Genomic DNA, 144,179 nt, shown 5'->3' with positions numbered 1-144,179 from the left:
GAAAGTTGCTATTCTATTATGTCGTTGGTGGTTGCCGAGACTTTGCTGAGTGCGGATGAGGTGAAGAAGGACTCCAAATCTGAATATTTTAAGGGAAGCCCCCTATTACTGCAGGTAATCGATTTTCTTTTGCGCACGTATACGTTTTTTGTTTGCATATATATATTTTCCATTCGTCCTGCCTTGGGGCTGAGTTTCAGCGCCCAGGGTTGGGCGCTAGAATTATCGGCGCCTGGTCCTGGGCGTTGAAACTGCGCCCCAGGAACCGTTTTCTTTTTGTTATTATTTTTTTTGATCGTACCCGTTTTTTGCAGATTTGGCTCGTGGAACGGCTTAGGCTCTTGGAAACTCCTGCCGATCCTAAACATTATCGTCATATAGCCTTGGGTAACCGAAAATATTTGCACCGAGGCCAGGACGAGGCCGAATGGGCCTCCTTTTTTACTCATGGAATCTGTTCTATTAAGTGGGTGGTACCATGGTGGGGTTTGACTACTATGACGGGGGGTTTTGATGTATCGGTTTATGTTTCTTTGTTGGGGCTATCTCGGCCCACTTATATTTTCCCTTACCGAGTCATGCGTCAATACGGTTCCACCTAAAGTAGCGGCTTTTTCACAAGCACGGGTTCTAGCGTGGGCTAAGTATTATGATGGTCTCCCGCGTTGGGCCGTAGCTACAAATGGCTTTGTGGGTCTTTCTGAAAACTACAAGTTGTGGATGAGCTCCGATGATAAAGCTGTGAGGACCGAGGCTCGAAATGGGGAGCCGGCTGAGCTTTTGATACCTCGTATTCGTGTTAAGTATGAGGGTCCTGATTCTTCCAAACCTCGTACCCATGGTATTAAGACTGTGAAAGCTCGTCCTGATCGAAAGCGAAAGGAAGTTCCTCCCCGTTCCAGTTTCAGGCCTAAAAAGATGCCTAACATGAAGGGGCCTGCTGTTGTTAAAAGAAATGCAAGCTCTCGCGGAGATCGTCGCCGGAACAATGTATGGGTTAGGAAGGCTCAGCCGCCTGTAGAAACAGTGACTAGTCTAGTTGATGATAATAATCCTTCTCCCACCATTGTCTGTGCCCTTGAGGCTGAGCGGGCTATAACTGAGAATGTTTCTGAAGCCTTGGCATCTTTGGAAGTTAGTGTCCCGGAGCCTGTTCTTATGGAGATTGATATAGGGGCAGCGCAGAAGACTGTGGGGGTGGATCCTGCGAACATTGCCCTCTACAAGACTTTATTTGATGATCCGGAAGAACTAGAGTAGTGTAGCTCTTGCTAGGGTGTAGGTGCCCTTTATTTATTTCAGTTGTGTTTGTTTTTTCATTTCTTAGCACTTTGTTTTCCTTCTTATTATTTTTCAATAAAGGCGTATTTTATTTTTTCATTTTCATTTTTTGTTTCTCCTCCTTTTTTATATTTTTATATGTCTAACACTTTTTGCACAATTTATGTATGTTTTTTTTTTTTTATTGGACCGAATCCTTGGTAAGGACTGCCTACGTATCTTGTCAGAATCAGGTCGCGCGTAGTTCTAGCTAGAATAAGTTCTAGGATGCCAGATTTTAATAGATATGCCCTGAGGTGGTAGCATATTACTTAATCGGTCAAATGAGTGAAGTATTATCATTATTTTCGTCTGCCGTTTTTTGTTTGCCGTAAGTCGCGTAAAAAATGAAATTCGACTACTTTTTGTATGGCTATATTTTTTGGTGAGCCTATTTGGATACGTGCGGTACCCCCCAAGTGTTCGTTATTTTTCCGTTATGTGCGGATAAAATGACGAGCACTTCTAAAAAAAATTTAGGCAGGCAGAGAGTTTCAACGCCCGGGCTGGGGCGTCAAAGATTTCGGCGCCCAGCCCTGGGCGCTGAAAATGATTTGGGCAGTCGTTTTTGACGCTTTGCTTCACGTGTTCTTGCATTTATTTCTTTTTTTTTCGTTTTAGTGCTATGCTTTTTTTACTTGTATAAAAATTGATTTTGAGGCTATTTCGGAGGCTTTTTTGACTGTTAGCGTGAGATGCATTTTTGTCCGGATTATTTTTTTTCTATCCGTGACTCGAAACGGCTTTAAAAATGGAGTTAGGTGTGGAAGATATGAAGATCTTTGTGTAGGCTTTTGGGTGGGTTGAGGTGCGTGTCGCTTTTGAAGGATATGATGGGGTTACATTTTATTAATTCCCCTTTTAAGCAACATTTGCATTTGTTTTGGATTTTGATTTCCTTTGATTTCTTTGGGTTGCATGGATTGACTTTTATGATGACACTGGTTGACTTTTTAGGTTTTGGGGATATGAATGGGATGGTGCGGTTTATTTGGTGGGTTTCGGGAATTGGTTCCCGTGGCACTATTTCAAGACCGAATGGGTCTCGTTTGTTGGGCCTAGAGTGGGCCGCCTCTTTATTTTTGTATTTTGCAAGTACATTTGGTGCTTACTTAGTGTTAGAATAAAATTTTAGGAGAAACATCACGCCTTTATTAATTGGAAAGTAAGGAAAACACACTGAAATAAACTTGACCTATATTCTAAGGGGTCTTAGGACCATCTAAAGTCTTTATCATTTTTCTACCAATCTAAAGAACTACTAGGCGCTTTTTATCAAGGTGCTCTATGTGGCTCAAGGCTTGGGTTTAGTCTCGTAAAACTTCGGTCCTTCACCGGTACTCATCTTGAATTCTATTCCTTTTGCATTGACCCACTGATATGTCTTCACCCATCCGTTCTCGGTCTCTTCTAGTGTTGATGCAGGAGCGATTAACCGGGTTGGATCGAAACCTTCATCTTGTAACGCTAGGGTAGTCATCACAGTCTCGTCCTCCATAGGCCTCGATTCGTTAAACAATGTCCATAAAGCCTGGTTGTCCAATATTTCAGCTGTTTTAGTCTTGGTGTGGTGGGGTGCCTCATCCAAGGTGTGGCAGTCATGGAAGATTTCAAATCCTGGTTTTAGCAAGCCACCCTGAACGAAGGGTTCAGGGAAATCACACCATGGGTGGCCTTCTCCTTCCCGAATGAACATCCCGTTATGGGTTCTTTGATAAGGGGGAAGGAGGGTGGTTTGCTTGGCCTTGTTAAGGCGTAGCCCAGACAGGCGGTCAGCAATATCTTCCTCCGTTGGTTCATAGCCTAAGCCAAAGGGAGTAGATTTGTTGGGTAAAGGATGGAATGTGCATTCCTTTTTCCTTATGCCCAATGGGGTTCCAGGGAAATAGCCTTGAGCTAACAGCATTTCAGGGATTAGTCGGGATGCGTGCGGGTCTAGGAATGCTGGATCATAATCTTCGATGAACTGGATTGTTTCTCCATTTGAAACCCGTAAAGGTTGTCTGCAGTTTCGGCCGTTCCAACCATAGTACAACTGACGTAGAGAGGAGGGGCGCGGATTTCTAGTATTACCCCGTTATGGTTAAGTTTAACCATTTGGTGCAAGGTAGAAGCCACACCTCCTAAGTCATGGAGCCAAGGTCGCCCCAAGAGGAGGTTGAAAGTGGGCTTGATGTCGATTATTTGAAACTCCGTGGTACGTGCCACATGCCCGGTTTGTATGGTAAGGTTGATTTTTCCCAATACAGGCCTTCGGGAGTTATCATAAGCTCGTACTCCTTGCGTGGAGGTTTGGAAGTCATCGTTTCCTAGCCCCAAGCAATGGGCGGTTCGCAATGGGCAAACATTAACCGCCGAACCATTATCTACGAGTGCTAGGGGGATGTTTTGTCCTTTGCATCCAACTACTAGATAGAGGGCTTTATTGTGAGCACCCCCTTCTTTGGGCAAGTCTTTGTCAGTGAAAACTATGGCCTTTTCTCCAGCATCTCTCGTGACGTGGTTAACCAATGAGTCAGGTGTGATATCTGTAGGCACCGAGATGAGGTCAAGTGAGCGAATAAGCTTTTCGCGATGTTCCTTTGAAGTACACATGAGATCCCAGATGGTAATTTCGGCTTTGGTTCTTTTTAGTTGTTTCAAGAGAGGATTTTCAATGACTTCTGCGACGGTGGTGTGCCGTCCATTCTCAGGAGTTTGTCTGACTGGGATATCGTCCATAGGAGGTGGGCGAATATCCGATTGATATATCCTTCCAGATCGGGTGAGATTGTCGACTTCGGGTTCCTGAGGGGTGGTGTCAATGAGAGCATACCCGGGCCAAGTTTCAGTAAAGAGGTCCTGGCCCGATACTTGAGATAGGTAGATATCTTCAGCGTCATCATCCCACACACCACACACTTCTCTCTCGATTTGATCCATAGGGACCACGGCGAGTGGTGCACCTTGTGGTGTAATGTACACCGTAGGGTCAAAGTTCTCATTTTCTGGTTGGTCGAGAGAGATGTGACAAGAGCCGAGTGGGCTCTTGTTGTTGTTGGGTTTGCCAACGTTAGGGAGAGGTATCACTTCATCCTCTATCATGTCCTGGATTGTATTTTTTAGGTTCCAGCAGTTTTCAGTGTCATGTCCATTTCCTTGATGGAATTTGCAATAAGTACCTTCGACCCAATATTTGTTCTTGACAGGAGGGTCACAGGTGGGGCCTATAGGTCTCAACTTTCCTTGATTGGTTAGTCTTTCAAAGGCTTGTACCAAAGTCGACCCGAGTGGGGCAAACTTTCGGTCTCGGACCCATCTTCCAGGACTTCTTCGGGCGGGAGTCTCCTCTACGGCATGGACTTCTTGGGCTTGGGATGTATTGCCCCTGTTGTAGGTATTGCTTTTGTATGCGGGTTTACTTTGTATTGTTTTTGCGAGATCATCCTCGATCTTTATTCCCACATCATAAACTCTTTTGAAAGTGTCAAGTCCCAGGTACCTAAGGTGCTGTCTGTAGGCCGGGTCCAGGTTGTCAATGAATTTTTGGACCAATTCTGTTTCGGGAGGCCTATTGATTAGCTGGGCCGCCTGATCCCTCCATCTAGCAAAGTAGGTTGTGAAACCCTCATTTTTCTTTTGGAAGAGAACTTCCAGCTCGCGCATGGTGACTTGAAAATCCATGTTTGACAAGTATTGCTTGATGAAGACATTGACAAAGTCTTCCCAAGTGGGGAAGAGCTTAGGGTCCTGGTGATAGTACCATTTGAGCGGCACAGGTTCCAAGGACAAAGGAAAGGCAGGTAAATACATGGACTTGTCCACGCCTTTCAAGTTCATGGCATTCACAAAGCTCAATAGATGATCACGGGGATTGTCCGTGGCTTTAAACTTTGGTAAGTCAGATGAACTAAACTTTTCTGGTAGTTTGCCAGGAAAAGGTTCAGGATCGAGGGAGAAGTACTTGCTCCCCATGGTTTGCTGTAGGACCATTTTTTCAATCCTCTTCTCGTTATCGAGGTCGTTTTTGGCTTGTGCAGCCGCTAAGGCTTCGGTTTCCATTTTCAGTTGGCCCAAGAGTTGGGTCATTTGAGCCATCTGGTCCCACAATTCTTCGATGGACATGTTTGAGGGTGCGAATCGAGGTTGGGGAAGCGGAGATCCTTGAAATGAGGGGTGACGGACGGAGCTTGGAGTCACTAAACCTGGTGTTGGCGATGTATCTTCGAGGCGCACTAACCGTTGATTTCCTGATCGACACCAAGTGACAGGACCAGTCCTATGCATAAGATAAGCTAAAGTTTAGGTCCCAAAGTTTCAAGTATTACTTAGTCTAGACTTCGACTCTCTCTATTGGTTTTTCACTCTTTCTTTTGTTGGTAGACTTTTTAGTTCTTTCTTTTGGTCATTCTTTGGATTTTCAAAACACTTGCCCGTGTGACATTTATAATTATTGGCATGTTCGGTTTTGGTGCCGAGCATTGTCGTCGTAGGAGGCCTAACAATGACGCAAAGAGTTATTCTTTTTTATGAGTCGCTTTTAGAATCGAGTGCTTTTCTTACGCCCTCGTAGCAATTCTTTTTGCGAATGGTTTTTTTTGTGCTACGTATTTTCCTTTTGCGCGGGCACCGAGGCTGTTGCGCCTGACCAGAAGGCCAAGCAGCAACTTCAGCGCCCAGCGTAGGGCGTGAGAAATTCTGGCGCCCAGCCAGGGGCGTTGAAAATGCGTCCCTGGCTGGTTCTCGTTTTCTGTTTGCGTCCACTTTTGTTTATGCGACTTCGATTTTGCGTGCTTGCCTAATAACGTCCTTTACGCGTTGTGCAGCGTTTGTGGGATTCGTTACAGGCCATCCCGAGCGTCGCTTATTTTTGTTGTGATCGTTCGGGTTTGCGGAACACGTATTTCGGTATAACTCTTTGGCGAATTGGTTTACGAATGTTTGGGCAATTTTTAAGGTCGTTGGTTTTTCTAGGATAGTTTGTCACACGCAATCATATATTTCGCTACACATAACTAACATTCCATCAAGAGGCAATAATAATATGTCATGTAGTTTATGATAGGCTTCTATGGGTAGTTATTTGCGCCTGGCTTGGTACCGCTTCTATCGCAGATCCACCACATGCCCCGGTCGGGGTAGTGCTTTCAACAGACGAATTTCGTCCCAGAAGGCCAACCCGCAAGTGCAAGCCAAGGGGGCGTGCAGGCGAGAGGGACCTAGTGGGCGAGCGATTGGGTTTGGGACGGGTGTACTACTAGCGAAAGCGCCGAGTGGACAACATTCGAAGCGTATGCACCCCCCGGTTGGCGATGGGTATCCTTAGTCCCAACTCCCGAGATGAAACACCAAGGGAGCCAAGATTCGTTATGCGGTTCTGCCCGTTCACATTAATATGCTGATTTTCAGGTCGTCCCAACTTGATGGGGAAATAAACGCGGGGTAGGATCGTTTCACCCTTCGGCTATTTTGATTACCTACAAGCACGAGTATTTCCTTCACTTTCCCCAGCAGAGTCGCCACTGTGAGGGGGTCGAAAAAGCACGAGGCTAATGCGTGACCTCGTCCCTCGTGGGTGTGACGCTTCTTTTTGTCAAATCAAGTGTAATTGGATTTCCTGTGAGTTTACACCCAATTGACTAGTAATATAGGAGTCGCCATTCAGTTTTTAACGACAATGAGAAAAACTGACAAAACCCGGTTATCGTGACATAAAGGGAGTGCAATTATGTTTGACCATGACGGCCGTAGGTTCCCTTGTGATCCCTGGTGGTGGGGATCGCTCAACGTACACCCGCAGGGTAGAGATTGAGGGTTCAGGGGACTGTAACTACCGAGAGGAGTACTCGCTCTTCGATAACTCCAGAGGCAGGATATCCTTACTAGCTCAGCATAAATAATTGAAGGGACATGCGTTAACTATTAAACTAATCTGAGTTGATTTTAACAATATGCAACATATAGTACTAGATCGAGCGCGGTTATCTGATTTAGATTGTTTTAAGGGACCTAGCATGATAATCCAATTTCCCAAAAATATCATATTTATTAAGCGTGATCGAACAATCAGATTTAGTTAGTTTAACAGTTCATAAAAGGGCGAGGAAAGCAATTAAACCATGGAAAAGGGACACATTACGACGCACCGTTGAGAGGTGCGTCACGGTTCTTCAAAAACTAACCACTTTGACTTTGCTATTTGTCCTTTTATTAAACGAATCTCAAATTATGGGACGGGATACGTTCTGTTCGATTTATGGATCGATTGCGACAGAACGCGTGATCAGTTTTGCAGCGTGAGGCTTAGGCTTAGGGGTTTAGAGTCAATACTCAGAATAATAATTGTGTGTTGTCCTTTTCACGTCGAACTTAAGGCCCTACTTATAGAAAAGAGTTCGTGGAAAGATAAATTGTAGAAATCTAATCCACGAGGAATTAGGAAAAAACACGTACCAGGTATTTTCAGCGCCCAGAGCCAGGCGTTGAAAATAGGATCTGGGCTGTTTTTCTTAGTCAGATTCGGATTCCTAGAATCCGGAGTATTTGAGGTTTAATTGAGTCTTTTAGTGCGTATTAACCTTGTGACGGGATGCGTCTGGGCCCGTTACGAACTCTAGGCTCGTTAGGATTTTAATTAATACGTGACTCTTACTTTCGAATCATATTAGGAATAGGATTCTCTCGCAATTTCTATCTCATTTAGGATTTATGTTGGAGTGCAACACCTAATTCTGACAGGTTTCTATCTTTTATGACTTGCCACTTTTAACAACTACCATTACGGCAATTACTATTTTTAGCAGGTTTCCATAAATAGCAGGTTTCTATAAATAGCAGGTTTCGGGTGAAATGAAAAGGGGAATTGAGATTCGTTATTTTATAGGAGATGCGTTGTCAAGTGGAGATTTACGTTTTCATCATCGAACCTTCCCTTTCGGGAATGGGGACAAAAGTAGGTGTCTACAGATTTCAGATCACAGTCTGGGTTTGTGTTCTGCCTCAACGGCGGAGCAGTAAGCTGGAAAAGTGCTAAGCAAAGCACTATTGCGGATTCTACAACTGAAGCCGAGTACATTGCTGCCTCAGAAGCAGCAAAGGAAGCTGTTTGGATTCGAAAGTTCATCGAAGAACTTGGGGTTGTCCCCTCCATGAAAGGATCAGTGGCTTTGTATTGCGACAAAAGCGGAGCCATTGCCCAGGCAAAGGAGCCTAGGAGCCACCAGAAGTCCACGCACGTACTGCGGCGATTTCATATACTTCGAGAGATCGTTGTAAGAAAGGAAATCGAGATTTGCAAGGTTGGAACTGACGAAAAAATGTCGCGGATCCATTGACTAAACCGTTGCCACAAGTGAAACACAACGCACATGTAGCAACCATGGGAATCAAGCATGTTGGAGAATAGCTTTGATTTTCTAAGTATTGTATTAGAACATCTGTTAGATCTATGTTTAAAACAATTGGTTTAACCATTTCATATTTATGAAATTTATTATTTCATATTCATTTAATTTTGGTTTAGTATTAAATGATAAGTCCATGTGATTCAAATCATTCAAATGGGATGTCAAGATGGATTCTTCGACAAAGAAACACCCATAAGTGAACTTGAATATTAAAGTCACAAAAGGATCCCTAATCCAGGTCATTGAAAGGTGGACGACCAATGACTAATGAAGATTAGATTGCAAGTAGATTACTTAGTTTTGTTTCTTGAACTAGAGTGACTGGATGTCAGAATCTTTTGCATAGATACTTATTGGATCTTGTATCGGATTGACCATGAGAACACTTTAAGAGATTAAAGTCATGTCCTAGGTAGTTCTCGTTAATGGTGATTAGAAACCGTTCCTCAAAACATGAACGATTATGTCTGCTCGTTTGAGAATTAGTTCGCTTTGATACTAGCTAAACGTCGCATCGTAAAAGGAGGCTATAAAAGCAGTTATTGGGCGTACTATGAATCAAAGTGAGTGTTCATAGATTGCAAGAATGGATTGTCCTCCTATCTTTTATAGGATATGGTGTTGTTGTGTAACAAGGCCTCTCGAGTTAGATACTGTAAAATGCATGGCCGTGCTCATAATGGTTAAGGCTTAACCTTCTGCAAAAGTTTAACAGTTGAGCTCTGTAATACGAGAAACACTTCTGGACCTAATAAGGATGGCTTGGATCTTACCTTATGTTCAGTAAGTAACACTAAGTGACAAAGGAATGTGAATGCACACTTGTCTGAATGACAAGTGGGAGACTGAAGGAAATATGTCCTTCACCCAAGGTGCATTAACTCTAATACCAAGGTTCAGATTAATTGCGAACAATTAATTTAGTGAGATCAAGTGATCGGAACAGCTAGCTGGAGCAATGCTTCCGATCAGTGAGTTCTAATGAATATTAAGCTCACAAGCTTACTCTTGACTGAACCTACAAGGTCACACCAATGACACGTAACAGATCACCGGATTAAATGAATCGAAAATTCATTTAATAGCTTTTCGGGAATTAGTTGGAAAACTTATTATACGATACAACCTTGCATCGGAATCGTATATCGTATCGCGAATATTCGTAAGCTCGTACGATGGTGATTCGTCGTATACGAAACGATAAATAATATATCGGAAATATATTAATCGTGAATGCGAAGAGCAAGCAAGGCCACGGCAACACGGCAGCGCTGGCCCATGGCCGAGCGAGCTGCGCGTGTGCGCGCGGGCCGAAGCAGCGACACAGCCACAACAGCGAGGCCCATGGCCCAGCTCGTTGTGCTCGTCTTGCGCGGGGCTTGCTGGCCGGCCTTGCCTTATGGCTTGGTCGGTTAGTAAGGTTATGATAATAACCTTCTAACCCTTTTTCCAACACAACACAATTCAGTCACACACTAACCCTAGAGTCACAGAGAACCCTAATTCTCTCTGTGCCTCCAAAAGTGTGTTCATCCCAAAAAGAAAAAACTCTTGATCGATTGTCTAAGCTACGATAATGAAGACGGATCTGATCGTGTCGGTGAACCAAGTAGAGGAACGACAAGTGGAGTTCTAAGTTCGTGTTCGTTGACAATTTGTGGAAAACACGCTTCAAACGTAAGTCTGCTTAATCTGTGCTTTATACATGCTTCCTGGCTTTGGGGATTGTTTTCGCACATGTTATTATGTTTAACTGTATTCCCCTACACTTATGCCTTGGCCGGTCATGTTATAACCTTAGGGTTATAACACACCACCATTAATTATGTTTTTCCAACCCTACTACTATTCTAATTCTACGTGAGTTCAGTTTAACCTAATCAAAAGAGAACCCTAATTCTCTCTTTGCCTCCGTTCATACTGTTCTTCCCTATAAGCTAAAAACTCTTGAGTGTTGTCTAAGCTACGAATCTCAAGACGGATCTGAACGTGTCGGTGAACCAAATAGAGGAACGACAATTGGAATTCTTTGTTCGTGTTCGTGAATCGTTGAACTAGGGAAAACACGCTTCGAATGTAAGTTTGCTTAATCTGTACTTTATACATGCTTCCTGGCTTTGAGGATTGTTCCGCTATGTTAATATGTATTTAACTGTATTCCCCTATAGTGTTATCATGAGACTTATGTATTAAAGTAATTTTTAGCATGATTAATATATTTTTGTTGCTGTCGTAATTTTCTGAATTTTTCATGAATTTACGAAATATTTTGGATTATTGGATAGATCGTAGAATATGTTCTGAAATCGAAAAGTGTCGGAATTTTGATTTTTATGACCCTAATCCGATTGAAAATGATTCTCTAAGATCAACTCTTGAGAACAGAATCTCAATAACAAGCCTCGAAATTCTAGTTTTTAGGCGTTTTTGTTAATTAATGAATTAAATTAACAATTTTGGAAAGTTTTTCAATTAATTGCACGACCTAAACTACTCGGAATTGACTGAAATTTTTCCATGCTGTTTTTGGGTATATTTTAAATTTATGGTAAAATTTTCGGCCATAAATGTTAAGTATAAACCCTAATTTTATTTTCCCTAAATTTGTGATTTTTAGATCGTAAATTGATTTTTAAAATAATTTAGATCTGGAAATTTGGTTAATTGGGAAAGGGAATATAATTTCATGATAAGTGGCAGCTTTTTAAAAATTATTGGATTAAAATTTTGATTAGATTCGTTAATTTTAATCGTCACTTAAACCAAATTGATAAAAATCTGAAATTTAAATGTTTAGAACGATTTGAAATTTTGGATTGGATTATCAAAAATGTTCAAATTTTTGTTGACATTGTTCGTTCGTTAAATTTGAATATTGTTAGCCAAGATTTAATAAATTTTGCAAAATTGGATTGTTGGAAAATTAATTAAATCACCTACTTTGTTATTTTTCCAAAATAAAAACGATTAATTTTGTTAATTTCAAGAAAAATAACTCATGCAAATAAAGTTTCGTGAAATTAAAAATTATTTTTTAAAATTATTTGGCTCGTATTGGACGAGCCAAAGGCGCGGGACGAGGGGTGTGCGGTGCGTGTGGCTTGGCGTAACCCATGCGCGTTACCTCCCCGCAGCTAGGCGCAGCAACATGAGGCAGCCAGCAAGCGAGTTGGGCGTGCCAGCGTGCGCTGGACGAAGCAGCGAGCAAGGCAGAAGTTGTGCCTTGGCTCAACGATGATGCAGCGAGCAAGCAAGGCACAACGCTGGCCTTGGCTTGCGAGCAGCGACGAGCAAAGCAGCCAGCAGCAGGCCCATGCTTGCGATGTTGTGCGAGAGGCTTTGCGAGGCAAGGGGTTAGGCCTCGAGGCCTCGTACGGCCACAATGCACTACACAATGTTGGGCTGGGCGCAAGCCTAGCCCGTGTTTCACGAAATTGGCAATTGTGTTCGTTTGGGCTTTAAATTTTACTTTTACATAAAATATACATAAAATAAAAGGTATATGTATATATATATATATATATATATATATATATATATATATATATATATATATTATGTAATGCAGACTCAAGTGACTAGTATGGCCAGTCTAGGATAGTTAAATACGATATGCGAACCGTTTTATCTTTGAATGTAAAGTTTTAAATATGGTCTGCGTACCATTCAAATTTTGATGTAATTTTAATTATTTCAAGTATTTCTAGTTTAGAACTTTAAGTTAGCATATTTAATGAAGTTCAAGACGATGCCAAGCTAACAAGGTGAAGAAGATTGGATGCTTCAAGACAAAGTTTTGGGCCATACTAGTTCACCAAATTTATTTATGCACTATATTGTGAATGAATGTATATTATGCATGAATATTGTTTGATGCTCGATTAGATTAGTTCACTAAATAATCGAACCAACATAGAAACAACTAGGTCCAAAGTAATACTTAGTTTAAAATTGCCTTCCAAATCAAGCACTTACAAAAATCTAAGGATCTAAGGTAGTAGGTTTCCGCCAAAGCGAGGTGTTATTTTAGTTGATTTAGTAAGGTATCCCAAAGGAACACGTTGATTGTGGTTTTAACTCAAACAACAATGGCATATGTTGTGGCAATGGGATAAATTATGGTATTAATATATTAACCAAGAGTAATTCGGAGATTACTAGCAATAGGTTTTGCTTACCTAGAATCTTAAAAGACTTAATACATGCCAAAGCAGCTTAAGGATTTAGGACTTTTAGGGTCTTGGAATCGTTTCATTCATTTTTGGACCATGTTTTGCTTTTGCATGAATGAAATATTTAATAGCTTTAATGATTGCATGTTAGCATTTATTTCAAAGTTATTAAAGATTATGAATGGTTAAATTCTTTTCAAATGTAGTAATCAAATGGACTCGTTCAACTTACGTTCAATTCTCGACAAAGAGAAGTTGAACGGCAACAATTTCCTCGACTGGCAAAGGAACTTGCAAACAGTTCTAATGCATGAGGAAAAAGAATATGTCCTTGAGGAAGAGTCGCCGGGCCAGAGGTGACTCAAGCTACCCTTAACTGTTGGATCCAGGCCAACAGGGATGTCAAATGTGTGATGCTTGCATCCATGAATCCTGAACTTCAGAAAACGTTCATTAACTCGGATGCTTACCAAATCATCTCGGAGTTGAAGAACATGTTTCAGGATCAGGCCAGAATTGAAAGATTCGAGACTCAGAGGTTGATCCTTGAGAATAAGCTCAAGAAAGGAGAACCAGTGAGCCCGCATGTTCTTAAGATGATTGGATTGTTTGAGAACATGAGAGCTCTAGATTCTGACGTCTCAAATGAAATGGCCATTGACATCATTTTCCATTCTCTTCATAGTGGATATGATCAGTTCAAGTTGAATTGTAACATGAACAATATGGAGAAAACTCTTACTGAGCTTCACGGTATACTGAAAACCACTGAAAAGACGCTCAAGCAAGAGAATAAGCATGACATGCTTATGGTGCGTAAGGGCAAAGGCTTCAAGAAATCTGGCAAGGGAAAGGGAAAGAAGGGTAAGGGCAAGGCTGCACCCACACCTAAGTCCAACAGCACCAGTTCTGGTAAACAAAAGAGGGTGACTCGTTCTCTTGCCGACTCTGAATGCTTCTACTGCAAGAAGAAGGGACATTGGAAGAGGGATTGCTTGAAGAGAAAGGAAGATGAGAAGAACGGGAATGTTGCTTCTACTTCAGGCATGTATGTTATACATTGTAATCTTGCAAATTCTACTTCTTGGGTATTAGATACTGGTTGTGGCTCACACTTATGTTCCAATTCATAGGGACTAAGGAGAAGTAGAAAGCTTGATAAAGGCGAGATGGATCTACGCGTGGGAAATGGAGCACGGATTGCTGCATTAGCCGTAGGATCTTATTTTATATCTTTGCCTAGTGGTTTTGTTTTGGAACTAGAAAAATGTTATTATGTTCTTAGTATCACCAGAAACATTATTACCGTTTCAAGTTTGGATTCTAAAGGTTTTAGTTTTCAATTTAAAGACAATAGTTGTTCTTTTTCTTTGAATTGAATGTTTTATGGTTCAGCACAACAAGAAAATGGTCTATATGTGCTAGATACGAGCAAACACATTTATAACATAAATACTTAAAAGGCTAAAACTGGTGATTCCGATCTCACATATCTGTGGCATTGTCGATTAGGCCATATAAACACAAAACGCATGGAAAGACTTCAAAGGAAGGGCATTCTAGAATCATTCGACTTAGAGAAGATTGATGTAACACCCCGACAATTTTAATATAAAACGTAGAGAATTATCAAGGCATTATCGCCCGTGTGAAAACGTAACGGCTTATTCTGAATTTTGCAGCGGAAAACATAAAACTAACTTTAGGTTTATAAATAATCGATTACAGGTTTAATCCCAAAAATCATCCAACGAAAATAAGGAAATATAAATAGTACGACAAGTTTAAAGTCCCAATTAACAAACCCAAGTTAACTCAGCAAATCAAAACTAAATACAAGCTCTCTATTCCCGATCCCAATGATGCAACATCTTCAAACCTGCAGATGGACAATGCTTATTGATCCTTAGAGACTGCTCACCAAAGATTGGGTCATCACAGGATCAATAAGGCATAGCCATGATCAACATGCACAAGCAAAAGCACGTAATCAGCAAAGCTGAGTACTACATACTAAAACAATAATAATCCTAACATGATACTATTGAACGAACAATATGTTTAATATTGTTGATACTAATAAAACACGAGTAAGGGCAGACAAAACGTTGTTAATTTGACGACCACACTTGACTAGACTAGGCTAGACTGGACAAGACTTTTATAACAATAACATTATTTTAATTGAAATAGTCAATGGACCGAGTTGCTACTAGAAACTTCTTCCTCTTCACTAAGGAAGACGAGGTACGGGCGCTACTCCGTAAACCTCAATGACCTGCGATATCGAGGGACTTTTGAATAAAATAGAACCGGTGATCAATCCGGCCCCAGAAAAAGTCATAGGCTACCCATGACCCCAACTCCTGATTGTCCGTCACTTTAGACGTGCACAGTCTAAAGCTATTGCTACTCAGTTTCACTTTACATGATTTACAAATTAAACTCTGTTATGACTCAACAATCACATAAGTCATACAATCAACAATTATTCTCCACTGTTTTTATCTTGGAATTAAGTATGTGATCACAAAGGCATCAAACATGACTCATTCCAATTAAATCCAACCTTTCCTTTAATACTGATCAACCCCTATATGGGTATAAGGTTTCAACTTACTAAACAAGGTCCACGGCCCTCATAAAGTAGTGAAAAGCTAAAAGGGAACAACAACCAATCGATCTGAATCAATGTATATGAAATAATCTAGTGTTCCCAACCAACATGTCTGTATCAATCATCCATACTAACATGCTATAATTCTCATAACGAAATATATATGCTTAACATGTCCATCCAACAATATTAAACATGCAATTTCAACATAATCAAGTTCATCAACAATTTCAACATAACCAAGTTCATCAACACTTTCAACATGGTTTCCACAAATCACACACATTCCAAGCACACAAGTATGTACGTACCTTGTGTAAACAAACTGATAGGCCACTTTAACGAATTCAAAAGTAGCCTACAAAGAATTCTCCGCCTAAAAACAACCAATAAAATTCCCCAATCAATATCCAACTATTTACAGCAATACTAAAGTACTCTAAATACACCCTAAACACATTTTGAACCATCCCCAATATCGAAACTTAACTAAATAACCTCCAAGCATAATAACTATTAAACTAATTATCCCAAATCATTCTAATTAAACTCCAATAAAACATCCCTTTTAAAATTTCCAGCAATATAAAATAATTTCAAACGTCCACAAAACATAATCAACGTTCTTAAAATCGTAGAAATAATAGCTTTAATAATGTATAATCATTCTATTATGATTTTAGAATATTAAAACCTTAAAAATCCATGCTTTAATAATTAAATTCCTTATTTCAATTCAATTACATAATCTGAAAATTAAATTTATTATTTAAACATAGTATATACTCTGAAAATATAATTTAATCATAATAACTTATAATTTATACTCAATGAGCATGAATTAAATTAATAAAACTTCATTAAAACCCTAACTTAAACGTAGTTAATAAATCTGAAAATAATTAAATTAATTTCAACAACATATAATCTGAAATTTCATAACTTAATCATAAAAAGCATAAATTTAATTCAAGAAACATAAATTCAAATTAATTAAATTAATTAAAACATTTAAATAACTTAGGGTTTAAGAAATCAACCAAACTAAAGAGGAGAGGAGAGGATGGGCGGTGGTGCACGGCGCGACAGCAAGGGAGGTGCGGCTGGAGGCGCGGCTGGGTCGCCCACGGCGGTTGACGGTTCTGGTTCAACACAAAGCAACGAGTTTAAAAAGAAGAGAACGAAAAAATAAAGAGAAGGGACGAAGGAGAAGGAAAGGGGAGGGGAAGCTACCGTGCAACGGTGGTTGGCAAGGACGCAGAGGCGGCAGCTGAAGCAACCCGCGGACGCTGGTGGCAGCGTGGTGGTGGTGCTGTGTGAAAATCGAGACAACCGAGTGAGGGGAAGGCAAGAAACACGAAGGAGAAAAGGAAGAAATACAAGGAGAGAGAAGAGGGAGTTACCGGACGGCGGAGGTGATGGCTCGACGGCGGGTGTCACTACGGTGGTGCGACAGGCGGCTGAAGTGAGGAGGAGAACACGAAGTGCTGAAGCAGGGTTTGGAAGTTTGTTTTTCACGTGAAGTCTAAAGCAAGAAGGAGGTTTGTTGGTTTCACGTGAAAAAGAAAAGAGGAAGGAGGATTATTTTGGGTTTATTGATTTGGGCTTTACCCAATTGGGCCTAGAATTAGGATTTGGGTTTTAGTGTTTGAGTGTTTGAGTCAAACCGAATAGGATTGTTTTTCCGAATTCAACGAGTTTTCCTAATTCAAATTCTTTTCAACATAAAATTCTAAAATTATTCTTGATTGCACAATCGTTAAAATATTTAGAATATATTTAAATAAAATTAAATATGCATTAAATATATAAATATAATGAATTTCAAAAATCGTTAAATATATAGAACGTACTTAAATTAAAATAAATATACGTTAATTATATATTTATTACTTAAAATTCATAAATTCTATTTAAATATAAATAATATACGTTAAAATATATTAATAAAATTTATAAATTTACGGGGGATTACAATTGATCAGTGCGAATCTTGTTTACTTGGCAAAATGACAAAGCGACCTTTCTCAAAGGTGGGAGAAAGAGCAAGTGAACTACTAGGGATAATACATACGGACGTATGTGGGCATATGAGTACGAAAGCTAGAGGTGATTTCAGCTATTTCATAACGTTTACTGACGATTTCAGTAAATATGGCTATACTTACTTAATGAAACACAAGTTTGAATCGTTCTTGAAATTCCGAGAATTTCCAAATGAAGTAGAGAATCAACATGGCAAAAAAATCAAAGCTCTAATATCAGATGGAGGAGGTGAATATCTTCGCCACGAGTTTGATGACTATCTAAAAGAATGCGGTATTCTTTCTGAATTGACTACTCCGGGGACACCTCAATGGAATGGAGTGTCGGAACGGAGAAACAAGACCTTAATCGATATGCTCAGGTCAATGATGGGTCAAGTCGAACTTCCTTTACAATTATGGGGACATGTTTTTCAAACAACAGTACTCACACTGAATCGTGCTCCGTCAAAAGCTGTTGAAAAGACTCCATACGAATTATGGACTGGGAAACTTCCAAAGTTGTCTTTTCTAAAGATTTGGGGTTGCGTAAATTATGTCAAGAGATTAATTTCGGACAAGCTCGAACCAAAATCTGACAAATGTTTCTTCGTTGGGTATCTAAAAGAAACAAAGGGGTATTACTTCTACAACAAGTCAGAGAACAAGGTATTCGTTGCTCGTGACAGTGTTTTTTTGGAAAGAAATCACATTTCCAAAATGACAGGTGGGAGAATAATAGACCTCAAATTGATTCGAGACGAACACTGAACCAAGAACTCTTTAGAAGCAGTTCAAGGTGAAGAACCTCCAAGGCCTTTAGAAGAGCCAGTGGGAGTAGTTCCTCAAGACGTTGTTTCCCCTCGTAGGTCACATAGAACTAAGGTTCAGCCGGACAGATGGACAGGCGTCCTCTTGACTGAAAACTTAGAAGTTCTCATATTAGATAGTGATGAACCTATGACCTACAAATAAGCTATGACGAGCCCAAGCTCCACTAAATGGTTAGAGGCCATGAAATCTAAGATAGACTCCATGTCTGAAAATCAAGTCTAGGATTTGGTAGATTTGCCGGATGGGGGTTTACACCTTTCGGATGCAAATGGGTTTTCAAATTGAAGAAAGACAAAGATGGAATTATATACATATACAAGGCTAGATTGGTAGCAAAAGGTTACAGGCAAGTTCACGGTGTTGACTACGATGAAACCTTTTCTCCAGTCGCTATGCTTAAGTCTATTCGGATAATCCTTGCGATTGCCGCGTTTCATGACTATGAAATATGGCAAATGGATGTCAAAACTGCCTTCTTGAATGGTGTTCTTGATGAGACTATGTTCATGACACAACCGGAGGGTTTTATCGATCAAAAGAATCAAGGAAAGGTATGCAAGCTTAAGAAATCCATCTATGGATTAAAGCAGGCATCAAGGAGCTGGAATAAACAATTTGATGAAGCATTCAATAAGTTTGGCTTCATCAAGAATCGGGACGAATCTTGTGTATACAATAAAGTCAGTGGGAGTAAAATTACATTCCTAGTCTTGTATGTAGATGACATACTGCTTATTGGAAACGAAATTCCTATGCTGGAGTCTGTAAAGACTTGGCTTGGAAAGTGTTTTTTAATGAAGGACTTAGGAGAGGCACAATAATATTGGGCATCAAGATCTATAGGGATAGATCTAAAAGGATGATTGGACTAAGCCAGAGCACTTACATTGACAAAGTGCTAGCTAGGTTCAATATGATGGAAGCCAAGAGAGGCCATCTACCCATGACACATGGCACATATCTAAGCAAGACTCAGTGTCCCAAGATATATGATGATCCACTAGAAGAAAAAAGCTCAAGTGCGGGCTCATTTTAAGGGGTTAAGTGCGGGCTTTTACATGTGCAGCACATGGCTTGCCCGCACTTGATGTTTCTCAAGTGCTGCCAAAATATTGGCAGCACTTGATACTTCAAGTGCTGCCAATTTACAAAATGAGCCCGCACTTGACAAATTTGGTGCTGCCAATTTTGTAATATGAGCCCGCACTTGACAAAGTTTGTGCTGCCAATTTTGAAAATGAGCCCGCACTTGACAAATTTTGTGCTGCCAATTTTTGAAATTAGCTCGCACTTGACATAAAAATGTGCAGCACAAGCATAAAAAAGAGCCGCACTTGATATATGAATGAGCCGCAATTGATCTAGAAATTTGTTATATAACTGATATCCCTGCTACATATATTATACAATTAGACCAGGCCCACTAGTTAACCTCCATGCATCACATAAAAAAAGTATCCAATTATATAGATAATTAAATTAAATAGTATATAATTATAAATATAAAAATTGATTACATTACAATCCTATGAAAAACTAGCATCCATAATCTAAGATTCACTACAAGAAAATATCAAAGACGATAAATGGTAATGAAATTTGCCAACTTTTCTCGAACTTCATTTATCTACTCAATGGTAAAAGGCTGCTCCCTCGGATTGTTGAATACCTAAAGAAGATCGATCATCGAGAAAAAAATATATGTTAGTTATATTATAAATATTGTATGGTACATTAAAGTAAGACATAATTTGCTCACAACAATGAAATAATGAACCTTATAATAATAAAAATGGCTTATTTCTCTCCTCACTTTCAACTAATGAACCTAAATAAGTATTTTAAACCTTTGGATGTTTTATATACTTAGTTTTATGTTTCAAACACTCATTCTCACCTACTTTGGTCATGTTATACACATTTAAGGCTCGTTTGTTCATTATAGTTCAAATTTTGACTAAAATGGCTTATTTCGCTCCTAACTTTTCCACTAATTTTAAACCCTGTACATGTTTAATACACTTAGCTTTATGTTTCAAAGACTCATTATCACCCACTTTGGTGAAGTTATGCACATTTCAATATACTTCATATTTTGACTAAAATGGCTAATTTCGCTCCTAAATCTCAACTAATGAACTTAAATAAGTATTTTAAACCCTTTACATGTTTAGTACACTTAGTTTATGTTTCAAAAACTCATTATCACCTAATTTGGTCAAGTTATGCACATTTAAGGCTCGTTTGATCACTATAGGTCACATTTTGAGTAAAACGACTTATTTCGGTCCCAACTTTCAACTAATGAACTTAAATAAGTATTTCAAACCATTTACATGTTTAATATACTTAGTTTTATGTTTAAAAGGCTCATTCACCTACTTTGCTCATGGTATGTAAATAAGTATTTCAAACCATTTACATGTTTAATATACTAAGTTTTATGTTTAAAAGGCTCATTCACCTACTTTGCTCATGGTATGTACATTTAAGGCTCGTTTGATCATTATAGGTTATATTTTGACTTATTTCGCTCCTAACTTTCAACTAACGAATCTAAATAATTATTTTGTGTCATTCACATGTTTAATATATTTATTTTTATGCTTCTAAGACTCATTATAACCTCATTTGGTCAAGTTATGCACATTCAAGGCTTGTTTGATCATTATAGGTCACATTTTGACAAAAATGGCTTATTTCGCTCCCAACTTTCAATTAATGAACCGGAAATAAGTATTTTAAACCCTTTACACGTTCATTGGACTTATTTAAGGTTTCTAAGACTCATTGTTACCTACTTTTGTCAAGTTATGAACATTTAAGGCTAGTTTGTTCATGTGGGTCATATTTTGACCAAAATGGTTTATTTCGCTCCCAACTTTCCACTAATGAACTTAAATAAGTATTTTAAACCATTTACATGTTTAATATACTTATTTTTATGTTTGTAAGACTCTATCACACCTATTGTGGTCTAGTTATCTACATTTAGGTCTCATTCAATCATTATAGGTCATATTTGTCTAAAATAGGTTATTGCGTTCCTAACTTTGAAAAAATGAACCTGAAAGATGAACTTTTAAACCTATTCACCTTATATTCTTATTTTTATGATTGTAAGACGCAATCTCAACTACTTTGGTCTAGTTATGCATATTTAGGGCTCATTCGATCTATATAGGTCATATCTTGTCTAAAATAGGTTATTTCGCTCATAACTTTGAAAAAATGAATCTAAATAATGAACTTAAAACCTATTCATGTTTTATATTCTTATTTTTATGATATTACGACTCCATCTCACCTAGTTTGGTCTAGTTTTGGGCATTAAGGGTTCGTTCATCATTATAGCTCATATCTTGTATAACATGGGTTAACACCTACAATCCTTCAAACCAAACAAAATCCAGCATACAAGCTAAACAAAAAAAAAATCAGAAAGTTAATTATGGTCAACTCTAACCATAAATTACCACCTGGTTGCACGAAGAAGCAAAACATAAGCATATCAGAACAAAAACACGGGATAAAAATAGAAGAAGTAGAACAAAAGAAGATCAGAAACAGAAGATCAAATCAAAAGTATGCAGATCAGGTCAAATAGAAGAAGCATATCATAATCAAAGCAGGTATAGCAGAATAGCAGTAGGCAGAATCACATCGCAGCAGGCAAAGCAACAAACACAAACGAGCTCAGCTAAGGACATAATGAATAGATATTGATTATAGCTATATATACACCAACATAGAACTTCTTTATTGCATAGACTTTAGCTACTGCATTAACTGATAAAAGAATAAGCAGCATACACGTTTTCCTTAATGTGTGAATGAAAGTAAAAGAGAGGAAGCAGAAGAGCTCACCAGGTGAACTAATTTGTTTGAATACTTTGAACCGGCAGTGTGTATGTTCTTCCTGTCCAAAAATAAAGTGTGCCAGAGCTGTTACAAGAAACCAGAACACAAGGATCCTGTAATTACTACTAGTATAAAAAAATTACTAAAATAATGAAAGTGTGAAAATAATTACCTAGAATCTGATTACTACTAGTATATACAAAAATGTATTTAAACTAAAAGAAAATGAAAAAATAATCACCTTGGATTTGATGAATCTACAACAACTACAATCATGTAAAATTTCTGGACAGGCTGGTGTCCCACATTAGATGCACCAGAACTACTACTCTAATACTCTCCACGGATCCAATGATATCACCCCCTTCTTGGAGACCAGAAATTGTAAGGTTTTAGAGAACCTGAAACCCATCAGCAAGGTGAACCTAAGAACCATCAAAAAGAAGGTAACACAAGTTATAGAAAATAGTAGGAGGAAATCAGCGAATGGGACACAAATAGACTCAAGAAAACCATCATATGGGAAATCATGGCAAATTGGAATAAACAAACTTTTTAAACACTGCAGCCTTAAGAAAATAACACTCTATCTTAAACTTCATAAGGCAAACCTGCATGTAAATTACTTTTTTTACAAAAGAAACTCTATACTAGAGTAAGAAGTAAGCAGACGCTAGACAAGTATATGGTGATTAAGCCACCCCGGCATAACAAAATACAAACAAAGTTGTAGTAGAATGACATTGCCGAAAAAGTTGAGTAACTAGGTTCAACAACTTAACTAATGCAATTTATAATACACATGAGCATTCACAAGAAAACAAACTATTAAAAAAAATGTTATAGGGGCCTGATCTGAAATCTGACATATTTATATTGGATAAACACGATCCTCGGTTTTCCGGCCCCGACCCTCCAGATTAACCTAAAGGCCTCATCTAACACAACAGCAACAAAGAAGAGCAGGTCATCCAGCCCAGCAAAGTGCAGCCAAAAGTAAACTTCTCACAACAACAGCTGCTACCAGAGAAGAAGACAACAGCTTCACTCCAGGAACTGCACTAGCAACATGTAGGCTACAGTAGCCAGCAGCAACAAAATAGAAACCCTATAACAAACTAAAGAGTGTAGCAATGATGACCTGCAAATCATGGACTATAACCCTTGAAGATAAGAATACAAATCTACGCTTGAAGAAGTACTAAGACGAAGTCTTAAAGTACTAATAAAGAATGATCGTCCAAAGGCAAGACTTGCAATAGTCTGATAGACAACGAACTTCTGATTTGATGACATAACCAATCAAGCATTAGAAAACAAATCTAATCATCACCAAGTATCTGGATTAAACATGGTTACACATAGTATACATAAACTTAAAGTGCTCAGACACAGTTATAAACTACATAATCATATTAAAAAATCTAGTTGCATTGCTGGAAAAACATATTAGCTAGATCAGTAACATGTTTTACTTTGAACAACCAAGAATACAAATTTTCGTTTCTCAGTAATGCCAAAATTTGAGAATTCTTCTAAGCATCTTAAAAGCATTTTTCACAATATAGGCTCCTCCAATTCAGAGAAATTCCAAATTCCATTAATTGGATCGATAACTACGCTTGTGGATATAATATGCAGCTTTATTCAGTATGAATTGGAAATTAATAATTAAATCTGAAATTATGAAAATGAAAAAACTCCCAATTAACTTGAAAATTAAAATTTTATCGAAGCAGATCAAAGAATCAAATAAATTACTCATGATAAACAAAATAATAGATAGAAACATTAAAGATTAACCAAAAATCAAATTTCTAGGAAGTTAGGGTTTGTAAATTGGGGGTTTTGATTTTATTCAAAGTCAACTTAATTGATGAAGGAAAATAGGAAATTACCGATCGACAGTGTAGCACGGATGACAAACCTCAGCTACCACCTTCGGCCACCGTTGGTGGTGGAGATACAAGGTAGTAACGAGAGAAAGATGGAGCCGGCGAGAGAGAGCAGAGAACCAACAACTGGGCAGCGCAAAACAACAAAGATAGAAGCAGTTGTGCCGCCGACAAGAGAAATGGTGGTGGCGGGTTACCGGCCGAGAAGCAGCAAAGGGACGAGAGAGGGGGTTTGAGGTGAAGAGTGAGAGTCGTTTGAGCTGGAGAAAGATAGATGAGGTAGAGAAAGGGGAAGGAGAGGAGCGCGAAAATGAAAATTAAATTGAAAATAAGAACCCGTGAAATTTTGTGCGGCTCGTTTTTTAAGTGAGCCCGCACTTGAACTCAAGTGCTGCCAATTTTCTTAAATGAGCCCGCACCTGTAAAAATGTATTTTTTTCATTTTTTTTGTGCTCTCAAGTGCTGCCAATTTATTAAATGAGCCGCACTTGAAGGGAAGCACATGGCGATTTTGAAATCCAAATATAGAAAAAGTAACTTCCAAACAGCTAATTCATATGATCAAAATAAACCTTAGACATAATCCAAAAGAGATGAACACACCAAAACATAAAAATACTCTAACACCTCCAATAGATGCAATTTCAGGAGGATTGGCTTTACCAGGATAAAATTGTATCGAAATTAACAGAGTACTTAAACCTGAATTAGTCTGATATGGAAGAGGGTAGAGATCACCGGCGGTGGAGGAGATCGATCTCCGGCGGTGAAGAAGCGACGGCGACGACAGAGGAGAGAGAAAACGAAGCTGAAGAGGAAGAAGGAAAAGAATCAGGGAGAGAGAAAACGAAGGATTCTCTGTTTTTAGAAATATTTTTCTCTTTTTTTTAGAATATTTTAGAAATCTTATGTGCGGCTTTTGTAAAATGAGCCCGCACTTAAGTTTAAAGCCCGCAATTCAGTTTAAGTGCTGCCAATTTTTTAAAATAGCCCGCACTTGTGAAAATGTATTTTTTCTTTTATTTTTCATGCTCTCAAGTGCTGCCAATTTACTAAATGAGCCGCACTTGAAGGGAAGCACATGACGATTTTTCCTCTAGTGACCATATAAATATGAGTGGAATTCCATACGTTTCTGCTATTGGATCCATCATATATGCTATGATTTGTACAAGGCCGGATGTTTCGTTCGCACTCAGTGCAACGAGCAGGTACCAGTCAGACCAAGGTGAGGCGCATTGGAATGCTGCCAAGAATATCCTAAAGTACCTGAAAAGGACTAAGGATCAGTTTCTGGTCTATGGTGGTACAGATGAGTTGATTGTTAGAGGCTATACGGACGCAAGCTTTCAAATCGACGGAGATGATTTCAGATCACAGTCTGGTTTTGTGTTCTACCTCAATGGCGGAGCAGTTAGATGGAAAAGTGCTAAGCAAAGCACTATTGCGGATTCTACAACTGAAGCCGAGTATATTGATGCCTCAGAAGCAGCAAAGGAAGCTATTTGGATTCGGAAGTTCATCGAAGAACTTGGGGTTGTCCCCTCCATTAAAGGACCAATGACTTTGTATTGCGACAATAGCGGAGCCATTTCCCAGGCAAAGGAGCCTAGGATCCACCAGAAGTCCAAGCACGTACTGAGGCGATTTCACATACTTTGAGAAATCGTTGAAAGGAAAGAAATCGAGATTTGCAAGGTTGGAACTGACGACAACGTCGCGGATCCATTGACTAAACCGTTGCCATAAGTGAAGCACAGCGCACGTGTAGCAACCATGGGAATCAAGCATGTTGGAGAATGGCTTTGATTTTTTAAGTTTTGTTTTAGAACATCTGTTAGATCTGTGTTTATACAATTGGTTTAACCAATTCATATTTATGAAATTCTTTATTTCATATTCATTTAATTTGGTGTAGTATTAAATGAAAATTCCAAGTGATTCAAAACATTTAAATGGGATGTCAAGATGGATTCTTCGACAAAGAAACACCCATAAGTAATTATTATTGCTGATTTGAAGATTAATTCGCTATAATGCTCGTAAAACGTCGCACCGTAAAAGGAGGTTATAAAAGCAGTTATTAGGCGTACTATGAATCAAAGTGAGTGTTCATAGATTTCAAGAATGGATTGTCCTCCTATCTTTGATAGGATATGGTGTTGTTGTGTAACTAGGCCTCTCAGAGAGTTAGATACTGTGAAAATGCATGGCCGTGCTCAGAATGGTTAGGGCTTAACCTTCTGTAAAAGTTTAACAGCTGAACTCAGTAATCCGAGAAACACTGCTGGACCTAATAAGGATGGCTTGGATCTTACCTTACGTTCAGCAAGTAACACTAAGCGACAAAAGAATGTGAATGCAAACTTGTCTGAATGACAAGTGGGAGACTGAAGGAAATGTGTCCTTCACCCAAGGTGCATTAGTCTAATACCAAGGTTCAGATTAATTGTGAACAATTAATTCAGTGAGATCAAGTGATCGGAACAGCGTACTCTTGACTGAATTTATAAGGTCACACCAATAGCATGTAACAGATCACCGGATTAAATTAATCGGAAATTCATTTAATAGCTTTTCGGGAATTAGTTCGGAAAAACATTAATATACGATATGACGTTGGATCATCGTATATCGTATCGCGAATATTCGTAAGCTAGGCGAAACGAATAATCGTATCGTACGACGGTGATTCGTCAAGTACGATACAGTAAAAAATAGCCGTAAGGCGTTGGTCGCGAATACAAGCCGAGACGAGGCTGCCGGCCCATCGAGCCAAGCGCGCATACGCGCAAGGCCCAACGAGCCAGCAGCGAGGAGCTAGCCCGCAAGGCTTGGCTGGGCGCGTGCGGAGAGCAGCAAGGCAGCAGGCAAAGCAGCGAGGCCCAAGGGCCACGGCTGCGATGCCCTTGTGCGCGTTGCTCGTGGGCTTGGTGCGTGTGTGGCCAGTTGAGGCCTTGTGACTTGGACGGTCATGTTATAAACTTAGGGTTATAACACACCACCATTAATTTTGTTTTTCCAACCCTACTACTATTTTAATTCTACGTGAGTTCAGTTTAACCTAATCAAAAGAGAACCCTAATTCTCTCTTTGCCTCCGTTCATAGTTGTAACACCCCGACAATTCTCTCTTTTCTAGAATAACCTTTTCATATAAAACTTAGAGAATTATCAAGGCATTATCGTCCGTGTGAAAACGTATCGGCTTATTCAGCGTTTTGCAGCGGAAAACTTAGAAATAACTTTAGGTTTATAAATAATCAACTACAGAGTTAATCCCAAAACCAGTCAACGAAAATATATTAATGTAGCTAGTTCAACAAGTTTAAAGTCCAATTAAACAAACCAAAGTTAACTTAGAGAATCAAAACTAAATACAAGCTCTCTATTCCCGATCCCAATGATGCAACATCTTCAAACCTGCAGATGGACAATGCTTATTGATCCTTAGAGATTGCTTGCCAAAATGGGTCATTACAGGATCAATAAGGCATAGCCATGATCAACACACACAAACAAAGCACGTAATCAGCAAAGCTGAGTACTACATACTAAATCAATAATAATCTTAACATGATTCTATTAAACGAACAATCCTAACATGATACTAATAAAACATAAGTAAGGGCAAACAAAACATATTAATTTTAAGACCACACTTGACTGGACTAGACTAGACTTATACAACATTAATATTATTTTAATTGAAATAGTCAATGGACCGAGTTGTCCAACCAGAAGTCTTCACTAAGGAAGACAAGGTACGAGCGCGACTCCGTAACCTCAGTGACCTGCGATATCGAGGAACTTTTGAATAAAATAGAACACGGTGATCAATCCGGTCCCAGAAAAGTCCTTTGGCTACCACCATGAACCCCAACTCCTGTTTGTCCGTCACTTCAGACGTGCACAGTCTAAAGCTATTGCTATCCAGTTTCACTTTACATGATTTACCAATTAATACTTTGTTATGACTCGACAATCACATAAATCATAAAATCAACAAGTATTCACAACTGATTTTATCTTGGAATTAGGTAAGCGATCACAAAGTTATCAATCAAGAACCCATTCCAATTAATTCAACCTTTCCTTTACCACTGGTCAACCACCTTTATATAGGTGTAAAGGATCAACTTACTAAACAAGGTCCTCGGCCCTCATAAAGTAGTGAAATGCTTAAAAAGGGAACAACGATCAATCGATCTAAACCAATATACATGAAATAATATAATGTTCCCAACCAACATGCTTGCATCAATCATCCACGCTAACATGTTATAATTCTCATAATAAAATCCATGTTCAACACGTTCATCCAACAGCATTAAACATGTAAATTTCAACATAACCAAGTTCAAAGGCATAACATAACCAAGTTCAAAGACATAACAACATGGTTTCAACATAAGCACACATCCCCAAGAACACAGGTATGTACGTACCTTGTGTAAACAAACTGCGAGGCCACTTTAAAAATTCAAAAGTCGCCTACGGAGAATTCTCCGCCTAACAACAACCAATATAGACTCATATCAATTCACATTGAATTTTCAGCAACATTAGGGTGCTTCAAACCCTTCCTAAACATAATTAGATTCTTTCCCAATATCAAAATTTGACTACTTAATCTCCTAGCATAGTGATTACTTTACTAATGACCAGAATATATCATAAACCTCAATAAATATTCCTTTTTAAAATTTTCAGCAATATAAACTGTTTTAAAACTTCACCAACACCAAATTAACATGCTTAGAATCATAAAAATCATAAATTTGATAATTCATAATCATCCTACCATGATTTAAAATCATTATGACCTTAAATATTTATACTTTAATAATTAAAACCATTATTTCAATCAAATTGTATAATCTGGAAATTAATAATTTAATTATGCAAAACATGAAATATGAAATTCATAATTAACTCATAAAAACTATAATTTAATTCAAGAAAAAAACAAGAATTATATTAATAAAACATAATTAAAACATAAATTAGTTTAAGGGTTTAAGAATTAACCAAAAAGAGAGAAAAAAGGGGTGGTTGGCCGGCGGTCAGAGACGGCGGCAACAGAGCACAGTCGGCTGCTGACAGGCACGCCAAGCTGGTGGCGCAGCGGTGGTGGCTGCGACTGACTCGTGCTTGCGGGATAGGAAGAACGAAGAGGATTTCCGACGAGCAAGAGGGAGAAAAAGGAGGACGTTGGTTGGTGTGGGCGAAGAACGCGGTGGCGCAGCGATGAAAGCTGGGCGGCGACGCTGCGGTGGTGCGGCGGCTGAGCGAAAACAAAAATAGAGCAACAACCATTAATGGGTGTGCAAGAAACCAAAACCAAAGAGTTTAGGAGAACGAAAGAGAGAGAGAAGGAGAAGAAGAATTACCGGCGGTAAAGGGTGGCATAACGCCAACGTCGTGCAGGGATGGTGGCTGGTGGCGGCGTTTGCGAGTTCACGTGAAGAGGAAGCAAGGTTTGAGGGTTTTCCTGGTTCACGTGAAGGAATAGGAGGGAAGTAGGGTTTTGATGTTTCTTGTTTTTGCTTTTTACGTGAATTGAAAGAGAAGGGAGTAGAGTTTTGGGTCTTATTATTTGGGCTTCACCCAATTGGGCTAGCATTAGGATTGAGGTTGTTTGAATCCAAAAATGGTGAGGATTGTTTTCCAATTTCAATCGAACGTGTTTTCATAATTCGAATTCTTTTCAACGTAAAATTCTAAAATCATTTTTAATTTCATAAATTCTTAAAATATTTAAAATGCATTTGAATAAATAAATATACATTATACTCCCTCCGTTCCACAATGATGTTCCAATTGAGGTTTTTGACACTATTCACAACAAAAGAGAATCTTCCATATTATTTATAACATATAAGAAAGAACATATTCATGTGGGATCTTGTTTAATTCGTCTTCATGAACACTTTAAGAATATCAAAAAATTATAATTTTTAATATTGTGTAACTATAGATAAATACGATACAAAACGTGCGTTGGCAAACGTGAAAAAAGAAATTGGAACATCATTGTGGAACGGAGGGAGTATATGTATATTTATTATAAAAATTCACCAATATAATTTAAATATAATTAATTATACGTAAAACTATATTAATAAACTTTATAAATATACGGGGGATTACAATACTGTTCTTCCCTAAAAGCTAAAATCTCTTGAGTGTTGTCTAAACTACGAATCTCAAGACGGATCTGAACGTGCCGGTGAACCAAATAGAGGAACGACAATTGGAGTTCTTTGTTCGTGTTCGTGAATCATTGAACTAGGGAAAACACGCTTCGAATGTAAGTTTGCTTAATCTGTACTTTATACATGCTTGCTGGCTTTGGGGATTGTTCCGCTATGTTAATATGTATTTAACTGTATTCCCCTACAACTTTGACGTTGTCAAGCGCCGCACCGTAAAAGGAGACTATAACGGCAACACTCAGGTAATCATCTATCATACGAAGTCTAACCTCAGGATCACAAGATTGGGATTGTTATCCCATAAATCGGGATGAGATGCCGAAAGTTGTACAAGGCCACTCGAAGAGCTAGAAACTGAAAAATGCATGGCCATGCTCAGATGAATCATAGGCTATGATTATCTGTTTATTTGATCAATTGAACCCTGAAACCGAGAAATACCTCTAGACATAATAAGGATGACTACTCTTACCTTATGTTCATGAGAAGGCATCAAGCGACAAAGGAATTAGGAAATGCACACTTGTCCCTAAGGACAAGTGGGAGACTGAAGGAAATAATGCCCTTGGTCCAAGTATGCATTTAATGCTAAGTCTAATAAATGCGGTTCAGTATTAATTAACGAGTTAATAATTCAGTGAGATCAAGTGAACTGAATGCCTAGCTAGAGGTCGCTTCAGTTCAAGTGGAATTAATAATATTAATCCAAAACTTACTCTTGACTGAACCCGTACGGTCACACAAATAGTACGTAAACGGATAAAGTATTTAAGTGAATATATTGTTAATTAAGTACTCCATTTATGAACATTCGTATACGAAGGATCTCGGTTCCAATGGGAGTTGAAATCGTCAAAAGGCAAAATAAAGAATACTCCTGAAATGATGATATTGCCGGAAACGGAAATATGGTTCACGACGAAAATATAAATATTATCCAAGTCGTAGATGTTGCCGGAAACGGAAACATGGTTTGTATCGGAAAATATTATCGGAAATAGAAATATTCCTGGAATCGGAAATATTGCTGGAAACGGAAATATTATCGGAATCGGAAATATTGTCGGAAAAGGAAATTATTTCCGGAAGCGGAAATATTAACGAAAACGTAAATATTTGTTCGAAACGGAAATGGATTCCGGAATCGGAAAACGAATCGGAAGCTCAACGAGCGACAAGCCGGCAAGCGAGCCGGCCCATCGCTCGACAAGCAAAGGTCGAGCGCATAGCACTGAGCACGAAGCCCAGCGCCAGCGCCCAGCCGATGGGCTAGCAACACAGTGGGTCGCGCAAAGCAAGCAAGGCAGCAGCACACAGTGGGTTGCGCCAAGCAAGCAAGGCAGCAGCAGCACCGTTGGCCGCGCCAAGCCAGCAAGACAGCAGCAGCAATGCAAGCCCGCCAAGGCAAGGCCGCAGCGCGCTGGGCCTTCGACCAGCTGCGGTTGTGGCTTGGCCTAGGCAGGCACGCGCACCAACGTGGTCCATTATTGTGGCTGCGTTGGATTGCTTCATCTTGGGCTCCAAGAAAAGTCTGATTGCTTAATTCCCAAGTAACCTTGGATTAAGTATTCCTAGTCCTGCTGGAATTGATTTAATTAAGAGTTTAATTAATGTTGCAATTCTAATTGGATAAGAATTTCAATCCTAGCAGGGTTGGTAATTCTATTCCTAGTAAGACTCAAATTCCTTATTCCTACCCTATAAATATGAGGCTAGGCCCTCATAATTATACACATCAATTACAAATTGAAATCATATTCTTTACTCACATTGTGTTCAAGGGAGAACATAATATAGCCTAACCCGAATACATAAAACCTTAAGTAAAATCCTAGTTGGTTAAACCTAAGGCGGACCCGAGCGTGCTGTGGACTTTCTACAGAGGGGCAGCGTTTGGGGCTCTAAAGACTTGTTCTTGTTCGGTTCGGGAGCAGCTAGGGATGGCACGCTTCACATTGTATGTAACCTAAATTATGCTAATTGACTATTTGGCCATTAATTTGGATTCTGGCTTAATGGTTTTTTTGCATGAATTATATTATTTTATTATTCATAACCTAATACCCGGAATACCCGGTTAATTTGTTTTGTTAGTTAAAAAATTTGGATAGTGAGGATACTGGAAAATGGATAGTGAGTTAGGGTTTTTTTCAATTTCACTATCTTCTTTGTCTCTCTGTACCCTAGGATCTCTGTCGTTTCGACCTCTCTTCTCCGTCTCTCCTCTTCGTCTCTCCAATCTTAAATGGTCGTCGAAGTCCAGCAGCATTGCCTCTCTTATATCATAAGCCTGTAACATCCTTCAAGGTGACTATTTTTCTTTGAATAGTGTTAATTCGATTCTGCTTGATTCCATTCCAGTTGATTTTAATTGTAACTCATAATTGATGTTTTGGTGTTTCTTGTAGAAGTGTATAAATTTATATACCCTTTCATCAATTACTGAAATAACATACCTTAGGTATTTTCAATGAATTATCTTGCTAATTAAAGAATTATTGCATCTTCATCTACTTCGTATATTAACTTGATTCAAGACAACAATGGGGCAGTGGTGCTAATAACTTTTGTTTTTGAGGGGTGTTAATATTGTCCTTCTGTTCTCCGTGAAACGAGTTCTGGTTCACTAGAAACAGGGGAGGCCAAAAGAACATAAAAAAATAAACAACTCATTAAACTTAAATGTTAAGTCTCTTGACATTTTACTTTAATTAATATCCAAATTAAAATATTATACACATTTCTTACAAGCATGATAAAACATAGTGATGTGGCCTAAAAAGAATGCCACTTGGATGTACCACTAAAAGCCCAGAAAGAAGGCCCAAAAGCCCACTAGCGGGCAAATCTCAACTTCACAGGGCCAAGGTCCATTAGTGGGTCGTGGGATCCACCTACTCAAGAAGGAGCCCACTCTGCTATTCCCCAAAGGAATAAGGCCCAAACGCTTAAGAGGCCTACTTGGTCTAAACCAAGCCTCCAAAAACTTAGCAGGACACATGTCCTGATCTTGCATAACACCCAATCATGCAGGACTAGTTCCCGAGAAACCCTAGCACTATAAATAGTGCAGATCCCTAGGTAAAAGGCATTCAATTCATTCCCACCAACCTAAACTTATCTTTGCTCTGCCTTCTCTCTACAAATTACTTATCTCTCTAGCTTATACTTACTTAAGCATCGGAGGGAATATTCCTACGGGAATATTCTTGTTTTGCCGAACTACACTCTGACAGAGAGTACACTGGTGGAGAAGAAGAGAGACGGCACATTGAAGAAGCCAATCGAATCGCAAATGCAGGGAACACACCGCGACGGATACAAGCTGAGGTGGTTGTAGAAGAAGAGCCAATAACCGAGGCGTCTCCGCCAGGCGGCCATCTAAGCCCCAGCGTCCGAGACGCCGTGCTAGAGGAGAATCTAGATTTGCCAGTCTCGGTGGGCTCCCTACGCGAGATCGTAACAGGATTCCAACAGCAAATGAATCAGACCTTTCGACAACAGATGAGCACTACATTGCAAGATGAAATTCGGAAAAACATGCTAATATACAGCGCTGAGAGGACGGCTCCACAGAGGCCCCTCAGTCTAGGCGTCAATCGGATAAGCAGAATGCCGCTCAGATCCAATGTTTGGAGGGCTGGAGAAGGTTCTCGTCCACAAGCAAGCAGGGGAGTCAGCCCTGTGCCTGAGCACTCGGGAAACGGCCGTGACCCCCCCACTTTCTTACCTCGAAGGGACCCGGTCATACGACCATCGTCTAGGGGAAGCCCACCAGCCGTCTTACGGCCTGCCCCAAGGCGTCAAGAACATTATGAGGCGGAATCTGAACTATCAGACACCGGGTCCACTCCTGTGATGGAAGATCCGCCATTTTATCCCACTACACGTGGACCTACCCAGATGACGCCCAACAGGGTAAGCATGCGCCCCCGCCTGCTATCCAACCGCCATGAACCAACTTATCATATTCAGCAAGGGTTCAACAACCTGACGTTAAGGCACATGAGTACCCCTTTCTCTGACAAGATCATGAACTCCCCGAAGGAACCCAAGGTAAAAACTCCTACAATTGAAGCTTATGACGGGACCACCGATCCCGATATGCACCTTGTCGCATACCGCCATCACATGTACGTTCAGGGAACCAATGAAGCCACTTGGTGCAAATACTTCCCAGCCACGCTCAAAGGAGTAGCGTCTAAATGGTTTGGACGGCTGCCCCCAGGATCAATTGCCTCTTTTAACGAACTACAAACTTTGTTCTCTACGAGGTTCATGGCACACAAGGAAGAAAGGAAAACAAGCATGCATTTGGGACGGATCCAACAAGGGAAAGACGAGTCCCTAAGAAGCTACGTGAAGCGCTTCAATCTAGAGGCTAGGCAGATCCCAGACTTGCCTGATGGCGTCTCCTTTGATAAGTTTATCAGAAGATTGAAGAAGGGATCCTTCAAGTTTGATCTGGTTAAGAAGAGTGTAAGGACTATGGCCGAGGTCCTGGACGAGGCTGAAGCATTTATCCATGCAACAGAAATATGCAGCGCGTCAAAGGAAGGAAGGATTGGAGAAACAACTGACTCCTCCGGGAAAAAGGATAAAGTGGACCGAAAATCCCCACGAGTGAATGGCACATGGGCCCTCTCAAAAGAGCATGATACCAACTCTCCTAGGCACAAGAGAGAACGACCGCAAGAAAGGGAATATTTTGAGTACAACACAGATCTTCTCACCATACTAAAGGACGTGGGGACAAGGTTCGACCTTGATCGACCTTTCCCCATGAAATCTTCTGCTGAGAGTCGAGATCCCAAATTATATTGCCAGTTCCATGAAGACATAGGACATGAAACCAAGAATTGTAGAAGCTTGAAAAGGGCTTTAGATGGCCTAGCCTCCAAAGGACACCTCAAGAACTACTTACAGAAGAATGCTCATGGCTTTGGAAAAAACCAATACAAAAAGAACAAGTCGCCTGCCTCACCGACTAGGGGACAACACAGCGACGGAGGATTTGTAGCCGTCATATCTGGAGGACCGGCCGCTGGAGGACCCACCATGAGAGGACAGAAAGATTATGCTCGCCGCTTAGGACAAGTGCTGCTGTCAGCAAAAGCGCCCATGGATCCATTCCCAAGGATAGAAATATGTGAGTCAGATGGTGGACGGATAGCCACTCCGCATGATGATCCCCTTGTGGTCGAATTCAAGATATCTAACATGAGGGTTAAAGGGATACTAATAGACACGGGAAGCTCGTCCGACATAATGAGTCTAGAATGCCTCAATCTCCTAGCACATGACCCCAAAACCATCGAAAGAATTCACTATTCCATCATTGGTTTCGGAGGGAGTATCATTCACCCTGTAGGCGTCATCACTCTGCCGGTTCGAATTGGGGATAGGAAAAATGGGCGAAAGATGGAGGTGGACTTCCTAATTGTTAAAGACTTGACTGCATACAATGTCATCTTGGGACGACCCACCTTAAACAAGATTAAGGCTGTAGTCGTCACCCATCTGATGCTTCTGAAGTTTGTGTGCAATGATGGAGTTATAGGCACCATACATGGAGATCAACAACAGGCTAGGGACTGTTATCTGACGACCCTCAACTCGTTAGCATGGAAGCAAGATTCTGCCGAAGTCAGAGGAAAACGAAAGCATGAAGATGAACCTCAAGTCGCCAAAGAAACTAAACCCGTCCAAATAGAAGCGGTCAAAATTGAAGAAAGTGGCTGAAAGTAGAATATCATTAGGTTAACTATTGTACTCAGAGCCTACAAAACGGCCTAGCTATTGTACTCAGAGCCTACAAAACGGTCTAGCTATTGTACTAGAGCCCACAAAACGGCCTGTAAATGCCCGCCTAAGACGCGGTGAATTTAGCAAGCGATTTAGTAAATGAATACTTATCTGAAGAATACAAGTCTCAGTTGAACCTTTAAAAAGGAACACTAAGGGGTGAAGAAACTCACTAGAAAACAATCCCTAAAATAGTGGCGTCAATATCTACTAAATAAATAATACCCAATGCTAATAAACACGGAGGGTTTAGACATACCCAGTGCTAATAAACACGAAGGGTTTAGACATCCAACATGACGCCTTCTCTTCGAAAGGCGCCCAAAAAAAAAAGACTCAAACAAGAGCAAACATTCAGACATAAGACCTCCTCCTTGGATGGCGTCTAAAAAGACTAATCGTTTGACGGCCTGAGAAGTGGCCTAGATTAGCGCCTCAAATTAGGCTGATCACCTAAAACACTGAGATTTCCGTCCAACAAATGGACCCAAAAAGAATTCCCAAGAAATCAGTAACGAACTGATGGAATTAAAATAAAATAAAGTGCACAACGGCACGAATTGTTTATACATAGCGCTCAAGGCGCAACCAAACCAAATCAAATAAATGCCAAAAGGCACCAAAGTTATTACAAACGCCCACGGCGTCATTCAAACCAACCACGAGAAAAGCTGCTCAAGGATGAGGGGCAATAGAACTCCCGTCCTGGACGTCTTGACCTTCTGAGGAGTTCACCTCGTCTTCCTCCATGTCCTCCTCCCCGTCACTGACGAACTCAGGGGGATCTAAGCCTAGGCGTCTAGCCGTCCAAATGGCTATCTGGTGGGAGATACGGCGTTTGAACCAGGAAAAGTCTTTCCCGTCCATAGACTGATCCCGCGCCTTTTGGGCACTCTCCAAGATGGACTCCTCGCCCAACTTGAAAGAGCTCGCAGCCTCCTTGCGCACCGCCTCAATCTTTCCCTGCATGGCCTTGAGCTGACCCTCAAGAACGTTCACCTTGGAAGAGAAATTAGTCACCCGCTCCGAGACGGAAGAGTACTCCTTTCTCAGCACGGCCAGCCGCTCCTCATGCTCCAGCAACTTCTCTTTATGCTTCTCGGCGTCCTCCTCGGCCTTCCTCAGAGCTTCCGTCTTGGATTTGATCTTCTTGTCCGCGTCCAAGTTGATCAATCTGGCCGTCTTCTCAGCATACTGCTCATGATTCTCGATCTGGTCCTTGTGCTTGAGCATCTCATTATGCATATCAAAGCGATAGTTCCTACTCTCGGCACAGCGAATGAAAAGCTGTCGAAGACAAAATAGAGTTAAAAAAAAGAGTACATATATAATCATCAATACAGAGATCCAGGAGTAAGTGTCTCACATCAAGGACGAGGGACTGAATGGACCCAAAGAATCCTAAGTCAATCCCGGGGAGTGACCTCACATATTCCTCAGGGATGGCTGCATACACGTTCGCAAAGATCTTATCCTTCGCCTCTAAGCTAAAACCGGCAGAAGGGGGGATGCTCGCCACCTCGGCCTGCCGCATCCGCTTGAACATCTCAGCTGAACCAAACGCCAAGATTATCAAACATCATGCAAATACCGACTTGACACGACAGATTTAAAGTACAGAAACACTAACCAATTGGCGAAGCTGCAGGAGAAGTGGAGGCATTATCAGTAGGAGCCTCAGCTTCCTTGCCTTTACCCTTGTCCTCCTTGGACGAGGTGGCAGCGTCAGCAGCCTCAGCCTGTTCGGCTGCTACTTCGTTAGCAGCTGCTCCGGCAGCGAAATCCCTTTCGGTGTCCACCTGGGGAGGGACCTCCTTTTGCTCAGGAGGAGGAATGAACGTCTGGGTAGAAAGAACCTCTCCCTCAGCTAGGGGAGCGGACGGTTTTGGTACCGACGGCTTTGTGGCAGCATCGACCGTACCCATCTTCTTAAAGAAGGGCCGTTTTGGCTTAGGAGCCTCCGTCGAAGATGCAGGACGCTTCTTCGTAGCTGGAAAAGTGGGTTCCTAAAGATGTAGGAAGTCAGCGACCAAATCATGATCAGAAACGAACGGAGGCAAAAACTTAAAAATTACCTTGGCGACGTCACCAGAGGCACCCTCGCTGGACTTCTTGGAGGAGTCCTTTTTCTTGGCCTCCACGGCCTTGAGAATGTCCTCAGTGTACACCTCGGACAGCCAAGCGGGTACGTCCACTACGCCCTTGTCTTCGGAGGATAGGCGATCCATGGCAGAACCTACAAAGCCAAGGGTTAGTAAAAAAAAAAAAAAAGAAACGATGTTGAGTGAAAATCTATGGGAAACTACCTCTACTCAAATAGGAACAAAGACCAACGGCCGAAAGAAAGACTATATTGGTAAACTGGCCGACATGGGGAAGCCAAGCATTAGGCACCCAGGCATGGCTCTTTGACGACAGCCGATACATCTCGGCCTGGAACAGGGGCTTCACTAGTCCCCACTCTCTGGACGAAAGGCGAGGATAGGCGTCAGCTTTAGACAAATAGCGGGGCCGACGGTTCCACCTAGAAAGACGTCTAGAAAGAGAGAGGTCTTCCATTCGAACAATAGACCACTTCTTCCTCCACCAAACCCAACTAGAAGTCTTACCCACCACCGTTTTATATCCCCGACGGCTGTAAAGGGTGAACCACCCCTGGGAAGAACGAGAAGAAGGGGCAATGACTACGAGGCGAAGGAAAGCAGGAAAGGAAGGGGTGATGCCGCTCAAAGGACACTTGGCAATAAAACCAAAAACGTTTGCCCATGAGTTAGGCGTCAATTGAGCAAGGCCAATGTCATACCCCTCCAAAACGTCCATCACAAAGGGATGCAAAGGAAATCTAAGACCCAACCTAAAGGCAGCAGTATAGACAGCTACCTCTCCCTGGGAGAGTTGGTCCACGGAGTCATGGGGTTGAGGGCTCCTAAGACTAAACCTAGGGGCAGAAGCAGAAAACGCTCAAAGTCACGTCCCTGCTCCCTCAGGTACCTCAGCCATTTCATGATGGGAAAGATATCGGAAGGAAATAGATTGACGTCCTCCTTCCCTCGGACCATAGGAGGAAGGTTTTTTGCAAACTCCTCGTCTGAAGAGCTAGAGGAGTCATCTTCAAAATCCTCGCGTGGAACGCGGGGACGGCAAGCCACATTCTTCCTTCTTCTAGGAGAATGTGCCGTTCTTATGGCCCCGTCTCCTGTATTACGGGAGGAACGGACTGCACTCCTACTTCCTTGGGACGGGTTCGAAAAAGGAACCCTATCGTCCCCCTCTCGCGGTGCAGCCCATGCACGCACGTTGGCTGTTTGTCTAATTCGAGCCATGCCGTCCTGCATAAGGGACAGGACGTCTGACTTTAGCAAAAGAAAGAAAGAGATGGGCGTCATAACCCCCAAGGCGAGTACCGGTGAACCAGATGGCCGCGGCGAGGTCATAGGTTAGTCCAAAGAACGAGAGTGGGAGGTGTTCTGGAAGATGTGCAGTCCATTATTCTTGGCAAGAGGTCAGGTACTCTCATTCCCGATCGGATCGATATTGGCTAAAACCCTCCACAGAACACTATAAACAATAAAAAAGAGGGGGCCCATAAGCATACAGAAAACAAAGTTTTGATAGAGAACTTACCAGAAAATTATCAAACCGATGAGAAGTCTTGACAAATCCTCTAAATCCTCAAGAACACTGGACAACGAATCCAAGAACACTCAAGCGCAAACACAAGCAAATCTTTGGCAGAACGAAATTTGCTTTCTCTCTCTAAGAAAATTGCTCTGAAGTAACAAAAGAAAAATGAAAGAAGTACTGAAGCTTTTAAAGGAAAATCTAAGCTCTGAAAAGCCCCCACACGTGGCACTCCCTCCGATCAAGCAGCCTACCCCACAGGGACAAGGGGCATCCTCCTTGAGGGGCAAATGATGTGGCCTAAAAAGAATGCCACTTGACTGTACCATTAAAAGCCCAGAAAGAAGGCCCAAAAGCCCACTAGCGGGTAAATCTCCTTGAGGGGAAAAAGCCCACCATTACTCTTGACTGAACCCGTACTGTCACACAAATAGTACGTAAACGGATAAAGTATTTAAGTGAATATATTGTTAATTAAGTACTCCATTTATGAACATTCGTATACGAAGGATCTCGGTTCCAATGGGAGTTGAAATCGTCAAAAGGCAAAATAAAGAATACTCCTGAAATGATGATATTGCCGGAAACGGAAATATGGTTCACGACGAAAATATAAATATTATCCAAGTCGTAGATGTTGCCGGAAACGGAAACATGGTTTGTATCGGAAAATATTATCGGAAATAGAAATATTCCTGGAATCGGAAATATTGCTGGAAACGGAAATATTATCGGAATCGGAAATATTGTCGGAAAAGGAAATTATTTCCGGAAGCGGAAATATTAACGAAAACGTAAATATTTGTTCGAAACGGAAATGGATTCCGGAATCGGAAAACGAATCGGAAGCTCAACGAGCGACAAGCCGGCAAGCGAGCCGGCCCATCGCTCAACAAGCAAAGGCCGAGCGCATAGCACTGAGCACGAAGCCCAGCGCCAGCGCCCAGCCGATGGGCTAGCGACACAGTTGGTCGCGCCAAGCAAGCAAGGCAGCAGCACACAGTGGGTTGCGCCAAGCAAGCAAGGCAGCAGTAGCACCGTGGGCCGCGCCAAGCCAGCAAGACAGGAGCAGCAATGCAAGCCCGCCAAGGCAAGGCCGCAGCGCGCTGGGCCTTCGACCAGCTGCGGTTGTGGCTTGGCCTAGGCAGGCACGCGCACCAACGTGGCCCATTATTGTGGCTGCGTTGGATTGCTTCATCTTGGGCTCCAAGAAAAGTCTGATTGCTTAATTCCCAAGTAACCTTGGATTAAGTATTCCTAGTCCTACTGGAATTGATTTAATTAAGAGTTTAATTAATGTTGCAATTCTAATTGGATAAGAATTCCAATCCTAGCAGGGTTGGTAATTCTATTCCTAGTAAGACTCAAATTCCTTATTCCTACCCTATAAATATGAGGCTAGGCCCTCATAATTATACACATCAATTACAAATTGAAATCATATTCTTTACTCACATTGTGTTCAAGGGAGAACATAATATAGCCTAAACCGAATACATAAAACCTTAAGTAAAATCCTAGTTGGTTAAACCTAAGGCGGACCCGAACGTGTTGTGGACTTTCTACAGAGGGGCAGCGTTTGGGGCTCTAAAGACTTGTTCTTGTTCGGTTCGGGAGCAGCTAGGGATGGCACGCATCACATTGTATGTAACCTAAATTATGCTAATTGACTATGTGGCCATTAATTTGGATTCTGGCTTAATGGTTTGTTTGCATGAATTATATTATTATATTATTCATAACCTAACACCCGGAATACCCGGTTAATTTGTTTTGTTAGTTAAAAAATTTGGATAGTGAGGATACTGGAAAATGGATAGTGAGTTAGGGTTTTTTTCAATTTCACTATCTTCTTTGTCTCTCTGTACCCTAGGATCTCTGCCGTTTCGACCTCTCTTCTCCGTCTCTCCTCTTCGTCTCTCCAATCTTAAATGGTCGTCGAAGTCCAGCAGCATTGCCTCTCTTATATCATAAGCCTGTAACATCCTTCAAGGTGACTATTTTTCTTTGAATAGTGTTAATTCGATTCTGCTTGATTCCATTCCAGTTGATTTTAATTGTAACTCATAATTGATGTTTTGGTGTTTCTTGTAGAAGTGTATAAATTTATATACCCTTTCATCAATTACTGAAATAACATACCTTAGGTATTTTCAATGAATTATCTTGCTAATTAAAGTATTATTACATCTTCATCTACTTCGTATATTAACTTGATTCAAGAAACCTAGTTACCAGTAATTATCAGTGGTGAAGGTTTCAATTCAAAACCTCTTAGCTGAGAGACTTTCTCCCCAAGTTTTCACTCGGTGCATGTTAGCTTAACGTGCACCGCAACCATGGCAGGAAAATCTGGCTCGAAATCTCACAGAAACAAGCATGGAAATTGAAAAGGAAAACCTCGAGGTCCATCATCGGATTCCCAGGCATTGAAAACGCGCAGTATTGAGGAGGTTTTGGGGGTTAAAGCTCTTGATTTTGGGGTTGACAATGAAGTTTTTAGGCCAAAATCTGGGTTGAAGCATCTTCAAGCTCGTTCAGAATTGCGTCACTCATTCAATGAGTTCTTGGAAGTGATTCATGGCTCAGCAAACCAGTTGAAGCAAGGTAATACTCGATCTAATATGGAGGTTGGTACGATCTCAATCCCTATTCTACAGCAATTTGATGAGGTTGCGAATATTCATAATGTTGATTCGAATACTGTGAATGATAATATGAATACTGAGTATATTCATTTTGATAATGCTGCTGGAAATGATGTTCATGATAACGCTTTTCACCCTGTTGAAATTGAGGTTGATGACATTCAAGAGGAGATCGATTTCTGGAATTCAGCAGTAGTTTGTTACATTGTGGGAGCCAATCCTCCTATCAATGTTATGGAGGGTTTCATTAGGAGAATCTGGAAACAGCTGAATGTTGATGAGGTAGTGATGGTGAGGAAAGGGGTGTTTCTAGTGAGATTCCTTACTATGGATTCAAGGGATAAGGTGTTGACAGGCCATTACTTCTTTGATAACAAGCCCTTGATTCTGAAACCCTGGAACCCTGATATGGACATGGACAAGCCAGAACTTCAGTCTGTCCCAATATGGGTACAATTGAAGCTACACTTTAAATATTGGGGGGGAGGGCTCTGTTTAAGATTGTAGCACAAATAGGGAAGCCAATCAAAAGAGATCAAGCTACAACATGTAGAGATAAGCTGCAGTTTGCTAGGGTAATGATTGATGTCCCACTGACTCAAGAGTTGCCTGAACATGTTTCATTTAGAGATGAGAATGGAACAATGGTAAGAGCTCCTATTTTCTATGAATGGAAGCCAACACAGTGTACTAAGTGAAAGATGATGGGGCATTTGCAAGGTGATTGTAGGCAAGGTAGGAAAAGAGTTTGGGTTAGGAAGCAACCTGCAATACCTACTCAAACAGCTCAAGTGACTAGTCCTATTGTGGATCAGGAAGGTTTCCAAAGATCATTAAGGCCCATAAGGGTGAGAGTTGAGTTAGAACAACCAGTTAGAACTTCTAATGCTTTTCAGGTATTGGATGTGATTGAGAATGATATTCTGATGGGAGAGCAAGTGCAAGGGGTTGTACAAGGGGGTGATCCAACTGGAAGAGGGGACTCTTCTGAATCTTATGGATAGAGTGTTAGCTTGGAATGTTAGGGGTCTGAACTCCACACAGAAATAGGATGAAGTCAAGCATTTCATTCAGAAGTATGCTGTGGGTTTAGTTGGGCTCCTAGAACATAAGGTAAAGCTCTCAAACCTTGGGAGACTGTATCAAAGAGTTTTTGCAAATTGGTGTTTTTCTAGCAACTCTAGCTTTCATGATGGAGGAAGGATTGTGATTGCATGGAAGTCTGGATGTTTTAATGTAAATATAGTGGCTGCTTCTAGTCAGTTTGTGCATTGCCATGTTACTCCAGTCAGTGGCATGCATAGCTTTTATTGCACTTTTGTTTATGATTTTAATAATCCTAATTTGAGACAGGAGTTGTGGAGGGATTTAGGATTACTTAACACTCAGGATCCATGGATTCTGTGTGGTGATTTTAATAGTGTGATGGCAGTTGATGAAAGAATTGGGGCCCCTGTCAGACAGAGTGATATTGTTGATATAAGTAATTGCTTTCACAACTGTGGAATGGAGGATATCAAAAGTGTGGGGAATTTCTTCACATGGAATAACAAGCAGCAAGGCACTAATAGGGTTTTCTCAAAAATAGACAGATTCATGGCCAATCAAGCATGGCAAGGAATCTTTCCAGCTGCTGAAGTTTGCTTCATGCCTGAAGGTCATTTTGATCACTCACCTGGTCTTTTGACAGTGTATCCTAGGAGTGATGGAGGGAGGAAACCATTCAAGTACTTTACAATGTGGAAGAGTTCTCCTGTGTTTTCTGAAACTGTCAAGAAGGCTTGGAGTAGTCACATAGATGGAAGTAAAATGTTCAGAGTGGTTTGTAAACTTAAGAAAGTTAAGCAAGCCTTGAGATAATTGAATAAAGTTGGCTTTACTGATGTTCAAGCTGCAGATCTAAAGGCCTATCAGGAAATGGTGAATGCTCAAAGTGCATTACATAGCAATCCTACTGATGCAAGTGTAGCTGATGCTGAGCTGAAAGCTATACAAGAATATAAAGAAAAACATAAGGCATACTTGGCATTCTTAAGTCAAAAAGCTAAAGTTAATTGGCTTAAAGAAGGAGATGAAAATACTGCTCTATTTCATCAAAGCATCAAAGCTAGAAGAGTTCAAAATCAAGTTTAAAGTATCTGTGATATGACTGGAAATTGGAAAGACACAGCTGATGAGGTTTCTGAAGCCTTTTTAGTTTATTACAGAATGTTATTAGGCACCACTCATGACCACAGAACTCCTGTTATTAAACAAATAGTTCAGCAAGGTCCTGTGTGTCAGGACCATCACAAAAGTATTCTCAATGCCCCTTACACTGCTGATGAGGTTAAATCTGCTTTATTCTCTATTCCAGGAGTCAAAGCTCCAGGTCCAGATGGTTTTGGGTCTTATTTCTACAAAGATGCTTGGCATATTGTTGGAGATGAGGTTATAGCAGCTATTCTGGATATGTTACAGAATGGGAAGCTCTTGAAGGAGATGAATCATACTGTCATCACTCTCATCCCCAAGACTAAATGTCCAAAAGATGTGAGTGAATTCAGACCAATTTCATGTTGTAACACCATTTATAAGTGCATAACAAAGGTCCTTTGTGGGAGATTAAGACAAGTATTACCTGATCTGATCTTGGAAAACCAAGGTGGTTTTGTTCATGGTAGGTTTATTGTCCACAACATTATGGATGTTCAAGACTTAGTCAAGCATTATGGCAGGAAGGCAGTCAAACCTAGATGTCTCATGAAGATTGATCTTCAGAAGGCTTATGACACAGTTGATTGGCAGTTTTTGTATGAAATGCTCACTTATCTGGAGTTCCCATGCTCTTTTGTGAAAATGGTAATGCAGTGTGTTACTACTCCCATGTTCTCTTTGATGTTGAATGGAAGTATGCATGGATTTTTTAAATCCAAAAGAGGGTTGAGGCAGGGGGATCCTATATCTCCATTGTTGTTTGTCATATGTATGGAATATCTGTCTAGGATATTGAGCAGAATGTGTGACTCTTCTCATTTCCAGTTTCATCCAAGATGTAAAGATATCAAGCTCACTCATCTTTGTTTTGCTGATGACTTGATCCTGTGCAGTAAGGGTGATTATCAATCTATTCTCCTCTTGTTACAAGCTTTCAAGCTTTTTTCAAACTCAGCTGGTTTAAAGGCTAATCAGCAGAAGTCTTCTGTGTATTGTCATGGTATGCCAGAGAGTGAAGTTCAAAGAGTAGTTGATGTTTCTGGTTTCTCCAGAAGTTCTTTGCCTTTCAAGTATCTGGGTGTTCCCATTTGTTCTAAAAAGATTAATGTGGCTCAATGTGGACATCTAGTGGATAAAATGATCACTAGGATTAAGATCTGGAGCTCAAGGAATCTATCTTACACTGCCAGAATGCAACTAATCAATTCTGTTTTGCTTAGCCTGCATATGTATTGGGCTCAGATATATGTCCTTCCCAAATCTGTGCTGCAGGACATTGTGAGGATATGTAGAGCCTTCCTATGGAGTGGACAAGCATTCAGCCAGAAACCAAGTAATATAGCTTGGGATAAGGTTTGTTGTGACAAGCAGCATGGTGGTTTGGGTTTTAGGGATGTGGTTCTGTGGAATATGGCTTTCATTGGTAAATATGTTTGGGCTCTTGTTAAGAAGCAGGATAATATCTGGATCAGGTGGATTACTTCAGTTTACCTCAAAGATGGGGAATGGTGGGATTACCAACCTAGCTCTTCTGCTAGTTGGTATTGGAGACAAATTTGTGTTACTAAGGAGAAGCTTAAGCAGTTTTTTACTCTGTCTGACCTGGAGGGCATGGCTCATTATTCAGTGAAGCGAGTTTATGAGAAAATGTTGGATTTGAAACCTAGGATGCATTGGGATAGATTAACTTGGAATAGATTGCTCACCCCTAAGCACAGATTCATCTGTTGGTTAGCTGCTCAATGTAGGCTACAGACTACAGCTAAATTAGCTAGAATTGGGATTAGTCAATCTGCTCTATGCTTGATTTGTGGGTTGCAGGATGAAGATCACAACCATCTTTTCTTTCAGTGTCAGTTCAGCTATCAGATTATGCAAGCAATGCAGCAGTGGTTGGGTGTTCTTATGGCTGGTACCTTGCATCAGTTGGTAAGAAAGATTGGTCATAGCAGAGTTTCTAAGTTCAGAAAACAAGTTATTTTTGCTGCTATTGGTACTGTTGTGTACCTGATTTGGAAGAGCAGGAATGCAAGCTTCTGGGATAATCAAATCCCCACTATTAGTCACACTGTGAGCAGCTTGAAGCAATTGGTTAAGGGCAGAATTCAAGTAGTTTTGCCAAAAACTGTGAGCAAGAGAGATTATGATTGGTTTATAACCTTGTAATGGGCTTTGTGCCTTGTTCTTTTGTTTGTGTGCCTTGTATAGCTGTGAGTTGCCAATTCCTTGTTGATAGAGTCCAACCTAGTTGGTTTGTATCACTTGGTTTAGCCTAAGTTGTAATGTTTTGCTTAATTAATATATTCTCTCTTGCTTAGCAAAAAAAAAAAAAAAAAAAAAACTTGATTCAAGACAACAATGGGGCAGTGGTGCTAATAACTTTTGTTTTTGAGGGGTGTTAATATTGTCCTTCTGTTCTCCGTGAAACGAGTTCTGGTTCACTAGAAACAGAGGAGGCCAAAAGAACATGAAAAAATAAACAACTCATTAAACTTAAATGTTAAGTCTCTTGACATTTTACTTTAATTAATATCCAAATTAAAATATTATACACATTTCTTACAAGCATGATAAAACATAGTGATGTGGCCTAAAAAGAATGCCACTTGGCTGTACCATTAAAAGCCTAGAAAGAAGGCCCAAAAGCCCACTAGCGGGAAAATCTCAACTTCACAGGGCCAATGTCCATTAGTGGTTCGTGGGATCCACCTACTCAAGAAGGAGCCCACTCTGCTATTCCCCAAAGGAATAAGGCCCAAACGCTTAAGAGGCCCACTTGGTCTAAACCAAGCCTCCAAAAACTTAGCAGGACACATGTCCTGATCTTGCATAACACCCAATCATGCAGGACCAGTTCCCGAGAAACCCTAGCACTATAAATAGTGCAGATCCCTAGGTAAAAGGCATTCAATTCATTCCTACCAACCTAAACTTATCTTTGCTCTGCCTTCTCTCTACAAATTACTTATCTCTCTAGCTTATACTTACTTAAGCATCGGAGGGAATATTCCTACGGGAATATTCTTGTTTTGCAGGTTGCCAGAAGTTCGTGTCAGGTCATACTAGATACCTCCGAGGAACGCGTGCCACGTCAGCACCATAAAAGATCCTACAACACATAGTCTCATCAATATGATTAATGGGGCAAACTAATCTTTCAATACTGTGCAAATCTTATACTTCGTATTTAGAATCTCTATATCGACACGGTATCTATGTTTATTTGTGGTAGCAATAATAATATTAGCATTATTATTTATGTCTGCAATAATAATATTACTGCTTGTTACTTAAACTTATGTAATTTCTTTTTGGGCATTTCATGTAGTTCAACATTCAAATTTCAGCTTGCTATTATAAGGGATGAGACGGTTGAAGTCCTTCAAGTTTCGGAGCTCACATCTGAGGAAATAGAGCCTTGAAATGTTATTGTAACACCCTAATAATTCCTTGCTTTTATAAAATCATTTTCCAACTTATAATAAAGGAATTACTAAAGTATTACCGCCACCATGATAACGGTTAAGGCTAGTACCAGAATTACGCAACGGAAATTAATGTTAACTAACTTTCAAACAACATAAATAATAATTATTGAGGGCTCCTACAAGATGGAACCATAACGGCCCAAAAATCAAAGTATTAAAATTCAATAAACCCAAAACATGATTAAAGTATAACTTAAAATACTTTTAAAGTACGAAAGAATGCAACTCTCTCAATCATCCCAAGCCACATGATTTCGATCGTACTTCGATCTACCAACCTGCTATATTATTCTACTCCACAACAATGCAAGTGAAAATGATGGATCATCATAGGGTCATTATGGAAAAGGCCATGACCAAAAGACACAAAGCACGTAGTCAGTAAAAGCTGAGTACTTACAAGGCTAGAGTGAAATAAAACTATAAACATGCATCACTCGCTAAAGTACTAATCAACATGCGAAATCCATTTAATAATTAACAAACGAACCATGAATACAAGACTCGACTCTTGACTCGACTCTTGACTCACAATTTAATTAGAATAAGCTTCGAATGGGCCAAAAGAATATTCCATAAAGGAAGGGTGTTGGGAGCCAACCATACACCAAATAATAAATATCGGACCATACCGAGTGTCGGGCCATACCGACGGAATTCCAACGCATAAGTTAAATGAAACAACGTCTTGTATCATTAGTAGGAGAACGAGCTTTCCGGCAAGACTCCCCCCATTGTTCATACTCAAGGTATATACGTTCCAAGAGTTTTGAAGCTTGTTCTGGTTGCACTTTACGTTTATTAATATTTTATTAATGGTGAACTCGAGACTCGGACACACATACATACATACATACATACATACAATTAATAAACGACAACTAAAACAATCTCATTTTAACCCTTTGGGACTTGTGATCAATAAATCAAGACGTAGTGAAATTACTACCAAGTTCCTTCTCACAAAAGGTGAGATTCCACATCATGCCTATTAACATGAGGGTTGTGCCCTTGCACGACAAATCCTAATTCATTTCATATAAAATATTCCCAACTGAACCCTACATGTGCGGTGGCTTACGTGAGCGAACCCTTCACGTGTGGTAAAATAAATAGTACAACGAGGTACGAATAATTGGCTCAAAAATATGCTAGACATCCTGTACAATAGCATAACAATAAATAACCCATCCCTTGCATGTGAAACAAACCATACATGCATAAATATTGAACAACATGATTGACAATGAAATCCATACTCACAATAGTCCCAACATGCTTGTTCAATCAACAAATCAATAATTCCAATAATAATAATTCACATGATTGTCCACCACATCAAATATGAATTCACCAAGTTCGCGTAATATGATTCACATCAATAAATAATCACGTAATGTCCCTTGACAAATAATGTGGTTGCCCTAGACTTGTACGTACCTGGAATACCTAAGTACGGCAGCCAATGTGCGAATCACAACTTACTAGAAATCAACTCCTATAAACACAATGGAGAAACTTAATTATTATCCATGTTTACTAAATTTCCAGCAACTTTGTTTAGTTTTAAAACACTTGAATTAATTAGAACTTAATCGTTCATTAATAAAATAATAGACTCAATCAATCGTTTAAAATCCTAGCATGAAATTAATTTATTTTCATGTATAAAACCATTAAAAGTCGACGTTTTAAGTCTTTACAATATTCTGAAAAATATAATTGATTATCATAATTAAATTTATCATCTAATTATGCTAATCAATCGCCCATAAGGCTTAGATTAAAACTCTAATCATAGTTTGTAATTAAAACCATTAAAACTAATAAAAATTGAAGCTTTAATATATACTTCAAATCTGATATTATAATACTTCAATTCAAAACATTCTTCAATAATTCAAACATACAAATCGTCAAAATTTGGTGTTCATAACCGATCCCAGCATTTTAATTAATCAAAACCAATAACAATAATATAATTTAAATACGGAATTGAAATAGAATAGGCAAGGAAGAAGAGAATTATACCAATCCGGCCTATAGCACGGTACAATCACGAATTGAATGTGATTGGGCGAAAAAAAGAATTAACAGAACACAAACAAACACACAACACACACGAAGGGTGTGTTGCGTGTGCGGGCAGCGAACAAGCAAGCAACAGGGGCGGTGAGGGCTCGGCGCAGCAGGGCCGAGAGGAAGGAGAGAAGCGAATGTGCGAGTGTGTGTGGGGGCGAGGGCACCAACAACACAACAACAACACACGGCAACAACAGCAACCACAGCACGCAAGGTGTGGCTGTGCGGGTAGGTTGCAACGACGAGGGCGAGAGAGGGAGTGTGAGGGACAAGGCACGAGCAACGCAGCAAGGGAGTGCTAGGGGTGGTGCTCGAAGGCACGGGGTGCAGCAACGAGCAGCAGCGCTCGTGCTGAGTGCTCGGGTGAGGGGCGACGGGCAAGGAGAGAAAGAGAAAAGTGAAATATTGCAGCAAGAATTTAGAACGCTCATAACTTTTAATCTATAACTTGGAATCAATCTATTCTTGGAGCAAAGTTGAAGAACTTTTCAAGATCTACAACTTTGAAGATGAAACTATTTTCTGAAAACGAATGGAAGTAAGAGACAAACGGCCAAACATAATTTCGACGAAAGAAGGAAGAATTTAGGGTTAGGGTTTTACTTTTAGGTTTAATGAATAATAGTGGGCGATTTTGAGGGTGAGCACCTATATTTATAGGCTTAGGAAACTCCAAGAATGGGCTAGGCTTTAGGATTCCCTTACGGGCTTCATAAAACATAAGATGGGCTTGCTTTAATTTGTTTGGACTTGAACTTGGAATTGAATTGGGCTAGATTCATTCAAAATCGTTTTACTTTTGAAACCCAATTAAATTCCCAACTTAAAATAATAAATTCGTTTTGTCATTAATTAAAATAATAAATATTCTCATTAATTAAAAATACATTTAAATAATATTTAAATGCGTTTTAAATTCTAAAAATCATAAAAATAATTTATAAATATAATAAAAAATATTTATAAATACAGAAAAATATGAGGTATTATAGTCTACCCTCTTTAAAAGAAGTTTCGTCCCGAAACTTGGGCTCGAAAATCAAAACTTGAAATAAAAACTTGAGACTTTATGAGACTTTATTGCGTTTTCTATGCAAAAAGTTTTAGTTGCTGTACTCTTTATGTAATTCAACATGACAATATGAAGTGCAATTTCCATAGAAGGCACTAAATTAAGCACAAAATAAGGGAAAATAAGGTAAAAGCGCGAAATTCTACCGCACTCTACCCCCCTTAAAAGAAACGAGTTACGGCCCCGTAACTCAACTACCCTCGGGAAATAGCTAGGATAATTCTTTCTCATATCGTCCTTGGCTTCCCTGGACCACAAAACTTGATTAGACCACAAAACTTTCACAATCTTGACACCCTTAGTTCGTGTACTATGCACTTTACAATCCAGGACTTTTACTAGTCTTTCCTCGAAAGATAAAATTTGGTCTAATTCTATTGTTTCCGGTTGCAACTCATGTGACTTATCTGGAACATACTTTCTCAATTGAGATATATGAAACACATTATGCATTCTATGCAGGTCCATGGGTAAGGCTAGTCTATAAGCTACATTTCCTATCCATTCTAGGGACTCGTAAGGACTTATGTACTTTGGCTTAGCTTTTATTTCTTGCCAAAACTTATTACACCTTTCATTGGTAAAACCTTGAGTAACAATTTGTCACCCACTAGAATTTTTTTTGTCAAGTATGCATAGCTCTTTTGGCGATCTTGCGCTGCTTGAATCTTTGATTGAATAGTTCTCATTTGGTTCATTGTGTCCTCTATCATTTGAGGTCCTAACACAATTGTTTCACTAATGTCATTCCAACACAGTGGAATACTACATTTCCTTCCATACAAGGCCTCAAATGGTGTCATTCCTATATTGGCATGATAGCTATTGTTATTGGAAAATAAATAAAATCTAAACTATCTTCCCAACTTCCTTGGAAATCAATTTCACGTGCACGAAGCATATCCTCAAGTGTCTAAATGGTTCTCTCAGTTTGTCCATATGTAGATGGATGGAACACTATACTCATTTTCAATGTAGTACCAAAGTTCTTTTGTACACTTTCCCAGAAGATTGAAAGAAACCTTGAATCCCTATCTGGAACGACATCCTTAGGAGCTCCATGTAGTCTCACAACATACTTAATGTAAGCCTTAGCAAGTTGCTCCATATTTCTAGGTCTCCTTCATTGGTATAAACACTGATGGCTTGGTCAGTCTATCTATCACAACCCAATTGGTGTCATTTCCTAACTTTGACTTGGGCAAACAAGTGACAAAGTCCATTGAATATAGCCTCATTTCCAACTTGGAAATTCTAATGGTTGAACCTTTCATTGAGGTCTCTATGCTCTACCTTCCGACAAGCCAAATATCTAGCTGCAACTCAGCTACTTCATTCTTCATTCTTGGCCATTAATAGACATTTTTCAGATCCTTATACAACTTGTCACCGCCTAGGTGAACAAAATATGGTGTATTATGACATTCTCTCATGAGGTTTTCCTTCAACTCTTCGCACATTTGAGGCACACACCACCTTCCTTTGTGCCTAAAACTTCCATCAACATGGATCTTAAAATCTATTTCCTTCCCTTGCGAAATCTTTTCCTTGATTCGCTCCAAGTTAACATCTCCAATTTGATTCTCCTTAATCTCATCCATGCAAACAATATGGCTGCTAGATCTATGTCAAGGGTAGGGTTCTTAGGTTTATACGGTTTTAATTTCCTTGATGCATACACAATAACCTTCTCGTTCTGCATCAATACACACCCTAAACCATCCTTTGATGCAACACTATACACATTATAAGTATATCATTTCCATCTGGTAGAGTTAACACTGACGCGGTTGTCAAACGCATCTTTAGAGCTTGGAATGCTTCCTCACAATTCTCATTCCACTCAAACTTAGCTTCTTTCTTCATCAAGGTAGTCATTGGTTTGGCTATCCTAGACAAGTCTTGCACAAAGCGTCTATAATATCCAGCTAAACCAAGAAAACTTCAAATTTCAGTGACACTCTTTGGTGTAGGCCATTCGCTAACATCTTCAATCTTGCAACATTCACTACAACTTCTTCTTTAGACCCTAGATACCCCAAAATGTGACATTCTACATCCAGAATTCACACATCGAAAATTTGGCATATAACTGGTTATCCCTTAGTGTACTTAACATAGACCCAAAATGTCCAACATGCTCTTTATTTCTCTTCGAATACACCAAGATATCGTCTATGAAAAACACTACAAACTAATCCATAAATACATGGAACACACGATTCTTCAAGTCCATGAATATTGTAGGTGCATTGGCCAACCCAAATGGCATAACAGTGAACTCGAAATAACTATATCTTGTCCTAAATGCAGTCTTTGGTATATCGTTATCCGCAATTCTCAAATGATGATTACCTCATCACAATTCGATCTTCAAGAAGATTCCTTCTTCTTTAAATTGGTCAAAATAGGTGTCTATCCTAGGCAAAAGGGTACTTTGCTCTTAATTATGACCTCATTGGTTTCCTTGTAGTCTATACAATGTCTCATACTCTTATCCTTCTCTTTCATAAAAACAATTGGTGCTTCCCATTGTGATCCACTTGGTCTAATATAACTTTTCTCCAACAAATCTTTCAATTGACCCTTCAACTCACTCACTTCTTTTGGAGTTATTCTATATGGAGCTTTCGAAATAGGCGCATTTCCAGGTGCTAAGTCAATAGTAAAGTCAATAGGTCGATTAGGAGGTATTCCCGGGTTCTCTTCTGGAAGCACATATAGAAATTCATTCGTAACTGTAATGTTCTCAGGTTTATCCTTAACTTCCTTATCGAGGTCTCTCACGTTGTATAAGAAAACTGTATTCCCTTCATTGACCAGCTTAAAGAGTTCTATTTCCGTGATAATTCATATGTTTCTAGGCTTACCAAAACGACGATAGGTACTACTGTACTTAAGCTAGATCTCAAATCAACCTTCTGCTTTTTGCAGTCAATTTTTTCTTTGAACATGGCCAACCAATCCATCACTAAAATCACCTCCGATTCTCCTAATTTAATCTCAATCAGGTTAGGCAGGAAAACGGTTTTGGCTATGGTCAAAGGCACATTCTTATGAATCTTGGTACTTGGTATACTACACGTTGGTATAATTATGGGCACCTCAATGAATTTGGTTTCCAACATTCTTTCTCTTTTTGCTAGTTTCACTTTCAATCTTGTTCCTCCTCACCTGTAGTCCATACAGATGAGCAGCCTTTCCATATATATAGGGTATCTAGAGAATTAGAGGTCTCTCCAGATAGTAACAACTATGAATCCATTTGACAATACATTTTCAAACCTTTGAGCCTTAAGCTCCTCCGTTGCCACCACTTCAGGTGCAAATCTAGACAATTCTATCACTTAAAATAGTATTCTGTCACAACCATCCCATCCATCCTTAGCTCAATGTACTCTTGGGCTTTCTACTTTTTAAAGTACGGTTAGTGACATTTGGTTCTTAAGGCATCTTTGAATGATTCCCATCCAAATCTAGGTGTAGCTCTCAAAGCATTCGCACACCTTTGCCATCATAAATCAGCTTCTCCCATAAGGTAATACACAGCACTATTAACCCTGAGGTTCTCTGGACAGTTTACAACAACCATCAATTTATCAAACTTTCTAGGCCAGTTCTCCAGTACACTTGGGTCAGACTCCCCTTGGTACAGTGGAGGCTACTCTGGACTACCTTCTTGGACATTCCCCCAGCAGGGTCATTGATTGAATTTTTCCTAGTCTCTGCTAGGTTCTGAAGTACTGCGGCTAGTTGCCTAACAACATTGGCTATCCCTTGCTCATCCAAGACTCACTTTAGTGATTGGGTTTGACATGGACAACACTAAGGTTACAGACCAACAAACCAATCAAATTACTTTGCAACAATGCATAAAATTTCGAACATGGTGGGGAAAGTGGAGCCACCTACTAGCCACCCCCTTGACTTGTTCGAACCACATAGCTAAGTGGAAACTAACCACGATGCACTTAGTTAATAATTAATTCGAGAAATAAAACACATAATCCCTTTGCGTTGATTGCTCGAACTCACTTGAATTAAAACAAGCTTAGAAACTTAGAGAAGAGTATTGAAAGAAACTAAGTACTTCTATTGCTTCAATGAGGATTCCACATCCTTTGACCAATGAACAACTTGTTCTACTAAAACCATAATAGTAGCTTTGCTACTTTAGCTAAAAATCAAATGAAAAGAATTAACTACTACAGAAGCAATACTCCAATGCTAGCGGCATCACGCCTATTACCTCTTTATTTGTAATACTCGGGAGTAAAATCTTGATCCTCTGGATCATCCATGTTGTCTTCCGAATCATAATATTTATCCATAACCTCATCATCCCGTTGTGACACTCTATTAACTTCATTATTAGCTTTTGGTTCTATTTCAAAGCCACTAGACAACTCAATAGTAGATTCATGAACCACTGAATTCGGATTTTTCAACCTCAACAACTTCACCATAATCATTCAATTTCTCATTTTCTTCCATTTCATACTCATAATCGTCATTTATGCCACCTAGACCTAATACCATAGTAAGCATACCATCTTCATAGCACCTTTCTGCTAATTTAATGATAGTAGTCATAACCTCAGTATCATACCTTCATCTACCATCTACAATACAATACTTCCTCCAACTAGGTGTATCATTCTCAAAATGCATATCACTGAACTTATGCTTAAGCTCTATATAAGGTGTACTATGGGGTAAACAATATACAATCATCTCAGGCATAACATCAATTTTCCTCACATGTGGCAATTCTTAAGCGTCCCAAAATAGTTGTATGCAAGCTCAATCTTCTTCACCTACACATATGGAGTCTCACTATCAAGGTTATCTAACTGTCCTAGATTGGAAAACTTTGAAGGCAACATTCTTAAGTCCTAAAAACACACACTTAAGAGTCTCACTAATCGTGTTCCCAACAAAATTCAACCCCCAAGGATACAATAAATAGTTCGTGGAGCCAGACAATTTCAATGCACAAGTATATGCTCAACATGAAATATGATGCAAATAATCACATAAAGCAAGATAAAACATGGTAAAAACATATACATGGCAATTAATAAATCACATTATCATATAAAATGCATACTTAAACTAATATGCCCTTCTTAATCTACCCATTCCTCACTTGGAAGTAATATTAATTTTCGAAATTAATTAAGAAATAACTCCTAACTTAGTTGAAATTATAAAAATTAAAATCGAAAATTAATAAGAATTATTAATTAATTAAATAAATTATTTTCGGATAATTAAAAAAAGAAAAAGAAAAAGAATCCGAAAATTTAATTAAAAAAAATTCGAAAAAGATTCCCATAAATAAATAAATAAAATAAATTCGGATATTTAAATAAAAGAAAATCCGAAAATAATAAAAATAATTCGAATTAAATTCGAAAATTTCGAAAAAAAAAATTAATTCGGAAAAATTAATTAAATTAAATAATAATCCAAACTTTTGAACTCATTTCAAACGACACAAAATAATTGGTGTTTGACCTTTAAAATATTGAGTACTCAAAATAATACGTTTTGACTTTAGGAAAATAATATTTAAAAATCCTAAAGTTCCGCAAATACCACTTTGTAGTATGAATTACTACGAAGAAGCATTAGTCTCTGATTGCCACTTTGTAGTATTTCTTCCTACAAAGAAGGAATGAAACTAAGCTCTATTATACCACTTTGTAACACCCTAATACTTCCTTCCTTTATAAAATCATTTTCCAACTTAAAATAAAGGAATTACTAAAGTATTACCGCCACCGTGATAACGGTTAAGGCTAGTACCAGAATTACGCAGCGGAAATTAATGTTAACTAACTTTCAAACAACATAAATAATAATTATTGAGGCCTCCTACAAGATGGAACCATAACGGCCCAAAAACCAGAGTATTAAAATTTAATAAACCCAAAACATGATTAAAGTATAACTTAAAATAGTTTTAAAGTACGAAAGAATGCAACTCTCTCAATCATCCCAAGCCACATGATTTTGATCGTACTTCGATCTACCAACCTGCTATATTATTCTACTCCCCAACAATGCAAGTGCAAATGATGGATCATCATAGGGTCATTATGGCAAAGGCCATGACCAAAAGACACAAAGCACGTAGTCAGCAAAAGCTGAGTACTTACAAGGCTAGAGTGAAATAAAACTATAAACATGCATCACTCGCTAAAGTACTAATCAACATGCAAAAGCCATTTAATAATTAACAAACGAACCATGAATACAAGACTCGACTCTTGACTCGACTCTTGACACACAATTTAATTAGAATAAGCTTCGAACGGGCCAAAAGAATATTCCATAAAGGAAAGGTGTTGGGAGCCAACCATACACCAAATAATAAATGATAAATATCGGACCATACCGAGTGTCGGGCCATACCGACGGAATTCCAGCGCATAAGTTAAATGAATCAACGTCTTGAATCATTAGTAGGAGAACGAGCTTTCCGGCAAGACTCCCCCCCCCCCCCCATTGTTCATACTCAAGGTATATACGTTCCAAGAGTTTTGAAGCTTGTTCTGGTTGCACTTTACGTTTATTAATATTTTATTAATGGTGAACTCGAGACTCGGACACACATACATACATACATACAATTAATAAACGACAACCAAAACAATCTCATTTTAACCCTTTAGGACTTGTGATCAATAAATCAAGACGTAGTGAAATTACTACCAAGTTCCTTCTCACAAAAGGTGAGATTCCACATCATGCCTATTAACATGAGGGTTGTGCCCTTGCACGACAAATCCTAATTCATTTCATATAAAATATTCCCAACTGAACCCTACATGTGCGGTGGCTTACGTGAGCGAACCCTTCACATGTAGTAAAATAAATAGTACAAAGAGGTACGAATAATTGGCTCAAAAGTATGCTAGACATCCCGTACAATAGCATAACAATAAATAACCCATCTCTTGCATGTGAAACAAACCATACACGCATAAATATTGAACAACATGATTGACAATGAAATCCATACTCAGAATAGTCCCAACATGCTTGTTCAATCAATAATTCCAATAATAATTATTCACATGATTGTCCACCACATCAAATATGAATTCACCAAGTTCGCGTAATATGATTCACATCAATAAATAATCACGTAATGTCCCTTGACAAATAATGTGGTCGCCCTAGACTTGTACGTACCTGTAATGCCTAAGTACGGGGGCCACTGTGCGAATCACAACTTACTAGAAACCAACTCCTATAAACACAATGGAGAAACTTAATTATTATCCATGTTTACTAAATTTCCAGCAACTTTGTTTAGTTTTAAAACACTTGAATTAATTAGAACTTAATCGTTCATTAATAAAATAATAGACTCAATCAATCGTTTAAAACCCTAGCATGAAATTAATTTATTTTCATGTATAAAACCATTAAAAGTCGACGTTTTAAATCTTTACAATATTCTGAAAAATATAATTGATTATCATAATTAAATTTATCATCTAATTATGCTAATCAATCGCCCATAAGACTTAGATTAAAACCCTAATCATAGTTTGTAATTAAAACCATTAAAACTAATAAAAATTGAACCTTTAATATATACTTTAAATATGAAATTATAATATTTCAATTCAAAACATTCTTCAATAATTCAAACATACAAATCATCAAAATTCGGTGTTAATAACCGATCCCGGCATTTTAATTAATCAAAACCAATAATAATAATATAATTTAAATATGGAATTGAAATAGAATAGGCAAGGAAGAAGAGAATTATACCAATCCGGCCTATAGCACGGTACAATCACGAATTGAATGTGATTGGGCGAAAAAAAGAATTAACGGAACACAAACAAACACACAACACACACGAAGGGTGTGTTGCGTGTGCGGGGAGCGAACAAGCAAGCAACAGGGGCGGTGAGGGCTCGGCGCAGCAGGCCCGAGAGGAAGAAGAGAGGCGAGTGTGCGAGTGTGTGTGGGGGCGAGGGCACCAACAACACAACAACAACACACGGCAACAACAGCAACCACATCACGCAAGGTGTGGTTGTGCGGGTAGGTTGCAACGACGAGGGCGAGAGAGGGAGTGTGAGGGATAAGGCATGAGCAACGCAGCAAGGGAGTGCTAGGGATGGTGCACAAAGGAACGGGGTGCAGCAACGAGCAGCAGCGCTCGTGCTGAGTGCTCGGGTGAGGGGCGACGGGCAAGGAGAGAAAGAGAAAAGTGAAATACTGCAGCATGAATTTAGAACGCTCATAACTTTTAATCTATAACTCGGAATCAATCGATTCTTGAAGCAAAGTTCAAGAACTTTTCTAGATCTAGAACTTTGAAGAAGAAACTATTTTTTGAAAACGAACGGAAGTAAGAGACAAACGGCCAAACATAAGTTCGACGAAAGAAGGAAGAATTTAGGGTTAGGGTTTTAATTTTAGGTTTAATGAATAATAGTGGGCGATTTTGAGGGTGAGCACCTATATTTATAGGCTTAGAAAACTCCAAGAATGGGCTAGGCTTTAGGATTCCCTTACGGACTTCATAAAACATAAGATGGGCTTGCTTTAATTTGTTTGGACTTGAACTTGGAATTGAATTGGGCTAGATTCATTTAAAATCGTTTTACTTTTGAAACCCAATTAAATTCCCAACTTGAAATAATAAATTTGTTTTGTAATAAATTAAAATAATAAATATTCTCATTAATTAAAAATACATTTAAATAATATTTAAATGCGGTTTAAATTCTAAAAATCATAAAAATACTTTATAAATATAATAAAAAAATATTTATAAATACAGAAAAATACGAGGTATTACAGTTATTGACTGTTGAGTGTTGACTTAGTGGTTTGTGTTTAAGGGTTTAACTTGATTATTCGGGTACTTATAAAATTGATTATTTGGGGTTTTGTAATGTTGGCCTGGTAGTTGCTTGTTTGTTAAAATATTGTTGTTGCTACCTCTACTTCAAATGTTGCTCCCCTGCCTCTGTAAACTTTTATTTGCAGGCACCTTGTTGATTTGTTGAAGTACTTAATGGATGTTGTCATTGCGCTTGTTAAATGTCATGGATAATTAATAAATTATGTTACAAGGGGTCAAGAATTAAATTTTAAAATAACAAGCTAAACAAACCGGGTACCCTGTTACCCGACCCGTGATAATCTGGTACCCGGTTTTCGCAGGCCGGGTCACGGGGTAACATTTTGACTACTCGCAAGTGCGGGCACCCGTCATTTCGGGTACCCGCTAATGAACACCCCTATTTAGTATATAGTAGTCAGAATCGTAACCTGATAAAACCAAATCAATAAAGATCATGCCTAACTCTTTAGAGAAATGTGTAATCCCTCAACCTTAAACGCAAAATTGTATGAAAAGATAATCCTTATGGGATTGCTTATCAGACAAAAGCATAGGCACATAGCATTATTTCTGAAATTAAATCCAAAATTATGACAGAGCTCTAAAATATGACGCCATTTCTTTTCTCTCCTTATTTAATTACAACGGTTGGCAGCACAAAAGCATTTCTAAAGGCGCGACAAGCATAAAAATAATTACATAATCCACTCAGGTAGTGTTTGGATACCATCATTTGATTTCAAATGAATCATTTCAAATATGGAATTTCAAATACTGACATTGAATTCCGAATTCTCTGTTTGGGAAAAATCAAGAATTTTAAATTTATCATTTCAAATTCAATATGTTGTTTGGAAGAAATAAAATTTTCAATTAAGAATTTGATATTACTAATTATTTGTTGAGTTCAATAAATTTGACTCTGAATAAAAAAATTATAAATCGAAGATATCACCAAGAATATAAAAATTAAATTGGTGAAACCAAAACTAAATGTAAAACAACATCAAGATTCCATCAGCATTAATCACAAATTATAAATAAAAAAATTATAAATTGAAGATATCACCAGAAATATAAATCGATAAATAGAGATGATATATTGTATCAAAAATTTCTGGAAGAATGAATTGAGTCTGGAGAAAATAAAATTAGTCAATCCCCTACCTCCAGCTTCTCATGCGAGTTGTTAAAATCGTTCAAAAGCTGATCATAAGCGTCGAGCTCCTCTAAACATTCCACACGCATCTAACACGCCCATACCACAACAATCCCCCGCCTCCAGCTTCTCCGGCGGCGGAGGCAATTCCTTTTTCTCTCTCTTTCGCCGTCGTCTTCTCCGCTGGAAGCGGATTCTGCTTCTCACTCCTCTCGTCTTCTTGAGTGTTAGTCATCTATGATTTTCAAGCGAAGACGATTTTCTTTAATCTGAAAATTACTATTCCGATGGTGAAGGTGGTCGACGACGGAGGTGGATAAAGGAGAAAGTGACTGCAAGAGATGAGAGAGAATGGTGGAGAACCGATGGTTTGGTGATGAAGAATTGGTGGTCGAAGTGGTGGCCATGGAGAAGTGGTGGTTGAGGCGGTGGAAGAGAGAGATCAAAGGTGTTTACTAGAGGAGAGAGAAAAATGTGTCTGATGAGAGAGGGGAAGAGCCAAAGAGGTGAGAGAACACAAGGATGAAGGAATTGAAATGACGTGATTTAAGTTTGAATTTCAAATTAATTAAATTAAACCCATTTTTTAATGGCTTGGATTTGGGCTAAATCCAATTCCAAATTCTACGAGTTTCCAAACAAGGTAAATCGGTCAAATCCAGAATTTCAAATGAAATCCATATTCCCAAACAGGCCATCAGGGTATTATTCCTAGAATAAAAGTGTGCCTGTGTATGCTAGATATATATTCTAACTAAAATGCTAACATCATTTACTACTTCCTGTTGTACCCATAGTAGTTTGACAACTGGACTTGGTGATTGACCTTGCTTGATTTTGTAAAGCTTCGTCATTGTTGATTCTTCACATTTTAGCTTTAGGACCTTTGACTTGATTGATTACTTCAAAGTATTCATGGATTCCTTTTTGCGTTGGTCCTTAATGCATAGTCCCTTTCTTTTTACTTTGACTAGTTCTTGATGCATAGTCCCCAGGTTTTGATTGGTATTGGTTGAATAAAAAAAGTTCCTTTAGGCAAGGCTCAATATGTCTAGCAATAAAGCGAGTTTTTCGTTTCATAGTTAGAGAACGAACATTTTACTAGTTGCAAGTTGTCTCTTATGTCGGTGCATTATGTCTTTCACAAATCGATATAGGTGGATTGAGTGAGTCCCCATTCATTCGTATTGTTGTTATATGTTAATTTTTACGTTCAGATGTTACTCTATTTTTTCTTTTATCTTCCATGTCAAAATACTCGAATCATTTTCTTTGAAAAGTTCTTGTAGAGACGGCAGTTAAACGAAATGTTGTTATTATGCATTATGATCCTCATGATTGCGAAACTTGTTGTTTGGGAACATAATCGTGCTACAACATTAGTTAAATTAGAAACATTTGTCATAAGTTTAGATAGAATTTTTCTCTCTGTATAAACCCAAAGCAGGAAGCTCCCAAACACAAACCCTAGAGTCGCCGCCGCCGTTTAGCAGGCTCGTTGGTGGCCGAAACCACAAGGTCGCCGGAGAGCCTGCTAAATCGTTGCTTCACCGTTTCTTAGTGGTCTTTAATTTTTTCTATAGATCGGGTAGTGTTTTTTTTTCCGGCAGAGGGGTGGAGGATTCAAGCCACCATCGCCGCTCTACTCTCCTCTTCGTTCGTAGCTCTTCTCGTCGTCGTCGGATTTCTTTTGTAGACATAATCATCTCTGCCGATTCCGATTGGAGATTATTTGATCGGATCAAAGTTAACCTCGGCGTCCTCTCACCAAAGCTTTCCCAAACGCCGTCGTTGATAATCTCGCCGGTAAAGGTAAAGTTTAGGGTTAGGGTTTCTTGTTTGGGTTAGTAATTGCTAGTTTAGAGGCTTGTTTGATATGATTTGGGATTGGCTTCTATTATCGGACTTACCCTTGTCGTCGCTGTCTTGTGGTGTCGGATTTACCCGATCTTGACGGTAAAGGTAAAGATTTAGGTTAGGGTTCCTGCTATCCTTGTCGCCACCGTATTGTGGTGTCGGATTAACCCGATCGTGACGATTAAGGTAAAGATTTAGGTTAGGGCTCCTGTTTGGTACTCCCTCCATTTTTTTTTTAATTGCACCATCTTAGATTTCACGCTTGCCAATGCACTATTTTAACCATTAATATCTCTCATTATACAATTGAAAAAATTATAAAAATTTGATAATTTGAAAGTATATCTCGAGACGAATCTAACAAGATCCCACATGAATATATTTTTCTTTACATATAAATCACAAAAAATAACTATATAAGAATATGTGAATAGTGTCAAAACCTAAGATGGTGCAATTATAAAAAAATGGAGGAAGTATTAGTTTTAGCTATTTTCCTTGAACTAATAGTCGTTTTCCCTAATTGAATTAGGGTTGTGGCTGCTCCATGTTTTGATCGTTACTTTGGCATAGTTGATTTGTTGGTGTGCTAGTTTAGTTTAATAATGTTTAGTTATAATTGGTTATGGTGGGTAGTAATGTATTGTTTCTCGTCTTTTCTGTTGGATGTGTTCTTATATAAGGTTGTTGCATATGTTGGTAAACACAGGTTTTCGAGGGTGTGGGTTGCGTTAGGTTGTCCTATGTGGGATAGCCTATTTTGGAAGATTTATGTAGGAAGGTTGGGGTTACTTGATAGGTTCTTGGAGGCAGTAGGAATAGTCAGCTTTTGGAGGTTGGGGAAAGAAGGTATGTGTGGGAGGGGGTTATGGTTTACATGGGTTATGGTTGTTTGTTTGTTGTTGGGATTAACTAACGTTAATTCTCTGTTTAGGTTAGCGATGACTTTGTTTGTCGCTTTCAAAACCTTTTATTTCAACGCTGCTCCCCATCATATGGGGGTTCATAGCATGCTTTCCAAGTCACTTTCAGTAGCTTGTAAGCAATTCGCAAGCTCTTTGCAACCGGCTCGTGTCGTTACTACTCTTCTACTTCTTTCCTTGGTTTTTAAGGTTTACAGGTTCTTAAAGGTGCTTCCAATTGGTTACCTCCCCAACAATTCAATCTTCTTCAAGGAAATAACTCGCAATGACTTTGGCATACCACGTGTAATACGTCGTTGTAAACAAAGTCAAGGCAACAATCAAGGGTCCAACAGAGAAGAGCTTGCTACCACTTTAGTTTTAAATGGTTGGATTTTAGTTGGTAAAGTAAGCAATGTAAGGTTCTTTAATGTTTCTAGTTTAAGTTGTAATTTGTAAACCTTTTAGGAATGTACAAAAAAAGTTAAATTGAAGATGTACAAATCGACAACAATTTTATCCGTATTATCAGTTATCAAGTTTTTGAGGGACCGCACAATCCAAAATAATGGCATTAAACAACTTCAATCTTCATATCAATAACTAACAAAAATATGTAAAGATTATTGTTTTTTGAATCCAACAATTGATTGATTATCCGACCATCAACTACATGATTACACTATACTTTTTTTATATATTTGAGCTTAAATTTTCTACCTTTGAAGACCGCGCGATCAAAAAGCACTAGTAAGTATGAAAACTACAAAATAAAGGCTGGAGATGGGGGGATGCTTAATTGCTTATGTGGCCTATGGTTTACACTCTTCTGGACCAATTTGTCTGTTAGTAGCAACCCCAATAACTGAGTAACGCAAATATGTAAAACAAGTCACCCCTCCGTCCCTAAAATATTGTTTCATAGAGCAAACTTTACTTTTTTAATATTTAAGTATAAGTTAAGCAAATAGGTTGATAAAATAGGGGATGAGAGAAAGAAAGCCAGAGCAAACGAGAAAATTTGTCATTTAAGTTATGTGACAAACTTAAAGCTTTACCAAAAAAGAACAAAGGGAGGAATTTGCAACAGTATGGTTGTGCACGAATTGAAAATGAAATTTCAATTTAGTATTTATGTTTTTGTTAATTTTAACAGGATACCACATCCTGACTGACCCATTGGGAGTACCTAGGAAGCTCATGCAGTCATGCTAAGTGCAGTGGCGGAGCCAGGATTTCCGAAATGGTGTGTCACCATATTCGATCGATGCATGGTTAACGAAAATGGATATTTCAAAACAGTTAATTAATATCTCATACAATTACAATTAACAACTTTTAAATTCAAGGATACGATGCCATATATTAACGACTAAAATATTTTTGAAACCAAAATTAAAACAAAAATATAAATATATGATAAAAAAAATTGTAAATACTTCGATACAGTAATGCACCACTAGAAAAAGCTCCCAGTCCACCTCAGACTATGATTTTGAAAAATGACATAGGTTAGCACATGAGATCATACAAACTATCAAGATATAGTAAAAAAAATTAGAAGAAAACAAAAACAAAGACAAAATTAAAGGATGAATGAAAAATATCATAAAGTTGGAATTTTGTGTGGCTACCACTCTAACAGGTGCCAGCAAACTACTCCGACTTTTTTCTTTTATTTATGTTTTTACTGTTCCTTTATTTTTATTTAATGCTACTGCTACTCTGCAAGTACATCGTAGAATAATGGTGGGTCACTTGACCCACCATGACACAAGGTAGATCCGCCACTGGCTAGGTGTAGAGGGATCCAAGGTCAATATTATTGCTATTGGGGTATCCTATTCACGAGAATCATTCTGTAGAATCAAACTGATTGTCAAAGGACCATAAGATAACCATAAGAAACTCACAAGTACATCAATGGCCACATATTGTAGCGTTGAACATTTAAATGTAACACCAACAACATTCTCATTATCCTGTAATGGACTGTACGGAAGCAAAGGCGGATGACACTTGAGCAAAAACGTTAATCATATTTGAATATTGGAAGATGATCCAAAAGTTCCTACCTAAACAGTTGATCTGTTCTCTGAACTATATAAACAGACAAAACAACTGTGAGCAATGCACCAAGACTGGAGCATTCTTGACTCAAATGTTAAATTTTTGGGGCACACTGTCAAAATCATCAAAGTCAAAGCGTTGCCGTTCTTTCCCAACCTGTAGTGTACAAGGCCAATCATTCATATCATTTAGTTGGAGTAAAGGGCTAAGGTTAGACAAAACTATTCAATAAGATAGCTGCCTTACCTTTGTCAGGTACAGTGGTTCACACGATATCTGTTCATCTACAGAAGCTAGTTTCTTTGATAGAACCATTATCCTTCAGAAGAATTTTCAGAGATGTGTTACAGACAAGCATTCCATGAGCTAAATAACAGTTACCAACAGACACAGGGATGTACGTTTACAACAGTAACCTCAAAAGATAGACCGAGAAAAAACAGAAAATCTCAACATAAACCAATAGACACCGGAACCTTGCAGAGCCAGCATGATACCTTTATTCAACTTTTAGCATTTTCAGCAACTGCTTGATCATTTGATTGTGTGAAAGTTTCAGACACCTAAGCTATAGAGGGAATTTTACAACAAACAAAACTACAGAGGCAGTAACATTTAATATGATTGGGAATAATTTGAACACTACCACCTCAAACAACTGTGACCATGTAATATGTTTTAGTTTGAGGAATATACCTCTGAATGGAGCAGTCTATATGTTCAATCATCTCACACGACTTATACTGTTCTGGGTCCTCAAGGAATTGAACCATTCCATCTCTCTGGTTGATTGTAGCATAGATATGACCATCTTGAATCTGATAATAAGAAAAAGTAATTAAGATATAATACTAATATTTGAATATAGCAAGAAAATTCTCGTTGACAAACCCAAAAAAAGTAATGTATAAAACGCCTACGAAAAGTTATGATGTCCATGCCAAAAGATGTCCAAAATGTCCTCAACCATTAAAAAAGGCTCTAGCACTAGATAAAGATGTCCAATTTACCATTTGAAGCACATGCATCTCTGCTTCCTTGGGGCTGTTCAATTGCACTGTATTGGCTATATCTTGAAGGGACAAAGTCAAGTAGGTTTGAGTCAATCTCTGGATATTTCGCTTATAGATGGATGAAACAACCTGCTTCACCAACCCAAGATTGTTATCCTGGAAAAGAAAAGAAACGAGGTTTGTAAAGTTTAGCCCACTTCCCAGCTAACCAAGAATATAGTAAAAAGTTAGCCCAATTCACAAGTTAAATAACTCACCCCTTCAAACTTGTCCTTGTTCACCTGAACAAATGTCTCTAGATCAGCCAAATTCCCATTACTATAATTGTTTGCTAGTTCAAGGTAGATCTGCATTCAGCAATCGGCATTAAGTTCCACAAAAGTTACTCGAGGCAATGTACACAAAGGTAAACGCATACAACATAAGCATAAAGAACACGCACCCAAAACCAAAGATCACATATCCGAGCATTGATGTATATGAAAGAAAGTTTAAGGGATAATGATCCACAAAAGGTCTAGTGTTTTAGAAAGAAAGATACTCTCTAAGTGACTCATGAGTCATGACCAGTGTTACCTGGTTCGCGGGTAACCCCCGTGAATCTCAAACAGGTTCGCCCGTACCAATTCGCGGTTCGCTGGCGATCCAATTCGCGATGTTTTGCGAACCAAACCAAAATCCTAGTTTTAACGATTGAAGGTCTGGGAAGGCGATAGAAGATAAAATATGTTGGGGCTTTTGTTTGAGAAGGACATACGTGTTGATTACGATCGTCAATTGTTGTTTTTGTTGTTCTTTCGTCTTGCTGATCTAAACACCATGGATGAGAGACTGGAACTCTGGAAGTCGATGGTGAAGAATGAAGATGATGGGTTGTATTTTTTGTTTTTATTTTTTAACTTTCTTTTGTACTTTTTGTTGTATTTTACTTTTTGTCTACACTATTGTTGCATTGCACATGGGTCATGGGTGTGGTGTCCCATTATTTTATCAAGTTTTTTTGTTTGCCAATTGACTTCTGCCTTTTCATGTCACTTTGCCAACGATTGTGTTATTAGCCACAATGAATACTCTGTTTCAACTTTAATACTATTTTTTTTATCGCATTTTACATTTCGTACTTTAAAATGTAACGACACAAAAAAAATCCATACACCTCTCGCAAACCTAAAATCAGCCACACGCGAAACCGAACCCGTACCCCGTACCGAAGTGAACCACGAACCAGGTAACTCTGGTCATGACACTCCAATCAGGAACTTTAAGAGATCATGAAGTCAAACCAGAAAATGAAACAAGTGGCTCTTATTCACTCAGCCCTAACAGATTTGGTCATAATCAGATAACCAGCTTCAAATTCATATTAGTAAGAAGGTTTACATTTCAATCCAATGTTCTTGTGGATCAATAATAGTCAAATACTAAAATATTATCACTCCTCTTGCCCTTAGTTTTAAAAAGGGCGCCACCATGCCAGTGGGCGCAGGCCAAAACGCATTGGCCTTAACTGGTGCAGCGCATTCCAGAAAACGCCCGCGTACGCCTCAGGCCACCGTACCCAATGCACAAGACACAGCGCTTGGGTCACCTTTTATCATGTGATAAAGAAAAGAGATCTGGCTTAAAAACGAAGAAAGAGATCAAGATTTTGCCGAATTAAAACTTACCTAGTCGTAAAGATGCAAATTTGAGCAGAAGCCCTCCAGAAATTGCATGATTTAACTTCAATTTAACCCCAATGGGGTGTTTGTTTAATGGGAAATGTTGCTGGGAATGGGAATTTTTATCCACACTTGGTTCAATTCCCATGTTTGTTTAGTGGGAACGGGAAATGTTGTGGGTTTGAAAAGGGGAAATAAAGTTCTCAATTCCCTTGGTTTTATTACCTAGGGGGGGGGGGGGGGGGGGGAATTGGGGATGGGAATTGGAAATAGGGTAAAATGACTATATTACCATTAATGAGAGGTGAAGAAGAGGAGAGTAAACAAAGATATTTTTGTAAATATTTATTCCCAACTTATCCCATCCAACATACCGAACAAGGGATTCTCGATATTTCTACGAAGTCCCCAATAACAATTCTCAATCCCAATCCTACTCTCAATTCCCCAATTTCCCATTCCCACGTACTAAACGCCCCACAAAAGTAAAAACCTGAATTGCAAAAAAAAACCTAATTCAAGGGTTTGCTAGTGATTGGCAAATTGGTGGTTGTTGTCTATGCCAGAAATTTCTGGTTGTTGCCTCCCTGGTGGTTGTGGCACTGTCTTTCCCATTGTCATCTCCGGTCAGGCCTATTGAAGTTAATTAATTTTCTCTCTTTCTTCAATGATCTCGTGTTCACTCTTTCACTTTCTGCTGCTTTTTCATTCTTCCTTCCTCGTCCCTTTCCTTCCTATTTGATCTACAATTTGTCTCTCTACTATGAAATGTATAATTCCATCAAGTCATTTTCTTTTTGACTGTGATCTGTACACTTTTTTTCTGCTAGACTGCGCATGGATTAACGTTTTCTACAATTCACTCCCCCCCCCACCCTTTTTGCTTACCCCCCCCCCCCCCCCTCCCTTCAACTGAGTACTACTCAGTGAGCCTATTGGTTAACAATTTCGGACCAAAAACATAATGTATGGCAAAGTCTGACACCTTAGCATGTACACATATCCTATGATAGCATCAAAGTCGGACATTTACTTTAGAATAAATTCCGTTGTTTCGTTGGACCTTTTTGACAATGTAAAATATATTGAGGGGAAGCGAATTCCCCCAACTCTCATGAATCCTTTCTACCTCATCCTTTTCTAACTTCCAACTCCCGAGATTCAAACTGTAATTCATGCTCTAAAACAACCCCTCCAAAAATAATACTTTCTCTCATGGTCAAATGACCTTTCCTACTCTCTCCAGCAACCACTTAGTAGTAGTTCTCTCTTTGGTAACCATTAGAGCAATATCTGTCATCATCTGATGTCAGCAAAATCATGACCCTAGACCCCTGTCATCTATGTTACTCCGACACTCCATCGGACGGCTTGTGTCGGTGTCGACACGACCCGACCCGCGACACGACGCTCGACACGTGTCCGGGAAGGTGTCGACACCGGTGTCGGAAAAGGATCGGAAATGAAGTGTCGGGATCAATCGGGAGGAGAAAAAAATGAGTAAAAAAGTTCAAATTTTGCCATTCAAGATGAAGATATATATATAAGGTGTTAAAATTCATGTTACCTGTAACCAAAAACACTAGATCTTGAAGAGTTTAAAACCCTAGATCTAGAAATTGAAGGTCAGGGAAGGAGAAACAAGAAAAACATTGTTGGGGCTTTTGTTCCAGAAGAAAAACCGAGTAGATTGCACTATTCAATTTGCGTTTTCGTTGAAATTAATTTCTTGAGAATGCCATAGCCATGGATTCTGGCATTCCCTCTTTGAGTTTTCCCGTCGTTTGCTAGGTTTGTGTTTCGTCACTTTGTGGATTGGTGGACCTGTGGTTTTTTTACTTTATTAGTTTACCATGTTTTTTTTTTTTTTTTTTACCTTTATTTTTAATAGATTAAGGCATGGGAAGTGGGGGCAAACCCACGTGCAATATCTTTTCCCTTTTTTTTTCTTTTTCTTTTTTTTTTTTTTTTTTTTTTCTTTTTTTTTTTCCATTTATTACCTTACTTTTTATAAAGTGTCACTTCTTTTATCCGACACTTTGAATGGGAGCCGTGTCTAAAAAAAAAGTCAAGACACTCCTTTGACCGTGTCGGAGTGTCTGCAAATATTTGGATCGAAGGGTCGGACACTCCGACACCCGTGTCGGACACGACACCGACACCCGTGTCTGAGTAACATAGCCTGTCATCATATTGTAATTATTACTTAGCTTATTTTCCCCTTGGTTTGTGCTGACGAAATTTAGATAGATGTTCTATTTTAATTTTTCTGCCAGTTGTTTTTTTCTGATTTCAAGAAAGATTATGTTTGACTTTAGCGGATGAATGGACTAGAGAGGCGGAGATATGTATGTTGAGGTAGAGAGCAGTAATATGAACAAATCCACAAAAAGATGATGAAAGAGAAGTGATGGTCGTTTAGATATAGTGTTACTTTGTTATATACCCCGTGAACCACAAGCCTAGAACGAATGAATCAGTACATGACACACTTTTGGACTAGTTTAACGGGAAAAAGTAGCAGTTAAGGTTCTCATACCTGTTCCAATGTTATGATCCGAATTGATAGTGGGGTAATGATATTGAAAGAAGTCGAGACAGACCAAGGATGACTTGTAATGGAAAAGGTAAAAGATATAAAAAAAAAGAATTATCTGAAGAATCAAATTGCATTGTACGAAAGTGAGTAGAGAAGAATCCAAGTAACTCAAAGGACATCTTGGTTCACACAACCAATCATATCTCCTTATAAGATGGAGATTGTCCTACTGGTGCTATTTTTAATTTCTTAATTTAAATGTGAGTCACTTTCTATCTTCACCCAAGGCTTGCCATTTCTTGTCAATAGAGATGTCTGTTACATTCCAAATTGAACCAAGCAGCACGAACCAGATATAGAATCCATTTCAACATTAGACCAAACAAGTATGGGGTTCTCATTCCATTGCATTATAATTTGGTGAGCCAAATAGTCCCTAAGTAGCATAGGTTCTCTGCCAAACTGTTTAGCTCATATTGGAATCTAATACTAAATAACCTTGGTTCAATATCCACCCAAAACAATCCATTATACTACTTCAATAGTTCTCAATTTCCTCAATTATTATTTTACCTCGTATTAATATTTGGCACCTAAGCCTTGATATAGATATCTCTACTTCTCAAGTTAATATTATTTTTTTTGGTTAACATAGTTTTTGGTTAATATAATTACAAGTATAAGAAAGGCATCCCTACGTGTACAAGAATCAGATCAAAATAACCAACTACCTACCCAGTTTGGGGTGCCAACCTGTTAAACCAATTCACGTCTGCATGCTTCCATTTCACTAACTTCTCCCAGTTAGTATGTTTTTTATCCTTCTCTGAGTGATGGAAACTTAAGACATTTATACATTTGATGTACATGTATTCTCCTAAAAGACGTCAATGCAAAGTATAGGCCTTTAAAGCCAATTGATGGGATTCAAGAAGATACGGTTGAAACTAAGCTTTTAAATGTAAAAGCTAGAGAGACGACCACGAAAATCCATTTCCCTCAAGACCACAGCTCTAACCTAGAATTCCTTAATTGACAATGTTGATTTCAAAAAGGTTACTGCAGAAACATAAGGATGATTGCCAAACACCTTTAAGCTAGAGGAAGTGCTTATATGTAATGATTAGGAAGTATCAACTCAAAGTAAGGGGGTGTTAAAAAAAAATGTACCCCACTTTGGTGTTTTAAAAACCTGGCATTGAGGCGCTAGGTAAATAGGGTAAGGTTTATGCTAAGCGAGGCACATTCAAAAAGGCGCACCTGAAGTGAACGAGTTGCAACTGAGTTGCAAAGCTTTCTTTTTTATACTTGGTGCGCCTTACTTCAATGAGGCGGGGCAGTACCTCTATCGCCTTAGTGCAGTTTGAGCTTTTCTATATGTAAGAGGACAACCCCCTTTCTGGAAGTTATTCTATTCGTTCTTTTTTTATCCAACTACATGTCCTTGTTTGATCTACCTTTTGAATTGATCAAACTAGTAGTCAATCAACTCAACCTTAAGGAAAAGTTTTCTCTATGAGAGGGAGCATGATGCGCATGAGAAGAAATATCTCCAAATTTTAAGTTGAATGTGAAAATTGTTGGTTGGCAAGCTCTTTCCATATTAGGCAACGTTAAGAGTTTAAGACAAGCCATAGGACAAGGTATTTGCTTCGAAAGCTTATTTCACAGTTATATATCCTTGTAAGACTTTTCTTCAGTATTGTAGTGCATAATGATTAATCAAAGCACAATAAGGTCTAGTTCATTTAACCTTCAAAAAAATTCTTAGGAAAAATCAGAAAAGTCGAGATTAATCTGTATAAACGATACCAACTTCATATTACAACTTAAATTAAGTCTTAAGTTTAAATCAAGTTAATCCGAGGGCCAATAAGTTAACACAAGTTTGACAAAATTCTAATAAATTTAGACAAGTTTGAATACGGAAAGGTGAAAAAAACAAAGCCTTATTAATTTTTTTTTTGAGGGAAAACAAAGCCTTATTTTTTAAGTTATGGATTGAATTTAGTTCAACTTCCGGAAGTTCACTTTGCCTGTTCTATATCACTGATCTGTCCTACTTATGACAAAGCTCCATTAAACAACCCTGATATATAGAAAATGGATCTTTAGTCAACTATCATGGTGCTGTGCCTGAAGGTACCAGGTGCAGCATCAGCGGTGATGCAGGATTAGCTCTCCTCTCACTTCCCCCAATCCCATGGTCATCAAATCAGTGCCAATAGAAATAAAATGTTAACTGCTTCCGCACTGAAGTGCTTTACATTACCTGACTGAAATTCTTCAAACTCCTCTGAGCAACCGTAGATGTATATTTTGGAAAATGAGTGTTGAACTGACACCAGATATGTAATTGTCAGAGCTTAAACCTCATAATAGATCTATACTCAGGATGTCAAATAAAGACTGCAAACCCCTTAAACATAAAGTTCATAGAGATAAACAAATACCTTCCCACGGTGAATTAGTGAAACCAATATGTACTTTTTGTATGCTTCAACAGCTATTGCATTTAATGTAGACATAGGAGCAGTAACCACCTGCCAAAAACGTAAAAACAGTACAATTGTCACAAGGCCTTACCAAGTACTCCATCTATTCACACTACCTGGGTATGGTACACAAACACAAGAGGCGGTGCCGGGGGGGGGGGGGGGGGGGGGGGGGGGGTTGACACATTTATTTACCACGTTTGCCAATGCAACATTTCTGTCATTTATATCTTTATATCTTTAATTATCAATGGGTAAAAATTTAAAAAAGTTGATATTGTAAATCTATACGATGAGGTGATTATAACAAAACCCCACATGACCATATTTTTTCTTAAGTATAAATCACAATTGACAGTCAAAGTAGATTATATGAATAGTGTCAAAAGTCAAACTGTGTCAACTAAAAAAGTACGGAGGAAGTATTACTAAAACTGTGCATCATCCATCATGTATAACACTTTGTTAAAATTCACACAATAAAACCATTTTACCATAAGCTAGGATATAAAAATAGGATTCCAAGTCACAAGAAATGACTCACGTTGTGGAAAAACTCTGATGCTTTCTTGAATTGCTTTAGTCCGATACAAATCATTCCCCTGCGAACATTAGTCAAAATAATCAGTAATTTTAATTTCAACAATCCATCAAAAGAACCAATGACATTTTTCTCTACGCAAAGCAAACGAAAGATCAAAAGATAAGGGAACATGTCATACTTATCAACAACAAGAAGTCAAGAACATCCTGGGGCTGGGGGCTGGGGTATCAGAGGAACTAACCATCTAGAAGGCAATCTTATCAACTCCTACTCTTTCGTATTCAAGATCATCAAGTAAATAATTATAATCTTATGCAGTTTCTATTTCACTAGTTCAATTTAACAGCCACCTACAGACTCGGTAGGATGCTTACTTTAGGTATGTCGGACTCCAATTTAGAGAACTGCATACAAACAAACTTTTTTTTCCTTCTTTTCTCCTTTTTTAGCTGATGACCTTCAATTCAACTGACCTATATCTTTATTTAGTCGGTAACTTTCCAGGATTTAGGAATAGCTGGGCTAGCTTTCCTTTGATTGTTGTACAAAAAAACTCAGCGCATTAATACTAAATTTCGGGATGCTCTTCACCATGCTCAATCAGCCACCTTTACCATCTAGGTAGTTACAGTCCACCAGTGTATGGTTATTTCTTAAAGTGAAATTGCTTTAGAACTTAGAAGTGATTACCTATTCTGGATGCATGAGCTCAAAGCCTCAAATTCTTAATCAAGATAAGCCGTCACTACATTTTCTATAGAGTGCCTTAGTCCATATTTTATTCAGTCAAAACTCAAAAGACAATCAAAAGACGAAAGAGTTCCTGACATCATAGGTCTCTAAAGTGCAAAGTGACCCTTCTTTCATTTCCTAATGTGAACGCATGAACAAGGGTGGGGAGGGAAAACTTCCTCTCCTTGCTAAGCCTGAGACGAAGGACTAAGGGGTTATCCAGAATGATTATCAGAGCCTAAATCTATACTAAAGTTCAACACCTTTTATAGAGAAAAGTATACTTCATAAAAAACCCTCAAACGAATTAGAAAAAACTACCTTACTCTTCCTATTTTCTGTAAAGAACCCACCTAAGGCTTTGTTTGGTTAAATTGAATTTGACTGAATTTGTTTGAACTTATTTTTGCGGAAAACAACTCATTTGCATGTTTACTTTTTTGGAAACAACTTAGTTTTGCTTAACTTACCTGGACTTATTTTTGATGAAATAAGTTAAAATAAGTTGAGACAAACAGGCCCTAACTTAATAGTGTACAATAATTTTCATTGATATGTATAGATAACTACAATAAGACTTAAGTTTTTAAATTTTCCTGATAACGGAAGCGGAGAGACCATTTTCGAGTTAGTCAAGTTACCCATAGCAACAGTAAAGAAAAAGGTCCATAGACGAGATATAACATGATAGATAGACGAGATATAACATGATAAACAAAGTTCAACTTACCCATAGTAACAGTAAAGAAAAAGGTCCTTCGGCTGATCAACCTCAAAGACATCATCCTCTAACACAGATAGACCGGTCTTATAGCATTTTGCCAAAATACAGAGAAGGAGAAAGTCAGGATGCAGAGTTGTAAGGTGTTCGGAAGAAGGCCGAATTTTACGGATGGCTATCAGCATTGGGGCAACAGCTCTCATGGGCTCTGAAAGCACTATAGCTTGGTCCTTAAACCTCCTGCAGACACTTATAACTACCTCATAAAAGCATCACATAGTCAGATTATAGGTACAAGAATACAAGTTTTAACTATATCCTTACAGAAATACATACATTTATGATGTGCAAGTCGGATCTGTTCAGCCAGGCAAGAACTAATAAATCTGGCCAATAAAAGAGCCACCTCATTAGCTCCATCTCTTGATACTGAATATGTGTAAGCATCCCTGCCAATGACATATATAAAAGCTAAGATTATCAGGAGGTTAATACTTAAATTTGTGGATAAGGGAAACAGCATATGACATGGCCCTGCTTGGCATTATAGACATATACCAAACTACTATAGGGATAAATTGATGACGTTCCCCACTAAACATACAAATTGTAGGTACTGCAATGACATTTTAAAAGAAAATCTACCTCCTGAAAGTACTCCCACAGCATTATACTAGCAAGGAACAAAAAATTAGTCTAACTAAACTAAAGAACCACCAACATTACCTTTTGCACTTCTTCTCTAGTATTATTTCTACATAAAGTGGATTCTAGATACTTATTCAGTTATTTGCGTCATCAAACCCAAGGAGTTGTTTCAAGATTCACATAAGCTGAAGTTGGTGTTCAGACACAGCAATGGACACTCCCCCCCCCCCCCCCCCCCCCCGCCTTGCAACTTGCCAAGGATCGCAGTGCTTTTCACAAAATCGCCCTTCCATAACTAACTTTGTTTCTATCACATAAGAAACTAGTAGCGATTATTAACTAACAATACAATTTCAAGATCAATTGTTAGCTTAAACCGACTTCATAAGTACAAGTAACAGTTTTGAGACAAATTGATACATGGTCAGTTGCTTTTCTCCCTTTTAGATGACCGGTAAAACCATTAGAATGTTGCAGATGTTAACCAAAAGATAAATTAAAAGTTCAAGAGAACCTAAGCCAATTGGTCATTAAAGCGATCATTTTGCACTATAAACATGGATGTAAAAATATAATGTTTTAACTAGCAGAGTTGGAGGACAAAAGCAACTAAGTTGGAATCCTCTCCTCCCTCCACTACCCTCTCACCCCACCTCCCACCCCCTTCAAGGGTTTTAAGTCAATTGCAGAAACGTTCATGCATCGTTGAAGCAAACTCTATTTCCCTAATGAGTGAAGAGTTTCTTATGCGCCTTCATAATTACGCAGGCCATATCATCCATATCATTATATTGGCCCATAACGGCCATATTGACTCCATAGAAGAAGCATCAGTCAATACATAACATCCCTTTAAAACTCAAAAAATAATGATCAACAAGTCCTAAACATAGCAGATCTGAACCTACGCGATTTTCAATACCCAACTTCGACCATCAATATCTTTAATTATCAATAAATAAGTTATAAAAGTTGATATTTTGAAATTTTATATCAAGACAAATCTATTAAGATACCATATGACTATGTATTTCTTAATGCACGTATAACCAAAGATGATCAAAGTGAATAATGCAAAAGGGAATATAGTACAACTAAAAAAACAGAGGAAGTATTTTAGATCATTAAAACTATCAATTTCTAAGTGCATCAATACTGGTTGAGCATTTCAGATCACAAATAGATTCAGATGTAATTTTAGTATCCCTTAAAAAGTTGTAATCAAGTGAACTCTGATATTGCACCGAAAAGATGCAGAAATAGTTGAGATGTCGGAAGCAAGAGGTGGGTGAAGATACAGGTCATGTTTGGCAATCAGCTGTTAGCCATAGAGGATTGTATTAGCAGTTTTGACTAGCTATTTTGCATTAGCTGGTTTGATTAGCTGATTGTGTTAGTTGGTTGTATAAAAGTGTTTGATAAATAGTTGATATGTAATAGTTGTTTGATTGAGTAAATGACCAACAAGTACATTGACTTATTTAATTGTGGTGAATTAGTAATTGCTAAAATGGATATATGGTAAGTTTTTTGTGGAGAAAAAAATAATTAAACAACATTTACACAAAAACAAAAATTTATTAATCCCACTAACAACTTTTACCAAAAGAAACTAATCTTGAAATAATAAAAATAATGTGGTGATTTGAAAAAAAAACATCCACTTCAAGTATGAAATAACTAAATATCTAAAAGGTAAAATTTATTAAAAAAAATTAAAGATCAGAGAAAATAAAAGGATAGATAGCCTTAGTCCCAAAATGATTTGGGGTCTGCTAACATAAATCGTCATAGGAGATCGTCAAAGTCACCAATCAAACAAGAAAGGAACGGGAAGTTAAAAGAATAAACAAGGAAGACGGGGAAAGTGAAAGAAATGAAAGGAAAATAAGAGATAACATATATATTACGGAAAAAAATTATAAGGGTTAATAAAAATAAGTAAAATTTAAAACGAGAAAATTAAAAATAAATACAATAAGTACATTTGAAAATAGCATATAAAAGTGAGCCTTGAAAAAAGAAAAAAGAAAAAAAAAGGTTTACAAAACGCAAGAAGTAAAACTAAGAGGGTCAAAATGAGAGATGTATAAGTCAGATAACGTCATTAACGTATACTCTCTCCCTCCACTCTGTCCTATCCTAACGCCATACTTTCCTCAATCGCAAGTAGGTTCATATCGTGATCAATCACCTTCCTCCAAGTTTTCTTAGGTCTTCCCCTACCCCTTGCAATCCTATCACTTTGCCACCCTTCTAGCCTCCTAACCGGGGCATCACTTGATCTTCTTCTTACATGTCCAAACCATCTTAAACGATTTTCCATATCTTAATCTCAATAACCCCTACTTTCTTCCTAATAATCTCATTCCTCAATCGACCATTACTTGTATGGCCACACGTCCAATGTAACATGCGCATCTCCGCCACATTCATCTTATGCACGTGACAATGTTTCACTGCCAGCATTCCATGCCGTATAACAACGTCGGTCGAATTGTCGTGCGGTAAAATAACAAGATAGATATTAAAAATTATTTTTTAATAAAATTAAAAGATAAAGAAAAGGACTTTCATAAAACATTTACTCACCTATCCCACCTCTAACACCCCATCCAGCCACCACTTCTTCCATTCTATTGTGTATTCACCTCCTAATTTTTTTCAACCCTTCATCCTTATGATCATTTTCTCTCATAAAAAAAATAGGAGCAAAACCCCATCAATTTCTTATTAAGTTATATCCTCCTCAACTGTTTCTCTATCATGCAACTATGGAGTTTTATTTTATTGTGAGAGGTAAATCATGCTTTCACACCATATCGAAAGCTCAAAGTATGTGAGATTTAACTATTTTTATACTCCGTAGAAACTATTTTTTTGATTGTACATCATATTCAATCCTCTTTATTTCCCCTTCCATCATCCTCTTCTTTAAACTACCCTCTTCCTTTCTTAATCCAAGTCGAATCTAAAATTTTGTAAAGAAATAAAATTTCCCCTCTTCTTTGGCCAAAGATTTAGATTTAGATGTAATTAATAAAGAAAAGGCTTAGAGAAATAATGAAGTCCGCGAAACGTGAAATTGGGCTCCAATTGTAAGCTTGAATCAGCTTGAATCCTGTATGGAAGAAAAAGAGCATGGAGGAGGACCGAATATAGGAGGAACATAAAAAAGGTCGGGGCAAAGTTGTCTTTCAGTGTTTATTCTTCAATCCACTATTCATCCATCCACTAAGTGAAAAAGCTCATCTATCTAGCTTTCTTGAAATTAGAGTTTTCGGATCAAACCGCTATTCAAATCCGTGCACAACCAAACACGTGAATTAACAAGTTGAAGTGGTCAAACCTCTAAAAGTGCTCCGATCCGCTAAAAGCTATCAAATCCGCTATTAACCAAACAGGGCCATGGCCAAGATGGGAAGAGGGAATAAAGATAAATGCTTTGTAAATGTCGGTTATGTAGATGTCAGTTTATTGAGCTGTGAGGATGAAAGATTGAAATGCAACGGAGGGAGATATGGAGGATGCATTGCTTAAATAAATGTAGAAAAAAGAGTAGGAAGAAACTGATTATGTGCAATTTTCCATTCCCCTCACCTATATATAACAATGATGTTAAAATTCTAATAAAAATACTCCCTCCATCCCTTAAACATGAGAGAGAGAGTGGTGCTTATTACCTAACCCAACCCAGCTTTTGTCGCTCTTACTCACTTTCTCCTCTCAACAATGGTGGAGTAACAAATCAACAGTATTTTTTTTCCCACTCCAAACATCACCTGGGTACTGAAAATGTGAAAGAAAACATTTTTAATTTCGAGCTTTACTTCCAGTTTTCATCATCTGTTCGATTCTTTACACAATACCACAAGATCTTGCTTATATTTATATTACAAAAAGGAGATATTAGAGAGGAAGCCCTAATTAATTGAAAAACAAAGGGAAGATCACATTACAAACCCCCAATTTTTGGAAGATAGGAACATATGTTAAAGAAAAAAAAATAACATAACTCTAATTTTTTGGTTAGAACAAAATAGGAATAGAGAAGGAAAGAAAAACACAAAGCCTTAATTTTCAGAAGAACCGGACTTTTTTCCAGATCTTTGTAATTTTATTATCAGGTAAATTCAGAAAAAAGAGATTAATATGAGGAGAGAGAATGCTGTAGAATAAAAAGCCAAAATATGAAGAGGAGAAATTGGCCTGGGTGAGGAGATTATGAGAGAGATAAAAGGGAAAAGATGGATGAAGAGATGAAGATTGAGATATGTACCAGAAGAGAGGAGATAGATGGGTCAGAAAAAGAAAGGAGAGATTAAGTGCATTGTTTTGAGTGGGGTAATGTAGATTAAACGGTGGGGACAACATAACCAAATAGGGTATGGGCAATTTAAGAGGGACATTCATTTATAGGAACTGGGTGATCTTTCAGTGACGGAAGGAGTAATGAATTGTAAGATTTATTGCAATGTAATAGCGATCATCAAACAAATTGCGCCAAAAAAGAGTGCAAGTTTTCTTCAAACTTTAAGGCGTTAACAAAGTTGTTAAAAGCAATAAGTCAACCCATTATGTTCTTTGTACACCACTTCTCCTCCATAGAAAAATCAAGAGGTCCTTTCATGCTTTGCCAATGGCTGTGATACAACACTTATGCTTAGATAAGATATTTCAGATTAGCAAAGGCCTTATACATGGTCTTTTTACTTTGTTCTCAATTAAACTACCAACCTCTCAGTTACGAAACAAAACTCCTAACAACGTGGTGGCAAGAACATAAGAGCCACCCTAAATCCCCGTCCCCTCAAAAGAAATAGCAGCTCGAACAAGGAAACTCACAATCAGGTGATAAAAATAAATAAACACTATAACCCATAAAATGAAATTCACAAGCAATCAGCTCGGTTAAGGATGCAATATAATCAAGTTCCAACAGGAACACAATACAACAGAATATTAATTTGTAACGATACCCACAACAACCCATCACTTGAAAATAATTAAAATTCCATAAAACCTAATCCATAAATAATCTGCAGTGCCGCACAAAAGATTAAATATGACAAATTTATTCAGGAACTAACACGATTCCTTCCGTTGCCTTCAAAGAAGCTCCCGCAATAACACAAATAATTCCAACAATTAAAAAATCCGTACTGCTCATATGAACCAAAATCAAAGCAATATCGTGGATGGGAATCATATCAACAAAAACCCTCAAATTAGAATCACCTCCTTTCGCATTGAAACCTAATGTAACTACAAGTGCAATAAAATTCAATGCAATCCTCTAATATCAACGCAAAACTAATTGCAAAAACTCAAATGATAAAACTTATTGTAAAAGATAAAATAATACGAGATAAAAAGGGGACTTACAGGAAGTAAAGATATCCGAGAGAGTGAACGGAAGGGTCGAGCTGATGGAGGAAAGGGGCCAAGCGAGAAGAATTGAGACGAAGGGAGTCTTCGGATTGTTTGAGGATATGGTGGAGTTGATTCAAATCTCCGACGCTACCAGAAAGCCCTTGGATTTGCGCCACCAGCTTCTCCACCGTATCCATGGCCGCAGTGTCTTCGGGAAAAGGTGGGGTATTGCGAGTATCAAGAGGAGAGAGAGAGTGTGTTTTGAGGGGCTTTTATCGATATTGACAATTTGAGATTTTGAGGGGTTTTATTTGGGAGAAAGCTACATCTACCCACCGGGTAGTTTACCCAGCTTACGTGGACAATACACATGGACATATGAGAATTAGGTGGACACCACGTAGACATAGGAGTATTTATTCAGTTAGGAATATGAAAGCATTTATTAAGTAGACCAGAAAAATATGTTGCTTGATTTGTATGATTACAACTACAGAAAAAGAGAGTTTAATTATCTCAAGAAATCTGATTTTCATAATTGATTATACCATTTTGAATTTTATTTTTGCATCCTCTAAGATCAGGAAAAAAAAACGTTACTTTTCTGTGATAAACTAATCTCAGCGAAATTTCCGGCAATGGTTGAGATGTTCATTCAACCCCGTTGAGCAAATTTTGTAGTCACGAACAAGGTATGTATCAAAACACTATTCTCTCACAACTTTCGTCTGCAAATCTGCAATGTGGTGGAAGATTTATTACTCATTTGTAAGCCATACATCAGCATCAACTATGGCAGAAAATACTGAAGGAAAATATGAAAGGAAAATACTCATAAAAAGAAAGAAAACCCAAGTAAAATAAGGTAGAAAAGGGTGGGGAAGTTTGATAATTCACCTAAGCTGTTAATTTAAGTCCTCTACTGTTTAAAACGCTTCCTCGTCTGTTTTTGTTAAGAGTTGGTAAAAGAATGATATAACATGCCTATAGCAGAGCAACAAAGATAAAAACAATCTTTAAAAGATGTAAGTTCAAAGTGGTAGCTTGCTCCCACGAACATGGAAAAAATTAAACATTTTGGTAACTAGGACAAACAAAAACCTTCAGATACAATCAAGAGTTAGTTCTTCATTAACAGTGTGGCATTGTGAGTTTGTGACTATCAGAACAGCTAATGATTCAATACCAAAACCAAAAAGACTGAGACGGATATGATGTACAACAAGCTGAGACAATGAGTTCAGACTTCAGAGTAAATGGGAATAGTTGAAAGTTGCAACCAAATATTGAACCCATAAACAGCAAAATAGGTTTAGTTCCACATGACTCAGCAACTATAGCAGACGTCCTAACTCAGATTGGAAAGTACCTATGACGAATGTTTAACATGACAAAAAGTCCCCCTAAACCAGATCCATCTCCTTCCCTACATAACTATACTTTTCTTAAGGGAACGTAGGATCCTCTTTCCATTTCCATAAAAGAGCAGCTCCCTGTAGGGATCCAACGGAGGACCGGGTTAAAACATGTGAAAGGATTTCCATAAGCATGTATGAATCTAGTGATCTACCATACCAGAACTGCTAATTAAACTAAATCAAAATCAATATCCAATAGAGTTGAAATGTCTTCAAGGAAACCCTATTCCATATGAAGTTCAAAATAACCAAAGCCATTTTATATGCATAACTTATCCTTAATGTAGGGAAGGTAAAAATTACAACAGGTAACTTCTGTTAAGAGTTGGTAAAAGAAACTTTCTCATGCCACCCATACTAGGCGACATTGCCACCACGTCTTTGTTTCTCTTTATTTATCCAATATTTCTCTCCCAGTTCTTACTGATTTTTCTAGTAATTTTCATAAACAGGGATCTTTTTATTGTTTGATACCCATAAAACAATAATTGTGGCCTGGTGTAACATACCATAATTGGCAGCCCATAAAACACATAACATACCGCTAGCCAAAGCTAATAATGTGTTTGCTTTATGTTTGGTAAAATAATAAAGGAATTAGTACCATTAAATTAAGTACATCTTTTTCTAATATATATGACCACTGCAAATTTATATATGTATTGTTTTATGCAGAAAAATTACCATGGACAAAAAGGACGGAGAAGTTGATAGAGTGCAAAAAATGGCGATTGATCTCAATAATGAGTATCCTAGTGAATGTGATAGCTATGAAAGTTCAGATACAAACTTAAGTGTTGACTTGGAATCAGATATAATCAGACATGACACTAGTGAAGATGATATATTAATAGGTGATGAAGATCCAAATGAAAGAAACGATATATCTGTTGATGAGCCAACACCCGCACCAGTTGAAGAGCCACTAGTACCCCCGAGTGTAGGCATGACATTTAGATCTTATAATGCTGTTATTGAATACTACCATGAATTTGGAAGACAAAACGGGTTCGAGATGAAGATTAGAAGTCGGGAAAATGTTAAAGGTGTTGTTTGTGATAAAAGCAATGATTGCACAAGGTTGAGACTAACATGTACAAAAGAAGGGAAATTCACTCCTAAAGGGAAAGATCCATCAAAGCCATCACGCACTCAGGTTACCGGTTGTAAAGCTAAAATAACCGCCACATTTGACAAGAATATCGGGGAATGGAAACTCAACACTGTGGTTTTGGAGCATAACCATACCTTGGATCCCTTGAATTCACGATTCATGTCTAATTATCGATTCATTAACCCACACAACAAAGACATTATAATGACTAATGAAAGGGCTGGAGTACCTATTAGTAGAAATTATGCCACATTTGCAGTACGTTATGGTGGATATGGTTTTGTTCCTTTCTCCGAGAAAGATTGTAGAAATCTAGTCAGCAAACATAGACGTTTGTGTCTTCGAAAAGGAGATTTTGCTGCGATGGAGAAACATTTTCTAGAAATGTCTTCCAAAGACAAGAATTTTTATTATATGTATGAAAGAGGGGATGATGGAAGACTAAAAAATGTTTTTTGGGTTGATGGAAGGTGTAGAGCTGCATATCGAGACTTTGGAGATGTTATATCATTTGACACTGTTAGGTTATGATACATATGACAATTCATAAATCATGCGGAAACAACCATTAAGCCAGGAATACATATTATTTACACATAATCATATAGCATAATTTAGATGCATACTCTTTGTTGCGTGCCTTCCCTAGCTGCGCCCGAACCGAACAAGAACAAGTCTTTAGGACTCCAAGTGTCGTCCCTCCGTAGATAGTCCACAGCACGTCCGGATCCGCCTTAAGATTGACCAACTAGAATCGCCCTTAAGGTACTAGAATTTTCGGCACTCTTAGGTAAGAAATATGACTGAATTTTTCTCTCAAAACTCACTTTGAATACTTGAATTAATCTCTGAAAATATGTGACCCTAGGCACGTATTTATAGAGTTATGGAAAGGGAATTGGAATCCTAGTAGGATACGAATTAATTAAACTTAGAATCCTACAAGAACTCTAATTAATTAATTTATCCTTTTAGGAATAGGAATTTAATCATATACTAATTCTAATAGTTTTAGGAATCGTGCATGAACACAAACTCACACACACACGGCAGCCACGATGGGCCGCCCATGCGTGTGCGTGCGAGCAGCAGTCCACGCAGCGAGGCCATGGCCTTGGCGCGCGCTGGGCCTGCCTTGCGGTGGGCCTGGGCGCTGCCTTGGCTGGGCGCGCGTTTGGCTTGCTGGGCGATGGCCCGACTTCATGCTGGGCCTTCGTCCGGCAGGCCTCGTCCGATGCTAATTCGTACGATACGATTCCGATTAAATTCCCGGTTCCGGAATTCATTTCCGATACGAACAATATTTAATATTTCCGATTCCGGAATCAATTTCCGTTTCGAACAAATATTTAATATTTCCGTTTCCGGAATTATTTTCCGATTCCGATAATATTTCCGATTCTGACAATATTTCCGTTTCCGGCAATATTTCCGATTCTGGTAATATTTCCATTTCCGATAATATTTTCCGATACGTACCATGTTTCCGTTTCCGGCAACATCTACGACTTGGATAATATTTATATTTCCGATACGATCCATATTTCCGTTTCCGGCAATATCATCGTTTCCGGAGTATTCATTTCTTGCCTGTGACGATCTCAGCTCCCACTGAAACCAAGATCCGTCGATTCCGAATATCCATAGATGGAGTATCTAATGCCATTAAATACTTGATCCGTTTACGTACTATTTGTGTGACCCTACGGGTTCAGTCAAGAGTAAGCTGTGGATTAATATCATTAATTCCACTTGAACTGAAGCGGCCTCTAGCTAGGCATTCAGCTCACTTGATCTCACTGAATTATTAACTTGTTAATTAATACTGAACCGCATTTATTAGACTTAACATAGAATGCATACTTGGACCAAGGGCATTATTTCCTTCAGACACCACATACTTGAGGAATAGATACAGAATGCCCTTTTGCCCATTTATAGGCGTGAATCATCACAATCAGTCAATGTTACTTGGATGTGCTCTAATTTCAGGAGAGGATACAAGGAACTATGTTTGGTTGTTCAAGACATGGCTAGAATGTATGTCTGGAAAAGCTCCAAATTGTATTATTACTGATCAGTGCATGGATATAGGTAACGTTTTTCCACTCTAATAATATTGTATTGATGAATATTTTAGACAGCTATGTTATGTTGGTTATTTGACACTAATGGACCAACTTTCTTTCTGGTTCTTGTCCACTAGGCCTCATATCACAGAGCATACTTCATATATGGAGGGAAAAAGTTCCTAATATTACACGGAACTTATTCCTTTTGAATGTTTGTTATATTATTTCTTGCATTGGTTTCATATTATTATTATTGATTTTAATACAAAGCGGCTAAGTTTCTTTTATACTAACTTTTCCGTTACAGGGAATGCAATTAAGGAGGTTTTTCCTGATGCAAAACATCGATGGTGTATTTGGCATATTTTGAGAAATGCAAAGAAACATCTAAAGGACGAAGAAAATATCGATGAAATCCGCAAGTCATTACGACGTGCTCTCCATGATTCTCTTCATGTTGAAGAATTTGAAAAAAGATGGGAAGAAGTAGTGGAGAAATATAAGCTGCATACTATCAAGTGGTTTGATGAGATGTACACTGTAAGGCATCGATGGGTTCCTGTGTATTTTAAAAGTGATTTTTGGGCTGGAATGTCTAGCACCCAACGGAGTGAGAGTATGAATAACTTTTTCAAAGCATTTGTGAATCTGAATACTTCATTGAAAGAATTTGTTGATCAATATTGTCTTGCATTAGGCAAATGAGCAAATGATGAGGACAATGAAAATTTTCGATCAACTAATAAGCCAACATTATGTTTCACAGAATATGTCAGTGAGGGTGTATTTCAACGCCTTTATACGTCAAAGAAATTTGAGGAGTTTCAAGATCAGGTGCGTTTGGTTACATATACTAGTGCAACAAAAACCCAAGACTGGAAAAATTTGTGTGTACGAAGTGGTGACAAAAAGGCTAAATGGCCTAAAAGACAAACTTTTAAGGTGACACTGGATCGAATCTCCTACGATGTGAAGTGTGAATGTAAACACTTTGAATTTAGGGGTATTTTGTGTTGTCGTGTGGTTCGAGTATATCATGAGGAGGATGTTGAGTGTGTTCCTGAGAAGTACATCCTATCTAGATGGAGAAAGGATTTGGTACGAAACTATACCACAGTTCCGGTTCCATATTATACCCCGGATAAGAATCCGCAAGCGAAGAGGTACATTGCTTTGTCTAAGGAATTTGAGGATATTGCTTCTGTGGCAATCATAGATGAGAAACCATATTCGTTTCTTATGGAATCTTTGTCTAAGTTGAGGTTGGAAGTGAAGGCATTGGTCGAAGGATGTCAAGAAATACCCAAAACTGTGAACACCATTGGAAAGGTTTATGGAAGACATTCCTCAAACGGAGATGAAGATGAGAGAAATCCTCAACATGAGGATTTGGTGAACCAAAAATAAAAAGATCCAATAGATCGGAGAGGTAAAGGGAAAAAACCAAGCAAGAGGAAAGGATATGCAAATGACCAACAAAGTGAGATATACAAGAAGAATCATCATACACCAGACTATAACATTGGATATGGAGAATGGTCACAGGTATGAAAAAATTAGTTATATGTACATGATGAAAATAATATTTACCAATGCTTGTGTTTTATTTTGTTTTTTGTCCCAGAATCAATACCAAGTGAATGGGACGCAATATCCAATCATGTCGTCAAACTATGTTGTTAGCTCCCCTAGCGCACATGTAAGTGTTTTTTTATGATAACTTGTTAATACGATGTTACTCCATAATACAGAGGAAGAATTACTTTGACATTTTATTTTATTAAGGTTGTTCGGCCAAACTATAATCCGTTTACGTATAATATGGCCCCTGCTCCTCCATTTCATGTGATGTCACCCTTGCCGGTAAGTTACTAATATTACTTATATATTATAAATTTTAGTTTCTATATAATTTAATTTTTACTTTTTTTCTTCATATGGACTGAAGTACGGTGCACCAACGCAAGCAAGACCGAGTAAGTAAAAAGTATCTTTATATTGATTATGAGTTTCTACATAAATGCTACATAGTATAATTATTTTTATTATAATTTCTAAATGTGTCAAACTAATGTGCAGGTACAAGCCTTCCTTATACAAGAGCGGGAAATGAGAACAAATTCAAACAATTTGTACGCCAGGGATAGTTTAAGTGGGACAATTTATTTACCCATATAGGATGATTACAATTTGTTTGATTTAAGATAGTTTGAGTCAAATACATTCCCTTTTAAGTATCGAAGTTTGTTTGTTTTTGTATGGTATTTACCCGACTCGAACCCAACCCATCTAACCGGTTGACAGGTCTAATTTATATGCAAGTTATTGTCATAATTTCTATTCTACTTTGAACCGACATGGCGGTTTAAAATTAGAGGGTAGAGTCGTGAGATTCTATGTACAAACTTACTAACAATCTAGAAATACTATTTAAAAATGCATATATAATTAAAATAAATCATGTATGAAGTATAGAATTACCGAAATGTCATTTTTTTAATGATCATAAGGTTTATGATCATATACAAAGTTGTCAAAAATGCTAAACCCTAAACCCTAACCCTAAACCCTAACCCTAAACCCTAAACCCTAAACCCGAACCCTAAAACCTAAACCCTAAACCCTAACCCTAACCCTAAACTAGAGTACACTTAATCAACATTTATCTTATGGGTATCCTTTTATAATTTATTAGACGAGTTAGAAATTTTTGATTGTACTAGTTTATTTATTAATGAATGCGGTTTAATCGACTTTTAGCTAGATTTTTTCACGAACTGTTTACGAGTATATATATCAACTCATTCACATTCATGTATATCATACTTCCTCTGTCCTTAATTTATTGTTTACTCCATAATAAAATATGTTTTTATTAAGGGTTGGGCCAAAATTTTACAAGGAAATGGTTATCTTTGTCTTCTTCACTTTTATGAGACAATCTTTATGAGATGAACCAAAAAAGAATATGGGAGGGAGTATAAAAATTATTGTAAATGAAGTTGATCGTATTATTGACATGTAAAACCAGGTAAGATAATTATGGGCTATTGTTCATAACAATTTCTTAGGAGTTCCCCTCGTGCGGAGGGTCTCCTAAGATTATTTTTCTTACCTTATAAAAAATAAAAAATAAAAAATCGAACATGATAATTTATATTGCCTTCGCTTCATGATGATCTTAACATTATTTGTTTTCACATTAACACATTAAAAAATTATAATAATTATAAATTATTTATTTGACCTTAGTCACTATTTAACTATTCCGTATTATTAAACAGACTTGGACATGATCTGGATAAACCGGTTCTAAACTGGACATGGCCTAGGCATACTGGTTATTATCAAAAAGTTTTAGGTACCCCGATCTACAGTAATTTTATTGTAGATCGAACTCCTGATCTAATATGACCAAATATAATTCGAACCCGACCCGAGTTAACAAATTGATACGGAGTAGTACGAGTAATACACCAAAAATCGTTGTCTTCTTCCTCCTCTTTCTATTATGTATTTATTACAGTTCTAGTTGCTCATGATCATCATATTGTAGTACTAAAAATGGTAGAAATTACTCCGTATAATTTTGTGCTCTATAATAAGTCATAGGTCGGAATTATTTTTATTTTGCATCTTATTTCGATTATATAATCATTTTTTCATGTAAACCCAATTAGGAACATTTTTCTTTTACAATTTCTCTTGAATTCCCATTAAAATCCACCATTGATAAGGACGAAGTTGAGGTGATTAAGTAATACTCAAAAATAGAAGAGATGAATTTGAAGAACCATTCATTTCCAAATTACTCGTAACTTACAAATTATAATTAGTTATTTCCAAATTACTCGTAACTTTCAAATTATTGGACTTACTCGTAACTAATTATTGCCAAGTTCCATGTCTTGCTGCCCGTTTGTTACCAATGCCATGTCATCATCCACTTGTTGTCAATCATGCCACATCGTCTGCCACATCACGTGGGTAAACTACCCACTGGGTCAATTAAGTTTTCTCCTTTTATTTGCATTGTACCCGCGGCTCGATGCAAGGTGAAGAGATGGCCGATCGGGCAGTCGACAAATGAGGAAGTAAAAACCCAGTTTGTTATGTTTTTGTAAAAATATAACCGTAGAAAAATTCAATGCAATGGTACATGTTTTAATCGAAATGGTACATGTTTTAATCGAAATGGTACATATTTTAATCGAAATGGTACATGTTTTATCGAAATGGTACTCTGTTTAACGAAATGGTACTTTTTTTTTTAATGAATGGTACTTTTTTTTAAAGAAATGGTCCATGTTTGGCGTTGTGATGTGTTTGCTCACGCATCACAACATGCCGCATCTCCGCCCTCGTCGACCGAATCAAATTTAGGTCAAAAATGACTTGTGTTTGAAATGAGGTCGGCGAGGCGGCATGCTGTGATGTGTGAGCAAACACATCACAATGCTAAACATGTACCATTTACTTAAAAAAGAGTACAATTTTATTAAAAATAGAGTATCATTTTGTTAAACAGAATACCATTTCGATTAAAACATGTACCATTTCGTTAAAAAGAGTATCATTTCATTAAAAACAAAGTAACATATCGTTTAAAACATGTAGTATTTCATTGATTTTTTTTTGCTGTTATGTTTTTATAAAAACACAACAGCCTGCGATTTTGACTTCCTCTGTTTGAAATAGACCAAAGGATTTACACATCATTCTACTATCTTCTATCTATCTATCTATTTATCTATAAATTACATTATACTAAAACAGACACCAGAAGTGACACATATCGCTTTTTGGTGCAAAATTTTCCCGCCAAAAACTATTTCCTAAAGATTCTGTAATTTGTATTTTATTTTATTTTCTATCCTTTCTTATTAAGTGTTTACATATGGAAAAAGAATATTTGTGTATAGATTATGGAAATTATGGCACATAATTTGCTAATAATGATTTGGTAATATTTTAGTCAAATCGTTATATTAATAATGAAAAATATATTTAATCAAAATTTTGGTCAAATTAGCATACTCTGTATTGAAATATTTTGGTCTAGTTAGCGAATCAAGAATATAAAATATGTTATTCGTAGTAGGACGGAAATTGCAAAGTCCGTATGGTGATTAAATGTATACGTTCAAGATTTATTAATTATGCAATAATTTAGGAAAATAAATATTTCAGTAAAATCTATTATATAGTATTAAAAAATCAGTGAAATAAATTTTAGAATATCTGTGCATTGCACGGGATCTAATCTAGTGGTCATAATAAAAATGACCATTGCTTAGAATTAATATGGGCCATATAAAATTCTTTCCTTTTATCTTTAAATTTAATAAAATTAATATATTTTAATGAATTTAATTTTTTTATCTTTAAATTTAAATACACAATTTCTTTTATGGAAATATTTTTGTAATTTATGAATTTCCCAAAATTATTATTTGTATTTTATGAAATTAATAAATAAAATAATTAGGAAAGTTAGTTAACAATTAACTTTATTTCTCGCTTAAGTTAATTCAATGTTATCACTAATCCTCGTCGGAGTTCCGATGGTCGGCAAATCGACCTCGTCATTCTTCGTCATTCTTCTTCGTTCATCGTTCATGGGTGTGATATGTGTATTTTATATAGAGTTTTTACCCCCGTCCCTTAGTACTTTTCTGCGTCAAATGAGCTCTTAGGAGCCATTTTTAGTACTAATGTGTGTTGTAAGTGTGCCTTGAGTTTCAGGATATATTGATGAGAAATTAGCCTTTTTAGGCTTGTTTCCCGATGATATAGGCCACTACACGATTCCCGAGTAGGTTCGGGATGATCATGGTCGACCCTTGGGAGCCTAGGATGCCTATGTTCGAGCCCCGAGAGTTAGACTTGGTGCTATGAGTGAAGGACGATGCATTTTGCTAATCGCCCTATGATTGGAGGGCGAAATGAGAAAATTGGGCGAAGAAAAAGACAACTACCAGTTTCAACGCGCGCCCGATCGGGCGGGCTTCTCCCGGTGGCCATCGGACGGCCATCCTGAAGGCTATATGGAGCAATTCTCATCCGCCTGATCGGGCGAAATTTTTCCCGATCGACCCGTTTGTCGAGCATAATGCCCGATCGGGCGACGCCAACCTCAAGCGTTTTTTCGCGAGTTTTAGTTCCGGTTTTCGCTTGTATTTTGGGCAAACTATAAATACTAAGCCTTATATTTTTAGTAGACATCTTATTTCCTAGTATTGAATACTTAGTTTATTTTACATTACTTAGTTTATTCTCTCAAAATTATCAACACTTAGTTTTATTATTTCAATTAAAAGCTCCAACTTTTGAGTTCTTCCCTCGTTCTTCATTTAGGTATTGTTTCAGTCTAAAGTTTATTTATTCATTTTCATTGCTTCTACTTGCTTTATTAATTATTCTAATTATGTCTCCATTGATTAGTATTGTTTTAGCTATTTTCATTATGAGTGAGTAGTCATTTTTCTAGGGTTTAGGGATCCATGGATGCATGATTGGGATTGGATTTGGACTCGATTATTGATTAAGTGATTGTGATTTCTATAGCTTATTTTAATTGTTCGTCAATTCTGTTTGGCCGGACTTTTTTTATTGAGTTTGATTAACCTTAGATTATGCACCGAGAGGTATAAATATGATGTTTTTGGTCTGTGGCTATTAGATAGGATTTGTTTCTAGTACATAGAGAGAGCATGCATTTGTGATGTTTTCCTAGTTATGATTGTTGATTGATTGTTGCTGTCCGTTGTCCGATCCCGGTCTGCATTTGTGATGAACCGTTGCCCTAAATTCCCTTAATATTGATATTTTCCGATTTAATTATTGCCTTAGTTTTAATTTACAGACCAAACCTATTCCCTTGTTACGAATAGTCTAGACTTGTTGATTAGTAGTAGAAAGAACATTGTTTTCCCTGTGGATACGATCCCTACTTCCCTTGCTATATTTTTAGTTGGTGAATGTTAGGTTTATCTTTGATAGGAGTGCGATTTAGCCTGTCAAATTTTGGCGCCGTTGCCGGGGAAACGGTTTTATTTTCTGTTTTTAATTGTTTGTTCTAGATTATTGTTTGTTACTTCTCGTTTGTATAGACCGGATCTTACACCCGTTTGTAGTTTCTTTGTCTATGCCCAGGACCATAGGTACTTGTAATCTTACTCCGTTCGATCCTGAACCTGAAAGGACCTTCCGTAGACGAAGAAACTTTGTCGCAGAGTTGGGAATTACTCTAACTCTGATTCTGATCATATTCTTGGCGATCTTTTTCCTTCAGATACAGATACAGTTTCAGAGATAGAGATGGGTGACGAAACAGTTGAACCGAGGCTTACAGACTACTCTAAGCCAAGTCTTTCCGTGCTACCCAAGGCAATCATGCCTTCTATTGCAGCTGAGACTTTCAAGATTGAGCATGCATTGATAAACATGATTGAGAGACTCCAGTTCGTTGGGGAGGTAGGTGAAGACCAAAATCTTCACATCCAATCTTTCATCCAATATTGCTATACCATTAAGCAGAAGAATGTGACTCCGGAACAAACTATGGAGATGTTTTTCCCATTATCTCTGAGTGGAAAGGAAAAGTTGTGGATCAATGGGTTGAACCGGGCGGCAATGAAAATTACTAACTAGGAGTCTTTAGCCCTTGCATTTTATGTGAAATATTTCCCACCTGAGAAGACAACTCGTCTGAGGAGCCAGATCATTGCTATTACTCAACAGGCAGATGAGAGTTTGTTCGAGGTCTGGGAAAGGTTCAAGGATTTACAGAGAGAGTGCCCACACCATGGTTTGAGTGACAGGTTCTTGATTCAACAATTCTATAATGGTCTGGGTAATGAGTCTATACTTATTTTGGATTCTGCTGCTAGTGGGAGATTCATGCAACTTGCTGTGACTAGAGCTATGTAGGCGATTGAGGAGATGTCCATTCATAATGCCCAGTATGGGAATCTTAGAGGTCTATCTAACAAGGGTGGTAAGCATGACTTGAATTCCATAGAACAACTAACTGCCCAATTGACTACTTTACATTACAAGTTTGATAATATGCAAGCAGCAACTGCTCAATCTGCTCAACCTGTTAGTGTAGCTGCAATGAATTCTCAAGCCGTCAATGTATGTGATAGTTGTGCGATGTCTGGTCACTATGCACAGGAATGTAGGAGCTCCATTGAACAATGTAATGCATTCCAGGCCTACAAACAGAATAACCCGTACTCTAATTCTTACAATGAGGGTATAAGAACAATCCCCTATTATCATACATGAGTACTAATATTCAGAACCCCCATCAGGTTCAACATCCTCCACCACCACAACAACCATACCAACCACGGAGTAACTGCAATCAATAGTCCAGTGGACCAACACACACCATCTCCACCACCACAACCTCAACCCACATAGTCTGATCCTATGCTAGTGGAGATGAGAAACATGATGTTGCAGATGCAGAAGTCTCTGAGTGAAAAGGATGCTAAACTTGATTCTCTTTCCGCCCATAACAAGATCATTGATACACAGTTGGCACAAATGGCTACTACTCTTACAGGGAGACCCCAAGGTCAACTCCCTTCACAGCCTGAGAATAGAGAAACTGCTAATGATATTACATTGTGGAGTGGAAGAGGTTATGACGGTCCTTCTATACCCGTCGAGGCTGATTCTAAGGTGTCTGCTAGTGGTCTGGTTGATGAGGAAACACCAAAGGTAGTCATGGATGGTAAACAAGATGAAAAGGTAGTCTGTGAAAAAGAGGCTACAACTGAGGTTAAGAAGGGGACAGATATTCAAGTACCACCTATTGCACTCTCCTTCCCAAACCGGCAACTCAAGAGTAAGCTAGACAAACAGTTTGGCAAATTCTTGGAAGTGGTCAAAATCTTGCAAGTAATGGTTCCTTTTACTGAATTGATTTTACAGGTTCCTGCATATGCTAAGTTTATGAAAGATATTTTGACCAGGAAACGTGCTTTTTGTGAGGTAGAGACTGTAGCTTTTACTGAGGAATGTAGTCCTTATTTACAGAACAAGTCTCCACCTAAACTTAAAGACCCCGAGAGTTTTTCCAGCCCATGTAACATTGGCACCGTTTTTATTGATAAGTCTTTATGTGATTTAGGTGCTAGTGTGTATATTATTCCCTTGTCTCACTAAATTGAACATGGGTGAGCTTAAAGTTACTAATATCACTCTGCAAATGGCCGATCGTTTTGTTAAATACCCCTTAGGTGTTTTAGAGGACGTCCCCGTTAGAGTAGGTAAATTCTATATACATGTGGACTTTGTAGTACTAGACATGCAAGAGGATCCTCCAATTCCCATTATCTTAGGTAGACCATTCCTTCACACGACAGGGGCGGTCATTGATGTTAAAAGTGGGAAATTGACTTTGTCTGTTGGGGATGATAAGGTTACTTTTAATCTAATAGTGCCTTAAAGAGTCCCATGCTAGCGGAAGAACAATTCTATCGAATTGATGTAGTTGATTTTATTATGCGAGATAACGTATCCTAAGTTCTCGAAAGGGATCCCTTAGAGGCAGTGATTTGTTGTAAATCTCCTGCAGGTGGTAGCAGTTCTTGAAATGCTGAAGTGGTTGCTCTAGAGTTAGCTCTTGATGGTGGAGAGCTTGAACCCGAAGAGAGCACCAAGGTGAGGAGGTTAGTTTGGTCGACTTGTTCCGCAAAAAAGGTAAAGAAACCCGAACTTAAACCTCTTCCTGCCAACCTGAAATATACATTTTTGGATGATGAACAGCTTTGCCCTGTGATTATCAGTATTGCACTTGATGCAGACCAATTGTCCCAACTTCTTAATGTGTTGAAAAAGCACAAAAGACCATTGGGTACAGTATTGACGATTTAAAGGGTATTAGCCCAGATTTTTGCATGCATAGGATACATCTAGATGATAATCAAAAGCCATACATTCAACCCCAACGTCGTTTGAACCCCATCATGCAAAATGTCGTAAAAGCTGAAGTTATGAAATTTCTTGATGCGGGTATTGTTTATGCTGTGTCTGATTTTAAGTGGGTGAGTCATGTTCAGGTAGTCCTAAAGAAAGGGGGGACGACTCTGGTTAGAAATGAGAAAAATGAGTTGATCCCAACTAGGGTAGTTACAGGGTGGCGCATGTGTGTTGACTATAGACGTCTGAATGTTGCTACTAAAAAAGACCACTTTCCCCTTCCCTTTATTGATCAAATGTTGGAAAGGCTAGCTTGTCACAAGTTTTTCTGTTATCTGGATGGTTATTCTGGTTTTTTCCAAATTCCCATACATCCAGACGACCAGGAAAAGACCACATTCACCTGTCCCTATGGTACTTTTGCATACCGTAGGATGCCCTTTGGTTTGTGTAATGCACCTGCTACATTTCAATGTTGCATGATGAGCATCTTTTCTGATTTTATTGAGTCTATCATGGAAGTGTTTATGGATGACTTTAGTGTCTATGGTACTTCTTTTGATTCCCGTTTGGTTAATTTTACTAAAGTGTTGAAAAGGTGTGAAGAATGTAACCTGGTCTTAAATTGGGAAAAGTGGCATTTCATGGTTACTAAAGGGGTGGTCTTGGGACATTTGATATCTGATAAAGGCATCCAGGTGGATCGAGCTAAGGTCCAAGTGATTGAACAATTGCCCCCTCCAGTTAATGTGAAGGGTGTTAGAAGCTTTTTTGGTTATGCGGGGTTTTATCGCCGCTTTATCAAGGATTTTTCTAAAATTGTTAAACCACTGACCCAGCTCCTCCTCAAGGATGCCCCATTTGTGTTTACTGATTCTTGTCTTGAGGCTTTTGACAGGATTAAACAGGCACCAATTTCGGCTCCTATCATCCGTTCTCCAGAGTGGGATCTCCCGTTCGAAATAATGTGTGATGCAAGTGACTACGCAGTTGGGGCAGTTTTGGGCTAGAGAAAGGAAAAGGTCTTGCATACTATCTACTATGCTAGCAAGACCTTAGATGAAGCTCAGCTTAATTATGCTACTACTGAGAAAGAGCTTCTAGCCATAGTCTATGCCTTGGACAAGTTTCGCATTATCTGATTGGGTCCAAGGTGATAGTCTATACTGACCATGCGGCCCTTAAGTATCTGCTCTCTAAGAAAGAAGCCAAGCCTAGGCTTAATTATTCTATGGATACTACTGCTGCAGGAGTTTGATCTAGAGATCCGCGACAAGAAGGGGGCTGAGAATGTGGTTGCAGACCACTTGTCTAGATTGAGATATGATGATGGTAAAGTGTCTACACCGATCAATGATTCATTTCCGGATGATCACTTACTTGCACTTGCTAGTCAGTCGAATTTGTTGTTTCTGGTGGACAGTTGGTGTTTTCAGAGTTTGTTAATACTCTGATTACTTGGTAAATAAAGCTTCTTATTATTTGCCAAAAAAAAAAGCTGCTTAAGGATTTAGGACTTTTGGGGTCTTGGAATCGTTTCATTCATTTTGGACCATGTTTTTGCTTTTTGCATGAATGAAATGTTTTAATAGCTTTAATGATTGCATGTTTGCTTTTATTTCAAAGTTATTGAAGTTTATGAATGGTTATTTATTGCAAATTCTTTTCGATTGTAGTAATCAAATGGCCGCAAACAATAACAATACTTTCAACCTGCGTTCAATTCTCGACAAAGAGAAGTTGAATGGCAACAATTTCCTCGACTGGCAAAGGAACTTACAAATAGTTCTTATGCATGAGGAAAAGGAATATGTCCTTGAGGAAGAGTTACCGGAAGAGGCTGGGCCGGAGGTAACTCAAGCTGCCCTTAATCGTTGGATTCAGGCCAACAGGGATGTCAAATGTGTGATGCTTGCATCCATGAGTCCTGAACTTCAGAAAACGTTCATTAACTCGGATGCTTACCAAATCATCTCGGGGTTGAAGAACATGTTTCAGGACCAAGCCAGAATCGAAAGATTCGAGGCTCAGAGGTTGATCCTTGAGACTAAGCTCAAGAAAGGAGAAGTAGTGAGCCCACATGTTCTTAAAATGATTGGACTCTTTGAGAACATGAGAGCTCTAGATTCTGACGTCTTAAATGAAATGGCTATTGACATCATTCTCCATTCGCTTCATAATGGATATGATCAGTTCAAGTTGAATTACAATATGAACAGCATGGAGAAATCTCTTACTGAGCTTCACGGTATGCTGAAAACCGCTGAAAAGACGCTCAGGCAAGAGAATAAGCATGATATGCTTATGGTGCGTAAGGGCAAGAACTTCAAGAAATCAGGCAAGAATAAGGGCAAGAAGGGTAAGGGCAAGGCTACGCCCTCATCCAAGTCCAACGGCACCAGTTCTGGTAAACAGAAGAGGGTGACTCGTTCTCCTGCCGACTCTGAATGCTTCTACTGCAAGAAGAAGGGGCATTGGAAGAGGGATTGCTTGAAGAAGAAGGAAGATGAGAAGAACGGGAACGTTGCTTCTCCTTCAGGTATGTATGTTATACATTGTAATCTTGCTAATTCTGCTTCTTGGGTATTAGATACTGGTTGTGGGTCACACTTATGTTCCAATTCGCAGGGACTAAGGAGAAGTAGAAAGCTTGATAAAGGCGAGATGGATCTACGCGTGGGAAATGGAGCACGGATTGTTGCATTAGTCGTAGGATCTTATTTTATTTCTTTGCCTAGTGGTTTTGTTCTGGAACTAGAAAACTGTTACTACGTTCCTAGTATCACCAGAAACATTATTTCCGTTTCAAGTTTGGATTCTAAAGGTTTTAGTTTTCAATTTAAAGACAATAGTTGTTCTTTTTCTTTGAATGGAATATTTTATGGTTCAGCACAACAAGAAAACGGTCTTTATGTGCTAGATACGAGCAAACACATTTATAACATGAATACCAAAAAGGCTAAAACTGGTGATTCGGATCTCACATTTCTGTGGCATTGTCGATTAGGCCACATAAACACAAAGCGCATGGAATTACTTCAACGGAAAGGAATTCTAGAATCATTCGACTTAGAGAAGATTGATCAATGCGAATCTTGTTTACTTGGCAAAATGACAAAGCAACCTTTGTCAAAGGTGGAAGAAAGAACAAGCGAACTACTAGGGCTAATACATACAGACGTATGTGGCCCTATGAGTACGAAAGCTAGAGGTGAGTTCAGCTATTTCATAACGTTCACGGACGACTTCAGTAGATATGGCTATATTTACTTAATGAAGCACAAGTCTGAATCGTTTGAGAAATTCCGAGAATTTCAAAATGAAGTAGAGAATCAACATGGCAAGAAAATCAAAGCTCTAAGATCGGATCGAGGAGGTGAATATCTTAGCCACGAGTTTGATGACCATCTAAAAGAATGCGTTATTCTTTCTGAATTGACTGCTCCAGGGACACCTCAATGGAGTGGAGTGTCGGAACGGAGAAACAGGACCTTACTCGATATGGTCAGGTCAATGATGGGTCAGGCCGAACTTCCTTTACAGTTCTGGGGACATGCGTTGCAAACTGCAGCACTCACACTGAATCGTGCTCCGTCAAAAGCTGTTGAAAACACTCCATACGAATTATGGACTGGGAAACTTCCAAAGTTGTCTTTTCTGAAGATTTGGGGTTGCGAAGCATATGTCAAGCGATTAATTTCGGACAAGCTACAACCTAAATCTGAAAAATGTTTCTTCGGTGGGTATCCAAAAGAAACAAAGGGGTATTATTTCTACAACAAGTCAGACAACAAGGTTTTCGTTGCTCGTGACGGTGTCTTTTTGGAAAGAAATCATATTTCCAAATTGACAAGTTGGAGAATAATAGACCTTGAAGAGATTCGAGACGAACAACGAACTCAGAACTCTTTAGAAGCAGTTCAGGTTGATGAACCTCCAAGGTCTTTAGAAGAGCTAGTGGGAGTAGTTCCTCAAAACGTTGTTGCCCCTCGTAAGTCAAGTAGAACTAATTTTTAGCCGGACAGATGGACAGGCGTCCTCTTGACTGAAAACTTAGACGTTCTCATATTGGATAGTGATGAACCTATGACTTACAAGCAAGCTATGACGAACCCAAGCTCCACTAAATGGTTAGAGGCCATGCAATCTGAAATAGACTCCATGTCTGAAAATCAAGTTTGGGATTTGGTTGATTTGCCGGATGGGTTCACACCTAACGGATGCAAATGGGTCTTCAAGTTGAAGAAAGACAAAGATGGAATTGTATACATATACAAAGCTAGATTGGTAGCAAAAGGTTACAGGCAAGTTCACGACGTTGACTACGATGAAACCTTTTCTCCAGTCGCGATGCTTAAGTCTATTCGGATAATCCTTGCGATTGCCGCTTTTCATGACTATAAAATATGGCAAATGGATGTCAAAACTGCCTTCTTGAATGGTGTTCTTGAAGAGACTGTGTTTATGACGCAGCCGGAGGGTTTTGTCGATCAAAAGAACCAAGGAAAGGTATGCAAGCTTAAGAAGTCCATCTACGGACTAAAGCAGGCATCAAGGAGTTGGAATAAACGATTTGATTAAGCAGTCAATAAGTTTGGCTTCATCAAGAATCAGGACGAATCTTGTGTATACAAGAAGGTCAGTGGGAGTAAAATTTCATTCCTAGTCTTGTATGTTGATGACATACTGCTTATTGGAAACGACATTCCTATGTTGTTATCTGTAAAGAATTGGCTTGGAAAGTGTTTCTCAATGAAGGACTTAGGAGAGGCACAATACATATTGGGCATCAATATCTATAGGGATAGATCTAAGAGGATGATTGGACTAAGCCAAAGCACTTACATTGACAAAGTGCTAGCTAGGTTCAATATGATGGAAGCCAAGAGAGGCCATCTACCCATGTCACATGGCACATATCTAAGCAAGAATCAGTGTCCCAAAACATCTAATGAGCGTAGAAAGATGAGTGGAATTCCATACGCTTCGGCTATTGGATCCATCATGTATGCTATGATTTGTACAAGGCCGGATGTTTCGTTCGCACTCAGTGCAACGAGTAGGTACCAGCCAGAACCAGGTGAGGCGCATTGGACTGCGGCCAAGATCATCCTAAAGTACCTGAAAAGGACTAAGGATCAGTTTCTGGTTTATGGTGGTACAGATGAGTTGATTGTTAAGGGATATACGGACGCAAGCTTTCAAACCGACAGAGATGATTTCAGATCACAATCTGGGTTTGTGTTCTGCCTCAACGGCGGAGCAGTAAGCTGGAAAACTGCTAAGCAAAGCACTATTGCGGATTCTACAACTGAAGCCGAGTACATTGCTGCCTCAGAAGCAGCAAAGGAAGCTGTTTGGATTTGGAAGTTCATCGAAGAACTTGGGGGTGTCCCCTCCATTAAAGGACCAGTGGCTTTGTATTGTGATAATAGCGGAACCATTTCCCAGGAAAAGGAGCCTAGGAGCCACCAGAAGTCCAAGCACGTACTGCGGCGTTTTCATATACTTCGAGAGATCGTTGAAAGAAAGGAAATCGAGATTCGCAAGGTTGGAACTGACGACAACGTCGCGGATCCATTGACTAAACTGTTGCCACAAGTGAAACACAATGCACATGTAGCAACCATGGGAATCAAGCATGTTGGAGAATGGCTTTGATTTTCTAAGTATTGTTTTAGAACATCTGTTAGATCTATGTTTAAAATAATTGGTTTAACCATTTCATATTTATGAAATTCATTATTTCATATTCATTTAATTGTGGTTTAGAATTAAATGATAAGTCCATGTGATTCACAATCATTCAAATGGGATGTCAAGATAGATTCTTTTACAAAGAAACACCCATAAGTGAACTTGAATATTGAAGTCACAAAGGATCCCTAATCCAGGTCATTGAAAGGTGGACGACCAATGACTAATGAAGATTAGATTGCAAGTAGATTACTTAGTTCTGTTTCTTGAACTAGAGTGACTGGATGTCAGAATCTTTTGCATAGAAACTTATTGGATCTTGTATCGGATTGACCATGAGAACACTTTAAGAGATTAAAGTCATGTCATAGGTAGTTCCCATTAATGGTGATTAGAAACCGTTCCTCAGAACATGAGCGATTATGTCTGCTCGTTTGAGAATTAGTTTGCTTTGATACTAGCTAAACGTCGCACCGTAAAAGGAGGCTATAAAGCAGTTATTGGGCGTACTATGAATCAAAGTAAGTGTTCATAGATGGCAAGAATGGATTGTCCTCCTATCTTTGATAGGATATGGTGTTGTTGTGTAACAAGGCCTCTTGGAGAGTTAGATACTGTAAAATGCATCGCCGTGCTCAGAATGGTTAAGGCTTAACCTTCTGCAAAAGTTTAACAGTTGAGCTCTGTAATCCAAGAAACACTTCTGGACCTAATAAGGATGGCTTGCATCTTACCTTATGTTCAGTAAGTAACACTAAGCGACAAAGGAATGTGAATGCACACTTGTCTGAATGACAAGTGGGAGATTGAAGGAAATATGTCCTTCACCCAAGGTGCATTAAGTCTAATACCAAGGTTCAGATTAATTGCGAACAATTAATTTAGTGAGATCAAGTGATCGGAACAGCTAGCTGGAGCAATGCTTCCGATCAGTGAGTTCTAATGAATATTAAACTCATAGCTTACTCTTGACTGAACCTACAAGGTCACACCAATGACACGTAACATATCACCGGATAAAATGAATCGGAAATTCCTTTAATAGCCTTTCGGGAATTAGTTGGAAAACGTATTATACGATACGACCTTGCATCTGAATCGTATATCCTATCGCGAATATTCGTAAGCTAGGCGAAACGAATAAATTGTATCGTACGACGGTGATTCGTCGTATACGAAACGATAAATAATATATCGGAAATATATTTAATCGCGGATACGAAGAGCGGCCCACGAGCCGAGTGCACGAAGCACTCAAGGCCCATGGGCGCGCCGGGCAAGTAAGCAGGCCACGACACAGCAGCGCTGGCCCATGGCCGAGCAACTGCATGTGTGTGCGCGCGGGCCAAGGCCACGACACAGCAGCAGTAGCGCGGCCCACAGCCCAGCTCGCTGTGCGTGCTCGTGTGGTCTTGCGCGGGCTTGCTGGCCGGCCTTGCCTTATGGCTTGGTCGGTTAGTAAGGTTATGTTAATAACCTTCTAACCCCTTTTCCAACACAAAACAATTCAGTCACACAACCCTAGGAGAAAACAGAGAACCCTAATTCTCTATGTGCCTCCAAAGTGTGTTCATCCCAAAAAGCAAATCTCTTGATCGATTGTCTAAGCTACGATAATCAAGACGGATCTGATCGTGTCGGTGAACCAAGTAAAGGAACGACAAGTGGAGTTCTAAGTTCTTGTTCGTTGACAATTTCTGGAAAACACGCTTCATACGTAAGTCTGCTTAATCTGTGCTTTATACATGCTTCCTGGCTTTGGGGATTGTTTCCGCACATGTTATTATGTTTAACTGTATTCCCCTACGCCTTGCTGGTCGTCGCATGCCCGCACTATACAACAACCCTTAAGGGTAACACTTAACGTCCATTGTTTCGTGCGTGCAAGATTCGTAAACGGATTTTATAAAAATCAAAACTGTATTATTTAAATTTATCGACGAATTAATAAATCATATTAATTTCATAAATTTAGGGCAAAAAATCGAAATTTTATTATTCAAATTCATTTCCGATTATTTTATTTTCATGGATTCAAATCTAGGTCATAAAATTTTAAAACTTTTCAATTTTAACAAATTTTATGGTGGTTTTTAATCATGGATTCCTAATTAAATTGCTAATTAATTATGAAAATCAAATCAAATTCTAAATTATTCGAATTTCAACAAATTAATTACAATTACAAATTAAGTTGTATAATTAACAAGCTTAGGCATTAAAATTGTTAAACATATACAGTAGGTCAATCATAGATTCAAGATTTACAAACAAGAATCGCAAATATTTAATTTAACATCTTAAAAATTATAAACTTTGCGTTCGAAAAACTAAAACCTCCGAAAAGTCATAGTTAGGCTTCGAATTTGGGAATTCTGGATTCGGCATCAAATCTATGATTCTAGTCAAAATTTTAAAACGCCATTTACATGCGAAATTCACTATAAAATTATACGATTCCAACCATTATTGACTAAACTGCCGAAAATCCTGCGAACATATAATTAAATAATCGCACGAATTTGCAATTAATTACAAAAATCGAAATTAATCACCCCTTTAATTCATTGCAAATTTATAAAATTTAACCATGTTAACTATAATTGATTATGGAATTAATTAGAGGCTCGTGATACCACTGTTAGGTTATGACAAATATAAAACATATATTTCATGCGGAAAAACCATAAAGCTAGCCAGGAATCCAAATTAATTGCCACATAACAATTAGCATAATTTAGGATGCATACATTCGAAGCGTGCCTTCCCTAGCTAGCTGCTCCCGAACCGAACAAGAACAAGTTTAGGACTCCAAGTGTAGTACCTCCGTAGATAGTCCACAACAAGTTCGGATCCGCCTTAGATTCAATTAACTTGAATTTAGCCTAAGGTATTATGTTATTCGTTTATAATTTTGTGGCAAATTATTAACTTTAGTTTTTAACTTAAAACTATATGAATACTTGAATTGATGTATATAAATTGTGATTGCCATCACCTATTTATAGGGTGGGATTATCGGAACTAGAAACCTACTAGGATTCAACTTATCTAATTATATTAGAATTACATTCTAATTAAATCTATTAATTTAGTGTTTGACTCAACAACTAATTCTAGTAGTTTCAGGAAAATAGTATAATCGGATAAATCCTAGAAGGTTAAGGATTCGTAACATGCACGAACACACCAACAAGCACGAACAGCCCACGAGGGGCATGCCCGCGCGCGCGGTGGGCTGGCTCGGCCCAGCTGCTGCAACGCAGCCCACGAGGGGGACGCCAGCTTGCTGGCCTTGCCGCATGCTAAGCCTGGACTTGCGTGCTTTGGTGGGCTGCTGGCTCGCCTGCTGTGCGCGGGCTTCGCTAGGCGCAGGCCTGGCTTCGTGCTGGGCCTTGCGTCTAGCAAGCTCGTCCGATGTTTATTTCGTACGTCGCGCTTCCGATTAATTTTCCGATTCCGGAATTCATTTCCGATTCGATCAATATTTAATATTTCCGATTCCGGAATTAATTTCCGTTTCGAACAAATATTTAATATTTTTGATTCCGGAATTTATTTCCGATTCCGATAATATTTCCGATTCCGACAATATTTCCGTTTCCGGCAATATTTTCGATTCCGGCAATATTTCCATTTCCGATAATATTTTCCGATACGTACCATGTTTCCGTTTCCGGCAACATCTACGACTTGGATAATATTTATATTTCCGATACGATCCATATTTCCATTTCCGGCAATATCATCGTTTCTGGAGTATTCATAATTTGCCTTTTGACGATTTCAGCTCCCACTGGAACCGAGATTCGTCGATTCCAAATATCCATAAATGGAGTATTTAATTCACTTAAATACTTGATCCGTTCACGTACTATTTGTGTGACCCTACGGGTTCAGTCAAGAGTAAGTTGTGGATTATATCCTTAATTGCACTTGAACTGAAGCGGCCTCTAGCTAGGCATACAGTTCACTTGATCTCACTTAATTATTAACTTGTATAATTAATTAATACTGGACCGCATTTATTAGACTTAACATTGAATGCATACTTGGACCAAGGGCATTATTGCCTTCAGTTTGGTGGCGATTCCTTCGAAATTCAAAAGCTTACAAAACCCTGTAGGGGAAACAAAAGCATACACAAAAAAACCCCCTAATGGAACACATCCATGAATTCATTCACAATTGGACATCCTCGATCTTCACCACCAACCTCTTTACTCACATCTAGCACACTACAGAAAAGTCTCTCACACCCCTTCTTAATCAACTTCCTGACTTGCATTGCAGAGATCACCACAAAGTTCTTGGACTTCTCGAAACGCCTATATGAGATAAACTTCCTAGTAGGGTTCCTTAAATTTACTTTCTGAATTTCACAGTTTATCTTGGCCTTGTACAAACTTAGCCAATCCATCCCCAAAATTACATCTAGGTCCCCCAGATTAAACTCTATCAAATTAGAAGGAAACATCCAGTCTTTTATCTTCAAAGGCAAGTTCTTAAACAATTTGGTACACCTTATGGTTACACCAATATGCATAATAACAGGTAAATCAATCACCTCAAAATCTACTAACTTCAAACTTTTAACAACAGAGGACGAAACAAAATAATAAGTCGCCCCTGAATCAAACAATGTTTTAACTAGAACGGAGTTAATAGAAAAAGTACCAGAAACTACGTCAACAGACCGTTCAGCTTCATTTCGACTCATCACGGACAGTTTAGCCGGAGCCTTGTTGTGGTTGTTATTCTCATTGGCAGACTTATTGTGGTTTCCCTGGTTGTTCTGCGCCCCTATAGGCTTCAAACCCTGATTTCCTGATTGGTTAAACCCTGACTTCCCCTGGTTACCACTCCCATTACCATTCTACTCCTTCTTTTTCTTAGTGAAGCACTCATAATCCCTATGGCCCTTCTTTTGACAATAGTTGCAGGTCACTAAGTCTCCCTTGCAGTTTTTACTAATGTGGATATTGTTGCACCTCTTGCAGTGGTACACTCTCTCAGATTGGTTCTTATTGTTGTAGTTGTTGCCCTGATTGTTTCTCCCTTAGAAATTCCCATTTCCATTCCCATTTCTATTCCTTTTTAAATTTCCTTGACTTCCCCTAGAAATAAACACTTTGCTTTTCTCACTCACTTCCACATTCTTCTTATCAAGCCGAGATTGAAGGCCATAAATATGGGCGGCTCTCCCATAAACGATGTCTAATGATGAAAATGTTTCACCACCTAACCCCAGCTGGATTTCATCAGTTAACCCTTGTTCGAACCTTTGAGCTTTTAACTACTCAATGGCTACTACCTCGGGTGCAAACCTAGATAGTGCTATGAATTTGCTGTAATATTCTGAAATGGTTATACCCTCCATCCTTAGGTTGATGAATTCTTGTGCCTTTTGTGTTCTCATAAAGGCAGGGTAAAACTTTCCCCTTAAGGCCGTAACGAAAGAATCTCAATTGAATCCCTCCATGGCGCTAAGTCTAGTCCGATTTTCCCTCCACTATAAATCAACTTCATCCTTCAAGTACAGCGCGGCATGACCCACTCTCATATTTTCAGGAAAGTTCATAGCCCCAAACAATTTCTCGAACTCTCTAACCCAGTTCTCTAGGAAGGTAGGATCGGCTTGCCTCTTAAAGTATGGTGGCTTGACTTTAGCTAGCCTTTTGAACATGCCCCCAGCAGAATCAGGACGCTCAGTTCTCTCCTTAGTTAGTTTTTCCACCAAGAGGCGAATATCAGTAGCTAACTCACTATTGTTGTTGATCATTCTAGCACACTACCTGAAATTAAATGACTCTACTTTAGGTTCGATACATAACTTATATTTATTCTCTATAAAGGTAATGTTTGATTTGATCATAGAGATAGCATCAACAACAATCATTTAGGAAGGCACAACAATATTAGAATAATCATCACCTGTCATCCACGAATAATATCCACATAAAGGACATACGATTTGAGAAACAAGTAATAAATTTCAATCACAACAATAAGTAAAATATCCCCATTCGCGTACCCCAAATAACTCTTGATCACTTGGATAGTCAATAATCTAATTTTTTCTTCAAAAGAATTTTGATAACAATTCCTAAATCATAACATTGTTCCTGTTCTCAAATAAAATAAAGGTTTTATGACATAAATTTAAAATACTATTGGGCGAATTGTCCAACATTATTCTCAAAACATAACTGGATAAGTAAAAAATCTAGAGTGAAACATCATCCTTTTTGTCCTTTGACTCCTTGTAGTTCTCTAGAGTAAAGAGTTTATACTCAAATTCATCCTCACTCTCGGCACTATAATAATAAACGTGTCTTCTCTTTCTTGTGGATCTTCGTAGATTTTCAGGTTGAGGCTCGTCCTTTTTTGACTCAGAATCAGTTTCAATTCTCATTAAAGCATGGTAAATGTTTGTTCTAGTTTGACCTCTAGCACGGTCAAACTCATGAAGAGCCTCATCGTCACTATCTGGACCTCATTATGCATAATGCGTTCTAGATTAGTGTAATCATTGTTTTCAGATTCATAATGCATATCACTCTCATCGTCGCTCAGAACGATAGGGTTGGAGGAGCCCCCTACTCTAGTATCTTCTATGTCAGACATGGTTAGTGATCTATAACAAGTAAACATAGTTTTTATTACTTCCTTCATTTTTTTCTATTTGCACCATCTTAGATTTCAAGCTTGCCAATGCACTATTTTAACCATTAATATCTCTCATTATACATTTGAAAAATATTATAAACATTTGATAATTTGAAAGTATATTTTGAGACGAATCTAACAAGATCTCACATGAATATATTTTTTCTTACATATAAATCACAAAAAATAATTATATAAGAATATGTGAATAGTGCCAAAAGCTAAGATGGTGCAATTAAAAAAAATGCAGGAAGTAGTAATTAGTAATCTCACTAACGTACGATTCTCACAATACATACTCCCTCCGTCCCGGAATACTTGCACCGCTTTCCTTATAAAGTCGTCCCGGATTACTTGCACGGTTCCTATAAATGGTAAAATTTTATTAATATTATATCAACTACCCCCTTCACATGTCATTTTGTGGTCCCATGCACCCTCTCCCCTACCCCTTACCCCCTTTAAATAATAAGTAAATTACTTTGTATAAACTCTGTGTCAGTCAAACCGGTTCAAGTATTCCGGGACGGAGGGAATAATAAGTAAAATAATGACAATCATAAAGCATAGGAATGGAACAAACAGTTAGCAGGAAGAGAAAATATAATCATGTCGAGCTAGCTATTTAATGCATACATAATATTTCTATCCTATATTCCCCTTCCTATACTACCCATCTCTCACAATAAAATCAGAATAAAATAAAGCATTGAATCAATTTAAATAATAAAATAAAACAAGAATAATAATAAGAAAAGGAGAAGATAAAACAAAAATAAAAATAGAATTTTAAAAAAGAATTTTTTTTTTCGATACCGTAGCTGCTGGTCAGATTTTTTTTTTTAATTTCGAAACAATTTAAAATAAATTCGAACAAAAAATAATTAATTCGAACCAAAAAGAAAGTTTCGAATCTTACAAAATTTTGGATTTTAGGCCAAATAAAAATTCAGACTCTTTTTTGAAAAATAATTAATTCGGACCCTTTGAAAAAGATAAAAGAATTTCAGACCTATTAATTTGATGTTTGGAGCTAATTAATTATACGAAATTCATTTTATGTAACTAATTAGTTAGCCGCCTAAGACTTAAAAATAAACACGAAAGGTCAATAAAACCTATAGCTCCCAGATACAACTTTGTACCACTCCGACAATTCTCTCTTTTCTAAAATAACCTTTTAATATAAAATATCGAGAATTATCAAGGCATTATCGCCCGTGTGAAAACGTAACAGCTTATTCAGAATTTTACAGCGGAAAACATTATAACTAACTTTAAATTTATAAATAGTCAACTACGGGATTAACTCCAAAACCAACCAACGAAAAAGAAAGTCAATGTAACCAATTCAACAAGTTCAAAGTCCACTTAAACAAACCAAATTCAAATTTCAATATTGAAACTAAACTACAAACTCTCCAATCCCGAACCCAATGATGCATCATTTTTAAACCTATAGATGGACAATGCTTATTGATCCTTAGAGACTTCTCACCAAAACGGGTCATCACAGGATCAATAAGCCATAGCCATGATCAACATACACAAACAAAAGCACGTAATCAGCAAAGTTGAGTACTACATACTAAATCATCAAAAATCCTAACATGATACTATTAAACGGACAATCCTAACATGATACTAACAAATAATAAACAATAATAAGTAATGACATAAAGAATCACATATAGTTTCTACTAGACTGACTTTGAATAACAATCCATTAAAATGGATTAGTCAATGGACTGAGTTGTCTAACTGAAATAGCCTTCCTTTTGGAAGACAGAATACGGGCGCGACTCCGTATTCCTATGACCTACGATATCAACAACAACAACAAAGCCTTAGTCCCAAAATGATTTGGGGTCGGCTAACATGAATCGTCGTAGGAGATCGCCATTGTCACCAATCAAACCAAAAAGGAGCAAGAAGTAATAAGAAAAACAAGGAAGAGAAAGTGGAATTAATGAAAGTAAGATAAAAGAAAAATGTATATATCTTATAGAAGAAATATTGTAAGAGATATTAAAAAATAAGTAAAGTTTAAAATAAATGAATAAGTAAAATAAGTATATTTCAAAAAAGCATGTAAATTAAAAATAAAAAAAAAATTTAAAGAATTTTAAAAATAAAATAAAAATAAAAATAAGAATAAAAAATAAAATAAAAATAGAACGAAACAAAAACATGAAAACTGTATAAATCAACTGAAGTCATCAATATATATTCTCTCCCTCCACTCTGTCCTATCCAACGCCATATTTTCCTCAATCCCAAGAAAGCTCATATCGTGTTCAATCACCTTCCTCCAAGTTTTCTTAGGTCTTACCCCTACCCCTTGCAATTCTATCACTTTGCCACCCTTCTATCCTCCTAACCGGGGCATCACTTGGTCTTCTGCTCACATGTCCAAACCATCTTAAATGATTTTCCATCATCTTAAACTCAATCGGTGCAACCCCTACTTTCTTCCTAATAATCTCATTCCTCAAACGATCCTTTCTTGTATGCCCACACATCCAACGTAACATGCACATCTCCGCCACATTCATCTTGTGCACGTGACAATGTTTCACTGCTCAGCATTCTGTGTCGTATAACAAAGCCGGTCGAATTGCCGTGCGGTAAAATTTTCCCTTCAATCTTTGGGGCATGCATGAATCACATAGGAACCCCGTGGCACCTTTCCACTTCAACCAACCTGCTTTGATTCTATGGGCCACATCGCCATCCAATTCTCCATCCTTTTGGATAATAGATCCTAAATAACTGAACGTTTCAGAGCCTTGGACAATTTTCCCATCTAAGGTAATCTCCCCTGTCTCTCTATCTTGGACTCCACTAAACTTACACTCCATATATTCCGTCTTGTTTCTACTTAGCCTAAAACCCCGAGATTCTACGTTTGTCTCCATAACTCCAACTTACTTTCCACTCCTTCTTTTGTTTCATCAATCAACACAATATCATCTACAAACACATGCACCAGGAATACCATCTTGGATTGACCTCGTCAATTCGTCCATGACTATAGCAAAAAGAAACGGGCTAAGTGCGGAACCTTGATGCACTCCAATCGTAATGGGGAATTCTTCGATCTTACCAACACTAGTTCTCACACTCGTGCTAACTCCCTCATACATGTCCTTGATGATATTAATATACTTCCTCGGAATTCATTTCTTACTTAATGCCCACCAAAGGATTTCCCTTGGTACCTTGTCATACGCCTTCTCCAAATCTATGAAAACCATATGTAAGTCCTTCTTCTTATCCCAATAATTCTCCATTATTTGCCTTATAAGATGAATGGCCTCCATAGTCGATCTCCCAGGCATAAATCCAAACTGGTTCTCCGAAATTTTCACAGTTTTCCTCAGTCTTTGCTCAATAATCCGCTCCCAAAGTTTCATAGTATGGCTCATTAGTTTGATTCCTTGATAGTTGGCACAATCCTGGACATCACCCTTATTCTTGTACAAGGGAATGATAGTACTCTTCCTCCACTCTAATGGCATCCTATTACTTCCCCAAATCTTGTTGAAAAGAGTTGTTAACCATACAACCCCTCTCTCTCTCAAGCATCTCCAGACTTCGATAGGTATACCATCGGGCCCCACTGCCCTCTTGCTGAAGGAAATATGTCCTTCACCCAAGGTGCATTAAGTCTAATACCAAGGTTCAGATTAATTGCGAACAATTAATTCAGTGAGATCAAGTGATCGGAACAGCTAGCTGGAGCAATGCTTCCGATCAGTGAGTTCTAATGAATATTAAGCTCACAACTTACTCTTGACTGAACCTACAAGGCCACACCAATGGCATGTAACAGATCACCGGATTAAATGAATCAGAAATTCATTTAATAGCTTTTCGGGAATTAGTTCGGAAAAACATAATATACGATATGACGTTGGATCGGAATCGTATATCGTATCGCGAATATTCGTAAGCTGGGCAAAACGAATAATCGTACCGTACGACGGTGATTCGTCGAATACGATACGATAAATAATAGCCGTAAGGTATTAGTCGCGAATACAAGCCGCAATGAAATTGCCGGCCCGTCGAGCCAAGCACACATGCGCGCGAGGCCCAACGAGCCAGCAAGATTGCGTGCAGCAACGAGCCAGCCCGCGGCACTGCATGTGCGCGCAGTTGGGCAGCAGCGCAACAAGCAAGCAGCAAGGCACGCGGCCTACTGCTGCGTTGCTTGGTTGTTGCACACATGGGCTTCGTTGAGTGTAGGCTTATGTGGCCGGTTAGGGCTTGTGCCTTAGCCGGTTACACAAAATATAACATTAGGGTTATATTCCACACTTACTAGTTGTTTTTCCAATCAGAAAACCTAATTTAGAATACACACATCAAACCCTAAGGAAGAGAGAGAAAACCCTAAATTCTCTCTTAGCCTCCATGGATGTGTTCTTCCCAAAAGCACAAACTCTTGAATGATTGTCTAAGCTACGATTACCAAGACGGATCTGAACATGCCGGTGAACCAAGTAGAGGAACGACAAGTGGAGTTCTTTGTTCGTGTTCGTTGACAGATTATTATGGAAAACACGCTTCGAATGTAAGTTTGCTTAATCTGTGCTTTATACATGTTTCCTGGCTTTGGGGATTGTTCCGCACTTGTTATTATGTTTAACTGTATTCCCCAACAGTGGTATCATGAGCCTTATGTATTCAAAGCATGAATTAGCATGATTATTATTGTTTTTGCATCTGTTGAAAAATTTGGAATTTTTGTTGATTTTTCGGAAGTTTTACGAATTATTGGATGAATTGCGTAATAATCAGGTCCGAAATTAAAAATGTTCGTTTTTTTCGAGTTTTAAAACCCTAATTTGATTGAAAACGATTTTCTAAGATCAACTCATGAGAACGAAATTGCAAAAACAGGCCTCGAAGTGTCGTTTTTTGGGCGTTTTTGTTAATTTTTCATTAAAAATTAAAAAAGTCGAACAGTAATTCAATTAAAAGGTCGACCTAAACTACTCGGAATTGCTTGAAATTTTGACCATTCTTTCTAGGTGTATTCTTGATCTATGGTAAAAATTTCAGATTTTTCCGATAAGTATAAACCCTAATTTTGCCTTTCCCCAATTCGTAAAATTTGAAACCCTAATTGAATTTTAATTAATTTTGGTTTGATAATTCGGTTAATTGGGAAAGGGGATATAATTTCATGGATCAGTGGCTAATTTTAAAAATTATTGGATTAAAATTTTGAATGGTTTCGTTAATTTTAATCGCACTTAAACCAAATTATTAAAAATCTGAAATTTAATTGTTTATGAACGATTTAAAGCTTCGGATTTTATTAATTAAAAGTTCAAACTTTAATGTTAATTCGTTCGTTCTTAAAAGTTTGAATATTGTTAGCCCTTGATTTAATAATTTTACGAAATTGGATTGTCGTTGAAATTTATTAAATCGTTAAAAATCGTTGTTTTTCGAAAATAAAAATCGTAACTTTTTGAAAAATAAAATTAATGCAAGTTCGTGAAATTAAATTTTATTTTAATTAAGATGGTCCGTATCACGAACCAAAGGCACGAACACAAGTGTGGTGGACGTATGGCTCGACGAGCCATACGGGCTGCTATGCTTAGGCCGAGCCGCATGCGACACGGGCAGCAGCAAGCATGATGCTTGCCTCGTGCGCGCTGGGCGAGGAAAGCGCAGGCGGTATGCTTGCGGGGCTGCGACGAAGCAAGGCGCGAGCCATGCGACGTCCAGCACACACGAAGGCACAACACGCAGCGCAGGGGCAGGGATGGCTGCGGGCACGCGCGCGCGCGAGGGCCTGGGGATGTGCGAGCTTTGCTCGTGCGTCTCTTGGGCCACACGCAAGGCATAGGGCTGGGCGCAAGCCTAGCCCAAAACCTTTTTCGTTGAAAATTGTTTATTTCGTTGGGCTTCGTATATTTGCATTAATTTGGGCTAACGGGATTTTTAATTTAATATTTTATTTGCTTGGGCCGGGTCGCGAGTTTTAATTTAATATTTCATAATTAATTATCCGGAATAATTATTGGTTTGAGTGGGAGCCACTAAATGAAATTAAAATGAAATAATTATTTTAATTATTTTCGTAGGTCGCATTATTTTAATTAAATTCAATTTAATTAGAATAAAGTCTAAGGATTAATAATTTGGAAATTGATTAATCTTTTAGGATGCGTTTATGTGAACGTGAATTTTGATTAATTCACGTAAATACTTGCATATTAATATGGGCCATTCGTTTTAGCACACGAATGGGTGAATGCATAGAATGTATATTTTATGTAATGCAGGTACTCCAAGTGACTAGTATGGCCAAATTTAGGATAGTTAAATACGGTATGTGTACCGTTCTATCTTTGAATGTAAATTTAGGATAGTTAAACAATAACTGATATATATATATATATATATATATATATATATATATATATATATATATATATATATATATATATATATATATATATATATATATATATATATATATATATATATATATATATATATATATATATATATATATATATATATATATATATATATATATATCCCAAAACCAAAGTGCATGTACTACATTTAAATATATGTTCCAATTTCAACGTACGCATACATTTTAATATAAAAATTGTTCTATAACAACTAAACAGCCTCGATCAAGCGCTCAGGCCAATAATAAATACTTGCTGACAAAGGAACCCAATCCGAGACTTTTCAAATGATAAGTACCTACAAAGTTAATCAATATTACACTATTAGGATCAATAAAGAAAAAAAACTTTAAAGAAAAAATAGTTAACAAAAAAAACATTTACAATATGTATCAATGTCATTTTAGCCTAAATATAACCTATAACGACCCAATGAGCCTTAAATGTGCATATATAGATTGGAATGACTTTTAGAAAGTTAAAACTATGCATATTAAACATGTAATAAGTATAAAATGAGTCATTAGGTTCTTTATTTCAAAGTTGGGAGCGAAAATGCTTCATTTTAGCCTTAATATGACCTATAACGACCCGATGATCCTTAAATGTGAATAAGTAGATTGGAATGAGTTTTAGAAAGTTAAAACTACGCATATTAATCATGTAAAAGGTTTAAAATGACTCCTTAGGTTATTTAGTTCAAAGTTGGGAGCGAAAATGTCATTTTAGCCTAAATATGGCCTATAACAACCCAATAAGCCTTAAATGTGCATAAATAGATTGGAATGACTCTTGGAAACTTAAAACAAATCATATTAATCATGTAATAAATTTGAAATGAGTCCTTAGGCTTTTTAGTTCAAAGTTAGAAACGAAAATGTCATTTTAGCTTAAATATGACCTATAACGACCAAATTAAATGTGCATAAATAGATTGGAATGAGTCTTAGAAAGTTAAAACTATGCATATTAATCATATAAGGAAATAGATCTCAACTAGTTACTACGTAATTGACAACATATATCGAAGCCGCGTCACAAAACAAACTAAAAGGGAAAAAGAAAAAGAACAATCAATTTGTAAATCTAGGCAGTTGAAAGGGGAGAAGAAATCATGTGAGTTCAAATTTCAAAAGATGATCACACATTACATAACCAATTTGACAAGCTAATGTTGACTGCTAATGCAAATGCATGATACAGGCAGTAATCAACTATCCAACCAAGAAATTAAAAGTTGATAAAAGATTAATACTCCAGAGATTACTTCCACTTTCAAATTAAAAAGAAAAAGTACATAAATGCTGATCACATATAATACACGCAGAAATCAACTACCCTACAAAAAAATAAAAAGCAACTTCTCCCAAGAAAAAGTACATAATTTCACTTATCTAATTAAACCAGTCTTGACCACCACACAACTTTGCTGCATCAATTCGTGAGCACCTAACAGCACCAAGCCCGCCTCATCACAAATTTCTAACTTGAATGTCCCTAAATGAACACCTAGCTTGACTTGCAGACTCAATTTGATAATCAGTTTAGTTTAGTTGTCGAAATAAAGAACCCAAATTCAAGTGTTTGAACCAAATTCAGAAAGATCCCACAGAGAAACTCCAGTGGATAGACTCTGTTAGCCTCACAAAAGATTCAGAGTAATACAAATTCATAATGGAGTTCCTGGTCATACTACTTCCACGGCATACATAAAGCTAATACACCATACAATATACAGAAATGATTCACATAACATGAGTTCATAGTAGGATGCAACCATTATGATTCTGAGGCTTACCTAAAAATCAGCAGCTAATTCACCAGTGCGAGCATGAACATTCAAGAACACTTTTGCAGCAGCATCAGACTTCCAAGAATCAAGGGCAATAGCACCGAATATAGCACAAAAAGCACCACAGACTACGGCCGGATTATCTACATGAAAGCAGCTGCAATAAAAGTCGGAAGAGGAAATTTCAAACAAAATTCAAGTATCAATCAGAATGCATTTCAATTTATACCCTATTATTACCCTTCTATACAAAAATCCCTGAACTAAAAAATCAGGTGATGCTTATTCTTCTCCATATTCATGTAATGACTAGCATGGCTTCAGAAAAAAAAAAGTAATGACTAGCAGACTGTGAGCATGCTTACAGGGCCGGTCCTAACATTTTAGGGGCCCAGGGCGAATCACGATAAGGGGGTCTCAAGGGGGCCCTTATATGTGGTGCGAGGTCTTAAAATATCCACCGTATGTACATATCACATATGACATTTCGAGTTTATTTATTTCTCCTTTAAATATTTAAACCATATTTAACAACATATATGAATATACAATGCCATAAAACAATTAGTTATGCAAAATAAAATATACAAATAATACTTACTACGTACTACGTATTTCTTAATGACACAATGTTTAAAAATTTGCACGTACTACATATTTCTTAATGACATAATGTTTTAAAAAATTTGCACATAAATATTTTGTTTATAGAACCCATAAAAATAAGTCCATTTAAAGAAGAAGATGATTAATATCAAAATAAACCGAGAAAATCAAAACGTCCAAAAAATGTTAACAAAATTTCAGCTATTGGGTGTCGAACCCCTGTTGTTCGGGAGACATTTAATAGGATTCAACCAACTAGCCACTAGCACTCTATAGTTAATAATTGTGTTTATAATCTATTTAACATATAACACAGTTGTATATTTTGGATTTTTGGGGCCTTTGTCCTCGGGGGCCCTGGGCGGCCGCCCCTCAATTCAACCCCCAGGGCCGGGCCTGCATGCTTATAAGAAAAATTCACGTGGACTTTTTTAATCAGTTCTTTTACAACTGTGAGCATACTTGAACAAGGATAGCTTGATCTCAACATCCTTGCACTGTTGCACATTGGAAAAGAAAAGTTGATTAAACAAAACAAAAAACAAAAAACAAATTCATAACTTTTAAGCTTTGTAGTATTAAAAATTACATACGAAGTATTAAAAATTTGAGTCTCAGAATATTTAGTATCCGTTAAAGGTAAAGAAAAGATGATCTGAGTGGTTTGCAGCCCTTTTTCTAGAAGTACTAAAGATAGTACCAAAACTACCAAAGAGAACAGCAAAATGTTCTGGACCTCTTGCAAGAGACTGACTACATTACAGTGTTTTGAAAGATGGATGTGTAAACAAACTCAGTTGCTGTATCTGACAGCTGACAGATAAAAGGTGACTTGGTATTCAGCTTTTAGATTAAAGCTATCAATAAATTAATCTAATAAGAAATTGAAGGAAAAAATTGTCGAAAGCAAAGGTTTTAGAACTCGTGTTAGAAAAATTTGAAGGTGTATTATTTTCCACATATTGAATAAGGCAAGAAATAGACAGTAGATGATTGTATTCTTTTAGTAGCAGTAAGTACCTTACCAAAATTGAGTTTCTCATTTTCCCTGAAATTTATTTTCCTCTTCAAAACTAAGTTTCTTGAAACATATAAAGAGTATAAATATCCATCAGGTGATTCTCAGAGTAATGCTTATGAACATTGTGATTTGTGTCATTAAGTGATACTTTTACATGACAAAATCAATTCTCCTCTGCCAGAACAGAGTCATCTGGACTCACCCCTGCTCCCCACACATACTTAGATACACACGCTATATCTCGTTCAGATCATCCATAAAGAACACGTCATCAATATCGAGCTGGATATTCCTAACTTGGAGGGTGATAAGTTATTTAGAGAGGTTAAAGACACTGAGAAACTATCTCTGATGGAGAAAATATGACCAACTACATGTCTTAATCAAAAGAAAATCAATATAAAAATAAAATCCCCCATTGAGAATAATCAACTAACCTATCAAAGAGAAATAAAAGGACAACTTATCCAGTTTTTGGTATTATGACAGGATATGAATACTGCGTCATTTGTGTATGCTGATCAGCCATACTCCATAAACTAACAACATGACGACAAGTGGTGAGAAGTTGAGGAAGGGATATTACGAGTAAATTTAAGATACCAATACATTTCAAGAAAACACAAAAAACTACCAAAGGGGACCAACTCTATTCCAAGAGGTTGACAACACTTCAAAAAACTACCAAAGTTCTGGTTCATCTTTACCAATCAATTACCCTCATTTCTGGTTCATCTTTAACAATTTCTTCAATGACTACACTAACTTAAGTCTACACAGTTGGGCATAAGTAACAGTAAAATATCAACACAAAATTAGGAAGAAATAGATGAAAGAAAGTACTCAATCTGCTTCTGGAGGGTTTCAAATGCAATAGAGAACGGAGAATTCGTTGTGATTATTTGGGTCTTCCTGAATTCATCTCGAGCGCCAATCTGTAGTTAAATAAAATTCAAAGAAAGGGTTTAAGTTCAAAAATTAACAAAACGAGTTTTCGGCAATTTCGGGGGTTTCGAGAAGAACTAAAGGGTTTTAGAGAAGAATTAAAGCTGAATTGCAGAAGAAGTAGCCATTGCCAGAGTGAGAATTGCATAACAAACAGCAGTATGACGGTCCATTTTTTCCTGATCAGAGTGGAGAATCCAATTCCAGAGCGTCTTCAGTTTTCTGTAGAGTGCAACTAACAAATGGAGTGAGACATAAATTGACTCTAACAATGCACCTAACAAATGAAGTGCTAAACATATCGTTAAGACCCTAATAATACCCCTAGGCTCAGCCTTTCCACTCTATTTTGAGTCTTTCAACAATGCAGTATCATCACCGCCCCGACAAAACCTCCAATCCATCATTACAAATATACAACTACCGGGGAATCAACCCCAAGCCCTTCACATTAACTGATTAACAACAATATCAAAATGTAAACTATGGAAATTAAACCACCCCATTAATCCTAATTCCTAAACATTGGATGATGGATGGTAGGAGCAATTAATCTCCCGACAGTAAATAATCATGATAATAAATCCAACAAAATTAGAAATTAAATTGCACAAAATTAAGGCACGTAAACCCTAAATAATCAACAACAAAACAACAATTACCGATTTCTCATAGCGATCTCTCTCGGTGGAAGTACCGATCTCAGAAGCACACGTCAATCGGTGCTCATACTTCTAGTAAATATCTAAAAATCAAAATAGAAAACTGAATTCAACATCGCAAACGAGAAAGGAAATGGGGAAGGGGAGAGAGAAAGAGGTGATACCGAGAAGCTGAAAAGCGGCGAAAGGGACGATGAACATTAACGACTGAAGGATAAGAGATATTAACGAAACCAGACGAGTTTTGAGAACCTTTAGTGAAGGAAGTGAGATCAGAAGAAAAATGGCGGCCTCTGCTGCAACTGCGTAGGTGAGGATCATCCATTGGTCTTGAGGTTTGAGATAGAAATGTTTGGTATGAATTAATTGAGTTGCAGCGAAAAAGAATTATAATATGTTGTTGCAGGGGGCTTTTACCATGTACGCTGCAAAATAAAAGGGCTATTGCAGGGGGCTTTTATTATGTACGCTGCAAAAAACTCTTTTGAAGGGGGAAATTAATTTGTACGCTGCAACAACTCTTTAAAGGGTTTGACCCGCGTTGACCTACTAGTTGTTGAAGCGTATTCATACATGTACGCTGCAATAAGGGGCCTGCAACAGGGGTTTTTTCTACTAGTGTATTTTCCTATATAGTTTCTAAATGATACTCTCAAGTGACTTTCACACTAAACAAAGTTGTCAAAGCTAAACATAAGATGTCATAAGGATTGAACTTCGGTTCAGTACATCTTTTCAGTACATATATATCTAGGGTTGTCAAACCCAGTGGGAGTTAGTGTTTACATCAAACAAACTCAATAATAGATATATGTTTCTTTATGAGCGACTCATAGAAACAAAAGGTATTGATTCTACCATAAATCTGAGAACATATGGTTGTTGCTTAAGATAATGTCTTTTAGGAAACCATCATATTTCCAAAAAGGCAAGTGGGAGAAAAATGACCTCGAATGGACTTCGAGTCAAGCAACAAACAAATGTAGGATACTTAGGAGTCTTTGGAAAAGCTCCGTACTTAGAAGCCTTTGGAAGTGCTTCAGGAAGACTTTAGAAGTGCTTCAAGAGAATCCTAATACTCAAAGGACTTGAGTAATGTCTTTATAGACACTAATGTTTGATGTTCAATACCTAGGTAAATCGTATAAGGAATAGAATTCAACCAAGATAGATACATAGATATCTTGAGGAATGAAAACTATGAAGACTTTGGAAAGTGCTTCAAAAACATACGACTTACAGGTTAGCTACGACGAATTAAAAATTCCCAAGTATGGCTTGAGGCCATCAGAAACATAAGTATGGTTCGAGGCCATACAAAATGGTTTGAGGCCATTTCATCCAAAGTACCTTCATCTTGAAGAATCAAATCTATGATTTGGTTGATTTGCATAAAGGGTTCACTCCCATTAGTTGCAAACATGTTTTCAAAACATACAGAGAATATATTGTATACACATACAAAAGAGAAGCTAGATTGGTGGTTAAAGATTGTAAACAACTTCACGGCGTTGATAATGTTGAAATCTTTTTCACCAAGTCGGAATGCTTGAACTATTTTGGATAAATCTAGCAATCATTGCATATGGCAATATGGCAATTGGAAAACAAAACACCTTACTCAATTGGACTTGTAGAAAGGAATTGTGTACATCACACAATGTAAAAGTTTTGGATGTTAGATAAAAGAGCAAGCTTAAGAAATCTATCCGTAGATTAAAGCATGCTAGTGTGAATTGGACCATATTTGTCTAAACGGCTATTGAGCAACCATAGCTTTATGAAAATATGGATCATCTTATAGATGAGGAGTTTAGTGGGAGCTAAGTCAAGTTTATTGGTTCTATATATGAGATACAAATCTCTCTATTGAAAATGACATTCAAATTCTAAATGGTTAGATTTGAAAGTATTTGTCAATATTAGAACCATGGCGAAACTTAGAACATACTGGGTTAAAGATCTATTGGATGGGATCTAAAGCGTTGTTTGGATTCTGTAAAAGTAATTACTAAATCAAACACAATGGAGAGACTCAAAAGAGACTCTCAGCCCATATGAGCAAGTCTAAGTTATGAATGATTTAACTAAGTATAAAGCTAGGCTGTTATCACTAGAGTTAAGCGTGAAGGATCTTGAAGAGGTGCCTTCACCTTATGTCACATGGCAATGCCAAGATTTTAGCAAAGATTCAGTATCTCTTGAAACAGAATAAAGCTAAAAGTTACATGGATAGATTTTAAAATGCGAATGGTTTTTGCATTACAATCAATCATGTATGATGTGATATATAGATCGCCAAGAAAACTCGTGAACATTGGATAGTGACGAGTTTATACCAATCTCTATTGATCTGGATCAAAGATCATTGGAACAGTGTCAAGAACATCCAATACATTTGGAGATGTAGGATGAGCACTTGATAAGAGGAAGTGAAGATAACTAAAGTTTTGATTCTACATGCATTTGCCTAAGCAAATGTTGAATCTTGTTGTTAGGCAAACCACAAAGATACACGGGCAATTAGGCGTCATGATTAAAAGGTGGTTACATAGGTTCTAAACCATATGTGATGCATGGGAAATTGAATCAATGATTAGTTTCCAAGTTCTCAGTTGAAAGATGTATCTCCCACATCTATGTGAACTGGTTTGAGTATTCCAAAAGGGAAGCATCATTTGAAATTCTACATAATTGAAATGAATTCATTATTGCCTAAGAAGCAATAAAAGGGAATTGTTTTTAGTGGGAGTTCTTCAATGAACTCAGGTTGATCACAAGTCTGCTACCTGGATAATTTTCTATTTTAGATATGATTATCATTCTGAACATCAACAAAAGACTAGATCATTCTAGAAACATATTCAAAGATCTTTTCATCTTACATCGAAAGGCTTTCGATAGAAAAGATGCTAAGGATAGCAAAGTATGATAAACTAAACCTCTGCATTGAATGATACACAACATTCATATGCAGATATGGAATCAAGTTTGATTTCCATGAATGTTTTAAGTATTGGGTGAAAGGCCTATATCTGTAAAACATTAAATGCTTGATTTTGGGTTAGAGGCCCACAAGCTGGTAAGCATTGGGTTTAAACATTTATCATTTATGAAATTATATTTCATAGTTCATTTAATCTTGGTTTAGTATTAAATGATAAGTCCATGTGATTCAAATCATTCAAATGGGATGTCAAGATGGATTCTTCGACAAAGAAACACCCATAAGTGAACTTGAATATTGAAGTCACAAAGGATCCCTAATCCAGGTCATTGAAAGGTGGACGACCAATGACCAATGAAGATTAGATTGCAAGTACATTACTTAGTTCTGTTTCTTGAACTAGAGTGACTGGATGTCAGAATCTTTTGCATAGATACTTATTGAATCTTGTATCGGATTGACCATGAGAACACTTTAAGAGATTAAAGTCATAGGTAGTTATCATTAATGGTGATTAGAAACCGTTCCTCAGAACATGAGCGATTATGTCTGCTCGTTTGAGAATTAGTTCGCTTTGATACTAGCTAAACGCCGCACCGTAAAAGGAGGCTATAAAAGCAGTTATTGGGCGTACTATAAATCAAAGTGAGTGTTCATAGATTGCAAGAATGGATTGTCCTCCTATCTTTGATAGGATATGGTGTTGTTGTGTAACAAGGCCTCTCGGAGAGTTAGATACTGTAAAATGCATGGCCGTGCTCAGAATGGTTAGGCTTAACCTTCTGCAAAAATTTGACAGTTGAACTCTGTAATCCGAGAAACACTTCTGGACCTAATAAGGATGGCTTGGATCTTACCTTATGTTCAGTAAGTAACACTAAGTGACAAAGGAATGTGGATGCACACTTGTCTGAATGACAAGTGGGAGATTGAAGGAAATATGTCCTTCACCCAAGGTGCATTAAGTCTAATACCAAGGTTCAGATTAATTGCGAACAATTAATTCAGTGAGATCAAGTGATCGGAACAGCTAGCTGGAGCAATGCTTCCGATCAGTGAGTTCTAATGAATATTAAGCTCACAACTTACTCTTGACTGAACCTACAAGGTCACACCAATGGCATGTAACAGATCACCGGATTAAATGAATCGGAAATTCATTTAATAGCTTTTCGGGAATTAGTTCGGAAAAATATAATATACGATATGACGTTGGATCGGAATCGTATATCGTATCGCGAATATTCGTAAGCTGGGCAAAACGAATAATTGTACCGTACGACGGTGATTCGTCGAATACGATACGATAAATAATAGCCGTAAGGTATTAGTCGCGAATACGAGCCGCAATGGAATTGTCGGCCCGTCGAGCCAAGCACACATGCGCGCGAGGCCCCACGAGCCAGCAAGATTGCGCGCAGCAACGAGCCAGCCCGCGGCACTGCATGTGCGCGCAGTTGGGCAGCAGCGCAACAAGCAAGCAGCAAGGCCCGCGGCCCACTGCTGCGTTGCTTGGTTGTTGCACACATGAGCTTCGGTGAGTGTAGGCTTGTGTGGACGGTTAGGGCTTGTGCCTTAGCCGATTACACAAAATATAACCTTAGGGTTATATTCCACACTTACTAGTTGGTTTTCCAATCAGAAAACCTAATTTAGAATACACACATCAAACCCTAAGGAAGAGAGAGAAAACCCTAAATTCTCTCTTAGCCTCTATGGATGTGTTCTTCCCAAAAGCACAAACTCTTGAATGATTGTCTAAGCTACGATTACCAAGACGGATCAGAACATGCCGGTGAACCAAGTAGAGGAACGACAAGTGGAGTTCTTTGTTCGTGTTCGTTGACAGATTATTGTGGAAAACACGCTTCGAATGTAAGTTTGCTTATTCTGTGCTTTATACATGTTTCCTCGCTTTGGGGATTGTTCCTCACTTGTTATTATGTTTAACTGTATTCCCCAACACTTGCGTCCCATCTTTTTCCGTGCCATTTCGACTTCTCTCTTTTGAATTCTTCGCATAAAGTCTAGGTTAACCATATCCCTAGGGATATTTTTATCCCCAATATCGCGCCCTTGATCCCCGTTGAACAAGCTATCAAAGTAGAACCTCCATCTATCCTTGATTTACTTATCTCCCACCAAAACTTTTTGATCAACATCTTTCACACATTTAATCCTCCCGATGTCTCGCGTCTTTCTATCTCTCATTCGATCAAGTCTATAGATGTCTTTTTCACCTTCCTTTGTATCCAATCTTGCGTAAAGATCCTGATTCACCTTTTCTCTAGCCTCACTTACGGCCTTCTTTGCTTCCCTTTTAGCCTCCTTGTACTTCTCGTAGTTCTCATCACTTCTACAATTTCCCAACTCTTTATAGCATTCTCGTTTTCTCTTTATAGCTTGTTGCACAACTTCGTTCCACCAAGATGTGTCCTTACTTGGTGGCATGATTCCTTTAGATTCCCCTGGGACCTCTTTCGGCACTCCCTTTATGGTGTGCTCCATTCTTGTCCATAATGAGTCTATATCCAAATCCATATCCCCGACCCAAATACCTTCACTTGCCACCTTTTCCACGAATTTTAGTTGTTTCTCCCCTTGAAGTTTCCACCACTTGATCCTAGGCTCCACTAGTGGTCTTCTATTTCTTATATAACTTCTACCTCGAAATTCAAGTACCACAAGTCTATGTTGGGTTATTGTACTCTCACCTGGAATCACCTTACAATTGGTGTAGCACTGTCTAAAAGCATTCCTTACTAAAAGGAAGTCAACCTGACTCGCATTATCTCCACTCCTATAGGTTACTAGGTGAGATTCTCTTTTCTCCTACCAAGTGTTCATTATACCCAAGTCATATGCCAATGCAAAATCCAAAATAGCATTTCCCGCTTCATTCCGCTCCCCTTACCCAAAACCACCATGAATGCTTTCAAATCCATCGCGACTCGAGCCTACATGTCCATTGAGATCACCACCAATGATCAGTTTCTCACTTCTAGGGACACGTTGCACCACTTCTTCTAAATCCTCCCAAAATTCTTGTCTAGTTGACGCATCTAGTCCTGCTTGTGGTGCATAGGCACTCACAATAGTTACAACCTCATCCCCTATCACAAGCTTAATACTCATAATTCGATCACTCTTTCGGGACACGTCCACTACATCATCAGTATAATCTCTGTCAATAAGGATACCTACCCCATTCCTACCCCTAGTTTTTCCCGAATACCAAAGCTTATAAGCCCATGGAGCTATTTCTCTTGCCTTGTTTCCAACCCACTTAGTCTCCTGCAAACATAATATGTTAATTCTCCTCCTTCTCATAACCTCTACTACTTCGACTAATCTCCCTGTCAAAGAGACAATGTTCCAAGTCCCAAATTGCATCCTACTACCCTTACCCATACCCCTGCCCTTACCATGAAACCTTGGATAGTTAACACCACCATCGGGTGGCGCGCCGCTTCCGGGCGACGGCCTAGCAACCTTTGCATATTTTCCACTACACCCGGGCCTAGGAAGTGTAGCGCACCCTTGCATATTTGACACCACCCCTAGGTGTAGGGGTGGCGCGTCGCTTCTGGGCGACGACCTAGCAACCCTCACATATTTTTCACTACACCCGGGCTTAAGAGGTGTAGCGCGTCGCTGAGAAGGGGACGCCCCCACGATATTCCATTGTCGATTCATGTCATGATATGTGGCTTAGTTTTAATGCTGGCCGCCACCAACCTACCGCACCCTCCTCCTTTATCCGGGCTTGGGACCGGCAGTGAATGCCGCATACGCGACACTCACAAGTGAAAGCCGCATACGCGACACTCACAAGTGAAAGCCGCATACGCGACACTCACAAGTGAATGCCGCATACGCGACACTCACAGGCGATATCGAGGAACCTTTTAAATAAAATAGAACACGGTGATCAATCCGGTTCCAGAAAAAGCCATGGGCTACCACCATGAACTCCAACTCCTAAATATACGTCACTTCAGACGTGCATAATCTAAAGCTATTGTTATCCGGTTTCACTTTACATGATTTACCAATTAATATAGTTATGACTCCCAACAACATAAATAGCATAATCAACAACCAATCACAACTTCTTTTATCTTGGAATTAAATAATGATCACGCAACTTTCAATATAGGATTAATTCCCATCAATTCAATCCTTCTTTTAACTATGATTAACTACCTTCCATAGGTGTAAATATCAACATACTAAACAAGGTCCACGGTCCTCATAAAGTAGTAAAACGCTAAACAGGGGAACAATGATCAATCATGATCCATGCCATTATGCACATAATATAAGTTCCCAACCAACATACTTGCATAAATCATTTATGCCAACATAATATAAATCTCATAACAAGGTTCTATGCTCAACATGTTAATACCTCGGCATCAAACATGCAATTTCCAATATAATTAAGTCATACATGAATTCAACATAGTTTTCATTCATAATATCACATCCACAAACACATAGGTATGTACGTACCTTGTGTAAACAAATTGCGAGGCCACTTTAACAACTCAAAAGTGACCTACGGAGAATTCTCCACCTAACAAAACCATTCTAAATTCATATCAATCCTCCTTGAATTTACAGCAAAATTAGAGTACTTTAAACCCTTTCTAAACATATTTAGAACATTCCCTAATGTCAAAACTTAATTACTAAACCTCCTAGCATAGTGATTACTTCACTAATGATCACCAATTATCATAAATTCCATTAAAACACGCCCTTTACAATTAGTTTCAAACTACTCAAAAATATAACCAACATGCTTCAAATCATAAAATAATAACTTTAATAATCTATAATCATCCTACCAAGATTTGAAACTATTAAAACCCTAAACATTCATGCTTTAATAATTTAAAACCCTTATTTTAATCAAATTATAGAATCTGAAATTTAATAATTTAATTATATAATACATATAATCTGAAATTCGTAATTAAGTTATAAAAATTATAAAATTAATTCAAGAAAACATAAATTAGATTAATAAAACGTAATTAAAACATTAATTAGTTTAAGAGTTTAAGAATTAACCAAAAAGAAGAGAGGTGACGGCGCCGACCGGAGGGGGACGGAAGGGGCAGTACAGTGCGCGGTGTTAGGCGGCGACACGGCGGAACAATGGCCGGAGCGAGCAGCTTCATCAACGTGAGGAAGGGAAGAAAAGCACGAAGGGAAGAGAGAAGAGTGATGTTGTGCGTGGAGGAGAAGGGAGGAGAAGGGAGGAGAAAGGAGGGTGCGGCTGGCCGCTGGTGGCCAGCGGTGGTGGCGTGTTGCTGATGGTGTTGTGTGTGAGAGGAGCAGCAAAGAGGAAAAAGAAAAGTTTCATGAAAGAGGGAGGAGAAGAAAAGAAAATAGGAGGGAGGTTTTCACGTGAAACTTGAGAGGAGTGAGGAGAGAGAATTTGTTGTGTGGGTAAACTTTGGGGTTTAGGGGGTCTATTTATTTTGTGGGCTTTAATAATTGGGCTAGGATTAGGATTCCTTTTCCAATTTGAGAGTGTCTGAGTACAAACCCGATTAGAAATACTTTTCTAAAATCGAAGTATTCCTATGTTTCAAATCGTTTTCGAATTATGATGCTAAAAATGTTTAATTTCATAAATCATTAAAATATTTAAAATGCATTTAAATAAAATAACTATACGTTAAATATGTAAATTTATTACTAAAATTCACCAATTTAATTTAAATATAATTAATTATACGTTAAAATATATTAATAAAGTTTATAAATTTATGGGGGATTACAGTTTACATGCGGAATACACTATAAAAACATAAGATTCCGACCATTTTGACAAAACTGCCAAAATTCCTGCGAACATATAATTAAATAATCGCATGAATTTGCAATTAATTATACCAAATTAATTCACCCCTTTAAGTCTTTGCAAATTTATAAAATTTAATCCATGTTAGCTATAGTTGACTATGCAATTAATTAGAGGCTCGTGATACCACTATTAGGTTATGAATACACTAATTCATGCGGGAAAACCATTAAGCCAGGAATTCAAATTAATTACAGATAATCAATTAGCATAATTTAGTATACATACTATGTGATGCGTGTCTTCCCTAGCTGCCCCAGAACCGAACAAGAACAAGTATAGAGCTCCAAATGTCGCCCCTCTGTAAATAGTCCACATCACGTTCGGATCCGCCTTAGGTTCAACCAACTAGGATATCGTCTAAGGTTTTATGCACTCAGGAACTTAATGTAAGTAGTAGGCAAGAATATACAATACAAGTTGTGTATTATGTATTGTATATATTGTCATATAAATTATGATCATGGATCACATATTTATAGGGAATAGAGTAGTCATATCCCACTAGGATTAGATTTACTAAATCCTTTAGAATTAGGATTTTAGTTAATATTAAGCTCTTAGTATTTTAGAAATATCCAAACACCTTAGTATTAGGACTGTTTTAAAACTCTAAGTTATGTAGGATTAGGAAAACAAACAACTTGTGGCCCAAGTTACTTGACAAACAAGAAAACTTGGCGCCTAAGTTATTGGGGTTGTCACGCGGGCTGGGCCTTGGCGCGCAAGGATGGCCTTGCTACCACGCTGCCTTGTCTCCCACGCTGCCATGGATGCCAGGCCATGCTGGGCGCTGGGCCTTATGCCTGGCGCTGGCTTGTCGTGCCATGCGGGCTTGCTGGTCGAGCGATGGGCTGGCTCGCTTACCGGCCTGTCGCTCGTCGTGCTTCCGGTTCGTTTTTCGATTCCGGAATTTATCTCCCATTCGAAGAATATTATCGTTTCCGATTATATTTTTCCTATTCCGACAATATTTTCGATTCCGGTAATATTTCTGTTTCCGGCAATATTTCCAATTCCGTCAATATTTCTACTGCCGTTAATATTTTCCGAAACGAACCATATTTCCGTTTCCGGCAATATCTCCGACTTCGTTAATATTCATATTTCCGTCAAGAACCATATTTTTGTTTCCAGTAATATCTTCAATTTCAGGAAATATTTTTTCTTTGGCTTTTGATGATTTCAGCTCCCACTGGAACCAAGATCCATCATTTCCGAATGTCCATAAATAGAGTAATTACTGAATATTGCATTCACCTAAATACTTTATCTTTTCACGTACTATTGATGTGACCCTACGGGTTCAGGCAAGAGTAAGTTATGGAATAATATTATTAATTCCACTTGAACTGAAGCGGCCTCTAGCTAGGCATTCAGATCACTTGATCTTACTGAATTATTAACTTGTTAATTAATATTGAACCGCATTAATTAGACTTAGCATAAATGCATTAAATGCAAACTTGGACCAAAGGAATTATTTCCTTCAGTTTGAAGTTCACCATGATAGTAAGTGACCTGAATTTCACCAGAATGGTAGTAGGTGACTTGGAGATCACCAATAAGTTTACAAGTATTTTTTTATTGATTTAAGTATCATAATTTCTTGACTGGGGCAATCATATGAGCACAAAAATGGAAAAAAAAATGAACAAAGAATTACAATTCCACAATGCATCTACTCCCCATGATCAATGTTAATCTCCATAAGAGAACAAAAGCATGAAACATTTATCAAAATAACGTTGAAAAGTGTATTATTAGTTGGTGAAGGATTTTATGCCCCATAATATATTGAAATTTTTTTCCCAACTTAAGGGGAGACGAATTACAATTATTTGGCAAAATGGAAGATAATTAATTGATCCCCAAATGAGTAAGTTTACATGCCAACTTTATGTCCTCGAAGTATGTTTGGACATAAATGTCTATAACTTGACTGTGTTAAGTTGTTACATGTTTAGAGGCATACAAGTGTATAGTGTTCATAGTGCCCGATGATAGATATATTAAGTATTGAGAAATATATATCTTGCCAATATATATTTAAATCTCTTCACCTGAAGTGTAGATTATATGTATGGTTCCAACATAGTGCGATATAGATTTAATTATATGAAAAGGCAAGATAGTGCAGTTGATAATATTCTTGAGAAAGAAAACACTTAAAACATAGTGTATGGAATACCCTTGAAGTGGTATAGATATCTAAACTATAATAGATGACCCATGAGAAAAGATGAATGGTACCTATTGAATATGTATTCAGATATCATTTCAAAGTATATGTTGAATAATTTTGATAATACCGGTATATAATGGAAACCGAAATATAATGCATATGCGAGAAAGTGGACTTTGATGTAAACATAACTAAGATGATGAAATGAGCTCATGGACCTGAAGTCCAATAAGTTATAGATTTGAAATATCCACACTGTATAGTGTTTTGCATTTTGAGTCTCACACTCATATGCATGTATAGTTAATAGGTAAACGCATCATTCAACATACACTTAATTTGTTTTATATTTTTTTTAATCATTGTATGATTTTGATTTATCCAGTTATAAATTTTATATTGTATGCAAAAGTTTCTAAATTATTAACATGACGTACATGAATATGCATCCAAAGCATAATAAGACAAATTTGCAACTTTGATAGAAATTTATAAGAGGAGATTCTTACTCCGTTGGGATAGTTCTTGCAAGAGAAGTATACAATGTTAATTTAATAGCATGTTATGCATCATGCAAATAAGAAAAGTTCCTAAAGAACTTACACATGACGTTCTTAAACAACTGGCCCTTTAAGGTTTGCATATGAATATCATAACATTTATGAGATATTATAAAAACTCTTAAAGAGTGTTTTTGAAATACAGTCTCAACCAGTAGTTTGATTACGTGAGAGTTATGAAATATACATATTGTGAGGGGGTCGAAAAACACGGCAGGGCGCCTCTAAAAGAGTATACGGCCCGCACGACTTTTCCCCTCTGGATGTGTCAAGCATATTAAGTAAATAATAACTAAGTGTGGGCGTTAGCCTCTTTTTACTAGTCTATAGGAGTCGCCATTCAGTTTAAGAAAACTGACAAAACCCGATTATTGTGATATGCCTGGAGTGCAAATATATTTGACTCACACGGCCATAGGTTCCCTTGTGATCCCTGATGAGGATATCCCTCAACGTACATCCAGGGGAGCAGAGATTGAGAATTCGGGGGACGTTTACTAATACGGGGAGTGCCCAGCATTAGCCCACGCGAATATCCTTACTAGGTTAATGCAAAGACGACGGGACATGCGTTATGCTACATTACTAGTCTGGATTGATTTTAATACACATATATTACTAAACATATGTCAAAACGCCAATAGGTTAATTCAAGGTGCCTAGCAATAAAACGGTTTGTCCAAGAATTATTCTATTTAGGCGTGAGTAATATAACGGATTAAAATGAACAAACTTATATGGTGATGAAAGCTGTAAAATATAGATTCAAGTTACGGTATAGCGTACGCTATACTGCGATTCTCAGGAACACCTACCACTTGACTTTACTAGCTTTCCGTTTTTCCTTCAAACTTTCCGACGATTGACTGACTGCGGGACGAGATTCTTCTAGAATTTTTGTATGTTTTAGGCTTTAGGGTTGGGTTGAGACTTAGGCAGCATTTCGGCAGTATTCAGACTGATTCTGGTGGTCGTGCGGGCAGGGTCTGCCTAACAGAGTGTTAATGCGGCATACACACGAATACGGGACAGAGAAAAGCTTCGGTCAATACTCAAGCTTAGGGTTTTAGGCTAGGAATGTCCGTTATTTTCCGGAATTTAAAACCCCTCTTTATAGTAAAATAGGCCAGAATAAGATACAATTAAGAAATGTGAGTTATCTGCTGAGATGTGTGAAGGTCTAGAAATTTCCAGCGTTTGGATCAGAAGTGCTGTTATTTTCTAGCGCTTCACATGTTAGCGTCAGATGTGTTTGCTTACAGCTGGATTAAAACTTTATCTTGCGTGATTGTGTGAGAAATAAATGGCAGCGCCAGCAAATAATGGCGCTTTGGATTTGTGCACTGGAAATAAGTGGCGCGTACAATGCCAGCGCTATAATTTTCTAGCGCTGTTGTTTAACTTCACATTTCCAGATTTATCCGGTTTTTACCCGAATCTCACTCACGGTTTTATCTTTTAGAATATGAGTTGGGATGCTACTCTTATCCTTTATCCGACGACAAATCGTAATGCGACTTAAACACTCAGATCTTTATCTTATACGGTTACTATTCAGGGCAACATTTAAGCATAACAATTATTAAAAATAGTAGTTTCTAAAAACGGAAATATGGTTTACGGGATTATCAGTCAGTCATGGATTGTTCGCTGCATATTTAGGAAAGCTTAGTCAAGCGGTGTTTGGTTTCATCATTGAACATACCGTTTCGGGCCTAGGGACAAATGCAGGCATCTACAGTTAGCCCCCACTTTGATTGAGTCCGAGAAAGACGATAATTAAAGTATTGGTAGACGGAGTGTGTCTAGAACCTAGTCTGGTTAAGACCAAGTCCGAACAAGGGTCTCACGAGCCCCCGAATAATTATATTTGACTTAAGGGTCATCACTAGAAATGCCAATAGTTCCCTCACGAGTCATCGGGAACCCATTGACTTGAATCGACTTCTCACAAAGTCATTGAAGACGTTCAAATGGAGGAACATGGTTTTTTTGAAAACGGATATGTAACTTGATTTCTTTTGAGAACGGAATATGGGAAGTGGAATGATGGCAGAATACGGGACGATAACCGGATACAAAATGCAGAATGAAAACGAAATACGGATCACAGAATACAGAATACAGAATACGGAATATAGAATACGGAATACGGAATATTGACATTTTTATTAACGAGGAATTAATAAACCTTGAAACAGAATGACGGATTACAGAATACGATACAGAATACACAATGTTGACATTTTTATTACCGAGGAATGAATAAACCTCGAAACAGAAAAGATGGAATACGGAATACAAAATACGGAATATAGACATTTTTATTAACAAGGAATGCATAAACCTCGAAACAGAATGACGGAATACGGAATACGGAATATTGGCATTTTTATTAACGAGGAATTAATAAACCTCGAAGCAGAATACAGAATGACGGAATACGGAATATAGAATACGGAATATTGACATTTTTCTTAACGAGGAATGAATAAACCCCGAAACAGAATACGAAATGAAGGAATATGGAATACGAAATATTGACATTTTTATTCACGAGCAATTCTGCTTGGATTTACTTTCTTTCTTCACCAAAATTGTTCCCAATTCACTTTAGATCACGTATATGTAATTAATTTTGCGTTTAACTTAAGTTTTGGCTTAATTTTGAGTAGAAATTCGTATGAAATTTCATGCCCAAATTGAATTGGGATTTTTTATTCTTGCCCCAATTTCTTACAATTGTTTGCTTGTATGTGATGTTTATAACATGTATGAGTGCCTAGGCATGTCAATTTCTGCAAGTATGTTGGTTTTAGGAAATTTTGAACTTGTTCAAAATTAGCCCCCAAGTGTGCCTATGAATTGGTATTGGGTACACAATGTAGGTGTTTTTGGTGCATTGCTTGTTGTTTGTCTGTGTTGTAGCCTGAGCCTACTGATCTCGGCGGTTGAGTGCCGCCAGACTACGTTATTCGTTATACCACGGCGGGTCGTTCTAGGATCACGGAGGAGGTGCCTGTGATCCCTGATGATGAGGGATTCCACCCGTTGGTCTCTGGGGATGCTCGTGTGGTATGATATTTGCTTGCCTGGCAATCATATTTATTACATACTTTATGTTTGATGACTGACGTCTTTCTGTTCAGGTGCCTGCTAGGATGGTCAACCAAGTAGTCCGAGTGGTCAACTGGTTGAAGGTCGTGTTGTCCTCAGCTCGGGCGGCTCTTTCTTGTAACAACCTGAACTCGACTCAGGTATGGTGCCTGGTTGTTTTATTTCGGTTTGTCAGTTGATTATACATGTGCTGACTCGTATCTCGATTTCGCAAACTGGGGCGCCGCATGCCCGCTTACAGGAGACTGTGCGGACTGCTCGGAGGGATCGACACTCTTTTGAGGGCGACCGTGGTGCCTCCGTGTCTCATGCTAGGCCGCGCTTTTCAGATATTGATTTGGATAAGAGACCCGTGCGGCCACCGACTGGGCATAGGAGGAGTTATACTGGCCCATTCGGGGTGCCGCAGCCTCAGTTGAGTTAGCAGGGTCCTTCATTTCGCCGTTTTAATTAGTTGGTTCGTATGGCACGAACCAAAGGCACGAGACAAGAGGTGTGCGGTGCGTGTGATGCAACGACGCGATAGACAACAAGCGAGCTGGCGTGCCAGCATGCGCTGGCCGAGGGAGCGAGCAAGGCAGGCCACTGCCTTAGCTTGCAAGCTGCGAGCAAGCAAAGGGGATGGCTGCCTTGCCTTGCGTGGAGCGACGAGCATCACAAGCACATCAACAAGCCACGAGCAGCGATGGCAGCGATGGTGTGCGATGGGGCTTGCGAGGCATGGGCGATGGGCCTCGTGGCCTCGTACGACTACAACGCACATGGCATTGTTGGGCTGGGCGCAAGCCTAGCCCGCATTGCACAATATTTGGCAATTTTTGTTCGTTGGGCTTTACAATTAATATTTGCATTAAAATGGCTATCGGGGATAATTAATTAATTATTTTATTCAACTTGGTCCGGACCGTGAGTTTAATTAAATATTTAATACTAAATTATCCGAAATAAAATATTGGTTTAAGTGGGAGCCGCTTAATGAAATTAAAATTAAATAATTATTTTAAATATTTTCGTCGGGCACTTTATTTTAATTAAATTAAATTTTGATTAGAATAAATTCTAAGGATTAATTCGAAATTGATTAATCTTTTAGGACGCGTTTATGTGAACGTGATTTTTAAATAAATCACGTAAATACTTGCATAATTTAATTGGGCCATTCGTTTTAGGACACAGATGGATGAATGCATAGAATGTATATTTTATGTAATGCAGGTACTCCAAGTGACTAGTATGGCCAATCTAGGATAGTTAAATACAGTCTACGAACTGTTTTATCTTTGAATGTAAAGTTTTAAATATGGTCTGCGCACCATTGAAATTTTGATGTAATTTTTAATTATTTCAAGTATTTCTAGATTAGAAATTTAAGTTAGCATTGAATGAAGTTCAAGACGATGCCAAGCAAACAAGGTGGTGAAGAAGATTGGATGTTTCAAGATAAAAGTTTTGGGCCATACTAGTTTACCAAGTTTATTTATGCACTATATATTTTGTGAATGAATGTATATTATGCATGAATGTTGTTTGTATGCTCGATTAGATTTAGTTCACTAAATAGTCGAACCAATATAGAAACAACTAGGTCCAAAGTAATATTGAGTTTATAATTGCCTTCCAAATCAAGCACTTATAAAAATCTAAGGATCTAACGTAGTAGGTTTCCGCCAAAGCGAGGTGCTATTTTAGTTGACTTAGATGGTAAGGTATCCCAAAGGAACACGTTGATTGTGGTTTTAACTCAAACAACAATGGCATATGTTGTGGCAAAGGGATAAATTATGGTATTAATTTATTAACCAAGAGTAATTTGGAGATTACTAGCAATAGGTTTTTCTTACCTAGAATCTTAAAAGACTTAAAACATGCCAAAGATGCTTAAGGATTTAGGACTTTTAGGGTCTTGAAATCGTTTCATTCATTTTGGACCATGTTTTTCTTTTGCGGGAATGAAATATTTAATATCTTTAATGATTGCGTGAATGCTTTTATTTCAAGTTATTAAAGTATGATAAATGTTTTCTGTGCTAGTTCATTTTGTAGAATTGTAAATCTTCAACTTTATTGTGTTCGGATAATAGAACTGCGATATTTCCTCGATCGATTGGTAACTAATTTTGAGAGCGATTCCCAAAGAAAAGGAAATGAGATCGTATCTTGAATGCTATTTTCTTATAGTGATCTTCATGGTTGTTTTCAAACTAAAAATTTGAAGACCAATTGGACCTCATATATTCAGAATACTAGGTAGTTTTGGAATAATGAAGTATTGAGTTAAAGACTCATGTATAACCAATGGTTAACAACCAATTTTCTATTGATTCGATAAATGAACTAGACTCATTGGATGTTGTAATTCAAAGTGAATAAAAGAAAGGGGCTTTGTAAGCATAACAAAGTAAGAAGATCAAGCAAAGAGTAAAATCTTTTGGACTATAAGAAAAGCGTGCTAGAAAGGATAGGAAACGGGAACAAAAGAAATGAATTCAAGATTCAATTTCTACCTAAAAAGTTTGCGTTAAAGAGAAATGGCTTAGAAAAGAAACTCCTATGGTATTAGATTACCGCTTGAGGTTCTAAATCTTGTTAAGAACTCAAATTCCGGGAGCTAAGTCTGGTTATTGACCTACAAGTGGGAAATGAAGCAACGTTGTGCTACATTAATTGTAGGGTCATCATGTTTGTTTTAAAGTCCTTCTAAAGGCTGGAACTTAGTGGCATTATGTTCCATTAATCATCATAAACAATTTTTGTTTGGACAACATAAAGACTCACATTTAAAGTAAACAAAAACATTCGTTGAGTGTTTATTTGAATGAAATGGTCATTTAAGGGTTGAGTCATATGATTGATTAATAAACAAACAAATCGCTTCACACTCAAACTTCAAAAGGTTCAAATAAAATATTTTGATTTGTGTTCCACGTATCTTTGGCAATGTCATACGACCATATCAACAAGACAACATTCTAAGATTCCATGGCATGGATTTCTGAAAGTTGTTTAATTTAAGACACGTGGGTCTTTCTTGTTGAACATGACATTGAAATGGACTATTGTTAGAAGGATCTAGACAATTATGTTCATGGGCCAAAGATGGATTTTATGACTTATCTATTTCACCCGGACTTGAGAAAATATGGCTATATTTCTTAAAGTGAAATATATGTGAAATGCTTCAATGCGATTCACAAAAGGGTATAAAATCAACTTGGCAAGAATTTTGGAACATCTAGGCTGGGTCAAGGTGATGTTTGTATGAGCCAAGAAAGATTATCTAGATTGTTTATATGGCATTATAACAATCGTAGATCTATAAGAATATGGTAAGTCCAAATGGAGAAATCGGAATCTGTTCGATTAATGATAATCACGACTATTTTCCTATGTAGTTTCTAATTACACTCTCAAGTGACTTTCACACTAAACAAGGTTGTGAAAGCTAAGGATAAGATGTCATAAGGATTGAACTTCGGTTCAGTACATCTTTTCAGTATATATATCTAGGGTTGTCAAACCCAGTGGGGGTTAGTGTTTACATCAAACAAACTCAAGAATAGATATATGTTTCTTTATGAGCGACTCATAGAAACAATGGTATTGATTCTACCACAAAGCTGAGAACATATGGTTGTTTCTCTAGATAATGTCTTTTAGGAAACCATCATATTTCCAAAAAGGCAAGTGGGAGAAAAAATAGCCTCGAAGTGAACTTCGAGTCAAGCAACAAACAAATGTAGGATACTTAGGAGTCTTTATAAAAGCTCCGTACTTAGAAGCCTTTGGAAGAGCTTCAAGAAGACTTTGGAAGTGCTTCAAGAGAATCCTAATACTCAAAGGACTTGAGTAATGTATTTATAGACACTAATGTTTGATGTTCAATACCTTTGTAAATTGTATAAGGAATAGAATTCAACCAAGATAGATACATAGATATCTTGAGGAATGAAAACTATGAAGACTTTAGAAGTGCTTCAAGAACATACGAGTTACAGGTTAGCTACGATGAATTAAAATTTCCCAAGTATGGTTTGAGGCCATCAGAAATATAATTATGGTTGGAGGCCATATAAAATGGTTGGAGGCCATTTTATCCAAAGTATCTTCATCTTAAAGAATCAAATATATGATTTGGTTGTTTTGCATAAAGGGTTTACTCCCATTAGTTGCAAACATGTTTTCTAATGATGAACATTGATTTGCATAAAGGGTTCACTCCCATTGGTTGAAAACATTTTTTCGAAACATACAAAGATGATATTTTATACACATACAAAAGAAAAGCTAGATTGGTGGTTAAAGATTTTAAACAACTTCACGGCGTTGATAATGTTGAAATCTTTTTCACCAAAGTTGGAATGCTTGAACTATTTTGGATAAATCTAGCAACCATTGCATATGGCAATATGGCAATTGGAAAATCAAACACCTTCTTCAATTGGACTTGTAGAAAGGAATTGTGTACATCACACAATGTAAAAGTTTTGGATGCTAGATAAAAGAGCAAGCTTAAGAAATCTATTCGTAGATTAAAGCATGCAAGTGGGAATTGGACCATATCTTTCAACAAGGCTATTGAGCAATCATAATTTCATTAAAATATGGATCATCTTGTAGATGAGGAGTTTAGTGGGAGCTAAGTCATGTTTATTGGTTCTACATATGAGATACATATCCCTCTATTGAAAATGACATTCAAATTCTAAATGGTTAGATTTGAAAGTATTTGTCAATATTAGAACCATGGCGAAACTTAGAATATACTGGGTTAAAGATCTATTGGATAGGATCTAAAGCGTTGTTTGGATTCTTTAAAAGTAATAACTAAATCAAACACAATTGAGAGACTCAAAAGAGACTCTCAACCCATATGAGTAAGTCTAAGTAATGAATGCTTTAACTAAGTATAAATCTAGGTTGTTATCACTAAAGTTAAACATGAAGGACCTTGAAGAGGTGCCTTCACCTTATATTACATGGCAATGCCAAGATTTTAGCAAGATTCAGTATCTCTTGAAATAGAATAAAGCTAAAGGTTACATGGATAGATTTTAAGATGCGAATGGTTTTTGCATTATAATCAATCATGTATAAATGTGATATATAGATCGCCAAGATAACTAGTGAACATTAGATCCTGACGAGTTTATACCGATCTTTATTGATCTAGATCAAATATCATTAGAACAATATCAATAACATCCAACACATTTGGATATGTAGGATGAGCACTTGATAAGAGGAAATGAACATGAACTAAAGTTTTGGTGCTACATGCATTTTCCTAAGCAAAAGTTGAATCTTGTTGTTAGGCAAACCACAAACGTACACGGGCAATTAGGCCTCGTGATTAAAAGGTGGTAACATAGGTTCTAAACCATATGTGATGCATGGGAAACTGAATCAATGATTAGTTTCCAAGTTCTCAGTTGAAAGATGTATCTCCCACATCTCTATGAACTGGTTGGAGTATTCCAAAAGGATAGCATCATTTGCACTTTTACATAATTGAAATGAATTCATTATCGCCTAAGAAGCATTGAAATGGAATTGTTTCTAGTGGGAGTTCTTCAATGAACTTAGGTTGATTACAAGTCTGCTATCTGGATAATTTTCTATTTGGAATATGAGAATCATTCTAACGGAAATGAAAGACTAGATCATTCTATAAACATATTCAAAGATCATTTCATCTTACATCGAAAGTCTTTCGATAGAAAAGATGCTAAGAATAGCAAAGTATGATAAACTAAACCTCTGCATCGAATGAGATACAACACTCATATGCAGAAATAGAATCAAGTTTGAGTTCCATGAATGTATTAAGTATTGGGTGAAAGGCCTATATCTGTAAAACATTAAATGCTTGATTTTGGGTTAGAGGCCCACAAATTGGTAAGCATTTGGTTTAAACATTTATCATTTATGAAATTGCATTTCATAGATCATTTGATCTTGGTTTAGTATTAAACGATGAAGTCCAAGTGATTCAAAACATTCAAATGGCCGGGATGTCAAGATGGATTCTTTGTCAAAGAAACACCCATAAGTGAACTTGAATATTGAAATCAAAAAAGGATCCCGAATCCAGGTCATTGAAAGGTTGGACGACCAATGGCTAATGAAGCTTAGATTGCAAGTTGATTTATAGTTCTGTTTCTTGAACTAGATGGACTGGATGTCAGAACTCATTTGCATAGATACTTATTGGATCTTGTATCGGATTGACCATGAGAGCACTTTAAGAGATTAAAGTCATGTCATAAGTAGTTCTCATTAATGGTGATTGGAACCTATTCCTCAGAACCTGAGTAGTTACGGCTGCTTCTTTGAGAATTAGTTCGCTTTAATGCTCGCTAAAAGTCGCACCCTAAAAGGAGGCTATAAAAGCATTTATTGGGTGTACTATGAATCAAAGTAAGTTGATCGTAAGTTACAAGAAGGGATTGTCGTCCTATATTTGATAGGATATGGTGTTTTTGTTGTACAAGGCCTCTCGAAGAGTTAGGTACTGTGAAAATGCATGGTCGTGCTCAGAATGGTTAAGGCTTAACCTTTTATAAAATTTTAACAGTTGAACTCGGTAATTTGAGAAACACTTCTGGACCTAATAAGGATGGCTTGGATCTTACCTTATGTTCAGTAAGTAACACCAAGAGACAAAGGAATCGAAATTCACACTTGTCTGAATGACAAGTGGGAGACTGAAGGAAATGTGTCCTTCACCCAAGGTGCATTAATCTAATACCAAGGTTCAGATTAATTACGAACAATTAATTCAGTGAGATCAAGTGATCGGAACAGCTAGCTGGAGCAATGCTTCCGATCAGTGAGTTCTAATCTATATTAGGCTCACAACTTACTCTTGACTGAACATATAGGTCACACCATTGGCATGTAACAGATCATAGGATTAAATAAATCGGTTATTCATTTAATAGCTTTTCGGGAAATTAGTTCAGAAAACATAATTATGCGATTTAACATTAGATCGTGAAATCGTATATCGTGATTGCATATATTCGTAAGCTAGGCGAAACGAATAATCGTATCGTACGACAATGGATCTTCAAGTACGAAACAATAAATGAATTATCGAATGATAATTTAATAAAGCAAACACGAATGTAAGCCCACGAGCAAAGAGAAAGGAGCAAAGGCCCATGGCCTTGCTCCCTTGGTTGTGCACGCACGAAGAAGCAACAGCAACAGCAGCAGCGAGGCCCAACCCACTGCGTGCTGTGTGCTGCGCACTTGTGCATGGCTTCGGTATTGGGCCTTGCTGGCCGGTTGGCTTGGCTCACTTAATAGGTTATTAATATAACCTAGTCTATTATGTTTTCCTAATTCTAATGCCAAAATTCAGTTACACACATCAAACCATAAGGAGGAGAGAGAAACCCTAATTCTCTCTTAGCCTCCATGGATGTGTTCTTCCCAAAAGCACAAACTCTTGAGCAATGTCTAAGCTACAAATCTCAAGACGGATGTGAACGTGTCGGTAAACCAAATAGAGGAACGACGATTGGAGTTTTCAGTTAGTGTTTGTGAATCATAAACTCGGAAAAATACGCTTCAAATGTAAGTTTGCTTAATCTGTGCTTTATACATGTTTCCTGGATTTGGGGATTGTTCCGCACATGTTATATGTATTTAACTGTATTCCCCTACAGTGTTTGTTTTAGCAACTTTGTATATTATTGCAAATTATTTGGACCGAATCCATTTTTAGGATTTCCTACGTATTTTCCCTAAGTAAATTTAGTTTAGAATCTAATCGCGCGTAGTTTTGGTTAAGGATCAAGCAAAATAAATGTGAATGAGCTTTTATTTTGCGTTGTGAATTCCTTAAATAAGTTTGCACGAGAAAATTTGTACGAATTTATGCGGTAATGTACCCCCCAAGTGTTCGAAATATTTTCTGTGAAAGTGCAGAAAAATTTCGGACACTTTAGTCTGAGCGCCAGAAAATTCTAGCGCTTTACTGATGAGCGCTAGAATTTTCCAAGGCTTTAGGGTTTTCTACGCACATATTCGTGTCATTTTTCGTGTATTTTTTTTTGCAAGATTTTTTTCTTTAATTGTGCACTAAGAATTTTTAACCCATACTATGCTTTGCGAGGGATTGAGAATTCGGGGGACGTCTACTAATGCAAGGAGTGCCCAGCATTAGCCCACGCGGGGGTCCTTACTAGTTCAATGCGGCGAAGGCGGGACATGTGTTATGCTACATTACTACTCTGGATCGATTTTAATGCACAGATATTACTAAACAGATGTCAAAACGCTGATTTAGGTTAATTCAAGCTTCCTAGTAATAAACCGGTTTGTCCAAGAATTATTCGATTTAGGCGTGATTAATATAACGGATTAAAGTGAACAGATTTATATGGTGAAGAAACCTGTAAAATATAGATTCAAGTTACGGTATAGCGTAGGCTATACTGCGGTTCTCAAGAACACTTACCACTTGAATTTACTACCTTTCCGTTTGGCCTTCGAACTTTCCGATGACTGACTGACTGCGGGACGGGATTCTTCCGGAGTTTTTGTATGTTTTAGGCTTAAGGGTTGGGTTGAGACTGGGCAGAACTTTGGCAGTATTCGGACTGATTCAGGTGGTCGTGCGGGCACGGTCTACTTAACAGAGTGTTAATGCGGCAGACACACGAATACGTACATAGAAAATCTTAGGTCAATACTCAAGCTTAGAGTTTTAGGCTAGGAATATCTGTTATTTTCCGGAATTTAGAGCCCCTATTTATAATAAAATAGGCCAGAATAAGATCGAATTAAGAAATGTGAGTTTTCTGCTGAGATGTGTGAAGCGCTAGATATTTCCAGCGTTTGGATTAGAAGCGTTGTTATTTTCTAGCGAATATGTGATCTCGGTTTCTTTGAGATCCTTGCTTGTTTATTTTTCCTTGTCGATTGACCATTTATTCCGACCGAATGTTTGGTTCGTCTTAAGTCATTTACGGATCAACTGAGTAAGTCTCCGTATATTGGACCTAAAGTGGGCCTTTATTTATTTTACTCACAAGAAGATAGCTTTTGTCACTTGATCAGTAGTGTAGAGAATTGAATGATGTTGCTAAATTTATTGAAGAAAATAAGATTAAAATTCTGAAAACAAACTAGGAAAAGTAAAGAGTATGTCTATCTAAGGTTTCCCGGGGAGCAACGTCCGAAATTTATTGGAATTGACTCAAACAGGCTTAGGTTACCGCTACTTTAGTCTTAAGACTCAGATTGGACCCTGAGGTTCTATTTCGGTGG

The 144,179-nt window shown here is 37.9% G+C and overlaps 4 protein-coding genes, 2 long non-coding RNA genes and 1 other non-coding gene across 9 annotated transcripts; 2 read left to right on the top strand and 5 right to left on the bottom strand.

The window, feature by feature from the left end:
* Positions 1-19,854: 19,854 nt before the first annotated feature.
* On the bottom strand, positions 19,855-24,951 carry LOC130459351 (uncharacterized). 3 transcript variants are annotated; one of them, XR_008918703.1, is made up of 4 exons: positions 24,112-24,951; positions 22,455-22,638; positions 22,220-22,271; positions 19,855-20,021 (listed from the first exon to the last, which is right to left on the bottom strand). It is a non-coding gene; the product is annotated as an uncharacterized lncRNA (long non-coding RNA). The 3 variants fall into 3 exon arrangements; XR_008918702.1 differs by having other exon boundaries at positions 22,220-22,297; positions 22,455-22,614; XR_008918701.1 differs by having other exon boundaries at positions 22,455-22,614.
* Positions 24,952-36,642: 11,691 nt separating this feature from the next.
* LOC130471548 (uncharacterized) lies at positions 36,643-38,055 on the bottom strand. The gene is made up of 3 exons (XM_056841745.1): positions 37,761-38,055; positions 37,497-37,681; positions 36,643-37,417 (listed from the first exon to the last, which is right to left on the bottom strand). Exons 1-3 carry the CDS (start codon positions 38,053-38,055, stop codon positions 36,806-36,808), a joined length of 1,092 nt encoding a protein of 363 aa, XP_056697723.1. The 3' UTR covers positions 36,643-36,805.
* A 5,422-nt stretch (positions 38,056-43,477) lies between these two features.
* On the top strand, positions 43,478-44,532 carry LOC110796865 (uncharacterized). The gene is made up of 3 exons (XM_022001947.1): positions 43,478-43,482; positions 43,575-44,203; positions 44,291-44,532. The coding sequence occupies exons 1-3, from the start codon at positions 43,478-43,480 to the stop codon at positions 44,530-44,532; spliced, it is 876 nt and encodes a 291-aa protein (XP_021857639.1).
* Positions 44,533-65,912: 21,380 nt separating this feature from the next.
* On the bottom strand, positions 65,913-82,124 carry LOC110796857 (COP9 signalosome complex subunit 3). The gene is made up of 11 exons (XM_022001940.2): positions 81,848-82,124; positions 76,151-76,263; positions 75,824-76,070; positions 74,362-74,419; positions 73,776-73,865; positions 73,595-73,660; positions 67,380-67,469; positions 67,120-67,278; positions 66,806-66,927; positions 66,356-66,428; positions 65,913-66,265 (listed from the first exon to the last, which is right to left on the bottom strand). Exons 1-11 carry the CDS (start codon positions 82,030-82,032, stop codon positions 66,197-66,199), a joined length of 1,272 nt encoding a protein of 423 aa, XP_021857632.1. The 5' UTR covers positions 82,033-82,124; the 3' UTR covers positions 65,913-66,196.
* Positions 82,125-83,938: 1,814 nt separating this feature from the next.
* On the top strand, positions 83,939-87,846 carry LOC110779766 (protein FAR1-RELATED SEQUENCE 5-like). The gene is made up of 5 exons (XM_056841744.1): positions 83,939-84,891; positions 86,309-86,407; positions 86,508-86,614; positions 86,747-87,055; positions 87,206-87,846. The coding sequence occupies exons 1-5, from the start codon at positions 83,939-83,941 to the stop codon at positions 87,844-87,846; spliced, it is 2,109 nt and encodes a 702-aa protein (XP_056697722.1).
* A 6,300-nt stretch (positions 87,847-94,146) lies between these two features.
* Positions 94,147-94,253, bottom strand: LOC130460272 (small nucleolar RNA R71). Its single transcript, XR_008920195.1, has one exon. It is a non-coding gene; the product is annotated as a small nucleolar RNA R71 (small nucleolar RNA).
* A 21,038-nt stretch (positions 94,254-115,291) lies between these two features.
* LOC130459912 (uncharacterized) lies at positions 115,292-120,585 on the bottom strand. Its single transcript, XR_008919640.1, has 5 exons — positions 120,378-120,585; positions 120,214-120,296; positions 119,450-119,773; positions 116,986-117,136; positions 115,292-115,485 (listed from the first exon to the last, which is right to left on the bottom strand). It is a non-coding gene; the product is annotated as an uncharacterized lncRNA (long non-coding RNA).
* Between the last annotated feature and the right edge of the window lie 23,594 nt (positions 120,586-144,179).

Source organism: Spinacia oleracea, chromosome 4 (genome assembly GCF_020520425.1).
Source record: "Spinacia oleracea cultivar Varoflay chromosome 4, BTI_SOV_V1, whole genome shotgun sequence".
Taxonomy (NCBI): Eukaryota; Viridiplantae; Streptophyta; class Magnoliopsida; order Caryophyllales; family Amaranthaceae; genus Spinacia; species Spinacia oleracea.
Note: the sequence above shows the minus strand (reverse complement) of the source record. Positions and strands in the feature narration are given on the sequence as shown.

Coding starts and splice junctions, on each gene's coding strand:
- LOC130471548 (XM_056841745.1), bottom strand. CDS start 38,055: ATGGGTACGGTCGATGCTGCCACAAAGCCGTCGGTACCAAAACCGTCC. Junction 37,682..37,760: donor TCCTGCAGCTTCGCCAATTG/GTTAGTGTTTCT, acceptor CGTTTGGTTCAG/CTGAGATGTTCAAGCGGATG. Junction 37,418..37,496: donor TTCAGTCCCTCGTCCTTGAT/GTGAGACACTTA, acceptor TGTCTTCGACAG/CTTTTCATTCGCTGTGCCGA.
- LOC110796865 (XM_022001947.1), top strand. Junction 44,204..44,290: donor GAGTAGTCACATAGATGGAA/GTAAAATGTTCA, acceptor CTGATGTTCAAG/CTGCAGATCTAAAGGCCTAT.
- LOC110796857 (XM_022001940.2), bottom strand. CDS start 82,032: ATGGATACGGTGGAGAAGCTGGTGGCGCAAATCCAAGGGCTTTCTGGT. Junction 76,264..81,847: donor CTCGGATATCTTTACTTCCT/GTAAGTCCCCTT, acceptor TGTCATTGGCAG/GGATGCTTACACATATTCAG. Junction 73,866..74,361: donor CATCAGAGTTTTTCCACAAC/GTGAGTCATTTC, acceptor CGTTTTTGGCAG/GTGGTTACTGCTCCTATGTC.
- LOC110779766 (XM_056841744.1), top strand. CDS start 83,939: ATGGACAAAAAGGACGGAGAAGTTGATAGAGTGCAAAAAATGGCGATT. Junction 86,408..86,507: donor GTTCAAGACATGGCTAGAAT/GTATGTCTGGAA, acceptor TGAATATTTTAG/ACAGCTATGTTATGTTGGTT. Junction 87,056..87,205: donor TAGCACCCAACGGAGTGAGA/GTATGAATAACT, acceptor TATGTTTCACAG/AATATGTCAGTGAGGGTGTA.